At 41.4% G+C, this 144,179-nt stretch overlaps 2 protein-coding genes across 7 annotated transcripts; both read left to right on the forward strand.

The window, feature by feature from the left end:
- Positions 1 to 9,041: 9,041 nt before the first annotated feature.
- Positions 9,042 to 71,197, forward strand: mef2aa (myocyte enhancer factor 2aa). Of its 4 annotated transcripts, none has more exons than XM_074677266.1 (10): positions 9,042 to 9,206; positions 31,834 to 32,027; positions 40,521 to 40,724; positions 55,546 to 55,677; positions 57,190 to 57,412; positions 64,238 to 64,422; positions 65,916 to 65,939; positions 67,251 to 67,380; positions 67,534 to 67,657; positions 67,843 to 71,197. In XM_074677266.1, exons 2-10 carry the CDS (start codon positions 31,974 to 31,976, stop codon positions 68,174 to 68,176), a joined length of 1,410 nt encoding a protein of 469 aa, XP_074533367.1. In that variant the 5' UTR covers positions 9,042 to 9,206; positions 31,834 to 31,973; the 3' UTR covers positions 68,177 to 71,197. The 4 variants fall into 4 exon arrangements, with proteins under 4 accessions (XP_074533367.1, XP_074533366.1, XP_074533370.1 ...); XM_074677265.1 differs by lacking the exon at positions 55,546 to 55,677 and adding an exon at positions 55,745 to 55,879; XM_074677269.1 differs by lacking the exon at positions 65,916 to 65,939.
- A 609-nt stretch (positions 71,198 to 71,806) lies between these two features.
- On the forward strand, positions 71,807 to 104,342 carry mctp2a (multiple C2 domains, transmembrane 2a). Of its 3 annotated transcripts, XM_074678051.1 has the most exons (23): positions 71,846 to 71,870; positions 73,432 to 73,472; positions 74,071 to 75,052; positions 76,182 to 76,347; positions 78,742 to 78,884; positions 78,967 to 79,043; positions 79,135 to 79,249; positions 79,356 to 79,379; positions 81,723 to 81,899; positions 82,577 to 82,704; positions 82,811 to 82,997; positions 83,142 to 83,235; positions 83,327 to 83,429; positions 83,513 to 83,615; positions 83,725 to 83,826; positions 83,945 to 84,019; positions 84,309 to 84,428; positions 94,150 to 94,269; positions 95,354 to 95,395; positions 100,013 to 100,122; positions 100,203 to 100,312; positions 101,431 to 101,528; positions 103,687 to 104,342. In XM_074678051.1, exons 3-23 carry the CDS (start codon positions 74,078 to 74,080, stop codon positions 103,738 to 103,740), a joined length of 3,123 nt encoding a protein of 1,040 aa, XP_074534152.1. In that variant the 5' UTR covers positions 71,846 to 71,870; positions 73,432 to 73,472; positions 74,071 to 74,077; the 3' UTR covers positions 103,741 to 104,342. The 3 variants fall into 3 exon arrangements, with proteins under 3 accessions (XP_074534151.1, XP_074534153.1, XP_074534152.1); XM_074678050.1 differs by lacking the exon at positions 73,432 to 73,472 and having other exon boundaries at positions 71,807 to 71,870; XM_074678052.1 differs by lacking the exon at positions 73,432 to 73,472 and having other exon boundaries at positions 71,807 to 71,870; positions 81,726 to 81,899.
- The last annotated feature ends 39,837 nt before the right edge of the window (positions 104,343 to 144,179 follow it).

Consider the following 144,179-nt stretch of genomic DNA (forward strand, 5'->3'; position numbering starts at 1 on the left):
AGGCACACGTGACAATATTTTAACTTTCTGCAAGACATTTCTTGTGGGTTTAACATCATGACGTATGTTGCTTCACATCCTACTCAGTTCCATGCGCAGTGAACAAATACTGAATCAAGTCCCCAAAACACTCGCTGTGAATCACCCTGAAGTGGATTCGACCTTAAATTAACATGTTTCCATCTTCTTTTCCTCTGAAGAACTTCATGCTTTCCATCAAATTCTGCATTTTGGTGCCCAGGCTTTTACCTTTGTTTTTTTGTATCAGTAAGGAGGACCCAGGTGGCAGATTGGTGAACTCCTGACGTCACGTGTGTTTATATTAATTGACAGTGGACACATGTAATGACAGCCCTCTTTTAACTACTGGATGAGAATCATGCTTTCAGAAAGGAGACTGTCACACTTAAGAGAGCAAGAGCCGATCAAATGCGGGACATTGTCTCAATTTGTGGGACATGGGAAAAGTGATAAAAATGCTGAGCAGTCCCGCTCAAAATGGGACACCAGGTCACCCTATTTACAAGTCACTATGACAACACCACGCTGACTGACAAAGTTTAGTAGTGAGGAAAGAGATCCGTGTTTTTCTCTGCTGAAAACAATTTCTGTGATTAATTTTGTAGTGATGGTGAACACAGGAGCCTAACTATCAGACAAAAAAGGACAGAAGAGCAGAAGAAAGCTAAATGGGAGAGTGATAGTGTAAAGGCCAAAGGCTAAAACACGAGCTAAGCTGTTTGTGATAATGTTCATTCCAACCCATATGCAGCTGTTATACTGCAGTGGTCTGTTCAAACTTGAGAGTCTATCAATAAGATGAATCTGGTAAAACGCTGTCTTAAACAAAGAAAATTAGTTTCAATCCGATCCCCATTTAATTCCAAAACAAGGACATGCTTAAAAATAATGTCTTCACGACAGTGTGCATGAGACTCCGAGCCCAAAGGTGGCAATGCAGTCCAATTTAAACAGACCTCAGTACAGCAGCCTTATATTATACTTTCATTCTGAGTTAAAAAGAAAATAAAAGCAATAGTTATGAAATAGCTACATTTAGCAAGCTCTCTTAGCTTCTTCTGCTCTGACTATTATGCTCATAGCCTAAGTATTAGTCAAAAGTATGTTCTGCTGTTTCTGCTGTTTATACCCCCCATGTTCAACTGTAAGACTAAACTCACCGAAAAACTGTCAAAGAAGCATTCTCATTTAATACCTTCATTGCAATTAATGAGCTCAAGTCCAAACTGTGCGTATAAGGAGTGAAAGTGTGAGATCAGAAGAAAGTGGGGCATCAGCGGTCGGCTGTATTTGGATTATAAGTCAACATGCTTTTAGCTGTGCTGCTTGCTGAATCAGCTGTTTCTCAGTGAGGATAGTGAATGATCTTAATCCTGTATATCTAGGTAACCTTCTCTGAAGGTGGAAGAGTATGCTGGTGGTGGTGGTGGTGCAGACTTTATGCAGGCTATGTCTAGACGAAACCCAGAACATAAAATCCAACTTTATAAACTGGTGTTATGATCTTTTAGTTTGACAGTAAACTGACTGGTATAGACAACTGTTTTGATTTTTATTTTTGTCTGTGTAAATAAATACATACCCCACAGTTTCATAAAAGTATCTGCAGTGTTTTTTACCTCTGGATAGTTGTTCTGAAGTGCGCTTTTTCTCAGGATGGTGACAGCTTGCAGCACGGGTGTGAGAGGAGTAGAAGACAAAGCACTCTATACTCTGAGGCTGTGTGTGATTAATGACAGAGGTGTGTGTTGCAGTGGGCACCCTCGGAGCAGCTACAGATCAGTCTTCCTGTAAGACAAATCTGACACTCACCAACCCACCGCCCCACCTGCTACCCCCTCACCGCCATCAAACCCTGGGCTCCTCACAGCCAAGTGCACCCAGCACGACATCGTGCTCATAAATCATCCCAAACAAAGCATGTTTAATCTGTGACGCGCAGGCCTGACACGCAAATGTATTACCTGTTGTAGGAAAACTGCATGTGCCCCACTGAGTCAAGCCTCTATTTACCTTTGAGAAACTGGTAAAATACTGGAAAGACAAAGTCTGCAACAAAGAAAGCCGATGATGGCAGTGTCTTCAAGGCTGAATTCAGGAGACAAAGCAGCGCTTTTCTCAACCATCCTGCTGCCTTTTCACGCCGGATGACATGCTTGCACGACTTTTCTCGACTGCACTTGCCAAAAAGATTTAGGGATTTTTCTCCAGCACATTTGTAAAACATGAATACCAAATTATCTCTTGAGGATTAGAGATGGATAGCTGCTCTATGCTTGGTATGAGTCATAATGCTTAGTGAGAACTGGGCACCTACTACCTACAATTGTGTGATACGGAAGGTTTTTGAGAAATCAAGCGTGCAGTAATGGAGCATTGTGAGGGAATATGCATGGAATAATGTGCTCTGTGTTTCAAAGCAGCACTATAGCAGAAATTTAGAAAGTGTGATTGTGAAAACAAAAAAGTTTACATTAGAAAAATGTTTTAACTTATGTTCCAATGAATGTGGACCTACAGAGTTGTATTTAATAGTACATTTTCGTCTCTTCTTGCACTGAGTTTCTGTTACATGGGTCTAATGTTAAAGGAAAGGAGACGTTTGGAACAGTCTTCACTAAATGCTGCCTACAGGTAAACAGAGACAGCATATTCAGATATCTTTAGCTTTCTTGCTATACGGCCTGACAAAATGAATTACAGTTTTGTTAGCTTGATGTGATATCGTAGCAAAAATGCCCGGAAGAAGAACTGGCTGAAAGGCAGAAATTTCGAGTGGTCTCTCCCACACGTTCCCTTTGGCAGACTCTCCTGATCCTGCTTGTCCTCAACATGTCTCTACACTGTACATGGTGGGAATGAGAAGTGATGGCACCTGCTGACTGGCTCTGGCGATGTCAGACACTCACACTTAGACACACACAAACAATTTTTTTCTGCTATGATGCAATCATCAAGTTAGAGAATCTGTGAAATCGGCCAACGTTGATACACTCAAGAACAAAATGATCTTTATGTCTGGAAGAATAACAGACTCTGTCCTTTAACAGCCAAAATGAAATAAAAACCTACCAAAGAAATTTACATCATTTCTTCAAAGGAAGATTTAAATGTGTTTTGTCTCATCTAGCTTACAAAAAGATGTATGTTTGTAAGTATTAAATTTGCTAATATCTCCCAGAACCTTATGACACTGTAAATTATCCAAGTCCTTTCAGGTGATTAATGAAATAATACTTGAAATTAAGGACAAAATGAGTAATGGTAAAAGCAGTTTCATTCCTGACCTTGTTCAATTTTTAATGAGCTCCGTACAGTGGAGACTGCATTTTATAAATGGAGCTATTTGGCTTGTGTGAATATTGGAGATAATTAAACAGTTCTGTTATCAGAATCTTTGCACATCTGCAGGAGATAAAAAAGACAAGCCATCAAGCAAACAAGACAGGATGGATGTTTTGAGGCTACTCTACCTTGCAGTTGATAAGCATTCAGCAGCGTGATAAACAGAAAAGGAATACTTGAAGGAACCCAGGAGACGGGAAATCTCCAGAGAGATCATCAGCTCATCACAGGGACCTTTGTGTGCTGTTGTTCTCTGCCTTCGGGAAGAGCACAGACGCTCCATAAAACCTACTGCGGCGTGTCAAAGTTGTACAGAAGTGAGATATAAACAAGAGGAGAAAACATCACAGAGCGGTGGGAGAAGTCGTTCCTGTCATTAAACCTGTATAACAAATATGCCAAAACTGCATTGATTTGCAAAGGAACGGTTGACCACACTGATATGGAAACTTCACTACTGACCCACTTTCACTGGAGACCTCGTAACTCTGTGTTATCTGCCCCTCGCTCCTCTGCGAACTGACGTCATGAAGGTTTTTTATTTCAAATGTCATTCCTCCACATTAACAGTTGTGTGCTATCCTATGCTATTCCTTTTAATTATAGCGGGTAATGAGAGAAGAGATCCAGACAGTGACACAAGAAGTATTTTTAGATCTTGAACTTGATTATCTAACACGTCGTTGTGGTCTCCTCAGTTAGAGCTTTGTTGGTGGCGAGCTGTAGCTTCGATGTAATTCATTCTGACTGTGGGAGGAGAATTTTATCACTTCAAAACCATTAAATAAGCCAATCGACACATTTTGAAAAACATTGGTTAAACAATCACTTTGAAAACTTTGTGCCTGACTCTTAATTTAAAAGGCCACTCCCTCTACCAATGGTTCATAAATCCAACAGGTCTGGTAAGGAAGAATACTTTATCTTTGAGTTTTAAAAGCATCATTAAAGCATGTGTGTGGCAGGCAGCAAAGACAGGACCTGGGATTGGTTAAGGCCCAGAAAGGCTCTTTTAAGTGAGCCTCAGATAATTAAAAGTTATTTCAGAGCTCGTGGTCAGATTGATGTCTCCGAAAATTGTGTGACTCAGTGATCTGTTTGTGCTTTCCTCATTTACAAAATAAACATCTATTTTCTCCCTCCACTATCGTGTTGAGCATCAGACCTGACTTACACAGCTTAATAAAGCTTTCTATATGAGACAGCGTGTTTAGTCCCTTTTTTTTAATTGGAGAGAAAGAGTGTCTGGGTCTATTTGTGGTCTGGTGCAATGTTGGAAATGCCAGCTGTCGTGCATCAAAGCCTTGCTGGAACAAACCGTTATTTGGCACGTCGCTGCAACTTGTTGAATAAATCACTCTCTATGTCATCATAAAAAACAAGTTTTACCCTTCATTTAAAATCAACGCAAAATTGAAATTTGATCAGTAGTGATTAAAACATGTTCCAATCTATTAATATAAAAGGACTTGTTTTACTTGAAAGCAAAAAAATAGAGCAGAATTGCACCAAACAGAAGCACGTCTTCTTACATGTCCCCCTCGATTTGGAGACATATGTCGGAGATGTTTCTGCAATTATTCCCAGCCTTCTGAGAAAGAAAGAAGAAGTCCTCGACACCTTCCAGAGTTGTGACTGACAGCTGTGGCTGGCCAACAGAGCCCTAAGCCAAACCCCATCACATAACGGATGCCCAACATGTCTATGTCCATCTGGGGTCTTACCCTTCAAACCCCAGCAGCCCTTGCTCTCTGCCGGCAGAGAGACCGAGGGACAAGAGGAGGAAGAGGGCGTGAAGAAGACGGGCCTCTCAGGGCTCGGAGGAAAGCATCCAAAGCCAGCTGGTCTGGCTTTGAGGTAGATCAATGGGCAGAGTGAGACAAAGGCAGCAAAGAGAAGAGTCATAGATGAAAGGTAAAGAAGAGATAAAGAAAATCAAGGACTGTGGTAAGAAGAGAAGAGACTGAAACAGCAGGTTCTGTGAAGGCGTTTTTGCAAACACAACAAACAGGTGAGAATCAGGTGTAAGAAAAGGCCTGGACTGCTTACAAATAATTACAATGTGATACCACTTATAACTCCACTAATTCCATGATGGCTCATAGGAGTATCACACAATATTTCATCATTTGTGCAATCATTCGAATTGTCTTACTATACACTGTAGCATCCTGTTCATGTAAAACTTAATTAGCCCATGTGAATCACTGCTGGTTGCACTTTTACTAACACAACTGTTTTCTGTTGCTGGCATCACTGTGAGAGGATGGGAGGGATGCATGCCGACACAAAAGTGCTGCGAAAGGAGATGCTGAGAGCAATTTGGAGCCTCTCTGTTGTCAGTTGGCATCAGCCTGAATTCGTAAGGAACCAGTGCACAGCAGAAACTTTTCTTGACTGAAAACACTCCAAGAAAACAGCTGGGGACTGTTTCTGTCTGATTCCCTATTGTCACGATATTGTCACAGTCTGACAGAGAAGAAAGACCAGAATAACATGCATGTGTGAGATGATAAAAAGTAAACATCAGCCAAGCTGTTTTAAAAGATAGATTTTAAAACTTTTATTAGATACAAAAGGCCTCAAATCTGGACTGAATATCCACAAGGGATGAATTATATTGCTTAAATATTAAACCTTCTCTGACATGATGTTGCACTGGTGTCGATGATGGCTAATGTTTTCCTTTGAAAAAAATAAGGATAAGTTTGGAAATAACTATTTTTGATAAGACACTAACAGTGGAATGTACTATGCAGAAGAACTGGGATCTGAAGAGAAGTTTTAAAAGCTCACTTTGGTTTATGGTCTTTGCTGAGTTTAGAAAGCAGTAATGGTACATTTTTTAATAGAAAATTTAGCATCTTGGACACTTTAGACTCAGAATTTGTTTCTGTTGCCTTTGAATGTATTTGAGAAAGACATTTTTTTTTCTTCAATTTTACAAAAATAATAATAATAAAAAAAAAGGTATCTCCTTATATGACATTTTTAATTCAAAGTAAGGACTAACCATAACTCCCACTGGGCACTTACATCATAGATTTGAATAAACAACTATGTATGAAACAACATTTAATAATACAGAGCAGCAAATAACATTCAAAAGCTACCCAGCATGCAAATTAGAGGCATTGTAGCTCTGCCTTACAATGAAGCCACATTCTTACAGAGTGGATTATGTGTGAGCAGAGGGGACAACCACAGTGTAAATCACTCATCAATGTGGGGACATTCAAGACATTTAGAGCATTCTTGTTTATAGTCTTCATTGTATTTGATTGATTGTGGGTTGATTTTCTTTTTTTTTGTATGACGCACATTTTAATTTGCATGTGATGGGCACTTCTCAGAAACATGCAGAGACTAAAATGGACAATTTGACTTTGATTTCTCTGCTGACCTGTTAAAAACTGTGCTTGTGGAACTCTTGGGTGCTTGAACTATAATTCGCTGCAGCCCGAGTTTACACAGTCAAACAAAAGTGGACCAGTGCACAAGTAAAGTGCAGGAAGAGTCAGCCCACGTCTCCTCCTGTGGCCATAAAGTCTGCCCTCATATAACCTGGACTCAGAATGGCTCAGAGCCAAGAGCAGAGTAATGAAGGCTACATTTAATCAAGTTTAAGCTTATGTTTTGGATTCCATCAGTTTATGTTGTAATCTTTGACAGGAGCAGGATAAGACCATTGTCAAGTTTTCAGTGTCTGAAGGTGTGGTTATTGATGCGGGAGCTTTGTTTAACAGCCTCACCCTACAATGGCGACTTATGAGCCTTTGGCACAAAGCCTTGAAGAATTAGGAGGGATGAGGACAAGACAAATCCTTATCTTTGAGATCTAAGTAACCAGTTAAAAAAATGATGTTGGCTCATATCAGATTGAGCTAGCAGCCATACTTTACACAGTATAAAAAACAGTAAAGGATGTAGTGCTGCACGATTTGGGGAAAAGGTGCGATTTGCGATTAGGTGGACAATATTGCGATTGCGATTGTGCTTGCGATTTAATAAAAAAGGTTGTGTCATGATGAGTCTACAGACTTGCTTGGTTATCATGGAGAAAAACCTGAATTGCATGTGCTGACATTGCGATTGCGATTGCGATATCCTCTTCTGCGATTACGTAATTGCGTGTGCTGACATTGCGATTGCGATAATCGTGCAGCCCTAAAAGGATGTCTGCGTATTGTTGTACTGCTCAGTCAAAGCAAGGTGTCATCATTTCACTGAGACCCTGGATTCATATTGAAACTGAGTCCACTGAGTTTTTGAATCGCCAAAGTTCAAGTGATGTTTCAATGAAAATCTGTTAACTCGGTAATGCTAAGATTCTCTGTAAGTTACAGCTTTTATCTGCAGTGAAATTTCAGTGCTGATGCACAGTTGAGGGTTAATTTAAATTCACCCAGCAATTCAGCAATGAGCTGAAAGCCAAAAATTAGAAGAACCCGATCCCCCAAATAAGAAACAACTTTATATTCTTAAAGAGAGGACAACAAGTGTGTTAGGACACCTAAACATAAAGAGTACAAGTCTTGTTTATGTACTCTCAATGGGGAATGTGAAAAAAATATGTTCTACATACAATTACTTGGCATTATAACAAAGTAAGGATAGCTTTAAGCTGAAATCCAGCATTTTGGACTCTGCTCAAGAAAGCACAAGAATTATAAGAAGAGTATACATACTATTATTCATATAAGGCCAAATTCATGTTGTTTGAACAGAAATGAGCCATCATCCACCATCAATGTTGCAAAAAAATAAAAATAAAAAATAAAAATAAAAGCAAACTTCAAAGTGAATCCAAGTTTAACTCACAGATTTAGAAGTGAGGACTGCAATTCAAAGGTAATGCTGTTTAACATTTCCCTTGGATGGAGTTACCATACCACTGACCACATGTTCATTAAATTCATAGCAACAAAATGAATCAGTAAAACGTACTATATTTTGATCGCACCTGCTGCCTGCAAAACGCCGGTAAATTCAGTGTTGTGGACTAACAAGCACATCACCTCTGATCCAGCACGTACACGTGACAAGCCCGTGTTAAAATCAAACTATGAATCAAACAGATACCAGCCTCCTTCTGCTAATTGGCTGCTTAACAGTCGCTGCAGTCTCTGATTGGCTAAGGGAGGTGCCACTCAAACCAAATTCCATGGCTGTTGTCTTAGAGATATGACGTCAAATGCAGCTAATGTGATGAGCCTGAGTGAAAAAATTTAGGGAAAATATTTGTCCAAATGTAGTCAGTCAGAGGAATACTGATTCAGAAATTATAATGTCGTTTTTTGATTGTCTCGTTGTATATTCTGTTGATTTTCTCTGTCCGTCAATTCTGCCAAAGTTTCTAAAATGGTAGTTTGTTGAAACTTTATTTCCTTGTTTCAAACTGTAATGTTAGGTTTTGGGGACATGAAACGAATTAGCGACGTATCGAGAAGAAGTGAATACGACTGTGGAGCGGGCTATTGGCTCTCGGCTCTCCTCTGCTTTATGAATCTTCATTGTGGTTTCAGGATTCACGTAAACATTCACTTTACTTTTTCTAATGTTTGGACAGTGGAGAGTGTGTTTGTAAGTGTAAGCTGCAAGTGTGTGTGTATGTGTGTGCATGAGAGAGTTAGGGAGAGTGAGGGAAAGAGGGAGGGAGGGAGGCAGCTCGTCAGATAAGGGGAGGAGTCTTTCACTGTCAAGAGGGAGACTGGCTTTTCTGAGTTTGTCAGCTCCCCCTAAAATAGCAGTCAGCGTGTAAATGTGAACTGAAATTACGTTTATCCACTGGAGCCACCGATATAGAGTGCCTATACTCAGCGACTGACACGGGAGTAAAGGTGAGTAACGGAAATAGAAACAATGTTACAGAGTGTGGCAGCGGTTCTTAGCTACGGAGAGTGAGAGTCGAAAGGCGCAAGAGGGAGACGTAGAGTGGATTTGGGAGACGGAGACGTTGACTGTATATCTCTATCTGTTTTGCTATCAGTTTACACCGGGGTACATGAGGGATATGAAACAAATCTAAGATAATTAGCCGTTTTATCAGTCATTTTGATTAAGTAGGAAGGTTTTAATGTCGTTAACGTCTAACTGCTTGTTTAACGGGTGGAATCAGACGCGCGCGCTGTTGATATCTGTCAAACGAGAGAAACTTTTACACGAATCATCTTTAACCCGATACGCAGTTAATGTGACTTAAAGTTAGTCTCTCACAACGCTTTACCTGTCTTCTTGAAACTCTGGCAGTTTCATTTTTTGTTCGACTCGAAGTGGGCATAGGAAAGGCAGTAAGCTATTTAAAAAACAGGCGCAAAATAGTAATTATTGTGTTTATCACAACAATGTTGAGCTATCACAACAGTAGCAGGCAACAGTTCACACAGGGGATATAATAAAAAGTTTTGCTCTGATACTAAGTACACGGCAGAGGTGAAGCTTACGTACAACTTCTAAGAACATGTAAAACAACCTACGACAACTTACCTCAAATACGAGCTCGAAAATCATTATTAATGTCAAACATGGCAACATAAAGTTGACAGAATTTTTTGGCGCAAATGTGTTTGTTACTTTACAATGACATCTGTATGTAGCCTACTGCCACACATGTTTTTGTAAATGTATGTTCAACTTAAGCCCATCATAAAATACTTCAATATAAAAAGAAGAGGAGTTCACTTGACAGGCACAAGGAGTTGTCTGGTATTGAGTATTTCCATATAGTGCTTTCAGCTTACCTTATTAAAGAGGGAACCCTCACGACTTCACTTTCTAGTGGTCTGGTGATAGAGATCAGAAACAGGTGAATTATTCTTGTTCTGTGAATATTTCTAAATCATTCTTTTTAAATGAAAAAGCAGAAGAATCAGACAATTTATTACTTAAAGTTTAAGGCTGTAGCACAATGTAGTTTATATTTAAAATAATATGTACTGGCAGTTTGATACCACAACTTGTGAGAGAGGATTGCGCGTGATGGTTCTTTGGATCTCCAGGACTCTGGTGACCTTAAGCCCTGGCCAGAGTATGTGATAGTCAACAGTAACCTGACCCTCTGAAATGTTTGTAATGAATGTGTACACCATACACGTCTCATTAATATTGTACTGAAGGAGCAGACTTTATTCAGGTGTATCAAAAATGCCACCAGCATAACCCACAGCTGTTTTCTACTCTCTTCTTTATAAATGATTTAGTTTTTTCTATTTTGTGTCATTGTAAGAAAGAAACCTTGAATCTTTTACATTTCTTCCTTAAAAAATATGTTGTATTTGAGAATGCTTTGCCTGCATAAATGTTTATAGCAAATATTTTTTACAACTTACTGTTTATTTCAGGTTGAATTGGTGTCATACTTTATAGTTAACGTAATTCTACAGGGACCTGAGTTGTTGCAGCAGTACATGTATTTTTCACTGTCTGTTTTATGTTCTGACGGCCTGTACATTAGCAGCTGGTTGCCAGTGATTTCTAGAGTAAAGCAGTAAAGCACCCTCCAATCTGCAGTCATTAGCTCCCGTGCTGCCCGGGGCTTCGTCTGTAATGGGCCTTGTTGCTCATGATCCACATCACGTGAGCTCTTATGTCTAATGTGTGGATGAGGGCTTCTTTCAGCACTACTCAGATGAATTTCATTTTAACAATTTATGTTGTCTATTAGTCAAAGAAATGAATATAATGTCTGTGAGGGCACAGATAGAGCCAGCATGAATATATTTCTCATGCATGCAGTGAACTGTTGCTCTAACCTCAGAGACCCCGAATATTCCACCGTCATATTACACAAACACACAGAGTTTGGTTATTTACCTATTAGATTTCACCCATCATTATCAAATCTACAATATTATGATGGAGGATTGTGAACTAGATGGATGACTACCTCTGTTTATGCAACGTTCTAGCCTTGTTACATGTTCTGTTTGTGTGCCCCTGCATGTCTCTGTAAATGTGCGTAAGTGCCTGTTAGCGTCTCAGCACAAGTTCTCAGTGGAAAGGGAGAAATGAGAGGTGGTGACGGTGTGAGGAACGGGCAGCTGCAGCATCTTTTGCTGCACTCCTCATCCCACTTCAATCTCGGTGTCTCAGCTTCTCCTTCCAGGAGAAATGTGGAGTGTGTGGGCGAGTCGGATCTGCAATTAACGCTGGTTGTCAGAAAGAGAATGCTGGCGTTTACTCCATGCCTCTGAATCACTGAGTGAAAGTCTTTCTCCTCCACTCTCCTCCTCCCTGGACATTTTTTGATTTCCAAGAAGGACAAAACACCAGAAAGCTCAAAGCCAAGGATGTATTGAATGAAAATTTAGAGATAGATGCTGAATATTCTCAGGCCAGTACAGCAGGAGGTGATTGTTTGGTAAGCCAATGTTGTTCCTATTTTCATTTTAAACTTTGCTTCAACAGTCGTACATTTTATCATCATTTGTCTGACTAGAAAGCTCTGATTTTTAACCAGAATCTTTTTTTCTTTGTTTAAATGTTTATGGAAACTTGTGCTGGCTTTCTTCAAAGAGGGGGCTCTAAGTGCATTCATCTGGCAGAGTGTTAACACTTAACCTGATTTCTGGGTTGGTTTTGTGGATGAAACTTGCAATAAAAGCTCCTAAAAGCATCAGAAATGTAGGTTACTCTACAGGAAATACACTGAGATGATAGTGACACTTTTTAAAAAACTCAAGTAATGAGTGTTCCTTTTCTTCTCCGTGGTTAACTTTCACTCTGTTCTTCATCATCATAGTAGCTTGAAGTTTTTTTAAAGTTTTAATTTCACAACACTCTCAAATCTCCTTCTTGTCTAACAAAAGCATCTCAGCAACATGATTCATTGTTTATTGGAGCTGTATCATCAATATGGAGATTCCAGCGTTTTCTTGTGAGACCTGGAGGCTGGATGCAGAATTTGGAGCCTTGCAGATAATGTTTTAGAGCGCAGTTAACTGTAGACTGTCCCCTTCAGACTAAAGACTTTCCTTTTTTTGTCCACACACTGCTGCTGATGCACACATGTCAGACTTTTACTTAAATCTAAAGCCGAATAGGTGGAAGAAGATATTTAAATCTTGTCTGAGTTTGAATAATTCTAAATAGGTCAAAGTGGGCCTTTCATTTGCCCTGCCATGTTCAGTTTTGAGCCATCTCTGTGGGGTGCTTGCGTGTGCCATGTGTGTCAGACAGGACGTTCATGTGCTGTGATCATCAGCCATGGTATGAGTGTGAACTTGCATTAGGTGTTGGCATGAACCTGTTAAATACCATTCGCAGGTTATCTTGGAGTGTTTGGCTCAAAGTTTAACTGACTTTTATGTGAAGAGTTAAAATTTTGTGAGTACTTTCAAACAGTTTCCAAATATTAGCACACCAATTAAATCATACGTTCTGAGCATGGTCTGAGAGCCTGTTTTGACTTTTAAAGTTTGCATAGCTGATGTAGATATTTTTTGCACAAACTTGGCCGTTCAAACTAAAAATCTTCAGTAGAGTTTTGGTGCCCTAATAGCCTGATGTAAGCTCAGGGGTGAATGTATGACTCGCTGAGGCTCTGTTTGTTTAGCAGGACAGCTCGCAGTGACCTTTCAACTGTCCTGCCCTTGACTGAGACCTCTGCTGGTAAGCCACCTCTTTGGCTCACTCAGCACATGTGCTGCTGAGCAGAGCAGAGCAGCTTAAAGCCGTGCCGTCTTTTCCTGTCTCCCCCTGCTCTTCAAACGAGGCTTGACTGGAGGTCTCTTCACCTCTGCAACCTGGACCACAGCGGAGGACCAGCAGGGGGAAGATCCTGGAGCAGAGCCACGCTCTAAATCTGCTGCTAATCTTCTTTCACCACTATGATTCCAGTCTGTCTCTAAGTCTGCATACTGGTCGCTGATAGTGACAGAGACATGCCACAAACATATTAAAGTCATAGTCTCAGAGCCCCTGATTAACTGAACAGTTACTGTTCACCCTGTATTCATTTTACATGTGATAAGCTTCTGTTTTAAAAGCATCTGTGCAGCTACAGGCTACCTCTCTGAACTTTTACAAGCCTCAGTGTAAACTGCGCAGAGCTTGCACTCTGTGGTTTAAGGAAAGTAAACTGTGGAGAATGTGGTGGGGCAAAGGTGATGACTTAAAAGACGAGTCATTTTGCACCTTTCAGTGACGCTTCATCCTATTCGTTTTTTGGAGTGCAAGAAAAACCGCAGTATCACACCCTTCATCTCAAAAGTGAGTAGGCCACACACAGGGTACGTGTAACCTGAACATGTGTGTCCTGTTGTTTGATTAGTCACTTTTTAGCTACTTTTTTATGAAATGCCTGTTTAAGATTGGGATAAAGGAGTCGCTCCTGAATGCTGTGATGATCATAAGGTGAAAGTGTAGAAAGCTAAACTGAAAGGGAAGTTAAGAAAGACATCTCTTTGCTGGGTTGCATTTTAACTGAATTTTAATGAGTCTGTGAAAAAACATAAATCAAAGGAATATATTATAATCTAATTTACTAGATCAAAAGATCTCCCATGATTACTAATATACCCAACTGTATAGAGTTCCTGATGTTCTACTGTAGATCTTAAAAAGCGTCTCTCACTGGAGATTTACCCTGCCTTTGTACAGAGTCGACTGAGTCGAGGCATCCAAACAGACAAACAATTGAATTATGTGCAAAGTAAACTTTCTTCAAAGCCGGGTTTGCTCAGTGTGATGAGGCTGTTTATTGTACGAATAAAAAGTGCTAAAAAAGACAAAGATAATCTGATGCTGATTTAAAAATATGGTATACACCTGCCAGTGTGAGACTGGTACCATTATTTGTTAGCCATACCCAAAATTTGACCTTTTTCTTCTCCAGAATAGCAGCTTACACAGCACTTTTTCATTTCATGGCTGCCACTGGCAACTATTATTTAAGAGCTGTAAGGAAAAAAGAGTGAACTGCTTACAAAGACTGTAACTTTCAGCACAAGCTAATGCAATATCTGCTTTGAGTGTTTTCTGAACACACATTAAAAGCTGTATTTATTTCAATTAAGAGAAATAAAGCATTTTTCTTTGGAAACAGGGTTCCTCTGATGCTGTTTTGTGGACACAGAACTTAAGATTGGCGAAGTCGAAAGGCTAAAAGCTGGATTATGGCTTCAGCACAAATGTGATGCGCGGAATCAGTAGAAAGAAGGCGTATGGCTTTCGTGTTCTTTAACACGCTGCGCGGCATCCAATAGCATCCATTCCCAAACTCAGAGTGGTATATGGTGGTATATCACAAACGCACGTCCACCACAGTACTAAACTAGAGTAGTTTGTATTTGTTTGCAACATTTACAACATTTTTTTCCTCTACTTTGTCAAGTGTGGCCACAATTTCATGCCAGGTATTGTTCATCACACGGTTATCATGGTGATGAATCATATAAATGCCAGAATTTTTGTACTTGAAATGCCAGCTCCTGTTCGTCCCGGCGCGTCAAGCATGAACCAAGCTTAAGAGACAATATGACGCTAAGGTTAGCTTAGCATATTTAAGGGTGTGAAGTTTTTTGTGACAGTGATAGCAACCAAACATCCACATGTGATATTACAACCAAACAGATAAATAAAGCCACATATGTATCACCATATGTCTCAGCAGTATCCCAGATGAACCCTGTATTGGCTAATACTCTTGTCAAAAGAAAAAGAAATAACAACATCTCCGTTTGATACAAGAGTTTCATCATTTATTCTTGTCTCCTATCGGGTTACCAAAGAGAGCAAGTGTTTATTGATGGTGAAAGTTTTGAATCCAGCTGTAGACCCGGGTGTCATCTCCCACAGCGAGCACATTGACTGAAAGTCCAGTAGCTGCTGGAAAGAAGACTTAGATCTCCTGCAGCTGCTGGTCTGGCCCTGTGGCCTCCCATGCTGCAGGAAGGAGGCCTAGCCTGCTATATTGTTGTTTTTCTGTTTGTCTGAGGAGCTATGTGAATCAGGACAGCTGGGGGGGATGTGATTCCTCCCATTATTCTGCCGTACACATGAGTCGTATGAACTGGAAAGGGAAGTGACCCAGCCCCCCCTCTGCTCTCTGGAAGCTGCTCCGGTCCACCGCGGGGCTCTAACTGCTGGTTCAAAGTTGTCTCTTTCTCTTCTGTGAGGGCTGAACTCAAGCAGCATGAACATGCTCGTGCTGCCTTATGGGTGCTTATTTTGGTTTAAGCTTTACTTTTTAACTGGTCACAGAAGTTACAGATCTGTTTGTTATAATATGTGTGCAGGTGTAACGATGAAACTTCACACTCTATCTGGCACCAGAGTTACAAGTCAGTTAAATGTACTGATAAAGGCCGGAGATGTTAGTTGTGTGTAATGTCTGAGCTGTCACGCACCCTCCTGCCACTAGCTGAGGCTGTAGCTGAAGTCAACGGCAAGCAGCGTAATGCTCTATGCTCTACTCCCTAGATGTAAACAAGCATAGCTGGCGGATGGCATTGTGTGTTGGGTGTATTTTGATCTAGAAAATGAGGGTGAAGTTTCATACTGGCACTCTTAAAGTGATACTTCGGGATGGAACAAGTTGGGTCCTTTCACAAGGTTTAGGGCAGAAATTACCCCTACAGCAGTGTTTTTGTGCAGCAGAAGCCCAGGGCACTCGCACCAAACACCCCCTCCCTGCTCATCAGCCGGTTTTCTATGCATTCAGATGGGGCCATATTTTACCTGACCAAAAACACAAATAAACGGACTCCCACCGAAAAAATCTGATATCGGTCTGCATTCACGCTTTATATAGAGAATTTTCAGCGCGTTAGTTTCACACAAAAACACCGCTAAATAAGGCTCTAGTTCTCATCGAGTCGTAAAATGGTGCTACTTCCACTGCAGAGCCACAGCTGGCTATGAGGCGCTCGCCGCTTAGTGTATCAGTCCGCGCGCACGGCATGCCAGATATAAACAAACGCAGGTAGTCTGCCAGGACAACTTATGCTATAACAACGTAAAGATGAGTGATTATGAGAGCGAGGACGACCTGCCGTTCACTTTGAATAAAGTGTGAAAGCAGACCGATATCAGATTTTTTTGGTGGGAGTCCGTTTATTTGTGTTTTTGGTCAAGTAAAAATTGGCCCTGTCTGAGTGCAGAGGAAACCAGCAGAGGAGCAGGGAGGGGGTGTTTGGTGCATGCGCTCTGGGCTTCTGCTGCACAAAAACACTGCTGTAGGGGTAATTTCTGCGCTAAACCTTGTGATAGGACCCAACTTGTTCCATCCTGGAGTATCACTTTAAACTGACATGTAACCACTCTGACAGCAATATGTGACCTCAATGGTTCTATGTTTAATCAGGGTAATTGTGCTCAACTGATTTCTTTTCTTACTCCTTCCTCTAGAGTTGGTTTGTAGGAATTTTTATTCCTGATAAAACAACTTCTTGAGGGGCTAACTATGCTATCAGACTGTAGATTTACCGTCAAACTTGCCAATACTAAAATACACAGAACGCAATACTTGCTAGACGTTGCTGCATGTTGGCAGTAATGGAGGTCTGTAGTGAAACTGATACTGGAACAAGGAAAACTTTTTTTTCTTTGCTAAATAATGGTCTTCCCTTTGCGTTCTCCATCAGTGGACACACCTTCAGGAGTGTCACACTCAGTTATTAAACTTCTGGCAATATCTGAATTTTATTTCAAACCTTAAACAATCAAGGGCATTCAGAGAGTATTGTCATTGCCTCTCCAGTCTCTAGATCCCAGCTCTCTACAGTGTGACTGTGATTGTGAGCGAGGTGTTGAGTCTGCCCGCTGTTTGTGCGTCTGCCCGTCTGTCCTCTCCCTTTCTCCCAGTCCACTTTCCATCTGTGTGCTGTGGGCTGCAAATCTAGTAGAAAACGGTGTAGGGTTTCCACTGGTGAGCTGTTGCCAGCCCTCATGTCAGACTTTGGTGTTCTTGATTTTTGTTCCCCTCACCCTCCCTTCAAAACTGAATCACTGGTCTGGGGTGTTTCAGAGCGTATGTCAGGGTCCTGGAGAAGGAGCGGCAGGTTGGGGCGGCATCCATCATCAGAAGCTGGCTCTGGGACTCAGAACCAGAGGCTATGGGCAAACAGTTTGACTGAAAAGATTCCTGGAGAGGCGAGCAGCAGCAGCAGGGCCTGTGGGGGTCTCTCTCTTTCTTACGCTCCCTCTGTCCTTCTTTCCCTCTCTCTATCACACTGTTTGCACACAGTGTTCATGTGACAGCTAGGACACATCATCTGATTTGGAAGTAACTGTTGGCTGCAGCTGCAGTACAAACCCTGAGTGAGCGCTGCTCATACAGTGCTGGTGATTTGGATAATCATTAAGATGGACATGTTCACACTTTAACAATGATAAATTAGTCTCTAACTATTCTATTGTTTGTTTCTTTTATCATCTGAAAACAGTTTCATGTCTTTTTCTTCTTTTCCCCTGCTGTTGTGACCTTATTTTATATTTTTTCTATGAAACACCTTGTGATTCTGTTCTATGGAAGGTGCTGTATTTAATACAATTTACTTACTTGCTAATTATTCAGACAAAAAATGTTTGTGTGAGTTCACAGCAGCTTAAAAACCTCATGTCAGATCTACACAAACCTGCTTAAGATTATTAAAAACTAATTCTTTAGAGTGAAACTACAAGGAAAAAAGAATTCAATGCTACTTCAGCCAGCCCCTTTCACTGTTGTTATGACTCATGGCCATTCTCAGATTGCATAAACCTTTTATGTAATGGAACACTGTGGGAAAGAGGCATCGAGTGGAAGATAAAAATGGGAAGACAAAATCAAATATTTATCCTCAGCTTTTTAATTTTTTTCCATGAAAAGCAGAAGTTCTCTGAAGGCGTAGTGATCCTAAACAATATGGTCCACGTGTATGTTTAGCAAACACTGTTGTCTTGTGCAGTGACTCATATCTTCCTGCTTATCATTAAAAACTCCAGGGGAGACGTGAATATCTGAAATCTCAGGGTCTAATCTGGATCCAGAGTACTTCCAAAGACGTGTTGAGATCCTGTAAATGCGCTGCTGCTGCTGCTGCTGAGACACATTATGCATGGCGTCCCTAATATCCTTACACTGTGGATTCCCCCTGGAGGAAGATCTTGGTTCATCTTCGCTGTTTACCATTTCTGAGTTGCGGTCTGTGCAACATCAAAAGGCTGCCATGGCACTTAACACAGCTCGCAGGGTTCCTGGGAGGGTGGGGGGGACTGTTGCTCCCTATGGCGCTGGCATTATTATTGCTCCCTGGTGAGGAGTCCATCTGATGATAGACAACCATGCAAATGGGCACATGCCATTGCACTAAGTCAGACCACTGTGCCACCCTGAAATGCCATACACATTTGTAAACCCTGACACCATACAAGTGTCACTTTTATGCTATTTGTGCATTTGTGTCTGTCTCTGATTGAAAAGAGGAGAGGACTTCCTATGAATATGTTCTCACAGTTACTACAAAACATTAAACAAAGTTAAAAACTCCCTCACATGAGCGACTTTATCAGAAAGGAGCAATATCTTGACACGGGAAGTGTTCATCCAGAAAGAATTTTGAATACTGATGTTGTGCCGTGTCAAGACACTGACTTGTTAAACTGACATCCTGTCAGAAGGAATGCGGCTGATGGAGGGCTTTTGCTCACAGATACAGTTTGTTAAACCAGTGGCTTTAATTTGAAGTGAGTAGCCAGTCATTGTCGTGCCAATTGCAATGTACAGATACAGTATGTAGTATGACACGCTTTAGCTTAGCTGAAGAGTAATTATTTGCTAAATTGGAGAGATTCAGTCATATAAAGACTCTTTACCCTGTGCTGCCATGAGAAAAACTGTAGTCACTGCAGTTTAAAACTCTGGCAGGGCACCAGCACATGACAGAAAACTCCATTTGTCACCATTACATCAGATCTGCAGAGCTCAAAAGTCCAAGATTGCAGAATAATACACATCCAGCAATCTTTCAGTTATTCCAAATAGCAACAAGCAAAGGGTCTGAAAAGGAATCTTAAAACTTTTCATGAGGCAACTTTCTGAAAATTCTGGGGCCAGGAATGATGTGGACTGCCGTGTAACTTGTAATGGCATTGGAAAAATACAGAGTGAACGTAAACATCTTTGTGTCTGATTTGTTGCATATAGAAGCACAAACATCAGCAATGTGCCCATCGATAGCCCCTTTACAAATTGATGTTTTTTGGCTGTAGATGCAACTTGCTGGGTGACTCACAATACAACATACGATAGTCGCATATACGACCAAATTGGTCGCACTCTGGAGCCCTGATATAACGATACTATACGATTCTATACAACATGACACATTACAAAGCCTTACAACACAACCTGATAAGACACACTGTAATGTGAAATGATAGGATGTGAAATAACACAATATAAAATGATACAGTAAGATACAACGCGTTGGGATAGGATATGAGATATAACATGAAATGATAGGAAATGAAATGGTACAGGAGGGGTGTGATGGTACACAAAAATCACAGTTCGGTACGTACCTCGGTTTTAGGGTCACGGTTCGGTACATTTCGGTACAATATGGAACAACACAAAACCATTTGCTTGTTTAGCATGTTTATTAAACCAAAAGCTTGCCATTATACAGCGAGGGGGGAGGCTCTTCAAGCTCCTGTTGGTCGTTAGCAGCAGCCATGATGCACAATTCAGACACAAGCTCCTGTGGCTACGGAAGCTCTTTGATATTCATCTTCTGATTGGCTCACCGTGAGACGTCACATCCACATGATATGCACATGATCGCAAAGCACGAATCACAGACCACTTTCCTCATGAATATTAAAATGCCTTCCCTGCTAAGCCAATCATAGACGAGTACTGACGTGAACATTCAAGAGCCATGTGCAGCGGCTAACGTAAACTTACTGTACTCGTTCGAATACAGCACTGTACCGAACTGAACGGCCTTATGGAGCGGTTTGGCACGGATACATGTACCGTTACACCCCTATGGTACGGTATGGTACATTTAGATATTTAAGATGTGATTTGATATATAAGACATGATTAGACATGAAACAATATTACACAATATGATACAACAGGATACCATACTGTATGACGTGAAACCATTTGATACGACATAATAAGATATGATCTGAAATGATACGGTACAATTCAAAACATTATGAAACATTACTCAATACTTCATTAATGGTGATATCACAATGGAGCAGTTCTGCAATAACAGATGCACTGCAAAAGAGTTAGGAAGCTGGGTTTTTTGTGATATCTGATTAAAAGTAGAAAAAAGAATTCTGCTTAAAGGGCAAAGTGATGGATGAATTTATTTATTCACTGCTCTATGGTTTGGTTTCACTAAATGAAACAGTGTTTTTGGTCAGTAAATTAAAGAACTTTACAAATGTGTGAAAATGACACAGTTCTCAAAAAACAAACGTAATAAATTTTTGCTGGTAGAAATCAAACTGGGCTCCATGGCACTTAAAGTCCACCTATTGCAGCTCAATGAAACTCTTTATGAAGACTTGAGTGCGTCTTCCATCTTTCCTCTCATCTCAACATCAACAGCTGCAACTCTTTTACTTTGGTTCAAAAGTGACCAGTGCTTCCATTCGCTTTAACCACTGTCATGCATCGTACCATCTTCTTCTAGTGTTGAGCTGCTGTTAACGTCTTCTGCAGTCTGTGACCTGATTTTCATGTTCCCCTCATTCATGTCATTAGCGCCATATTTTGATTTTTAACTATCCTCATATTGACCTGTCAATATGAGTCAACAATATTTTGTCCCAACTTAGTTAAAAAGTTGTGTTTTTGGACTTAAAAGAGTCTTTAAGAGTTTTGACTTGACTTCTCAACAGCTCCTCAGTCACCTTCAAGGTTTTCCTGTGATGGCAGAACATTCTTTCAGGAGCCAAGCCTCCAACTTATGGGCTGTTTACACGACAACGGTTTTAGGGTGAAATGCGAAAATTTTGTTGCGTTTCAGCCTCGCGTTTACACAGAAAGGGCATTTCAGCCAAACGCAAACTTTTGAAAACAGCCTCCAGAGTGGGATTTTTCTGAAACGCTGCTGACACGGTTGTCGTGTAAACGGTAAGCCGTCGTTTTCAGTGGAAAAACTAACGTCACACTCTGCCTCACGCGCGCATACAACAGGACAACAGTACTGTCGTTATGATTGTCGCGAACTACCGTGTTGTGCTTTTGCTGCTCAATCTGCTGTAACTGCTGACTGTCATTCAAAAAAAAAGTGCATCTTTTGCTCCACTTTTTAACTTAGTATTCCCCAATACACCAGATGACCGGCTCAACTCTACTTCAGTGGAAATCTCCCAAAAGCGGCTTCTGGACAAGACAGTTATAACACCACCTACAGGCCTGGCATGCTTAGTGTTTTTAGTCCATCAGCGTTTCCGTGTAAACAGATTTTTTTTCACTGCGTTTTCACAGCGTTTTAGCATTTTCAGATGAAACGTCATGTAAACGGGGCCTCTAGCGTGTGGCAGTACTTTGCAGGTACCATCCACTGTCCACACTACAGTAACTGCAGTGTTTTTCGATGAGCTTAGTTGTCAAGCACATTTATTTTTAATGAGTTGTAATTTATCACTCTCCCTTTGCACCAAAAAGTTATGATTTTCTTTGTTCATAAAAGTTTCACTCAAATGTGCATCAGGGGATTTACCTTGAGAAGGAGAGTAGCTCTTCCACATGAAATGGATATAACTGTTAGGAGAGGGTCATCTCTTTATCCTTGAGAAACTGAGAATCCACTCATTGGCTGCGCTCGAAAACCTGACTGACGCAAATGGATCATTGGGAATAGAAGTGTCCCAGCAGTAATTATGTTACAACGCCGCTGCCGCACACTACCACAGAGGTGGGATGGGATGGGCGCAGGGCGCTTCTTTTAGTCTTGTTTCCCTTACATCTCTCCACATAGTTAACACAGTCATTCTGTCTTACACTATGGCTCTCTTTCTTTCCGCCTCTTGTTTTCTTTCTGTCTCTTTTTCAAACACACACCTGCTGTTCAGCTCAAACACACATTCAGCGCAGTGGAAAGTTTCTGACTGACATTTTTTTCCTGTTCTGCGTCTAACCCTTTTGATGAATGACTCCTAAACTAAGTCAAAGTTGCTGATCATGTCATTTGTTTGTCACTCTTGTCTTCTCGGCTTTTAGCTTGCCTTTGCCTCAAAGCTACAGCGAAAAAAAAAAAAAATCAAAGTCTCTTCTTCTCTGCTATCCAGGGCTCTGTGGCTCTAAGTCAGATAAAAAAGAGACATGAAATTAATGTAATGTCAATGGCGTTTCCTCATGAAACCCCAAGGCATTTAGTCAAAGTCACCTTGCATAGTCCTCTCATCCCCTGACAGTACAGTGAGAGTGAGATGGAGGATGTCTGTCTGGTAATGCTTTCAGCATCTGATGTCCTTTGGTCATTGGTTGTTATATCCGTTCGTTCAGATTTCGTAGATTGGATACATGTCTGGTGTTTGTCTGAGGAGCGACATCATTTCCATTCAGCGGGCCGTGTTACGCTGCCTGTACAATGAGACATTTCCTCAGTGAGAGCAGGTTCATCCTGTGGGGTTTTCTTTCCTTTTGATGTCATTTTGGAGGTGATAAGTAGCTTTCTGTCTCCTGGTCCCTGTCTTACAACACCATCCCCCAGCCCAGGCAAGGTGCTAGCAGCGTGGAGGATTGTTTGAACTTGCATTGATCCAATGTGGGATTACAGCTGGGTCATTGGAGAGTTGGACTGAGCTAGCAGTCATCAGGGCAGATTAACCACTCGTTGTCTGCCTGGCTGCCATTTCAGTGCAGGCTTTGTGCATGTCCCCACCACACAGGTCACTGTCTCAGCTGGAGTCTGTGACTACTTTAATATGTAGATGAAACGTATTTGTTAATGAAATACCTTTTTTCCTGCTCAGGGGTTCGACTCTAGAAGCAAATTTATGGAAGATTAAACAATCTTAATTTTACAATGTCAAAATTTTTTTCTTTTGAGTGCATATGTATTTGATTTTCTTAATACACCTTCAAGGTAATCATATCATAATCAGTTTAACGTCCTTTGAAATGTTATTTGAATCATACCTCGGGAAGAAAAGTGTCACCCCAAGCAAAGCCTTACTCAAGGAAGGGGAAGTGCTGTGGAAAATCTGTTTTTCAGACTTCCTCACCTCTCTCTACATTTCTCAAAGCCTCCTATTTCATTTTTTTGTTCACATGCCCTTGCGATAGCTCTTATTAATTATATCTCATTAGTTGCCTTGGAAACTGAGGTGAGGGAATGTATAACATGAGTTCAAAGAAATGTAGAGAGGAAAAAAGAAAGACAGAAATCATGAGAAAGAAGAAGAAAGAGCTAAAGAAAGGAAGAAAGAAAAGGAGGGGGAGGGTTTAAAAAGAAGGAATGGAGAAAGTGGTTGTTGAGGGATCAGCCGGGTGTCAGATTAGCATCAGGAGACATTAACACTAGTGATGCTGCCGGGGCCACAATCCTGCCTTTCACTGCTGGAGAGGGAGATAAGCGCGCTCGCACAAAAGGGAAGCTGGAAAGAGTGTGAGAGGGCTGGCTTGCCTCCGCTCCCCTCAGGCCAACAGCCCCCATTTACAGGTGCAGCACCTCCTGATGAAAGCAAGAACAAAGAGGGGGATGTTCATTTCCTGCTGTGCCGGTGTCAAGGCTCCATTGAAACAAATCGGTAAAACTGTGGATTTGGGCTGCCTCGCTTTGTGTCTCCAGCCTGCCAGCAGCTAATCGTAACTGAGCCACAGTGTTGACACTTTGAGTTTGATACACTTTAAAACGTTGTCATGGATTATTTCACAGAATCCCTGTTTCAATGCACATCAGATTACAGTGTGAGGCTGTTGCATCAAATCAGAAATGTAGTTCTGCCATAGTCATGGTGTTTCAATGTATATTAACCCCTGCTTTGAGAGCTGTGATTCACTCTTATGTAACGGGTTGAGCGTTGGAATAACAAGGAAAGGTCTCTGCCTGTTAATTGTAAAGTAAGCGACTAATCTGCACGTCGTCCAGCCTGTGTAATGATCCTTCCAGTAAACATAATAAGCACACCGAGCAAAGCCGCAAGAGATGAGCCTCTGTTGTTGTTTAGTCTCAGACTCACAGTCAGGAAGGTAATAAGGGGAAGGATCAGAGGGGAAGGGTGTCCCCAAGGTGGTCCCTCCCTTTCTTCCTCCTCTCCTTTGCTCCCTCTGACTCCCCCGCAGAGGGCACGTAGAAGGGGTCCTGAATAACAGGAAATGGAGGGACAGGAAGTTGAGTCTTGTCTGCCCACGGCCTGTGGTAGGATACTGGGGCTTACGCTGGCGTGCTCAGGAAGCACAACTGTCACGGCTCTGCTCAAGACTTTGGCTGTTGTCCACACTTTCTACCGGTTGCTTCTTGAACACGCGGCAAATTTTTAGAAAGTCTTAAACGTAAAAGTTTTGTTTGGATATTTGTTTTGGAATGATCACAATGCTGCTGCTGAATTATGCTACAGATGAAACTTCTCTGGCCTCGTTTTTCCTTTTTGCTTATTAGGTAAATCCTGCAACATAAATCAACTCTGTAACTTTATGTTTCCTTTAAAATAGGACAACAGTTGAGGGAGTAACGCCTTAACTTTGTGTAGAGTGAACACAGACTTAAAGCCAGAGAGGGAGGAGGCCGTGCTGGATCCAGTAATTACTCTGGGAATTGAGCATGTTTTATTGATTGTGAAAGGGCCAGGCCTGTCACTATGCCGCCCAGTGTCTCCATGCTCTGTCTTCAGGGAGGGGTAGGAGGCAGACTGCCCCCCTGTCACCTGACCAGTCTCACACCTCATCACAGAGAATCAAAGTGACCCTGGTTGGAAATGATTGCAGTGCTGAGTTGCTTTCAAAGGCATGGGGTTCTCTTAAATGACATGTATATAACAGAAGGTACAGTAAGGAGAGGACTCGTGCTGTTAGACATGTTGTATTGACTTCCTGTCAAGGTGATGTGGTCGTTCCTATGGCGACATATTCCCCACACATTGATTTATGTGTTGCGCCGTTTGGTAAGCAACTTTCAGAAGTGCTGGACTGGTTTATATCAAAGTGGAGCAGGTGTATCATATCCAGCTTGTTTAAATGTACATGATAAGAAGCTGCTATACATTGTGCAGGTTACTCCTCTGATCTGTATATTGACAGGAGTAAAACATTTTCACCTTTAGGCATTTACTGCTAGTCTCACCTGAACCACTTGATAGACATTCATGCTTTCATATGGTAATTTTAAAAAATTGTCAGAATTTCAATCACTAATCAGGTTCAATCATATTTTTAATTCAATCTTCATAATCCCATCAAAACTAGAGCCCGACCGATATGGGATTTTTGGGGCCGATGCCGATACCGATACTGGGAGCAAAAAAAAAGCTGATATCCAATATATCCGCTGATAATATATAAATTCATTGATAAACACAGGATTTATACTATATATAATCACAAATCATTATAATACCCATATGATTCAAGACAGAGACAGAACACTATTTGATTAAAATGAGGAACTTAAATTATAAAACTGTCAACACAAGAACTGTAGTGTAAACCAATGATAAATAAGAACAAGCTGTAAACACAATAATAAATAAAAAAGTCAAACTGTAAACACAGTAAGTATAAAAAAAAAAAAAAAATGTAAGCACACAATGAGCAATTTACACGTGGTTAAAACGCCGTATTATTGTCTCACATTAAATAACGGTGGACGGAGGGGGCGGGCACTCGGGCAGTGTGCAGCCCAACACACAGACACACAGGAACAGGAGCGACAGAACCTCAGTGGAGCAAAATTTTTTATAATCCGCTACATTTTGGCCGATGTTGATTAACCGGTGACAGGCATAATCGGCTTGATTAATCGGCCAGACTGATTAATCGGTCGGGCTCTAATCAAAATACTTTATAAGTCCATAAATTACCAATGTATCAATTCTACCAGTTACCACCTTGAAGATGAGCCTCCCGAGTTGCACCTATTTATTTATTTTTTTATTTTTTTATTTATATAAAGGAACAGTGCACACTATTTGACATGAATGTCACCATTTGATGCATGGTAGCAGTGTTAGTTATAGCTAGTTGACATCTGCAGTTGCTCGGCAGGTCACAATTAAATTAGAAGATGATTTCTTAAAGAAGCTTACCTGCAGAACCAGGAGTATCTGAAAATCCAGATTTTTTAAACTATTAATTCTGCATCAGCCATCACAATTGGAGTGCTTCTCTGTCGATGGAGATGAACAGTAACTCAGTGTGCATTTTTGTTTATCTGACTTCTTGGATGAGGGGCCTGGACTGTTGTCCATTCTCTGCCTGAAGTAGCATTAGAACCTCTTTAAATTAAGTGCGATGCACACTGTGTTCATACAGCAGAAGTTTTGTTTCTGCTGTTATTTTCTGTGCACTGTCTCTGAGGATTGTCTTCACTTTGCTTGTAAATCATCTAAGTGTTGGGCGTATTTCTGCTGAGTGTCACTCTTCTTTCAGGGCCAATTGAACCCTAAATGCCAAATGTAAAAAAATTGATACATAAGTTTCAAAGACCTCTGCCTCATCAAGATGATAAATAGTTTCCTTAAAAACCTGTTTTAAAAACGTTTTAAAAATGTATTGTACCCCTTTGCGGATTATCTTCACACTACAGGCAGCTAAAGTTGTATTTTGTCTCCTTTCAAAATGGCTGCTCTCATGAGTCATCCACACTTGTTTATGCAGGAAAATCTTAGCTAATTTTCAAAAACTTGCTGTAAGACTTACATCCAAATTGGTACTCATTTTTTTTTTAAAATAAATATTTCCTGAATTGCTAAAAAGTTGCCAAAATTGCCCATTTTATCAAGTGTTGTCTAAAAAATATGTCATAATAAAATTATTTTGCAATATTTTTCATGGATTTTGTTAAAAGACTTAGTAAACAGCTTAGTTCCAAAAAATCAAAATATTCTGGCTATCTTTTGATTGGTCAGGCTCTACAGGGTTTAAGCAAAGGGATACAATGTCTTATTTTAGAAATAACTCTGAAATCCAACGATCCCCAGTCAGTACTACAGCATTTGCACTTTTCAAGAGTTCCAGTTTGGTTGCTTTCTCTGTTTCATAAAGATCCTGAAAGAGTGATATTTTTTTTGTGATATGAAGATTTATGACGGATCAAAACAGGATAGAGGAACAGGATCGCTTTCACTATAACTGCATTGAAAAGTCCCAGTTAACTTATGAAAAAGTGATCTACTACACACTTCTGTTTTCATTCTTCAAAAAGGACCAGCACATTATTTACTTGACAAACTAATAAAGTGACACCTGCACAGCTTTCTCTTGCTCCTTAGAAAAGTAAAACTTCTACCTCTGACTGGTTTATAACAGCTCATATATTTGTGAACGCATAACATTATTGTCAATTCATTTAAGGCAATGTTCCTTTAAGTATTGCATTAAGTGCTTAACACAATTTGTGCCGTAGCATCACTACTGTTTTCAACTTGTACAGACCTTGCGACAGCAGGTTTTGCAGTTAAACGTGTCCACTGCACTGTGACAGAGTGGCTTTTTATAAGCTGTTTCACGGGTAAAGTGTCTGTTTACTGAGCCATTTAAACCCTGTTAGAAGATGTATTTCCTCCATTACTGGATGTATTTGGGAAGAGACTGAACGTAGACAACCAAGGCTAACGTTAGCTTTTTTACCAATGTCACTGCTATGTTCAGAAAAAGGCTTCCTGTGTACTAAAATAAATGTGTTGTATGGTGAAATCCAGATGAAGATAATTATCAAAGCATGTTATCTGTAGGGCTGGGACGATATGCTTTTTCCCCAATTTGTTTCTTTTACTATTTTTGAGGTGCCTATATGATTTAAATTGCGATTCTTCAATAGTTCAGATTTTTATGATTTGTGGTTTGCTTTTTTAACATCAGACCAAGTGAAAAAGTTGAAGGATGATGATGATGATGATGTCTACAGACTATATCAGGAGCCATATTTTCCTCCAAAAATACCCATTGTCTGTGAATACGTTTTTAAGATTTATTCACGGGATCTGACATCTCAGTTTTTCTCAATCCAGTTTATGAACAAAGACTAAAATGAAGGATGTAAATTTGGAAAAAAAAAAATCTTTTCAATCCAAAATCAGGATTTAAAATTGTTAAACAAGAAATCCAGATACCATGATACATCAGTTTTATCTCCCACCCCATTTATGAGACTACTTTTTGAATTTTTATATCTACGATTTTTTTTCCCATAATGATACAGCACACTCAAACACATACTAGAAGCACATGAATTAAGGCCATAAACAGGTTCTGTTCCCTGTTTTAACACTCAGAAGAAGACGGTAGAGGTGGGCGATACTTGGAATTTTGGTATCAATCCAATACCAAGTAAATACAGGGCCAGTATCGCCGATACCGATATTGAGACTTTTTAATATTAAAGGTTAATGTATCATCAAACTGCTGAACTTAAGGTGTTTTTTGTGATTTTTTTCTTTTGATTATGTTTTTAAAACCGAGGACAGAATTTTGGGCAAAGCTTTAAGGTGACTACAAACTACTTTAGTGTTATGATAAACATTTATGCTCAGAAACAATAGAACAGTAACAAAACAAAATTTCCCTGAAACATTATTATGTGTTTTTCTTTCTTTTTTTTAAGTGCCAAAATGATCACTTTAAGGTAAAATTAAAACAAAATCTATTTTGAATGACAGAGTTAAAGACTACAATACAAAAAATAAATAAAAGTTCTCCTATTGTTATACTCTTTTTTAAAAAGATAATAAAATAATAAAATATAAAGAGTCATCACACCAAAACAAATGTTATTAAAAATAATCAAACTCCTTTTTTCAAGTAGAACTGTTTATTGAATCAATTAAAAAATTAAGGAACATTTACATTACCTACAGTGCACCGCTGTTTTTTCCTAAAGTAAAAAAATACCACTTAAGAAGAAATAAAACAAAAATATTTTCTGAGATAGAGTATTAATAAAGCAGAGAGCAGACACAGTCAGGTCCCCACTTTCATAAAACAGCAGCAGTCAGTGCATGCAGGAGAAAAATCAAACTAGAGTATTGACTCTTTGCACTGGTATCATTTGATATCAATATCAACGTTGGTATTGATATTATTGATATTTGTATCGATCCGCCCACCTCTAGAAGACAGTGTCACACACAAATGTGCACCCTGCTGCAGTACTCACATTTTTCTGTATAATCTGGCTGACTTCTGACATGTCTCTGTGGTCAGTGGTGCCAGAGAAAGGTATGATGAGACACGATCAACTGCGTTATTAGTGAGTGAAAAATATTTTTGACCAGAGATGTTTTGGCTATGGAATAACCTTCAGTGATATAGATTGTGAGTGGGGAGCAGAGCACACCTGCAGACTGAAAGCCCTCGCAGCTTGTCATGTTGTATCTTTGTGAAAGTCCTGACCCGCTCCTTTGTGCCTCAAGATTTGAACTGTCCTGTTGTGACAGCTTGTCAATATAAAGAAAAGGAGTATGCGCATTTGTTTATGCGTATATAATCAATTTTACATATTTTTTATGAACTGAGTGAGAGTGCTCATTTTGAAAGATTGTATGGTTAGAGGGGATCAACTGTTTCTCATAATCATGTTACTTTCCTGGAAATCTTTAAGTACACACTTTCAAGGAGCTGAGCTTGATGTGGTCAAATCCAGTTTAAACAGACGATTATGAAGTGTCTTCATCTCTTTATAAACACAGAGGATATTCACCTCCTATCCTGTAAATTTAGTGAAATTAAGATTAGTCTAAAAATTACAAATTCATTCTTTATAGCTTTCCCTGCGTGTGTTTTCACAATGTCTCAGGTATGTCTGAGAGCTCAACCCACCCTGACCTCCCTCTAAATTAAACACCGCTCTGTCAGTGTGTGTGTGTGAAATGGTGAATGAAGATGTTTCCCTCTGGCCTGTTCTGATGTGGTTTGGGGAAATTCTTTGCGGGGGTTCAGGCGGTTGCTTTCTGGCTCAGTCAGCCATGCGTGGGTAGTTAGCGAGGTGATCTCAGTCGAAATTTTCTACAGTGGAGCCCCGATTCAGACAGCCAGACACCATAATGCCAGTCCATCTGTAACCCATAATGACTGTGTGCCACTGGAACTGGTCATTTTCGTTTTCACTGCCAATTCGGCCCCTGGCTTCCTCCCTTCACAACTGCTGACTGCATCTAATGGCCCGGGTTGTTAACCTTTCTACATTTATACCCAGGGGAAATGTAGTTGTTTAGACATTTTCTATTTGCTGAATGTAAGTGATGGATGCACCTCCAGGGAGGGGACTATATCTCTTCTTGCAGAGAAGCACAGACAGGACAGAGTTGGTTGCTCCCTGGGGCACAATGTGTTGTGAAACACTGGCCAAGTTACAAGCTCATTTGGGAATATAGCCCCCTATACTCACTTCCTCCCCTGCCCCTGTGGCTCCTCCTCTGGCCCTGGAGATTTCAGCTACTGTCAGCCCAGACTGGGCGCTCTCTTAATCATCTTAAGGGTAAAGGGGGCATCAAGGTGGGTCAGCTCTGGAAGAGAAAGTCTCCACAGGCAGGGCAAAGTGGACAAACTTTTTCTTGATAGTTCTGTCACAGAACATAGAAACAAGGTGAATCCAGAGGAAAATCAAGTGACAGCAAGCAGGCGGTTAGCTGAGCAGACACTGACCAAAGTGCAACATCCAACAATGCAGTCGCTTCTTTGCATATTCTATGATTACAGATTTTTAGATTCATGCAATAAAAGTGGATTATTCCACTCAGTATTTTCAAAAGAGGAGAGAACGGTTCCCTTTTCAGGTTCATAGTATTTTAGTGAGGTTAAACTCAGTTTTAAAACTCTTAAAAAACACCTTCAGGGTGAAATACACACCAGAAGCCTCTGGCTAAAACAGAACTCACACTTATGGTGTTAAACTCATCAGCTGAATTTACAATTTATAACACGGTGAAAAGGTCACAAGATACATCAAATATCAAATATCAATAATTAATAACTGAGTAACCCAAAAGTGAATTTAACACAGCTAACACACTTTTTTTTTACAAAAACTCAAAAAAAGGTTATAAAGTATGGGTTTGTATTTTTAACTATTGGATTAAGTTAAGCTAGTTGTTTTTCTACTTTCCATTTTTGCCATTTTTCCTCCTTCAGATGCCCTGTGAGTGTGAAGCCGCCATCCTATGACCGGGGTTCAAGTTTAAAATGAGGAGATAAAGTTTTACACTATGTGTCTCATAATTCCTGAATGTGACAGAGAAAAGAAAGCAGAGCCCGCTGCTGCTTTTAAGTGCCTGTGGATTCAGTTTTAAATGTCAAATTAACTTTCAAACCCTCATCCATCTCTTTCTGTCCGTCTCTCTCTGTGTCTTCTCCTCTAGATTGGGGCGTGGTGAAGAAAGAAGAACGAGTGTAAACCGAAAGAGAGACTGTTGCACAATGTGCTAGGAGAGTTTGGGGAAGAAATTGTGTTGTTTTCTGATATTGTCGAGGTGTCAGAGAGACCGGAAAGGACCCAGCCATGGGGCGGAAGAAGATACAGATCACCCGGATCATGGATGAAAGGAACAGGCAGGTGAGTGTCGGTCAGATCAATCAATCCATGTATGTATCTGGATGGCTAAATGGCTAGCTTCATGAATATCTGACTACCTGTCTAGCATACTATTTGCCTGCATAACTTTCCATAAGTTTTATACAAGTGGCAACCTCCATTCAAAAATATGAGACAGTTGGAAGTGCTAAAATCTGCTGTTCCTTGAGTGTCCACTTGAGGTTGGCTTAGAAAGAACCAGAGATGACATACACACCAAGCCAAAAAGAGACATTGTCACAGAAGAAAAAAACATATTTACAGCCTGGTACAAAAAGCATCTCCTGTCTGAATTGCTACTTTCACTTTCGTCACACACTGTACAGGGGGTGAATTTTCTTTTACTCTGCAGTTTAGAAGATATTAAGATCACGAGTTCACCCAATCAGAGGCACAGATCAGCTCACGTGACTGATAGGCACCCTAAAGCTGTTAGTGTGGAGACTAAAAACCTGCCCAACTTCCAATATGGCCTCCCCAGACAATTTGCTTCAAAAATCTGTTTCAGAAGCAGATGGGTGACATCACGGAGACTACGCCCATTTATTATACAGTCTATGGTTATAATGCTAGCTAACTTGCTGTCTGTATTTGCGACAGTAACCATAACATCTAACAAACTTTATCAAAAATTAAATCATTTTTTTGTCTTAATATTGTCACGTTTCTCTCCTCTGTTTGTAACCTTCAGACAGGTGGAGAGGACACTGATTTATCAGCCGTCTTCCCTTTTCCTCTCTGCCTTTCCAGAGTTTAGCAGCTGTGATCTAAACAGACATACCTCCCTCCCCAATGTCCCCGCCAGCTGAACAGGGACCGTGACATTTCTTTGTCAGTGCGGTCATATTTACAGACATGATTCCCCTGCCACCCTGCAATTTCAGCCAGAGAAGTTGATGAGGCAGCAGGAGTGCTGGGCTGCAGCAGGGGCCTCATGGCGTGGGAGTGAGTTGAGGGAAGCGAGGAGCACAGCGGGCCGCCTGTGGCCTCCCCACACTGCAGGGCTTGTCCCCTGGTCTGGCTGTATGGCCAGGCCCCTTTCGCTGTAGCCCTATGTGTTTGCAGCTGTTTGGTAGTAATTAGACGCAGCCACTGTACCACAGCACCCTCTCATTTGCAGGGTGGGTCAACAGGACACACAGCACCCTTCTCTGACTTGGCTACACTGGTCCCGGCTAGCCGCAGAGAGGGAAAGAGCTGGAATTCACTCTGTCTGCTCATGTTAAATATAAACTCCTCAACAGCAAAACACTTTCAAAACAGCCCGAGTCTGTCAGAACAAGAATAACAGGCGTGGATATATTTAGACGATGGTTTTGTCCATCTCTGCTAACTATGCTACCTTCGGTTCTGAGCTAAATAAGAAAGTGAAATTTATACCCACATATGAAGATGCATTTCCCATAGCTAAGTCAAACCCATTTCGTTGACAAGTCCTCAAAATGTTGTTTGCATCTTTTCCCAGATGGAATGACAAAGAAAGAAGAACTCATACTGGAGCCCTGAGAGCTTTAGCATGACGCGGTACCAGCACAGGAGTATTTTGATTCTTCCTGCCTGTAACTGTGGGGCTCACAGCTGAGTTGGGTGCACAACACAAATTGATTCCAATTATCAGCGTAACCCAGCTCTGGTTTGGAACCTGTGACACAAGGGAGAAGAATAGAGAAAAAATCACATTAAAACAGGTTGTCAACTTTTGGCGCGGTGGTCACTTTGACTCTTCATATGATCCGTTATTTATTTTTATCCAAAGGGAGTGAGGGGATACATTTTGATGCTTTGTTTCAAAGTTAAGTGGGGCTTAGATGTTGCTTTTTATTATTGTGTCTCCCAAAGCCAAGTGTTTGCATCAGATTTAAATGTCTCACTGTTTAATTTGTGAGAAAGTTTATCAGCAGAGCGCAGGCTTTTCCTCTTGTATTTAGTTGGTTATAGCTGGCTCAGCAGAGAATCTGCTCCGACAATAGGCCACCGTGCTACAGCTTTGGTGTAAAGTGATGTATGCCTCTGTGTCTCCCTCTCCCTCTGTTTTTTTCCTGAGCCATGAAGCGCACAGTGCCTTCTCTCCCTTGGGCGCGCTTCTAACCAAGGGGAATAGCCATTAGCATATGCTCCCCATTGTCGGGAGACAATTTGAATCTTTATCTCTGCTGCTCTGCTGCTAGCTATCATAGCATTAAAATGAAAGAAGTCCTTAAGTGGGCTAATTAGATAGAATTGCTATACAGGATGTTGTGTGGAGACAACTGGGCCTACCTTGCATTAACACTACAAGTGCTTTAGGAGGGCTGTTAACCTTTCAGGATTTATAACACAGAGAGTGCCAAAGGCCAAGGAGGTCTGTAATTGCACAATCTATCAAGAATTGTGTGAGCAGAGTTGAGACAGGCAGTGAAGCTAGCTTATTATTTTTAAATTTGACTTTATTCCTTACCTGCAGTGTTGTGACACATTTTCATAACTTCATGTTATGAAAAGGCGTTATGTAGGATGCAAACATATTAGCTTATTTGAAGAATATCATTTATAATGTTGTTGCACACATCAGCTTTGAGTGCAGCTTTATGCTTGCACTATAGTGTGTGTCTTTCTGAAGAGAGTGCAGAATAAGACATGAATGCAGCAGAAGTCCTTTCATGCATACTGTAGGACGGTAAAGAAAGTTCCCCAGTGATGCCCTGCATAAGTGATGATGGTCCTGACACAGAGTGGCACAGTCATCTGGCAGACTCATATTGTGGTTGCAAATGGATGCTAGGTAACAACCAGGCAACAGCACAGTCTCATCTAAAACATTCACAGCAATTATTACCTTTCTGTGCACGGAAACAAACATTAATTACAGACTCTTATCAAACATTCACATTTTTGTTATCTGTCATCACATGCAGAGCCATGCTGTGGAAACATTCAACACAATGAAATTTTAAGCCACAGGACTATTCAATCCACTTGACAGTTTTAAAACTTTAAATGACAAAAAATAAAAACAGATCTTTCCAACTTTTTGCATTCTTTACTGCTCAGAAAAGCTGCAGCGTTGTGTGTGGATTTAGCAGGAGAGTAACGGTGAAGAAGTAACCAAACACATTAATTCTGTGAGTTAGTGTAATAGACGGCTGGTGGAGCCTGGTAAGCAGTGTCTGTTGACGTCCTCTGGATGCCATTAAGCAGGCTCACTGGGGGTAATTGCCCAAGTCATTAAAAGTTTGATGATTTTGCTGCTGGGTGGAGGGTTGCCTGCCCTTGCTGTGGCTCATTTTGGGTTTTTTAGCGCTGGCACTTGAGTTGCCTGTAGGCACGGAGCAGCTCTCTGTCTCACTTTCTCTCCAGGGAGCAGCATCTCCCATAAATCAGCCCTCACCCAAACCTGAAGTTCTGAGGGGTTGTCACTATTTTTCTGACAGGTAAAGAGCTCATTGATTGACCACAGAGGAAAAGTGTTCAGTTTGACAGGAAGAGCATGTACAGTACCGTCATTGCTCAAGATGATAAGTAGATTCCACAAAACTGTGCTGAGGCAGCAAATCATGAAGTTGTGTGTTGGAGACTGACATTTTTCAGAGTGTAATGTGTCACTAAAATCCTCAGACTTTAGGACACCCTATAGTAATTAACAATTTTATCAATACAGCATGCGTTGTTGTAAAAATGGAAGTTTTTATACAAACAAGCCAGTTGTTATTGGACTGTATTGTTCTTATATAAAACAGACCTTTAAAGAGATGTACCTTTGTTTTCCTAACCAGCATGTCACTCTCTGCTAAACAGGATCAGCCACAGCTACTGTAGGTTTCAAGGTCAAACCCACTCAGTGGACGAGGCCTTTGCGCCCTCACTTGTCCAAATAGGGATCCCGGGGCCGCCCCCTCTCCTAGTGAGAGCTGATCCGCACAGACAGCCGCACTGGCCTCGGCCTGTCTCCCAGGCCTGCACACTCTGGCACTACATAGCCAGGGCAGTAGCCACAGGGCCCCGGTCACTCTGCCAGCTGGTGCCAGACCTCAGTTACTCTGCATCCTTCTCTAATGTCTGCCATGGGGGTCGTCTGAGGTGACATGAGGTTCTAATAAGGCCGCCAGCTTCTCACCCCTCCGAAGGTGTTAGTGACTCAGGCGTCTGCTGCCACGAAGCAGTCACAGCTGCACTCTGAGTCCCAGATGTCTTGTTTGTCATCTTGGCACCTCTGCCTGTGGACAGACATTGATAGACCTCATGATTGACACTTCTGCTCTGTGTGGAAGTGTGAGTCGGGCTTGTGAGAGTGTTTGTTAGGTTATACTGAAGAGTTTTCTGTGGCGAGGATCTCTGGTGGAAGATGTAAGTTATCAAAGAAAAAATAAACATATCAGTGACAGGCTGTACGTTTTTTCCTGTAGATTCTGGCTGCATTACTGTCATGGCACACCATGACATCTCCCAGCTTTGCACTGCATGTGACGCAACCCAGCTAACTTTATTCAGGGGAAAAAGAAGCCGCAGTTCATGAGCCCAGTTTCTCCAGTTAGCAAAGACTGAAATAGTTGAAATATTTTTTAATGTCCTTGTTAGTTTCTTTTTACCAGTACCCAAGAACCAAGATTTCCATCAGTAAGTGAAATTTGCTTGCCTTTCATTGCCACAGCAGCACCACTCTGATGCATTGAACACTTCAGTACAATAAAAAAAAGAATTCAAGCTGAATCACCAAGCTCAATTAAAGCTTTATAAAACAAGTAATGGTGCTGAGGCCCTTGAGAAGAAGTTGGGAGTGCAGAAAGTGTGAATTGAGAGTGGAATAACTGCCTCAGTTTGACATTGTAAGTGCTTCTTAAAGGTCAAGCTTTTCAGCGTGGCGTCGCCTAAATGAAATTCTGGTTTAGTCACTGATGTTTCTGGCATTGTGTGAGCTGTTATAATGACCTTATCAAAAGCTGAGAAAGTTGGACTTGCTCCTCTTTATTTAAAGTTATGTAGATCGCTTTATATTTGCCCTTACATTTGGTTTTGTTGTACTTCAGCGTGGTTTTCTTGACCCCCAGTACTAATCCTGTCATTGTGAAATATGGGATTAATCACTGACCTAGACTACACGTGTTCTACATCCTTCTATAGGAATAGCTTACATTTTTGAGACCACATTGAGTGTCTTTGTGGGTGACTTTGACTGCATGAACCACAGGGAAGCATTGCCATTGAACCTCCTACTTGACCTCAAGGATGTCTGTGGCTTTCCACGGTCTTACCATCACCCAGAGAAGATATTGTTGCATATGTTGGTCTTTATGCTTAGAGAAGTTTTATGACTTTTCAGGAGAACTAAACTGAACTTTTTGAATATTCCAGCGAAAGGAGAAGATTAAGGCATGTGAAAAAGGGGTAATTACTTTGCTGTAAAATGTAAGTACCCAAGAGAAGATGAGTGAGGGCTGTGTTCTGGGGCTGGGGCGAGGACCAGGTCTCAGCGCTGCAGCTAAGGCTGAAATGAAGTGGTGGCTGGGTCAGCAGCCCTGCACTCAGCGCTCTGCCATGCATCCAGGTGGAACAAAGTCCTCGCTCAGCGTCTCATCCTGGGCTTCCTGCTGAAAGGTGACATCTCCATGGCTTAACAGCCACATTCATCTGCTAAAGAGCATACAATTTGTTAATCATTTCCCCACATGACAGTCCCTGCTTTCCAGTTGGTTAAGCAAACAAACAAATATCTAAGCAGGTGAATAAGGGAATTGTCTGCCCTTGTGTTAAGTCAGAAAGGATGAGCATAGGCTGGGTTAGGATGGATCTGAGAATGATCAAATCAGATCCACAGAGAGAAACTCACCAAAATGACACGTACAAAACCACACAGATCTTTAACCACGCCACCAAACCCATTCAAAGGCTTCATGTGTGCAGAAACGTGTCATTTGATTCAGTCTCCTGTATTTTTATCTTTCATTTCGAGAAAAGTCACCTCAGATTTTGGTTTGTTATAAGAGCTCCAGTAACATCATTACACTGAACAGAAAATGACACAGGCCAGGCTCCAGTGTGTCTACAGCAGGAGTAATGCTCCTGTGCAGTTACCTGTAGTATGACAGGTTTAAAATTAATTGATCACAGCTGGAGTCACCCCTGCCTCAGCGGTTCTATAGACACGATGCAACACATAGGATTATACTGCATTATACCAGTTAAAATGAGGGTATAGCCGCAAGCTGTGACCAATTAAAGTTGAACAAAGCCAGCTCATCTGCTCAACTCCTCTCTTAGTAGGTCAGTGAAACTGATGAAGAATACAGGCACATGCACTCCTCTGTGGCTCCAAGCACAGCTTTTACTCGCAGCCACGTTGTGTAACACACATTTGATTGGACCCATAAAGACATAAATCTGAAGTTGTGATTTCAGATACACATATTATAAAAACTCTCTCTGCAAACAATCATTAGAGACCCAAAGAAGAAAACAGCTTTATTTCTGTCCTCCCTTCTAGTGACTGATGTTTTTGGCTTTGAGAAATGACTGTTGCGTGTTCTGTAAAGAGGTGGTGTAACATAATAACGTGTGTATGAGTCTGAGGCAGCCACAGAGACAGAGCTGCAGAGATACAGGACATAAAGTCACTTTGCAGAGAGGCTAGCGTTACCATCTGAGTGATGTATGACCCTAAGTCCCATCTGAGGGCTCATGTTACAAGGCTTATTCTGCACTACACAGATAGCTTTCCGTATATGGAGTCAGGGGCTACAGTAATGTATGGACCCCTGTTGTTGCCAAAGCTCTGACTCAGCTGGCTGACTCGTGCCTCCGACCCTGACCTCTGTCCTGATAACTAGACGTTTCAGATGTGCACTGTGTCATTGCCATCATTCCTAAAGGAGGAATCCTGATCTTGTTATCTGTCACCTTGGTTATACTAACATTGCTGTAACATAACGAGACTGTTAATAATGCTTCCCCTGACTTAACCTAGATTGTTCTCTCCAGATGGGACTGTTTGCTTTTTAGGTACAATTCATTAGAAACTTGAGAAAAAAACACCTTTTCAACGTAAGCAGAGCAACTTACCACAAAAACTGATTGTACACCTTCTCCATCACACTACAGTAGGTGTAGTGCTCACAATTTCCTTCTAATGCGTCTTCTTGCTTACTTTAACTTCCAGGGGTAAAGTGAAAACACAGTTTTCCTCACCAATACATTTGTACGGACACCAATTCATCATTCCCTATTAACAGATTCAACAAAGAGATGTATAATCTATACCAGGGGTGGCCAACCAGTCAGAGACCAAGAGCTACAAAAAAGACAGTGGTACTACACAGAGCCACGTCACACACACGTGGTCTTACAAACACACTTCCTCTCACACATAAACCAAATGACATAAAATGGAAATCAATACATTTCCAATTTTCAAAGCGAGATTTACTGTGTTTGTGTGTTTCAGTTCATACTAGAGAAGAGAAACTGAAACCCAACTGATCCTAACGTTAGCATCCATATAAATATAGTTTAGATTGATCGGCACACCACTACTCATAACTATATATACATTTTTATGAATGGATCAAAGAGCTACACACCAAAAGGCAAAGAGCCACATGCGGCTCGCGAGCCACAGGTTGGCCACCCCTGATCTATAGGGCTGGAACAATATGCAATCCTTGCGATTCGATTCTATTACGATTTTTGGGGTACAGATTTGGTTTAAATTGTGATTCTTCAATATTTACGATTTTTTACTATTTTTAGTTTGCTTTATCAACACCAGACCATGTGAAAAAGTTAAATGATGATGATAAAGTCTACAGACCATATCAGGAGACATATTTTCCCATAGAATGCACGTCACGTGAGTCAGAGAGAAACATTTCACCTGCTGGAGAAAAACGATAACTTTTTTTCCAATCCACTTTATAAAAAAAGACTGAAAGTGCTGCTGACTATTTATATGGTCAAAGATACAATCTGCTTGATGCCTTTTTTATGTGATTTTCTATTTACGGTGAAGCTGAGACTCACCAGACACAGTTGAATGGCTCTGTTTTAGGAGGTGTAATAAGATAAGAAATGTTGTCAGTAATTTTAAGAATATTTTCCAGGGATGAATGTCACTTTGGCTTTGATCGTGACACATAAGTGTTTGTAAAGTTGCTAAAAAAACTATGGTACACAGAAGAAGAAATCTTGAGTGGAAGTGGTTCATTGCTTACTGTTGGCTAAAGTGGGCCATCCCAATCCGAGGCAGTTATTGTTGAAAGGCAAAGTTCTGAGATTAACTTTGTACACAAAAATTAAAGTTAACAAAAAACAAACAACAAAACAAAAGATAAAAGACGTAAATACTTTTCTCCAAGACTGGAAAACCTAGAACACACTTAAAGAATTTTCCATATACTAGGTTAACATTTACACCTGTTCATACGGCTTGTTTTTTGATTTTGTAACTGAGTAAATTCAGTAAAGAGAAGCCGTTTACCTGATGGTTTTGTTTCTGGTGTCCCTTAGGTTACCTTCACGAAGAGGAAGTTTGGCCTGATGAAGAAGGCCTATGAGCTGAGCGTACTGTGTGACTGTGAGATAGCCCTCATCATTTTCAACAGCTCTAACAAACTGTTCCAGTACGCCAGCACGGACATGGACAAAGTGTTGCTGAAATACACAGAGTACAACGAACCCCATGAGAGCAGAACCAACTCTGACATTGTAGAGGTGAGTGAATGCCGCCTCCTTACTTTGTGATGAAAAATTTGTTACTCATCAGGTTTTCTTCCCCCTTAATAATTAAAAATTTCCTCTTCTTTATAATTTTTTACAGTACCTATGTTCATATTTAATACTTAAGGTTGTTGTAGTAGTTATACTAACAGTGTATTTAGACTATAAAACACTTTACTATATCAAGGCTTTAAAGGTTGGTTGGCTCTCTAAGGTTAAAGCTTTTAACAAACAACAGCTAGACAAAGCAACAGTTTCCTTCTCGTCACCACGCAGATAGGGCACAGGAGGTCTGCTCTCCCTGATAAGTTCAGTTTCTCTTGTGCCCGTCAACTGACGTGGAAAACCTATCTCTGCACACCCTGGCTGCTGACCACCACTGCTGCCTGTGTTTCCCATAGATATTGTACCTGTAGGGCTCAGTGTTCTGGCTGCTCCTCATCACAGACCATCAGCTCGGCTGTTTTTCCGTAGTTGAAATACAGTGTTTCGTACATTCCATACCGCTCTATAAAACTCAACAAGCACTTGGCTTTCTTGGCAGGCTGTGCATGCTTGACAACTAGCGGAAGAGTAAGCCACTTGTTATGCCAGTGTACAAAACCGTGAGCCAAAAGTGGAAAAGCTGGGGTAAATGAGAATGATTAGGGATACATCCTATTCCAAACCTCTTTCATAGCCTCTCTTGTGGTTTCTCTGACTTCTCAGACCTTCTTTTAGAGCCTGCTATCTTCATTGTGACTAAATGAAAGCGTTTATGATAAACATTAATGCCTTTCAAAAAGCCTTTGTATGATGTTGACAACAGTTGACTGTTCCTTTTTATGATTATTATTTTAAAAAGACTCATCTTTTCTGCTTTAAGGTACTTTTAATAAACATTGCACATTGTCACTTCACATTTCTTTTACCTGCCACCTGTCCACTACAACATACAGCAGTTTTATCCCCTCTGCTCAATTAGAAGACATGAAGCGAGGGGTGAGATAAGAAACAGTCTTGTGAAGCCTTTGCTTCGGAGAGACTTTCTCTTGGAGGAATTAGTGAAATTACATGCAGCATAAAGGAGTCAGCTGTGGCCCATTATCTTTTATTCATGCTGCTGCTGCTTGTGAATTACCTGCTTGGCAGAGCTGCAGAAGAGTGCTCTGGCATCCAGTAGACTCTTGCAGTCACTTCTCCATCAGGGGCCCTCCGAGGAGAGCAGGGGCTCACCTGCATAAAAAATACATGGATGCATCCCATCATTACGTAATAGTGACCACAAAATTATTTGTTTATTTGGTTTAGTTATATATTTATTTTTTGCTGTGGCTCTGTCAGCTGCCTTATTTTAAACAAGCAAACCTAAAAGAATCAAAGAGGTTTCTCTACCTCAGGCTGTTATACCGTGAATCTTTGGACTGACAGCATGGATATACATCGTGCCAAATGCAGCACCAGTGGTCCCTCGCTGTTTTTTTCCCATTTAGCCCTTCTGTGTACTACTCTGAAGGAAGCTGCTCCTGCTACATAAAAGGCGAGAACAAGCCGCTGTTGTCCCCGCTCACTCGGCCAGCATCTTTGCAGATATGCACAAACAGCCCTCTGCCTGCTGGCTACGTGCTCAAGGTTCAGAAATGAGGAAGCGGAGCAGAAGTAACCAAGCCGGTCCACTTCACAGCAACGCCACACAACCCCACTGTTCACGAGGCCAGAGAGCTAGTGTCAGAGGTGGTTTGTAATCGGTGAAAGATATGACATGATCATACTTTAAGAGAAGTCTGTGTTTGTGCCACTCAGCAGCACAGGTCCAGTACACTAACTGAAGGAGCTCATGGGTTTATATCGCACGAAGAATCCAACCCTTCCCCCCTTAATGAAGTGAAATGGGTCTCACATGAGGACACTTACTGTGGACACTTATCTAAGTTATTAAATTGTGCTAAACCAATCTTTGCCGTGCAAACAATCATGTGCTCATTTGTCCGCTTTAGGAGGCCAGAAAAACCCTCTCCTCCTTTTCGTTGGGAAGCTCGTTCCGTGTGAAATACTAAATCAAAGGTCACATTCCTGCTCAGTAGTACCATCTGTAGATAAAGGCCGAGCTGTGTAGTGTGGGAGAACAGTCTCCATGTTTTCCACAGATGGATGCATGCCTGGGCCACAGTTTGATAACCCAGTGGAGGGCTGTGGACTTTGTCTCAAACTTGGCTTGCAGTCCAAAGCCGAGCAGCAAGCGCCGATGTGTCAGTTGGCGTGTGTATTTGGACATGTTTGCATGTGTTGATGGTCTTAATCCTTACAGCACTCAAAGCAGCAGGTAGTCGCTTGGAGTGCAGTAGTGTTGTAGGAAATCCATGTTTTTATGCACGACACGAACCATCCTCATTTTTTATCATTCTGAACAGTATTAGGAGGGAAGTCATTTTCCATCAATTTCATCAAATTGCAGTGCTTACCTTTGTGGCCTAGTGAATAAAATGAAGCACTTTAACAAAAAATTATTTCTGCCTAAGGAAGGCTGCTTCCTATAAATGGTAAAAAAAAAGAAGTTTCATTGGCCACATTCATGCTACTTTATTCTTTACTTAAGTTCTTTTCTTAAATAGGAAAAATGTCTGTTGTGATGTCTCCACAGTGTGCAGTTTTCAGATCAAACTCTGACACATGCAGTCATTTCTGCTCAAAGTAATTGTGGTTTCTAATATATTTGTTTGCTAACCAAACAGAGTGCCCATGACTGAATGTTCTGTGGTGTTGTTCCTATTGTGCTTCGTATTGAATTGTGTTTATACCACAAATGAAAATGCTGCTGTTAGTCATTACATTAATCTAATAATATTTACTCTCCCTCCCCTCTCTGCTGGCGGAGCTAATGAGATTTTGCTCATGCTCCATGATAACCTCACACCATTCTCCGGCACACAGAAACATCACTGTGTCTCCAGGAGAAAACTTGAAATCACAGACCCACTTCACAGGCATCAGTTGGCATTTATGTGTCCCCTCTTTAAGCAATTCAGAACAATTTAGGTATAAGGTTAAAATTAAGAGTAATCATGTTTGCAGGCACACGGAATTGACATTAAGTCAACACTTAAATCTTAATAAAATCAGGCCTGTGATTTGTCTTTAACCCAATTTGAAGATGTGATTTAAGTGAAAAATTGTTGCCCTGTAAATAAGAAATGGACTGCAAGATAGGCCTTTTTACTGCTCCTCTTTACCCTGGTGAGTTATGAGAGTAAACAACCCGCCTTCATTCATAGGGAAATACTGCTTATCTTCCTAATAAAAAAGAGAGGAGGCCATTGTTAACGGGACTTCTGGAAAAAAAGAGTGTTTACTCTCTATTCATGAAGGAGCATTACAGTGAGAGGAAACTAGCATAAATTATCAGGTAATTTCCATTTGGTTTTATTTCATGATCAGTATCATCTGTTGTCATAAAACGAGCAGTATTAATTCAATGAGATATGAAAATTTTGACCATTACTGAATGCCAAGCCATGTTATTGACCTTTGCAGATTCCATTGTGACAAAAGCTTTTAACCCAATCACAGCAGAGAACTCAATTTACCATCATACCCCATATTCTGTATCTTTCTAAAACTGATTAAGACAGTCAACGCACTGAGGTGTAGTTTACACCCAAAGAAAAATAGTACAACCAGTTCAGGAATCAAACTTTAAAGTGTAGTGGACTGAATGGGCACCAGTAGTTTCAAACAGGGGATGTTTATGTTGTCAATCAAATGCTGAGCAGTGATTAAGACTCATTTCTATCTTAATGAATGCAAATTGGCACATCTGCTATGGTGGGCTTGCTGTCCAGACTCTTCAATTAGCATGATTGATCAATTATCCTCCTGCTGGTGGAAATGGAAGATGGGGAAAGAGTGCAGGGATGTGGGGGGTTGGAAGAGAGAAGAAGAAAAAGAACTATACTTTATCAGATTACAGAGTTGTGTAGACTTTTAAAATAAAAGCATTGCAACTTATTCAGAAAGGGTAACCATTCAGATTAAATCTAGCCTAAAAAGATAGTTTTAACAAACTGACAAAGATAAACTTGTATTTTGATGGCCAAATATCCAGGTTGGAGATTACAAGAACAGATTTCTCAGATCAGAATTAACATACATGACCACAAAGACATGCTAAACATGTTTTTTTACTTTTAAACTCTGTTGTGTCTGTTTTTGTTCTGACAGCTCAAAGTGGAAGATACAGACTATACTCGGTGTACATTTCTGATAGAGACACAGAAACATAAAAGGATGGTCAATGAGGCTCTTGCTGTGGCTAATGTCAAGTTATCTTATGTGGTAGCACTACTATGGGAATCATAAAGATGGTAAGGTAAACAAACATAATTCTCACAATAACATAAATGTCTTCCTCTCTGATCTATGACTGTTACTATGCACTGCCTGGGTAGGCTGTGTAATTCTCTTAATATCAGATGAACACTGAAAAAGTCACCAAAAAGATAAATTCAATAAGGTTTTATGAAATTAGAATTTGTTGCACTCCCAAAAATGTTTATTCAGTTAACAAAACACTCAGGCAGTTTTCCACTTTTTCCTCTTCTCTTGACTTCTATTTTGTTTCTTTCTTCTTCTTTAACTTTTACTGGCTACTTTCTGCGAACCTCGTGGCATTTATTTAAAGGAACACAAAATGGAAAAGAAATTTCAAAGTGAGCTTCTCAGAGTGTTTTATTGCCTAACATTTAAAATGATTAATGTCTTAACATCATCACATAACAACAGAATCCCTGAATTTGGGGATGTTTTCTTTAATATTAGTTTGACCTGACTTAGATAAAAAGTGGCATAACCTAGAGAAAGCTTTTATTTCACTGTGCATTTAGAAGAAACCTCGCTTGCTAAAAAGTTCCATTAATTGAATAAATGAGGCTTCAAATTAGCCGCTTCATCGTCATCTCTCAGACACTGAATACCCACCTCCCTCTCTTAGCATTACCCTTTCACTTCTCCGCACAAAAACATAATCTTACTCCTTTTTTTGTACAATAAGCTCAGGGCAGCGATGATGAGAAATCCTTTTTAAGCTAAATCAAATATCATTTCTGTTGACTTAGACTTATTGATGTTGATTTTTCAAGGCTTTTCAATATATGTGAAACTTTCCGCAGCCCATTTTTATTATTACAGAAAAAAGTGTGTGCTTTTCTGCCCTCCTGGGATTTATTGAAGTGATATTAATATTGTTTTCTACATTTTCATTCTGACTATATATCATGCAAGGCTCTGTAGATTATTTTTGGTAAGATGCTTTTATCCTAAGTGTGATTACTGTGATAAATTTATTTTTAAGCATGGTTATGTGATTGTGATTCTCCTTTGAAATCAAGTAATGTTTGTTACCACATTAATACGAGGCCTGTAAAGAGAGGAAAGAGGGGGTTTGGAGCAATGTAGCCATACGTGTCATAGTTTCTCTGATTTTTGGTGCTGATATAAAAAACCCATGTTCAATACGAGCTGCTTCCTGCTTCATACTTCCTTTGTGTTCAGAAGGTTGTTTATACCTGGGAGCAGACGTTTAACCAGCTCCAGGGTCCAACTGTGTTTCCAGTCAAAACAAATACAGACACCTTTCACACTGCAGCAGCTTCTATTTTCAGACCGGTGCAGTAGGGCAAGTTAAAAATAAATAACTCACATATGTTAAAGTAAAAACAGAGGGAAAGGCTATCTTTGTTTACTACAGGAAAATGTCTGCTAATGTTACTTACAGTTAAAGTAAGTAGCCTCAACTGATGAGTCAGCCCTTTTTACTGTAAGATAGGATACTGCCAAATAAAAATATCTCCAATAATAGATATTTGATAGAGACCGACAGCATATGCATTTATACGTTTGTGCAAATGACTCCACATGAAAATACATCAGAATAGTGGAATGCTGTCACATTCAGATGAATGTTGTTTATTTCACTTTTTTCACAGTTATTGCATAGTCACAGCATAACTGCTGCTTGGACTCAGCTCACTTTTCTTTAAATAACTAAAAGATTACATTTACAGTATCTACCATTCATAAGTTTTTTGTGACTTGTACACAATTGACAACATTTTTCAGCATTTTGAAGTGTAACCTATGTCAGCTATGTATTCCTTCAAACCTTTTATTTATCGCACATTTATACTATAGAGTTGTGCTACAGTGGTAATAACTAATATAATCACATTTCATGATAAGAAGTGGTAGTGTGAATTATCCAGTTCATTTATATGTTCATTTATCTCTTATGGAGCAGAGTGGTGAGAGTCGTCTGAAGAGTCTCCTTTCTCCATATGAGTGAGACAGTATTAATGGTTCTGTTGCGAGAGACATGCTGTGTTTCAAAGTGCCCCTTTTTGTAGGACAAGGACTCTTTTTCCTCTGGGCTTTTAGTGAAAAAGGGTCACCAGTCCTCTTTTGTAGTTTTCTCAGCGTAATGAAGCAGTTGAGGTAATGCTCATATTACTCTGTAATATGTGTCCTTGGTTGGGGAACCAACACACAGTAATTGTTTCCTGATGGCGGGGTAATGGCCTATGGTTCTCAAACTGTGAACATGTAGTTTGATTACTTGGGTCTAAAAAAAGGGGTCTTCTTCTTCTTTGCATCGATTCTTCCCTGTATGTTTTTCTTACCAGGTTGCTGCTAAGAGTTTTTTAGCTTTTAGCACATGTATGACATTGACGTCAGAGCTTTTTTTTTCCATGCTCTCAGCAATGTCTCATTTGATATCAGGGTCTCTTAAGAGAGAATATGATGAAAGGACACAGCAGCAACAACAAGATACCACAAGCCATAGAGCCTCCTTCTTAACATTAGTTTCCACTGACACTAATGAGTTGATAGCCCATAACATGTGTTTTAAAAAATGTAACTCCTCTGTCCTTTTTTTTAAATTGTAAGTTTTAAGGCTCAACATTTTTTTTATTTTAAACTTCTGTTGTGATTTTCTGGAGACCTGATGTCTTCTCTCTTGGTTTATTTCACAAACTAAGGCATATGAAAGAGGACAACAAATTTCAGCTGGACTATTTTTCTGACCAGAGTTTTAGTTTTACATGTAGAAAAATAAACAAAAAGTAATAAAATTTTGAATATCTTTATTTCTGTTAATTCTCAAAGAAAAGCTAAAAGGCCCTTCAACTCTCAACTCTGGCTATATCTGATTGTTGCCAGGAAAGTAATGCCACAGTATCCACTTTTTAAAAAAGTCTGGGATAAAAATGGCTATTCTTAGTATTTTCAATACACATGCTTTTAATTTTTTTATATTTAATTTTGACCCTGCAGCATCGCCGTTCTGTCTGTGTGCTTTTATTCAGAGATTTCACAAGGGAAATTCTGATTTTCTATTTGCAACAAACTTGTAGCGCTAAAGTACTTGAACAATGTTGGATAGAACTTGGTGTCTGTATTATCACAGATAAATGAGTGTGTATGTGTACTTTTTTTTAAAGAATTGGGGAGCATGATTAATTAAGCAGTATGGGGGTATAAAACTAAAGCCCTGTAATGTGAAGTGAAAGCTGATAGTTTTACTGTGTTTACTGTTGATAGCGTGTCAGTGGGTTCTCAACGCTGAACCCTGTACCCGACGTAAACAGTGGTACCAACACCATAAAATAGGTCAGATAATGAGCCGACCTAGTTTGGTTTGATCCAATTACAAAGCTATAGTTGTGGTAGTCATGTTGAAGACTGCAGGCCACCAGTCCACCCTCTTTGTGCTCTCCACAGAGTGACCTTGTGGGCTAAATAGTTAAAATGAGACCTTGCTTTTGTTCATGGCGGCTTCTGTGGGTGAGCTCGTGCAACAATCAGGTTGCCCTTGTGCCCCCCTCCTCCCACTGTGCATGTGGTGTGGCCAACCCCTCCTGCCCAGGGGCGAGGACAGAGCAAAGCCTGCTGGGGAGGGGCGGCAGGGTGGTGGGGGGGCTTGGCTGGCACTGTGCCACCTTCTCCTGGCTGCCTGGCCTGACTGGGGGCAAAGAGGGAGGCTGCTGTGTCTCAGATTGATGAGGACAGGTCTGTGGTCCGGGTATAGAGTGTTGCAGAACAGACGTCCTGCTGGCATATCCTGCCCTCTCTGCCTCAACCCCCCCCACCCCCAGCTCTCCGTACTCGCCTTATCGGAACTCCTAATTGTCCTTATGAATATTTTAGAGGCAAGCAGGAATGGGAGTTCAGGGTTGGGGGTATGGTTTCAAGGGCCCTGACAGCTAATGATCCACTCAATGACCAGAGAGAAAGAGACGATAGAAGGAGTGAGAGAACGAATGAGAGAAGGAGTGAGAAGGGGCGTGAGAAAGAGAAAGACACAGGTAGCAAAGATGATTGGTGAGATTATTAATAATCTATATTATCCTCTTATTTCTCATTTCAGTGTGTCATACTTCTGTTTTTGTTGTTCACAGTGTTTAGGCCCTCACTGATTTCAACCGGATGATTACATTGATTGATTTTGTTCTCAGTTTGTATTTCACTTCCTTTACTCTTTTATACTGAATATTTGTAGTCTGCTAATTGAGACTACTCTCAATGACTGTAAAGGCCATTAGCTTTGTCACATCAGTCATTCTTCACAATCTCAAAGCTGTGAGCTCTGAAGGGGCCGTTTATTGAAAATTATTGCTCTAAAAATCAATATGAAATGAGATCTGATGAATATCATCAAATCAGTAAAATACGAATTATTAAGAATGAATTAGAATAAAATAAAGTGGATAAAAATAAAATGAAGTGAATTAACATGATTTTTAATAAAATAAATCAAACACCATTTTCTTAAAGGGGCTGTGAGAAGTTTAGAAAGTGATCTTCAAAAAGGCGCCATTTAAGACATATTCCCATTTGTAATGCACACTTTACAATGAGATAATCAGCGTTAATGCAGGTTATTTCAAAATGCTTCTTCTTGGCTTTTTTTGTAGCTTCCCGATAGGCAAGCAAGACTGGATTGATTTAATGCACGTTGAAGTCTCTATGACAACACCACGCCAGCCGATAAAGTTTAGAAGTGGGAAGAGAGATCTAGTTTTTCCCTGCTTAAAAACAATTTCTTGGATTAATTTTGTCGTGATGGTGGACCCAAGAGCCTAACTGTCAGACAGAAAAAGGACAGAAGAGCAGAAGAAAGCTAAATTGAATAGTGATACAGGCTAAGCTAAAGGCTAAAAGCTGTTTGCGATAATGTTCATTCCAATCCACATGCAGCACTTATTCTGCAGTGGTCTGTTCAAATTTGAGAGACTATCAATAAATTGAAGACTGAGGTTACGTTTGCTAGTTGAAAGGTTAGCCTATGGATACATCGTAGCACCACATATACCCAGCTACTGACATATGGTACAAACTTACAATGTTTGCTTGTTGTCACGCTTCAAACAACAGCATTGCACAACTGTACAGATAAATATATTACCTTGTTGCGTTGTATCTGTTGAATAGTTGTCTTGAACAAAGAAAATTAGTTCCAAAACAAACATACGTCTGGTTAAAAGTCATACGCCTGGTAAAAAACATATGCTCCTTTAAAACTTGATGCCTGCAACCTGCTTCCAAGAGATTGGGCAGAAAAAGCCAAGCTAGAAAAGAAGCTTGGAGAAACTTGTACAAGCTATTCACAGTAACTTGCAATTGGCTAGTGTCAGGACTGAGTATAAGAGGGGCCAGAGAGACCAAGTTTAAAGGTGAGGAGGTTTGCCACTATTTTGCTTCAATATTAATGTTCCTGTGCATTAAGTTGTTCATCGACTACTGTACGTAATAACAGATTTAGATAATATGTTTACCTCTCTGTAGAAGAGGGACAAGGCCATGCTGTCACTCAAAGGCTGTGATTGCAATGCATTAAAAACAGACATGGCTCTGTCGTGGAAGTCATTACATGGGCTCATAATCAAATCCAAAATGCACTGTTTGTGAAAACAGTTAGTCCCTGTACCTACATTTAGGTTCAAACAGCACCATGGAAAGATGACTTTATATAGAATCATGATCAAGAAATGCTAGTTACTTCCCTCATGGAGTTGGACTGAGGCAAAGTGGAAAACTGGGTTCAAGGACAGAGAATGTTCATTACTTATCACCAGTTTCCTGATTAAGTGGTGAAGCGAGGATAACTATCAACGATCATTTCTAAGGCTTTTAACAAAGCAGTGCAACATTGTAGCAGCTTTTCGCTTCCACCCTGAGTGAGACGTCAGAGGAAAAATAGCTGGTGTGTGTAAATGTGGTGAATTGTTATTGTAGTGTCAGGTGGATTGGACTTCACTATGTACATTGTTTTTTCTTTAGCAGCTACAATACAACAATATACAAAGAAATGCAGACAGTTGAGTGGAGTGGTTTCCTCCTCCTGCTGCTCTTCCTGTCCACTGAATATCTAGACAATGGCCAAAGGAAGGACGCAAATCCAGCCTCATATCCTGGTATCAGTCCACTTAATTATGTGTAACGGTCATAAGATTAAACAAGATATGTCTTGGGTTTACAGAGTCTCCCTGTCTAACTGTCCCTTCAACTCCTAGCTCACAATATGTGGCAGGAAGCAGAGAAAAGAAGGCTTCCCACATTACACTAACCGAGTGCTCAACCATTGCCTGAAGAGCAAACAAAAGAGACTTTTATTCACCTCAAATGAAGACTAAATGATGGTGGTGAAAGTCTCTTAAGATGTTATATAAGAGCAGAAATATTCCTTAGCAGATAAAAGCCTTCCTATCAGCCGCCTCCCCATGCTGATTTCCTAGTGCGTTCACACTCAAAGAAGCCCTTTGATAAGCACATTAGATGGAACGGCCTGGACACAATGGTGATGTCATGAGGATTAGCACGCTACCTTGCTTAGTGTAGCGGTGGGCACAAGGGCTAATTCACAGCACTGCAGGGCAAAAAGGATGGGAGACCCGGCTGGAGCGAGGTAAAGAGACGAGGCAGCTGAACACCAAGCGGCTAAAACAGCTCCTGTGTAAGGAGGCAGAAACCAGCCCAACATACCTACATTAAACTTTCATGTTGCTCTCCACTTTTGGAGCATTTTGTGTGATTTCTCCCTGTATTGCCATTACTCAACAAACTGTCTTGCTGTTGAGGGGCCTGTAATCAGAGCTGTGATGCAGTAGTCAGAGGTCAGGTGGTGCTCTGCCAACTCTGAAAGCTACTGTAAGTGAACACTACTGTGTGATTCAGGTACAATGGAAGAGACTATAGAAAATAGTCTCTTCATGCCTTCCTTTCAGCCATCTCCCCCACAATTTTGAAGTTGAGCTTTCATATGAAGCCACTATCTTTCTACTTTCACCCAGCCTTCTTTACACGTACTGTACTGTGTAGTACATGAATAAGTCAAACGCAGAAAGCTCTCCTGACACAAGAGAGGGAGAACATCAGAGTGAAATTGTTTTCCAAGACTCACAGCAGCAGAGTAAATTGCTTAGGCCCATTCCACTTGAAGTACTCCTCAAGAAACAGGTGATGTAGGTGGCTTATGCAACCGTTCGTTTTATTTTTAATCCATGGAAGGGTTTTTGCTTCAATTTTGCAATAAAAAAGTGAACATAAGGCTTGAGAATAAACCTAAGGTCCAGAATAGAGCATTACGTGAACATCATGTGTCTATAGTTTCTTTATTTTGATATCTTTTCTACTCACATCTGGCACATTTACACTACAATTTCAGATTGTAAAAGGTATGCAAGATTGCTTCCTAGCCTTTTATAAACATACTTGTAACCAGGAGAGACGGTTTCATAAGTCGGAGGTAGAATCTTCCCCTTGGTTGCAGCTGGGTTAATAGTCAGGGCTCAGGTGGAGATGACTTTTTTCCCCCTCCAGGCTAAGGAAGCCTCAAGGCCTCCTGCGATGGAAACGTTTGAGAAAGAAGTTGAATATCACAGTGAGAAGCACACACACATACACACACACACATGCACACAGACAATAGAGCCTGGTTGGTTTGACGTCAGCCGCTCAGTCTCATTTTTATTTGAAGAGCCAAATATCTATCAATACAGGTTTGGACTGCTGTGAGAAAATAGCAGCTGGCCTTGTTCCCACTCATCTTTGTGAGCCTCTCAGGGCCTAGTGAATAGATTACACAAGTTCCCTTGTCCATACTCTCTGCAACCCCCTTCTGTAACAAACAGCCCATATCTCTCATTAGAAATGCTACTGAAAAACCCATCATCAGCTGTATTCATGCCCAGCCAAATCTGTTCCCCGGAGGACAAACCTTACAACTCCACTCAAGATTCAAGAGGCATTTCTATTAACTGTTCTATTAGAGAAGTTTCAAGGTTTGCTCTCTTTGACTTTTTTTTTAACATGCTGATGGTTAACTTTTTGTTTTCTAGGTCAAAACACTGTAGAGTCTAGAGCTTCTTGCAGCATCAACATGTAAGAACAAAGCTGGTCTGGGGTTGGGTGGCCTTCAGGGCTCCATGTGGTCCCTTCTACGGCCATGCCTGTGCGCGGCTGCCTCTGATTGGCCAGCACAGGGAGTCAGGTCTTGACAGGTGTTTGGAAGAGGGACACCTGTTTGGCCATGTGCTGATTTAGTGATCCATTTACTGGGAGCTGTAGGACGCACCTGCGGGACGCTCAGGACATGCCAAGTCATTAAACAAAATTGCAGCCATGCTTTTCAGTGTTTTAGACACGTTAAAGTCCTGCACAGATATCCTCCACCTTTGGTTCAGTTGTTTATAGATAGTATACTCTGTGGAGATTCATTTCATGTAGCATGAGGCAGATCTAAGAGCTGCTATCTGGTTCCCGTCTCACCCACTGGGCTGCCTGACCCCTCCCTAAATGGCTTGGACCAGTGGGTGCGGTGTGCTGAAGACCGGCCAGGCTTGTTGTGAAAGTGGAGCAGCCCTGCCTCACTTACACACAGCCGTGCCCGACCAGTCCAACCAAGATATTCCCATAATAAGCAGGTTGGAACTTAAATTTGCAGGTTGAGATCAGATCTTTGGCTCTCTGGTGGAGAAAGTGTACTGTCTAACCCCAGTAAACACAGGCCTTTTGGGACCTTAACTAAAGAGGGTTCGTTCAGTAAACAGGAAATGAACCAGCAAGGCGTTTTCTTAGAATGAGAAGAATGCCACTGCTCTGTACCACACCAAACAGTAATCCATCTGTGGTACAGTGCTGGCCATTCATTATCCAAAGGACCTCTTTCTCTCTTCAGGGCATTGCAGACACTTAGGTTCGAAGAGTTGTGGCTGCTTTCTGAACTTCCTTATTTCTTTCTTGCTTGTGCAAAGTAACACATTCTAAATTGTGCATGCAGATTAAGAAACATCTTGAGCAAAAATAAAGTGTATATACTGTACACACCTATATACATTATGTGTTTTTGCAGCATATACACTTTAACTACGCCCCTCAGAAATTAGTATACACAGGCATTGGGTAAGCAAGGAGGGACTGAATGAATTAATATATGGGGTCGCATAAAGTCATAGCCCAGGTTTAAGGAAGTGCAACACACTGAGGTTTTGGTGAGCAGCACTGGGTTAGCCACATTGTCTGCACAGACCTAAACGTTCTGTCACATCTCTGTCAGAGGATGTAGCAGCTGTAGACCCCCCCACACACACTCACACACACGCACGCACACACACACACACACACACACACACACACACACACACACACACACACACACACACACACCCACACACACAACGACTTGCCTCACATACATTGCACACTTGTACCACACACACACACTCTATCTCACATAGTTACTCTTTCCTCTCTCTTTTACACACACACACACACACACACACACACACAAAGATTTTCCACTATGTCAGGCAATGAAGAGCAGAAACAAGAGAGCAGGGTCTCATTAGTGTGTGTAGGTTCCTCTCCTCTGGCTCACACTCTGACCCCAGCATCCAGTGAAGTCGGCGACCTTCCTGTAGACACGAGGCCTCTGAGGCAGCCCGCAGACAGGGCAGGGCGCTGCTGTGGACCTGCAGCAGCCCGATAGAGGAACCTTGAGAGCCACACATAAATCATGTTTTGATGTACACTGACTTGATATCACAAGCTGTCACATGCTGTCAGCACGTCTTGTTAACACCGCTATTCAGAGCTGTAATGAGGAGCAGAGACCAGCTCGTTTGAAACTGAGCAAAAGAGAAAACTGTGTTGTAGTCGTATGTTTAGCCGTATGGCAATTTCTCCCTCTGAAGTTGGAATAGGCTTTTTATTACACCACAACTCCCCACCCAATGTACTTATGAGCTCTTTGCTTTAACAATAATTGCTCAATTTCATGCTGAAATAAGCATCTTTGACCACATTTGATTATCCGTTTTATTCCCCACATGCGTTCGTTTTGATAAGATCCCACGAGTGACGACCATACTAAATTGGGACAGTCTTAAAGTGCTCTGCTGTAGGATCTTCTTATGCAGGGGTTTCTTCCAGCTGGGTGGCTTATGATAGCTGAAATATAATAAAAAATGCAAGCATTCACTTGGAGCAGAAGACGGAGGAACAGGAAAGGAAGGAGGCAGAGAAGGGGGTCAAGAAGGAAAAAGGTGAGGAGAAGGGAGGGGGATACAATATTTTTTCTCTGAACTCTTTGAAGGTTGAAAGGATATGTTGTGACATGTCAGTTTCCCCTTGTGTTTAAAAAAAGTTTGCTACAAAAGACATCACTAAAAGACAAAAAGATATAATGTGTAGTCATATAACTGTGGTAAAAATGCATAAGGTTAGAAAACAAACAAGAGCTCTGTCTTGTATTCTGTTTCTTTTCAACTGTGCAATTTCCTTTCAGAAATTGAGAAACAAAGGCCATAATGACTGTACTAGTCCTGATCCAGATGACTGTTTTGGGCACAGCCCCCTCATGGACGACCATTACGGCAAACTAAGCGAAGAGAGTGATTTAATGTACAAGCGCTGTGGTGTAAGTACTTCCTCTGTCCCCTGCTGTTTTGTGTTGATTCCTGTCTTTATGTTGATGTTCACTACAGGCGCTAAACAAGAAAGAACACAGAGGTTGTGATAGCCCGGACCCTGATGCCTCATATGTCCTCACTCCTCACACAGAAGAAAAGTATAAAAAAATTAATGAGGAGTTTGATAATATGATGAGAAATCATAAAATCGTAAGTACTGTAAATGCAACATCTTTGCTTGGCTTTGTGGCACAAAGGATATTCACTCTTATTTTCATTTAACTACTCTTCTTTCTGTTCTTCCCCACCCAAAACCTCTGCCAACGTCTTCAGAGCTACTCTTGCTAAAGATTAATACCCCATTCACTGGGTGTGCATTTGTTTCTTAGGTTGATTTTTAAAGCAACTGATATTTTGGCACACTCTGATAAGATCACGTCATGTCAACTAGAAATTAGTTGCTTTTCTGCAGAAACTATGATACCAAAGTATCATGTTTAGTAAATCCAACAAATGTCACTTTTAACAAAACAGTATTATGTGTAGTAATAACTTACTCATACCATTTGGGTGCTCATCATTAAGATTAGCAGGTGCTGTGTGCTTCTCAGGCCTGATTTTCAAGTCACTATTTATAAGATTTAAGTAATGTTCATATTTTTCTTTTAAATCCTACCTCTGTCTCAATGCTTTCTGCCATTAGATAAGTTATATTTATAACAAGTTCCAGCAGTCAAGTGTTTCCAGTGCACACTAACACCGCACTATCATTAAGCATCTTCCCTCTCCCTCATCAAATACCACACTGGCTCACCCTCTAAAATCCCACAAATCTTTTGTGATCTTATCATGCGTGACGATATTTGAAGTGTGCAAGAACATAGTGCTTACTAAGCAGTTGTTTTCTCTATGTTCCTGACTTGAAGAGCATCACTTTGCCATTAACAAACTAATGATAACACCCCACTGGCTCACTAGATAATGCTATGATGAAGCGTTCTCACTGCCACCTGTCATTCTCACTTACGCTTTGCACAGTCAGCACTTTACAGGTAAATGCAAGTGAGTCACAACTCTTGTAACTGTGGATCCCTGTTACTCCTCTCTGCTGTGCAGTGGAACACATGACACAGGAGTTATTCATGAGACAAAAGTATGTCTCAAGTGCTGGCTGCTGCAATGCCAAAGTGATCACCTGAATGCATGTTTTTGTGATTTTTTGTGTCCTGTGTTTTCTCTGTGTTGCAGTAGCACAGAAGTTGTATATATTTTGTGTATATCATGCTAACTCGATTTCCTCAGATGCCTGAAATGTTGGGCAGATTGTTTCCTTACTGAGTTTAAAATGTACAACATAACCTTCTTTTTGCAGTCTCCTTTGCTCTTCAGATTATTTTGATGGTTGTTTAATAAATTGAACCCTCTGTTAATAAACCTGTGACAGCCACTAACCTAGCAGACTCCTTCATTTCTACGTGGGTTTGTATGTGATTATCTGTGCTTTTGTCTCCTTCTCGTAGCCTACAGCATTGCCTCAGCAGAACTTCTCCATGCATGTGGCAGTGCCTGTTTCCAACCCTAATGCCATGTACCAGCAAGGAGGGCCTCTAGGCAGCCAGGCCCTGGCCTCAGCCACAGCCTCTCTGAGTGACAGTGGGATGCTGTCCCCTCCACAGGCCTCTCTACACAGGAATGTGGGCTCGAGTGGAGGCCCCCAGAGGCCCACCAGTGCAGGCAGTGCAGGTTAGTAGACATCAACTAGTCAATGTAATGCACTGTGGATGAGACGGGCAGTCTAGGTTTGACTGAAGCCTCTGATTGTGGTTACGGCTAGAGGTGCACTGATCCCAATTTTCTGGCTGATCACTGATCTTTAGAAAGCCTGACCTGCTGATACCGATTTGGGATGATTTTTATTTTTTACATTTTATAACTGACAGCATATACCTTCAATGTTCCAATCTTGTTTTATTGAAAACCATTGAACATTACCTGTGACACAATAAAATCTTTATGTTTTAACTTCAACAACCAATAAAACGTCCAGAGTTTTAGGTCTCAGAGCAAAAAGCAACTGGCTGGCTGTCAGACCTTCCTGGAGGTATACAAGATCAGTTTCATATGCAAGGATGGGCCGATCACCAATCCCCCAAAATTAAGGAAGTCGACACCAGGTGCATGTGTAGTTACTGCTGTGATTATAACAAATTTAAAATTGTACAGGTGATGTTTATTTTTCTTCATTTGGAAGTAATAGTAAAATAAGTGGTAGTCATTAGCCTTATTTGGCATGAAAACAAACTAAACCAACTAACTAGAAACAATGTATAGTTTTACAAGTGCAATCACATCAAAAACCTATTTTAAAAAACAACAACAGAAAACTGCAATGTTCAAAATCAAGCAGTATGGTTTTTGGATGGCTTTAAGCGCACCTATTTCAGGTACTGGCTAGCAACCACACACTATAACCCTCCAGAATGGACAACACTTTAGTTCTGTTGTTAGGCAGATTATTTGGATTTTGGTGGAACCAGCTTAGCCATCTCTTTTTCATGCCTCCTATTAAGCCATCTTATGCTGAGAGGCTTTTGGTCTCTGTATACTTATACAGAAGCAGGGTTCTTCTCAGTGTCCCTTTAACTCTCAAACTCTTCTTTCAAGATTATTCTGAATTGATTTGGACGTCTCTCATGCAACTTCTTAACCAAAGAAAACAGGATGTAAAGGGCCTCACCTCAAGCAGTCTTTAACTATTTTTTTTCTATGTGGGATATATTTTCACACCCTCTGATATGATCATCATCACACCATTTACTGTATCAGCATAGTGGAAAATGATGTCAGGCTATGCTGGTGCTGGTATGACTGGTCTGACTCAGTCAGTCCAGATGGCTTTTGCAAAAGTCGGTTTCACTGCATACGATAGAAGAACAAGCAAAAAGGTGTGAAATATCTCATTCAAATTTAACCACATTTCAGAATTGGCTAACACCTTCATGTTTACTTCATGTTTGTTTTTGACAATAACTCCATCATGATCATTTTCTAGGAGGTCTCAGTTGTATCATTTCCATCCTTGCATGCAGCACAGGAGCTTTATATGCTTCGATTTAAGTAGCTCTTGAAGAGACTGAGGATTCATATGAGCAGAGAGGATCTTTAAAATTTGCATCATTCGTGTGTAAATGAGCACTGTCCCTTTTTGAGGTGGATCTTTACTGTGAGATTTTGTGCTCACCAGTCCCAAACAAACATACTGAACACAGCTTGATGGAGCTCTCTTTCATGTATTGAAACTCCTCACCATGAGGACACTAGTGGGAGCACATCTCCCTTTCGTTTGCAGGGAAGATCGATCTCTGTGACATTTTCATGTCTGCACAGGCATCTCCATCACATGTTCTGCTAGCCTGCAGATGGATGCAGATGGTTAATCATATCACTCTGTGCGTCTCATTAGGTGGCATACTGGATACCACAGACCTTTCAGTGCCAAGTGTTGTGGGCTCCAGCCCAGCGGGTAAGTCCTCCCGGAGAGATTCATTAGCTCTCTGTAGCACTGCCCAATAGGCCTCCTGCTTAGCACGCGAGCTGAATAGTTGTGTATCCATCTGCGATTGGTTCAAGAGAGTGTCACTATCTCTGATTGATGGCGCCTTTTAGTGACTTTATTTTCCCTGCATGCGAACGGAGTCGATGTGTTGCTTCTCTCAGCAGAGGAAATGTACGATGTGCTTGTTTAATGCATGTTTGAGAGATGGGAAATGGCTCAGCAACATTCATGCAGAGAGGTGTTTGTGTTGAAACCAGCCCCGGTAACCAGACAAGACAATTAGCTGTCCAACTGACTCTGGGAGGTAAAATAAATTTTGCATTTCCTTTAGACTTGTCACCTCTATGCAGCACAGCCTCGTCCTGTTTCCTTCCCTCTATTGACAGGTGCATCTGTTTGCCCCCTGACTCCTCTGGCAGGCCTTATAAGGCTGGAGAGGGTCTGTAAGATGCCTAGACCAGCATAACCCTGTAGGTATTTAAGCCATGACATCCCACTAAGTCCTCAGTACACAATGACCGAACAGCCTGTCATGGTTGCAATGTGCTGCGTGAGAGGCAGAGGCAGGTGGAGTGTAGCTCTTAGCTTGTCTATTAGCGTAGTGCTTTTGGTATAAATTAGGTGCACGTTGGAGCAGTGAAATGGCGTGATATTTACTGTAAAACAAGTTTGTTTACTATGGGATACTTTGTCAAATGATTGATTGATTAGATTATGTAGAGACCAGAAGAGTAAGGTAAGTTTTAAATTTAGGGTGTGGTAATAACTTGGGGTAAAGTGAGGATCCTCTGCCAGGGGGCGTCAGCGCTTGGCACACTGTGCACATGCTGCAGCTGTTGTTTGTACCAAGTTTGCAGAACAGCATCGACTACAGGGAGGAGAAACCTCTCCAGCCCTGCTGTCAGATGACCATTCCTGACATAGCTCTGATTTTTCACAAGTAGCAGCTATGACCACAGCAGAAGCCTTTTCAAAGTGGCCAGATGGAAGATGTGCTGTGTGATATCTTCTCTCCTGTTCGGTGGTGTCACAACAGAGAGAAAAATACATGTTGGAAGAAGTTTGATACACAAGGCAAGGAAGAAAATTATCAGCATGTTTTTCTAACATCACATTTATCTTGTTCTTTCTTAAATAAGCCATCTGCTGTTGTTCTTGTCTTCCTTTGCTTTAGATGGTGTCCCGACAGCTTTACTGTACCCTTAAACATCATACCACCTAATTTAATGATCTGGTCCTTGACTGATGAACAAGGAGATTGTGAGATTTGGGTTAAAAGGAAGGTTTTAAGAAGCCTCCCTCCCTCTTATGCAATGTGCCTGCAAGCTGTGTGCATCTCTTATTAATACTGGAGTATTACAAGCTCTTAAAATAAAGTTTCAAAGCTTGTTTATAAATAGTCAAAATTTGAGGATGATAATGAATGTTACCCATGCATAATAAATAAAATAAAACATGTACACTTGGTTGCTGAAAAACTAAGGAAATGCAAAAATGCTAAATTCACCTGCAATTCCTGGAATGACCACTTGAAGCTTGTACAAAAAGTGATCAATTTCAGTTTGACATCAAATTTAAAAAATCTAGGCACTAAACCTCTGTTCTCTGGATAAATATTCCTTTTTCCTCCAGAAACAACAAGATTTTCAGGCAAATATGCCAAACTTCAGGTTTTGAAGAAATGGCTACTAATACGTGATGTCATCACATGTGAGGACCATGTCCATGTTTTATACACAGTCTTTTGTTTCACTCCTCCACATATCCTGTCTGTTTTTTTTTTTTTTCAGACGCAACAATGGGACTGTGTGTAGCATCTATTATTAGAGAGGTGTTCTTGGAGGCCTTGATTCACATCTACTATATCGTTTCGTTCATCAGGATATTTTGTTTAAACCTGACGCATGTGGGATTTTGGGTATAATAAGTCACTGTGTTTTCTCTCCCTGAATTCAAAATGAAAACTGAATGTTTCAGTTGTAAACACAAGGCCTTATGTAATGGCCCTCTCTCAGACTGTGTTAATAATTCAGGACAATGAACTGAAACCAAACAGCTTTGAGCATGCACAGGTTCCTGCCAGAGAGGATTTATTGGCACAAGCACTCCGTTAGAGAAGTCTGAATATGGAATGAAGGCAGACATCAGAAAGGCCTACTGAAATGTCCCTGCTGAACAGCTTGGCCTTCACTTGTGGCCATCACCTCGGCTCAAATATGTCATTGTGGGTGAAGTCTTTGGCAGGGACTTGAAAAAAGTGTGGGATTTTCTAGACCTCTGAAGTCATAATCAGAGATGTTTTCCAAAGATGTGCAAGTCAGCTTGGTCAGTCCTATCATATATTAACCAATGAATAAAATATTGACTAGTAGGCTGTGTGTGTGTGTGTGTGTGTGTGTGTGTGTGTGTGTGTGTGTGTGTGTGTGTGTGTGTGTGTGTGTGTGTGTGTGTGTGTGTGTGTGTGTGTGTGTGTGTGTGTATGTGTGTGTGTGTGTGTGTGTGTGTGTGTGTGTGTGTGTGTGTGTGTGTGTGTTTGTGTGTGAAGCACTCACTTCTAATGTGTTGTTTCATTAAGATTAATATCAAAAATAAAATTATTTAAGAGAATAGAAAACAGAAATGTAAAAAAAAACTATGAAATTATTGTTGTTAATGTTATTATAAGGTAAATGTTTCATGGATTAAATACAGCTGACAAGCTATGGTAAAAATAAAGAAAAAATTGAAAACTGAAGTCAGGTTAAAAAGATTTCTAAGTCTTTGGTGCACAGGTTTCCAAAGATATCCAAGTGGTTGTTATATACTGTTTTACAGGTGTTTGTTTAATGCAAAGTAGTCTTGTACCAGGTTCACTGTGCACACCTGAGCAGCTGTGTCCTCTGTCTTTTCATTGTTGTACTCATGTTAACAGATTGGAGGAGCCACACTGCCAGTGTGAGCAGCACTGCTCAGTTGTGTCTCAGGTGTTGCAGCAGAGCCGCATCACCAGAGAGTACTAGTTGTCTCAGCTTTGTTTTTCTGTGCCAGTGGGGTTCCCAAAAAAGATATTCACCAGTAATAGTTCTCATTTTGTCTGTCTAATAATACAACCAAAACAATGTAGGTTTAAGTTTAAACTTGCAAAACACTTAAAAAATATTCTTGTATGAATTCAAATCAGCAGTGCTTTATCCAGATTTATGACTAAATAATTTGATTTATCATCAATTACTATCAAGCAATTCTCAGGCTTATAGCAAGGACCTGCAATTGTTGGTGTCTTTTTTGAAGATGAACATTTTGATGAACTAAAATGAACTTTAAATCAAGGTTTATCAGTTTTAAGCTTTGGTATATCATTTTGCTTGCACAGTTTAGAAGATTTGAAAGAACTCCATTGGAATGTAGTCAGTGTTTAAGCTTTTGGTGCATCAATCCTTTTTTAGCCATGAAAAGTGAACATTTCTGCTCTGACATCATCTAGTTTGCCTGGTGTTTTTTTCAGCAACACTCATCAGACAGCGCTTTACATAAAATACTGCCAAACTGCACAGTATTTCTTTACACAAATAATATTTATGCTAACATCTTTTTCCAAATCAGCAACATCTCCATTGCTTTCAGTCAGGTCTGCTATTTTTAAGTCCTTGGACGTTGACTTTGTTAATTCTGTAAATACTGTTTTCTTTCAGCAGCCAAGTTGTGAGTGATCAAAGCCAAGAGCTGATGGCGATAGCTGCTTGTATATATTGTTGATTCAGCTGTGTGATACTATTGTCGGCCTCATAACTGTTTATTTGACCGTGAATTGTTGCTGTCCTTATCTGTAGTCAGAGAGCTATTGTTCCATTATTTTCACAAGAGCTTACTCATTGTGCGCACACTTTGTGTTTCACTGGGATACACTGCACACAATGGAGAAGTTAGCAACTTGTTGAGGTGTTAGTGATCTGTTGATGCAGTGCGAGATACCATTCAGTTTTATTTCCATTGTTTTCAGGACTTCAACATGCATATGTTGTAAGACACACTTTTCAATCAAACTTATATAAACTCAGTTCAGTTTGGAGTTCAACAGCAGACCTTGTTCAGATGACACACACAGAACATTGCAGATAGAGAACAAGAGTATTGTTAGATATAAAACTATGAAGAATTCCCTTTTTTCGAAAACTGGACTTTTGAAATGTGTCAGTTTCCAGACAACAAGAAAAAGACTTTTTAGGGCTCTGAACAAACTGTTCAAGACCATTCTTGTTCAGTTTTTTATACCAGAATCGAAACCTTTATTTCCTTTATTTGCATTTTGCGCCTAGGTCAACACATTTAGGACCAACATTTTAAAAATTCAAAAGTGTTAAATACTTTACAAGGTTTTTATGCTGATATTCAAGACTGTTACTGTCAATTGGTGACACTAAGAAAGTATTCTCAGGGAGAATTGCTTACTGAAGTTAATGAATCCGTTCACACCCACTGATAAAGCTTACACTTTGCATGCAATGGTTGTCCAGCAAAGAGTGGGAGTGAAGGTGAGAGTTCCTGAAAGAAGTTGGTGGGGACTTTGGTATTGTAAAAAGGAAATGACTAACAACCCTACACATCTAGGTGTGAATATTCAGAGGAGTGTCTGGCACTTTGCTAATGTTTGTGTGCACTGGGTAAAACAACATGTAGACATCTTTTAATGTTTTCTATTCAGCTGTAATGGCTTCAGCTATTTCTTTTAAGCAGTCACAGTACATTTGCTAGTGAACTGCTCCTCCTCCCATGATACAAAGACTTGACTTTGATCCAATCATTCACAATAAAAATAAAAGGCTCATCAATTTTGAAATGGACATTTTATTTTTGTAAATGTGCAGGATAATTATCCAAGTCTATTAAAAGTTCCCAGAGGGTTGGAAACACTTAACGCTGCATGCTGCAGCAGGAAAACAACAGTGTGCGAGAGGGCTGCTTGATGACTGCAAGTGTTGTCAGTCACAGTCCATGGTTTGATGATGTGTTTCTGTCGCTGTGTACCTCTGCAGGGAACGGTTTTGTTAACCCCAGGGGCTCTCCGGGCGTCCTCAGCACACCCAGTGGCAATGGCTTGGGTAAAGTCATGCCCACCAAGTCTCCACCGCCCCCTGGAGGGAACATGGGAATGGGAAGCCGCAAGCCAGACCTAAGGGTTGTTATCCCTCCATCTAGCAAAGGGATGATGCCCCCACTGGTGAGTACAAAACACACCATTGCACACAAGACTCACCAGCGAAAGGACCTTCAAGTATCTCTGCTGCAAGGAAGACAATCCTTTCAACTTCTCAATTCAGACATTCATCGCTGAATGTCTTGTAGGATTTTGCCACAATTTATCACATCAATGTAGCACCACGCTGTGCCAGCAAGGTTGTCACCTCACCAAGGACGATCCGTCAAGGGGGAATCACACACAGTATGCAAACAAGAGACATGAGTGGTTCCTCTTGTGCTCTGTGTTTCTTAGATTCCTTCCACTGAAATGTGGACAGAGCCAAAAAATCTGCAGCCCAGGTGTCATAACTCTTGATTCCCAACATTTAAATGAGAGGCTTTCTCTAATGATACTAATGACTGCGCAGGTTGTTCTGAATGCAATGAGCACCTGAGGCTAAACTTCAGTTCTGTGGTCATAAATTAACATACAGAAAACTTAAGGCAGGGGATTTTTCAGACCCTGACCAGCAAACATGCTGTTTCAAACTCTGCTTGTTGCTGACAGCAACAGGAGTCACTCCAGGAAAATGATTATGTTTGGTAAATAAACCTCAGGTTACTGTGGATGCTCGTCTTTAGTGGGGCTTCTTCTGGCCCTCGTGCTTTGTTTAATGTCTGTGTGTTGCCATGTCGCCATGTGGAATCAGTAGAACATGGCAGGTTGTGTTGATAGAGGTCTGGAAAAGGTTTTGTGTTGGCTGGAGGTCGGTTTTATTAGGTCCAAGCAAATAGAGGATTTGGTACAGTAGTGGCTGCAGAGGGTGCAGGCTGTGGCAGGTCTGCAGACAGCCTGTCATTAGGCCATAATGGTATTAAATTAATCACATCTCAGTGTGACAGAGTGTAGATGAAGACTTAATCAGGGGGCCAGGGTGTGAGCCAGATAATATCTTGTCGCCCTTGTCGTGTCTTCCTGCCGCTATTGATTGAGTGTGGGTATTAAGACAGACCCGGCCCTGGTATGTCCCATAGCACTGAAAAGATGGAGGATGAGCTTCTAGTTCCTCTCCCAGCACAGGGTGATTTTAAACACAGTGTGGGCATTTTGCAACGAAACCTCATTCATAATTTTTGACGGCTGAAAGATGATTTCAGTGTTACATTGAGTCTCATTTAACAACCTCTATGTTCTTACATCTGTGATATATTCTGCCTCCTGCTTTTTCACCATAAATCTAACAATGCACCAAACTCTAACATCAGGAAATCACCTTTTAACAAAGCCAAAAAATAGGGCCATGCATCAAAATTTAGCAACATAGGTGCCTTTATATGGAGAAGAAAAGTTAAAAATGACCGAAAAATCTAAAACGGTAAATACAGCCTAAATTTGCAAGGACTGTAAAAGTCCCCTTCAGCTCTCATATTCTCATAAAACTAGACACCTGGCACAATATTCCAGAGCGATTTAGAGTCGCTCTACTTCTTTTCTGTAACTCTGCCTCTCTTCTTTTCTTCTGCTGAGGGCAGTCGGAGGAGGAGGAAATGGATTTGGTGAGTTTTGACAAATGCCTGGGCAAATGGCTGAAATGTTAACATGTATCCGGTAATCATACTTGCTAGATGAGAGGCAGTGAATTAACCAGAGAATGGCTCACAACTGCCTGTAATAAAACATAAAAAACGTTTTTTTTTCCACTGCATGTTTTGGGTTTGGCCTGTGAAAACTGCCTCAGCCTGTTAAATTGCACAGTGTTAGTCATATACCACAAGGCGTGTGAGAGGAGGAGACGAAACTAAAGTTAAGTGCAAATTACTTTTACGTTTGTGAAACTAGAACAATGCAGTCACCACCTGAATGCTTTTCAAGTGAAAATGCTGAAAAAAATCTAAATGATTAATATTTTTTTCAAAGGGAGAGAGGTTTACGTCACCTTTAATGATATCATTCTGTGCGATACTTGGGTTTGGTGAAGTCATCTGGCGGGAGAGTGTTGGAACAATACAAGGAAACCATCAACTACATCATGATGCAATGCTGCTTCTAACGTAGCCGCTGGCAGCTGTTGGTCACATTATTTTCAGAAGATTTGTTATAGTATTGTTCTAAACTATGTCTGCTTTTGATTAGTGTATTCAGAGTGTGTGCTGTCGTAGCTCTCACAGCGTAGTCTGCTGCATGATCACACAGAGCTATGTAGGTGTGTTTGTGAAGACAGCATGCCAGTCACTACACTAAACACCACTGGAGCCCAACTGAAGGTCACTGGCGTGTGTAATGAGTCTGTCGAATAATATTTCTGCACCTTTCTTGGTTAAAAAGTGTGGTAGTGTTCTTCACCTGTGCTAACACTTTTTTGTCCCTGTCTGATAGAGACTTTGATGACTATCTGCATGTCAGCTGCTGTCAGATCTGGACTGAAACATTTTGTTTGTCCACTTAAAAAAAGAATAACTTCTTGCTAGAACTAAAATGTATCTTTTAGCAATTATGCTTCATATGTATTATTCATATCTGTAAAGCAAAGTCATTATAGCTTCTATAAATAAACAGCTGAATTTTCCTTAGGTTGTTTTGTCTGTAGTTTTCATACTCTTTACCCACACAGTAAATTATTCTGTTTCATTTTACTGACTGCCATGAAGTTACACCCCCACCTAGTGGCAGATTTAAGCATTACAGGCAAATCTCTGCTCACCACACGATATAACTATTGGATTTGTAAATACATCTCTTGTTCGCTCTGAATCCTGCCATCAGTGATGAATGATATAAATATTGTATAACAGAAGTATAAGAGTATGATTCTTTAGACCTCCATGTTTTAGGTGTTTTTTTATGGTTTGTTTTTGTGTGCTTTGTAGAACACCCAGAGGATAAGCAGCTCCCAGTCCACCCAGCAGCTGGCCACTCCAATTGTGTCTGTCACCACCCCCAGCTTACCACCACAGGGCCTGGTCTACTCGGGCATGCCCACCTCCTACAACCCTGCTGGTAAGTCTGGCCTTCTGTGAAGAAACAAACACCTCAGTTGTGACTGTTTGCACTACACACTGTTGGTTCCTGCTCTTTTCTCAGTAGCACACAGTGTTGTCGAACGAAGGTAAGTGAGTTCTCACTGTGTGTGGCTGCTTTTGTTTTTTACAGACTTTCCCCTGAGCAGTGCAGAGATCTCGTCCCTGCAGGGCTTCAGCTCTCCTGGGCTCTCGCTGGGCTCCATGTCGGCATGGCAACAGCATCAACTGGGCCAGGCAGCTCTTAATTCTTTGGTGTGAGTAACACACTCCCAAACAAAGGCACACTCTCCAGACGCCCTCACATAAAAGCAACACCCACTGTGCTCTGTGATATCATGCTGAATCACACATCTACATGTTCCTGCCGTTGTTGCACTTCACATTTGTAGTCTTTTTTTTTCAGACTGAACACAAAATGTCATGCTTTTATTCTCTGCAGTGGTGGAGGTCACCTACCTCAGGGCTCCAACCTCTCCATCAACACCAGCCAGAGCATTAACATCAAGTCTGAGCCCATCTCACCGCCCCGGGAGCGTGTCACCCCCTCTGGCTTCCCCCCTCAGCCACAGCAAGGGTCCAGCCGACAGGAAGTTCTGGGACGTTCACCTGCTGACAGCCTCAGCTCCTCCTGTAGTTCTTATGACGGCAGTGATCGCGAGGACCACCGGGCAGATTTCCACTCCCCGCTGGGGCTGGGTAGACCACCCGCTGGCTCAGAGGACAGGGAGAGCCCCTCTGTCAAGCGCTTGCGCATGGACACATGGGTGACATAAAGAGCTGGAATCGGGCCTCTAGTCACCAGCCGGGCTGAGAGAGGGGATGGATGGAGAAAAAATTGAGATTTTCATGGTGAAAAAAGAAAGAGCAAGGGTCCTTTGAGCTTTCATTACTAAACTATCATTATTCAACTCCATTTCAAATTGTAAGACTGAGTGGCAAATGTTACAAGACATATCTTAAGTAAATTCTCAAACTGAACAAGAAGATTTAAAAAATCTCAGCTAGCTTGACATAATTTTATGCACAGACAGGTGGTACTAGGTACTGGGTGCATTTGAAATTTGCAGGAGAAAGATGTTCAAAGGATTACTGTTAAACAATAAGCGGTAGATTATTGTAGTCACTGGTCTAGACAGAAACATGTAGTTGCTGTGATGCTGTTGTGCTTGCAAGTTGCAAACAATCAGAAGTTGTGTTGCTTTTAAGCTGAGGACCCTCACATACAACGTCGAGTTCAAGAACTATCTATTTGAATCATGCTGTAACCGTACAAGACCTTTATCTCCTGTGGCCTCGTCTAACTTATTGAACAGTCCACCAGGAGACAGAGAGATACAGAGAACATGGAGTTAATTAGTCCTTAACGAAACCTTTTAATCACACAATAAATAAATGCATCAGTTGAGACTACTTTAGTGATTTAATGAGACATTAAAGTTGGAGGTAAAAAAAAATAGCAGCAGAATTTATTGCAATAACGACATACTTTTCATTTTTTTAATTTAAAAGAGTAGGATATATAAATGTGCAATTAAGAAAATGCGAACCTGTCCAGTTGAACTGGTGAGAAAATCAACATGTTCACATTTGTGTAACAGTTCATCAGTAATATAAGCCAAAGCTGTTCTTTTGTGTTGTTTTGTACAGTTGCTACAGTTTCCTAACAGTTCACTCAGATGCACTGTTTCCTTCATTGTAGTTTTATGTTTTGTTGTGCTTCATCACAAGCAGTGTAAAGTCATGTATACCTGATCTTGAATCAATATCTTAAGCCATGAACATTTGCTGTTCTGTTTGTACAATTGAAAATTTGAGCCAAACATTTTTCTTCTGTTGTGTAAATATGGACTTTAATATATATCACCAGGGTGGGAGTACAGACTGAACGTACTGTACGATCACTGTTTTCAAGAAAAGTATATTTTTGTGGATTACAGCCAAGTTTACAAGAGTAGACCCTAAAGTAGATCTTTCACTGGTCAATATTTGCTATTTTTTTCCTTTTACTGTACTCTCCCCTAAATTGAATATACAACAAAACCTCCCATGTGTTTCAGTTCCAGATGGTCGACCTTCTTTTCCTGTCTTCTGTATTTATGGTGATTGTTTGTCCTGAAGACATTGTATTAACAATGCTGTGAGGTTGAAGTTCCACTGTTTTCAGATTTGTGAATCACAAGGCTAAAGGAAATAAGGTTTCTTCCCTCCTTTTGTATTAGCTTATCTTAGTTGTATACCAGCAGCTGCTGAATACACTGCCAACATTCAAACCCAAGGTCCCAGCCCCACATTGAAGAACCTTGTATTGTTACTGCACATAGCTCATCTGAAAGACATGCCAACTCTCGAGCCCTTTTCACTCTCCTGTTATTGGTTCAAAGAATTTATGCAGAGGACATACATGTGGTAGAAGAGGCTGCTGCCATCACACAAAACTGAATATGCTTGTGCCCGTATGTAGTTGTAAATATTGCAGTCTACTTGAAATATGAGTCATAATTGTGTGCTAAAACTCTCTTTGTTTACTGAATTGGCCCCAGAAATTGTATCTTGCATCAATACCTTGTTACTATTAAGAGACAGAGGGCTGAGACTTGTTTTCTTCTCCATCCAAACAGAATTCAGCAGCTAGTTCATAATTACAACAACAATTACGCAGTGTCATTGACTTTAGTCTCACTGCTGGATTGCACACATTTGTACAAGAAGTTTGCTGTAGGAGAAAGTTATCACTTTGCATTCACCGTGACTTATCCTGTGTGTGTGTTTCTGAGGTTTCCCCCTTTATCAGCTCGATGGAAGTTCCTAGTATACATCTGTAATGATCTATGCAGCTTTAGCCCCAAATACATGTGACATTATACAGACTATGATGTCATTAAAGGTCATTTTGTAAGTTCAGAGATCATCAGGAAGAACCACATCTGAGGGTAGACTGTTAGCATATTATCCTGAAGTGCCACAGCTGGATATTACTGGACTACAAGTTCCATGTTACACATTTTGTTGCATGAATGATTTTGATATACCCTGGGGAATCTCTTCATTTCATTGATATTGGTAAACATACTGTACTTTACATATTAGATATCCACAATGTAATCCAGTTTAACACAGCTGGTTGAAATAGCAATAATGAAACAAAACTAGTCTGCCTGTCTTGGCAGCACCACCTCGTAGTTGAGCACACACTTTAGCACTTGATAACATATCAGGGAATTTTGTAGTTTCTCTATTTACAGAATATGCACAGATAGGAGATGCCTTATCCCAAAGAAAGATTTTAAAAAATGATTTTATTGTACTCTCTGGGTTAAAAACAGTTACCATCAAACTCGACCAGACCTGCCTCTGCTCAGAAAGACTGGCACTGAAATTCACGGTGAATGCACTGCGATACGCTTTGCTCTTTGGATCTTTGTCCAAATTGTGCACAACTGATGAATGTGAAGAGAGAGCGTAATTGATGAACCTTTGTAAAGGACTTTTCCTCACTTTGCTGTGTAAAAGTACACTGCTTTGCTTCATGGCTTTTATAAACAGAACTATGTGTTTGGTAAGTGTTTGTAGTTGATAGTTCACTTTAACTGAGAAGCTGTTTTCGGTTTGAATGCTCAGACCGTTTGGCGGCACAAGCTGGACTTTGTTGCCAATAATGAAATTATTTGTTTGAAAATTGAAAGAGATTTTAAGTTAATCAACATTTTATTTCCCTGGAATGTGTTATTTTATTTTCATCATACAATAAATATTCAAGTGAACTTTTTATTAAACAATTAACATACTATGCTAGATATTGTTGTACAAATTTGTATTCTTCAAAAAAATACAAATATTGGCTTTTAATGTGTAATTTAGGTTATCTCTTATTCTGTATAAAACGAAGCAAAGAGCTCTTACATAGAATTTGTTCTCCTGTGAAGTCCCAAACAGTAGAAACTGTCAACTTTATTAAACACCTTAGTGTATGCTCACTCTGAACTTGATGTCTATTAATCCTTGAATTTTGTCTTTAAAATGCATTTTATCGACTGTACACACACAGCAAATACACTGAGGTCACTTTTGCAGACAGTGATGCATATGGATCAAATTGCACTTTTCTTAAGACGTTCTTACGACCGACTCATTAGAGAAAATATAGTCGAGGATTTTCATTGTTTAGTAGAGACAGGTTTCGGATGTCTTCATAAAGAAAGTGAGAAATATTCGACTTTGCTATTTACCATTGATTTGTATAACAGGTCGAGTTTAAATGCAATTCAGCCTTTTATTTGGCAATTTCATTTTGAACTAAAACCGAAAGGCTTAGCATTCACATATCACGTCCAGGAAACCAAAAAGACCATACCAGCTTTACCAGACGACCTCGTGTATTACCACAGTGTTGCCAGCAGGAGTCACTGTAGTACAACTCAATTCACTACAGAGTTTGTTTCAGTTTCCTGTCGGCTGATTCAGTCTGAGGTAAGTTGGCATTCTGTAGCAAATACATCACAACACCATTGTCTCATTTTTTTTGGCAATTTTAATCAAGTGTTTTATAATTTCAGGTGATATACTGTACTTCTTAGAAGTGTTGGCATGATATGAATTCTATAAACGCGACTCAATATGCCGTCTTTCTGTTGTGGTATAATGCTAATCAATACACGGAAAACAAAAAACCATCAAACATGGCTGAAATTGATTAAAGAGTGTAGCACTAGACGCTACAAGTCTAGCTGGGGTTGTATGTCAGCTGTGCTGTTGACAACCTCTCTCCTTAATGGTTATTTTCAGTGAGAAGGCCTGCATGTGCATTACTCAGTATATTTGTCCCTGAGTGCATGTTCTTGGCTTCCTCTCCACCAGACCAGCTGTGCTGCAGGCTGGAACAAGTCCAGTGTGCATGTGTAGAGTATCCAAACAGGGTTTTGGGCTGTTTGAGTTGTATGTGAAGAAGGGCGACAGGCCACCTGCCATAGGGGCTTGCCCTGTTCAAATCCCCAGCCCTGCCTTTTAACTGGGAGCCAAGTTGGGGTGCTTTCATGTGGGCCTGATCTCCCTAAGACATCAGCAAATATTGAACAAGACTCAGTCCAGACTCAAACACATCTGTTGTCATATAGTCTCTTCTGTTGTGCACCAACATGGAGAAAGAGAGAGAAAAAGCACCAGTGGGTCTGTTGCATTGGCTTCCATGTGTGGACAGAAAGCTAGAGTTTATACTTTGCAAACACAAATGCTCACTTTTGACGAGCCCAGGCTAAACCGTGCTCCATCATAAACAAATATGTAGTTGGGTGAAAGAAATGGAGTTTGGTATGACAAGGCGGCCACCGAGCGCCAGATCCCTGCTGAAGATCAGGGATGAGATAAGATGAACAGATAGCCAACATTTCATATGCCTCAGCCATGTTGTACAATCCATCAGCAGTATTTTGGGTCTGTTTTGGACTGATAAGGAGGACAGTTGTAATGCAGAATTAGGCTAGATTATGGCATTAAGTATTTTCTTTTCGAACACTCAGTCCTATAAGAGAACACATATTAGATTATGTGTGATGCATGCAAGTCTTAAAACTAACAAATAGCCCCACAAATGCAAATAAACAACCAAATATTCAAATCAACATTAAACAGACTGTTCGTACTTGCTGTTCTGTGAGCAACTGTTTCAGAGCAGTTTCAGTGGTTTAGTGTGTGTTTAATGTCTCAGTGGCTTAATAAACTCAATATTTGTTTGAAGATTTTTTAATAAACCAACTATGCAGTTAGCGAGCCAAAATATCTGATCCTAAAGTCATTTTGAATGAAGCATCATCCAGAATGAAAGGGTTGGGTAGGACCCAGAACTCTCAGAGTCGTTGAAACTCACCCGGTGAGACAGGTATGACTAGTTTCACCCAGTCTGGCTTCTCCACCAATCAACTATCTTCAAGGGACAAAGTGAACTGGCAACATTTTGTGTTTCTGGAAACACTTTCATCATAGTTAGGATGTTTGAGCTGCCTCTCGTGAAATTTACTGCTTTACTGTGATTTAGTGTGGCTTTGGCTGCCTGATCAGCAGAAGTCCTTTGCTCAGGTAATGTAAAATACATTATTTCTGTCTTTACTTACTATCCTAGAAGTAGTCATGCAGTGAAAATAAGGCGGAGTGTTCTTCCTTTGGATATGTCTGTTAAATCAGTTTTAATATAAGACCTAAGCTTGATAAGCTGTCTTTGATAATGTAGCCTGAAGCCTGCTTTTGATTATGTTTACCAACATGTCGTCAAAAGTGGGTATTAGTGTTTTGGCTATCAATGCTATGATTCTCTGTAGCCCTTTTCACATAGTAAGTCCACAGGAGTGCCTTGAAGCAGGTCTGCCTTCATCATACCTTTGTACTCCCATATTGATTCCTTGACACTATATTGTTGGTGAAAAGTTATTTAGAGCTTAATCATTTGATATAGACAATCAGCTAATATGTTATGTAGAAAGCATACAAAAATATGCATTAAGATGGTTTTACTCTCAGCTAAGTGCCTCCTGTACTGCAATTTATTTTCATCTGCCTGATTTTTTCCAATATCTGTAAATGCTTTACATAGCAAACTTTTCATTGTAGCATTATTGAAGACTGTTTGATGTGAAACAAAGGATAAATATGTGAAATGATTGTTTTCCTTCCTGAAAAGAATCAAGATGGAAGTCAAGAAAAGGAACTTTCTGGAAAACTTGCGCCTTAAAGCAAGGGGCAAGAAGCTAGGAAAAAAGGCACTTGCCAAGCAGGACAGGAGGCTCGCCCATCGACGCAGTATCTCTGTACCAGACCTCAGGTTTGTGCCAGGTGAAGTGTTTTCTACAGACGGTGCCTTGGGGTCAACAGGCTCCGATGCCGTCTTCTTTGGTGTCTCCCCTGGTGTGAGTGACTCTGATTCTATTGCGAGTGGTGTGATTCCTGATGGACCAATTTTCATGGATAAGCTGAGTGAGTCTGCCCCAGAAAGACTCAAAGTTCCTCGAGATCACTCAGCAGCTGCTTCGAATAGATCAAGTGCACCAGCAGAGACATTTGTCCTGTATGAGGAATACAATGACATGTTGAATGTAAGCTCAGGGAACAAGGTAGCTTCGGACCGCTTGGAGAAAAGAGCAAAAGGGAATGCATCTCAGTTCCCATTCGAACCTATACCTGCTCCGAGATCTATTTTCTCCAATGCTAATGTTCTTCCACCGAGGCCAGAAAAGGTAGAGAAAGAAAGTATCTCTGGTGATGATACCTCAGCGGACAGAGTGCTTTCGAGTTCTGTTGCTGCAGCGCTGGCTAGAGCAAGCTCCCTTGGTGATCAAGCAAACCCCTACACAGAGAAGAGAACAGTAACGTTTGAGCAGAAAAGGCCATCATCAGAAAAGGGAACCCCACCAACAACCAGAGGAAAAAATCCCACGGAAAGATTGTCTCTGATGTTAGATACTCCAGGTACTGCTTTGGAAAGCACAGACGGTATGTCTCTGGACTCTGGTACTCCAAATGAGGAGCGGGTCAGCATGCCCTGGACAACTGACTCTGAAGAGCATGAACGAGAACCTTGCACTCCACTTTTTATGAAACAGTTCTCCATGGATGAGACTCTGCTTGAAGATGGCCAGTCCGAAGAGGCCCTGGAAGAAATTGAGGTTAGTATGTACTTAGATGTAAACACTGAAATTTGTATTCACATGTTCATGTTTTTATTTCATGGTGATAAATTAAACAGATAGAAAATGAAAAACGTTCTGAACTCATATTGCACTATCCAATGAAAGTATACAAACTCATATCATAGTTACATAGTAGTAAGGGGTCATGTCAGATAATAACACTGTAACAAAGAAAACATGCTAGTTGTTGTCTTCAAAGTACATGGTGACACCACAATAACCAAGTGTATCACACATTATACATTTTTACACTCATCATTTTTGTATGTTTATCATTTCATTTTCAAATTCAGTTGAATTAATTTTACTTTTGAGGAGTTAATGGTAGAATGACTGTGAGTGAGCTTACTCTTTTCCCCTGACCTCTTGAAACCCATTTACATTAGAAGTCCCACAGAAGATGCACTCTATGTGCTTTGCAGAGGATAAAAACAAACAAAATCAGAGAAAAAAGATTTCAGGAGGATGTTAAAATCTGAACCACCAAAAGACGAAAAGCATCATCACCTGTTCTTGTTTTGATGTTTGGAGCAGTCAGAGATGCTTTTACTGTTTTGCGCATACTTTAGATTGTAAGGAATGTCCCTCAGTCAGACATGTTGAAGAAGTCCCAGGGCCTGTGTTTACAAAGTGTTTATATTCTAGTTATAACACTTATACGTGACACATATTTACTTTATTCCTCTTGTGGCATAAGACTAAGTAGCCAACACACCAAAATCAACCCTAAATGGTTATTATTAATGTCAAGTGAGTCTCTGGGATTTGATTTTCTACAGCCTTGGGGTATAACTGAAACGAAGGCTGTTGTTTCCTCAGATGTCAAAATGTATCTTAGATAAGGAAACCAGTGTTTCTTGTTAGTGTTAGCTATGTGGCATGCAGACTCAAAAAGTACACAGAAACAATGATAACATCTCATTTTTCTGTTTTCACACTTGTTCCATCTGAAAAAGATAGACTTTTGTCACAGGGCACACTATAGTACATTATGTCCTCAAGTAAGTCAATGCCGAGTAGCTTGGCATTATAGCTACTCTCTACTTCAGTAAATAATTGGATGAAGCCGTTACTGAGAAATCATTGACACCTTTCTCTCATCTAGCTCTGCAGTGAGCCGTGTGACTTCTTTGAGGAAAGTCTGCAAGATCCCTTGGAAGCCTCCGTGCCAGCAGGGCCTGAAGCTCAAGTACCCGGCCCATTCCAAAGGTATCTCCTGAACATCAACATCAAGCAGGGGAGGAACCTGGTGGTCAGAGACAAGCGCTCTGGTAGGTCATCAAACTGTAGTCTGTAGTCTGTTTAACCAGGTGAGACTAAGCGTCGTTCACACTTGGATCCAACAGGGAATGTTTACTAGGTGTGCAAGCTAGCATGAAATTACTCCCTCCTTTCCTGTGGGGAGTTTTTGTGACATTCTTGGATGGATCTGTGCAGATCAAGAGATATATCAAATTTCTTGTTAAAGAATGCAGTTCCTTGAGTGGCTGCTTAAGATTGAGCCTTTGATGAAACACTACATGTACATACAATGCCTATACGTCTCGCTAAGCTCACTATGCTTATAAACCCATCAGACAGTTTGAAAGTGTTGAATGGGAAATGTGTTATTGTGTATAAAGGCAAGATGGGCTGTGTTCAGTTAATGCCTGTGTTTACTTGTAAGGATGACGTCTCTTGTCAAGTGCCGTTTGTACAAAGAAAAAAAATCACTACAGCAGAATGCAGTCAGACCAGTATGACAAAAGACAGACTGGCATCAAGAAATGAATCCTAATTAAAAGAGGCACACAATCTGTACATGAAACCATGGTTATATAACTTAGTAGAGCAACTGATTTTGCAATAGTATGCCAGATGCAATGGAAGTTAAAACCACCAGCTTTAACCAGCAGGTTTCTTGGATGGTTTATGGGCTGTGTCTTCATTACGCTTTTGGCGCACAGGTTTCACAAGGAAAAGTCGTTACCAGTGACCCAGAAATGTTTCTGTGTAGTATTTTTGTTGTTTTTTGCTTATGTCTGTTGGTTGTTGAAAATAAGCTCTGGCTGATGTTCTCCTTGTCCGGCCCGCAGTCATCCTCCAGCGGGATGATTTTATTTACAGAAAAAAAACAATCATACAATCTCAAATCAAGCATGATGTTGAGTTTTTAGAGATAGTTTGGACTTTTAGACTTTTGAATATGTTGATTTTGATAACTTATGGATCTTTAAGAATTGATAGATTGCTGATTTGAGAAACAGGCTGATCCTTGAAAGAAGAGGGGACTGCAGTGTCAATGAGTCAACTATGAGGAAGCAGTGACATCAGGTGGTGTTAAATGGAACTACAACATCCCAGCAACCCATGTGTGGTCCCACTGTACTTAATGACAGTTGTTTTTGTCAATTTTTGCACTCATTTTATTTTGTAGAACCTAATTTTTTATTTTTTGCATTTAAACTTTTTTCTTTGGACCAATAAATTTAATACCTAGTGGAAATATTTACATATCAAAAATCAAAGTTTCAAAAGTCTTGTGTTCTAGAGGATTAAGCACATTAGACTGAGACTGCTGTTAACTTTTATTTTACTCTTTCTTCAGCTTCTGTATCTGAACCCAGTGAAACACTCTCTCTCTTTAATGATCCTTTCCTTTTTCCTGCCCGGTGGTCAGAGCCCTCCCAAACCCCAGTGCCCCACTCCCTGCTAGTTGAGACCTTACTTTCCCTGACAAGATGGCACCACGATGAAGCAGTCCCCACACGCCCCCTGTCTCTCCACTGTTTGCCCAACAATCAACCCTGTGCCAAAGGCTCACCAATAGCGTACATTGTCATTACATATTCTAAAAAGGACCCACGCCACCAGCCCCCACTCCCTGGTTTTTGTTCTCGCCTTTTTTTCCCATTAATTTCCATCGTCACCGTTCTCAGTCATGCCAGAGCTTTTCTCCTTGCTAGCTGCCACATTCTCCTCCTGTCAAGTTGCCTGGAGGTTTCCCTGTCACAGGCTGGCAGGGTGGAGCTGCTGTGGGTCCTGCCTGCCTTTGCGAGATGTTCATTTGGAGTGGGGAGCTGACAGGCCTGACAGCCCATCCCCACAGGGCCTTTGTCATGTGATTCAAGCCTCCCTGCAGGCTCTCTCAAGCACCCCTTTATTCCCCTATACAAATGAAGGCATGGGACTGGCTTTCATTTTTTGGCCAATCTGCATGCAATTGCAGAAACAAAGAAGTCCCATACCCCCGCTCTCCTCGCAGACAGACTTTCTTAACAGGCTTGGGAGATTAACACTGGTTGCTTCTCAATTTTGGTTTCTGGTTGCCTCACGCTGGCGAGTGTTTCTACTCTTTCACAATTAAACAGCTACATCCCTCTGTTTTGCCATGTGTGAGGGGCACCTCCTCCTCTCATATTTCAGTCTCTCACACCATCAGCAAGGGGGGAAGGGTGTGTGTGTGTGTGTGTATGTGTGTGTTCATTTGTGTGTCATTCATACATACTTTATCATTTTAAATTACAATATGTTTAACAAGCAGTTAGCATTAAATATTTCTCTTGCACCATGAAATCACAGTTTCCATACTGTGATTGTACATTAACGTAACACTTGAGGTAATGACCACTTGTGTGACACATCATCTTGCTGATTTGCTCTTTTCTTTTCCCATTTCATTTTAGGTACCAGCGATCCTTATGTGAAGTTTAAACTTGAAGGAAAGCAGCTTTATAAAAGCAAAGTGGTTTATAAAAACCTAAATCCACGCTGGAACGAGTCCTTCAGCTATCCTCTTCGGGACAGAGAGCATACCGTGGAAGTCCGGGTAAGCACTGCTGCTTTGAAGAGAAGTGCAGAGTGCAACACTTCTGTCCACAGTCTTAGTGATGTTTATTATATTCTTGCAGGTGTATGATAAAAACCGCACTGCAGATGAGTTCATGGGTTCCAGCTCCATTCCTTTAAAGAACCTTGACTTGTACAGGTAAGCAACACACTTTAAAGACAAACTTAGAGACTCTGTCATCCTGGGTGTTGCCACTTTTCCTCCATATCCCTTTTCTGTCTCTTCACAGGACCTATGAAATGGAGCTTCGTCTTGATGATCCAAAAAGTAAAGAAGATGACATGGGGGTTATTGTTGTTGATGTCTGCTTGATGTTTAGGGATGCCACCATCAAAAGAAGCCCAGTGAGATTACTTCTGTTCTTGATATGAGAAGATTTGTTGAAGTTTTCTTTGTCTGTCTTAAACATTTTGTGCTAATTTTCTTCTTTTTTATTTTTGTGTGTCATAGAGATGGCCACAGAGGAAGAACAAGGTATGGATTCATATATTTTATCATCTGCTTGAGCTGAATTTCATACTTGTTCCTAGAAGGTTGGTATCACTGGATTTGGCTTTTACATGGTAGTGCTTTCATTAGTCTCAATCCTGAGCACTAGGGGGCAGTAGTTCACTGTACAATGAAGCAACAAAGAATGAGGTGTATGCTCAGGACGCAGGCTTTTGTGTTACCTTGGTTTCAGCACAGCCTATTTCTTTTGTGGTTTTATACTAAACCTTTTTTTGTAATACATATAATTTTCATCTGTATCATTTGCGGTGGGAAAAAAGTACCTCTCAGTATTACATTCTGATCAACAACCAAAATAATAATATTGACTGAATACATTGTCATGAAAGAGCCTTTAGATGAGTATTATAGAGCAGTGTTTGGTATTGTCATAAACAAAGTTCCATCTCTTCTCAAGTGGTTTTCAGTATATTGCAGCTGTAATTAGATTCAGAGTGAAATAGGAGGGTTGCTGTTTGGGACTCGCACTGCAGCGAGTGGGTTTATATTCACACCTATGTAGTCACTACATCTGCCACTGTTCAGTCTCTTGATGGTCCAGTAGACAATCTCAATTTGAAATTAGATGACAAAGGAATGAAGCCATTTTCATACACATTGTAGGTTATCCACTACAGATGGTTAAAGATACTCAAAGGGAGACAGAAATGTGTGATGGGACTCTTCACAATGTTCTGCTGCCTAAATCACAGCGCTAATTTAACAACGTAACAATGCCATTTTTTCCCTGTTTCATTTTTGACAAACGTACAATATCTTATTGCATTTAACACCTATCCTGGAAGTGCTGAATACCCAGCTCTTACAGCTCTACTCCCCCTCTTTCTGAACATCGTTTTCTCCCTCTGTGTTACCACCACAGAGACAGGGAATGGCAAGTGCCTAAGTAAAAACTCTGCTGTGTGATAGTGTTTCAAACAGGAGGGGGTGTATGGGAGAAGCGGGAGGGGGGCTCTGCTGTTCGAGGCATGTTGCCAGTGCGGGATGCCTAAGATCTGCAACGCTGATAATTCCCAGGCATAGCGGGCAATAACCCAGATGTTAGGATGTAATATCACAGCTGTGGATGGACAGTGCTGAGGTACCAGCCAAATGGACCCGGGTCTGAGCTCATCGTGCTTGTCCCCATGCTGTCCCACCATATGGAAGCAATCGCACAGCCCTTTTAGGACCAGGAATAGATTCTCTTTAGGGGCCACTTACAGTTAAGTGGAATTGTTTTATTGGCCGCTGAGATAGAAATGTGTCCAAGATAAACACTTGGGATGACTTGGCTGAGGCCTGTTTTATATCGCTCCTCCACTCCCTCTGTTCCTCTTCTTTTGAAGGGGGCTGATATTTATAGGGCTGCGCCTGTGGTATTCCATGTTAATTCAGGTCCCTGAGATGTGCTTTGATCCCCTCCGGATTGGGTGGCAATGTGGGTTGTGACCCTGTAGTGAAGAGGAGGGGCTGGAGTGGCAGGGGAGTTGTAGCAGGGCTGTTTGAAGCAGCGTCGCCGGGGCAGTCGAAGGAGCTGGGCAATCAAAGAGGCTAGAGCAGATTACGGTCCTGCTCTTTAATTACAGTCAGCCCTACACAACCTCTCTGCTGTTTGTTTTTACAGCCCTGGCCTATCACCGCGCGGCCTCATGGGAACTCTTACGTGGAAACATATCAAGGCCCCTCTTTCTCGCTCCCTCTGTGACACACGGCAGGAGAAGTGGATTATTTGCCCAGCTTGTCCTTCAGTTCCAAAAAGTTCTCCAATTTCGAAGCATCTTTTTGTGTTTCGGCTTTGGTTCCTTCCAAAAAGATTGAGCTCGTCAAGTTGAATTTAGATCGTTTTGCCAACATGCAGTAAACTCTGTTGCTGGCCATACATACTGCATGTATGCATAATTTGCTGATGAGAGAGCTGTGTGGTTTGCATCATTACTCACTGCTGCCTGCTGTCTCTGGTGCAGTATGCCAAGTGTCCTGCCTCCCCACACTCAGTCTGTGAGCCAGTGATGAGTGGGACTGTCACAGCCAGGGACATCTGGCTGCTCGCTGACGTCCCTCTCTTCCTCTCTCTCCAGGAGCCTCCGTGGTGTGGCTTGCCTGTCAGTAGAGATGTGCTAATGTGTTCCAACAGAGATGTGCTGTATAGTGTAAACCTTTGTCCTAGTTTAATGCACTCTGTGAACATGATGAGGTGCCAGGCTGAGGCAGGAGCAGGCAAACAGAGGGGAGTGCACAGGGTTCTCTTACACATAGTGCTTTAAAAAAATATATGTTTATACAAAAAACAAAAAACAAAACTGTGTGTGCATCTTTGCCCTGCAGCAGAACCAGGCCACGCCAGCCCAGCGGCCCGCTGAAACACAGAAGAATCAGCTGAAAAATCAGATGTGGACTGGGGTGCTCAAAATCACTTTGGTGGAGGGACTGGACCTTCCACAATATGGCAACGGGGACATCTATGTCCGCTTTCGCCTCGGTGATCAGAAGTACAAGAGCAAGGTTGGACTTATTTTCAAGAGCCTTTCCCCCCGCTTCTATACTCCCCCGTTTCTCATGCTCCTGTGTCTTTGTAAAGTCTTCTCTTTATACTTCAAGTCTTCTTCCCAGCATCTATCTCTTACTTCCCCGCTTCTCTCCCTCAGCAGGTGCCTGTCAGTGACTCACCTCCACCTTGGCTCACTGGGCCATGGCAGAGGCAGCTCATTAGACTGGGCAAGCCTGCCACTCACTTCTCCCTGTGCTTCAGGCGCCGGGCTTCATTGCTTTCATTTGCATACCCAGCATGCCCTGTTCATCTACCTGTACTTGTTGGCCTCCCCCCCTCCGATGATTCTGCGGTGCACTTGTCTTATGTTGTCGTGTTATTTCTTTGTAAACCTTTCTGCTTTCCTCTCCGCTTGTTTGTTTGTTGGACAAAGCTGATTCTAATTGGAAGCTGTCAGTGTTTACAATCCCAGAGTGGCTACTGAGGTGTACACATACAAGCACACACAAATAAAGACACACACAGCTCTCTTTCTCCTCTCCTATTTCTCTCGGCTTGGACTGAAAGAAGACTTAATCCACCTGTCATGCAGGAACTGCTCTGTCTGATAATGCATTAAACCTGACGGTGCATCAAAGTGTGTGTTTCCACATTACTGTATGTGCTGAATCTGTGTCTTTCCTGCCCTCAGAACCTTTGCATTCAGGCCAATCCCCAGTGGAGAGAGCAGTTTGACTTCAATCAGTTTGAAGACAAGGAACCTCTGCAGGTGGAGGTGTTTTCTAAAAGAGGGAGGAAGTGCGAGGAATCATGGGGGATGTGAGTATTTCCTGCTGGATAGAGTTAATTTTGCTCATATTGGCTCCTTCACAGAACCAGTTGGCCTTGTGTGTTTCACTGGACCTATTTTCCTTTTGTGTCTCAGGTTTGAGATTGACCTATCGAGACTTTCACTTAATGAGAGGCAGCTCTACACTCATGTGCTGGACCCTGGAAAGGGCAGGCTGGTGTTTCTGGTCACCCCGAGACCCTGCTGGGGAGTCTCCATCTCTGACATTGAAACAGCTACCCTGGAGAAGCCTGATGAGCGAGACAATGTGGTGGAGAAATTTGTAAGTTCTTTTCTTTTTTTTTGTTATACTTAGTTTTTATATGGTCACAGGGCAGACATCAAGAATGCTTTTTTTCATATTAAATAGTTATCAGCTAACTTTTATTTTGAAATCTGATTTTTTTTCACATTTTGATTTTTTTAGGGCTTAAAGAATTCTCACAAGCAGGTGGGGGAAGTTGGCTTTCTTCAGGTTAAAGTTATTAGAGCAAATGATCTTCCTGCAACGGACCTTAACGGTAATCCACGCAAACAATCTGCTTCTCTGTTTCACGTTTTCTCATCATGGCTCTTTTCTTTGCACAAAAGTTAACCTCTCTTGATTTTCAGGAAAAAGTAACCCCATATGTGTGGTTGAGCTCGGAAATGGTAAACTTCAAACTCCTACTCTCTACAAAACCCTCAATCCAGAGTGGCACAAGGCCTTTACATTGTAAGTAAGACATCTAAAACATCTAAAAAAAAGTTTTTTTGTTTGTTGTGACTCACGCTTTAACTTTTCCTCTTGTAATACAGTCCAATCAAGGATATTCATGATGTGGTAGAGTTGACTGTCCTTGATGAAAATGGAGACAAAGCCCCAAACTTTTTGGGGAAAGTGGTGATTCCATTACTGAGTGTAAGTTTCTCTTCAATTCATCTGCCTTTGAATATGCTCTGTGGCAAAATGAAGGGTTTTTTTTGTGTCCTCCAGCTTTTGCAATATTCATGTTTCTCTATTCTTAAAGGTCCAGAATGGGCAGGAGATCTGTCTGTTCCTGAAGAAAGAAAACTTGGGAAGCGTATCAAAAGGAACTATCACACTGATTCTGGACGTTATTTATAACAAAGTAAGAAACTAACTATCATGGTGTAAGCCTTTTGGAGTGGTGACGGGGTTCTGCATCATTCTCTGCAGCGTAAAAAGTCGGCTAATCTGCTGTGTTCATTTTTCTTCATTTGTCTTAGGTCAGAGCTGGCATCAGAACATTCCAACCAAAGGAGTCAAAATTAACCGACGAAAATGCGAAGTTCTCCAAAAAGGTTATCATTATTGACTTTTTTTTTCAAAATTTAGCAGATGGAACAAGAAAAGCTTGCCAAAATGTCCCTCTCCCATCCAAGTAATAAAGTAGCCACAACAAAGCTACAAATGGTCATAGTTTGGATCGGACATAGTCAAACTAATTACTTTAATTGGCTGTAAACGTTTAATTCCACAAATAGCGAGTAAGGGATTTTCAGCTCCTTCAACCTCATTGCAAAGTCATAAACATTATGTCCAGTATCAAATGATACCAACCAGTGCTTTGTTCCAATTATTTCCCATTAGGTCCTTGCCCGGAATATATATCGGGTTCGAAAAATCAGCACAGCAGTTCTGTACACGTTACAGTACATTAAAAGCTGTTTTCAATGGGAGAGCACGCAACGAAGTCTAATAGCCTTTCTGGTAAGTCATTGCCTCACGTTAATGAACTCTCTTTAAGCCTTGGGGCAAACAAGTTTTGTCCCATTTCACCGCAGCCCCGTTTTAACTCTTTCATTTTATGAGAATTAGATGTTCAGGAAGATCTTGGGTTTAGCCGTTTTCTCTCTGCTCGTCTCTTTCCCATGAAAAACAATGGCTGCCTTCTATCTTTATCCCATACGTGATGTGATGGATGTGCTTTATCCTTTAAATCAAACCCCACTTGGCTTTCCTTCACTTCTGATGACATTAGAGTGTATTTGAAGGGGTGGGGTTTGGGCGTTTGTATGTCTGACTTTCTTAGCAAAGCCTCCTGACCCGGGGGACGGTGTAAGAGGGATCACAGTCTCAGCTTCCTTGGGTGGAGAAGTGACAGTCTGCCTCTGAGATTTGAACCGTGTTTAAATGGCTATGTTTAGCTGTTTTTAATGAGGGTATGTGATCTAAGGTCCTAAGCTTAAATAATCTTAAATCACCCTGTGAATCCCCCTCAGTACAGCACATGTAATGTCATGATTAAGAGTGTACACTTGCCCTGAAAGCCCTGCCAGTGCCGTGTCAGGGTGAGGAAGCGGTCACAGACAGGGTGTGTGAAGAACTCTCCTTTCGCCGCCTTTCTTCTGTCTGCTCTGTCTCAGAGTGACATGCAATTCATACCTGGTGTATTCTATAAGCCCTTCTCACTGATCCTGAGGTGCAAATCCCTCCAGGCAATGACCGGGCTCAATGTATCACAGCCTTTAGAACAGACAGACAGGCAGACACACAGACAGGAAGACGGAGAACAATGCGGGCAATTGTATAAGGGTAGAGTGGGAGGGAGGCTACTATCTGGGAAAGAAAGTTGGAGCGCAGAAAGAGGAAGACAGTTCGGTTAGAGTGTGGTCTTCGAAGGCAGATAGCGAGAGACTCGGAGGCAGGTTTATGGGCAGGAGAGCGCAGGGATAGGCAGGCTGACAGGTGACAGGTCAGCAGGATGGGACCATCTTCCTCCACCTATAATTAGATCCTCCGCAGGCGATGGGGGTGTGTGGTGGCACACTCTAATCTTTCATTTCCACTTCTACTCCACCTGCTGTTTAGGAGTTTAGGTTTGGCACACAAATAGAGACCCTAAAATGAGAGAAAAAGACACACACTGACTCGTCTCTCAAGCTGATACTTGTTACCACAGCGTATTGCTTTCTGATCTTATTTTTGCCAGTTGTGTGTCATCGAGCTCCCTGTCAGGGAAGATGGTAATTCTTGTGACATTTACGGCAGCTGCTTTATCCTTTTTTTTTAAAATCTGAAATAACTTCTCCATTTTCAGACTCCACACACCTAAACACTTGTCTGATTTATTTTTAAAAACAGACAACAACTGAGTAGTCAGAGCAGGAACTGCTGTCTGGGACGAGGTGAGCTTCAAACAGGCTAAGTGTCGAAAGGTGCGTGGAGAGAACTGCCCAAACAGAGAGAATCCGCCGCCGTTTGCTGTATTTATCACCCACTCATCAGCAGCCTGAGTTCAACAAGTGAAAAGTTCTTTTTTTCAATGAATCATTTCACCCTCAACAAGTAACATGCAGTAAAACATGCAAATCACATGTGTATATTTCATGTAATTGATAGTAATAGGTAAAACTTTGAACTTGCGCTTCTGTCTGACAGTCAACAAGGGCAACAACAGGGTCTCCACTGACTGTCATTACAAGCTGAGTGCCGTGCCACCATCTACACTTATGCCCCTGCCCACTCCAAGGCGAGCCACAGTGCAACCACTCCTCCTCCTCCAAGTCATCATTTGCAATTAAGTTAGTGTTTGGAGCTGTCTAAAGCAGCATGCCACCATGTGCCTTAATGAAAGCAGCTCCCACTCCTATCTTTATATCTTTAGGCAGTGGTAATAAGGTAACTGATTCAGACATTGACAGATGGCCTCTGCTTGCCTCTCAGATGTGCATAATTATACCACTAGTGCCTGCTCTTTTCCACAGTGGCAGGCAGCGCAGGGCTTCTCAGGGTATGCCGGTAGGAAACGCTGCAGTGGTGGGTCTAGCTTTAATATACATTACAATACATTATTTATCAAGCAGGCAGACCAGTTCTACCCTTTTACACCATATACATCCTGTAATGCATTACCGCTGCTGTGGTTTCTTCTGGGACTGCAGGACGCTCGTGTAGTGCTTTACCAGGAATACACAGCCATTATATCACTCAGTCCCACAGGCCAATTTTCTGACCTCCACACAGCATGCAGTCTACATTTGTATCCTGTTTATGTAGATTCATGTATGCATTATGAAGTGATTGTTGGTGTGTGGTGCATAAGGTATTCAAATTTTGCACGAGGGATCACTGCTCAGGTTCAAGCTAACCAACAGAGCAAAAAAAATAAATAAACACTGTTTCCTTTTTTTTCCCAAAGAGAAGTTTTCTTTGTTCAAATCAAGATAACTTTCCGTCACAGGTTCACATGGAGGAACATTTAAAACACGGTTTGATGGTTAATAGGATTTCAGCTGTGACTGAGTCGTAGAGTTTGAGAGGGAACCCTGCAGAGAATGGAAATAGTTGCAGTATTGTCGCTGTTCCAGGTGCAGTAGGTTACCTGTTTTGATTGTGCAGTCTCATCTGCAGAGTCCATACTGTTTGAAGTTGCCTTCAGTTTCCAACCAAAGTGGAGCAGTTTTAAAATAGAGACTCTTTAATTAGGTAACAAGAAAAAGAAAAGTCTTTCTCACGCTTTCACACAAAGTTCTGGCAAATGTTCATAAACATTTTCATCAGCGAACGGAAATCCAAACAAGAAATTTAGATTTTTCCCCTCTTCTTGTTTATGCTTCAGTAATGAGCCTGGGATCTGCTCTTTTCAAGGGTTTGACAACAGCATGTTCTTTTCTCACAGAGAGAGGAAATGTGACAGCGAAAATCTTCATAAAATAACCGCCTTTAGATGTGCTTTTCACTAACACTGAGCGAGATGAATGTGCTATACATCAGCAGTGACTGCAGAGGGGTCACCCAGAGTTCTTTGCTGCATGCAAGAACAGGACCTGTAGATGGCGCTACAGCACTGCTGGAGACATGCACGGTGGGGCTGTGGAGATCAGTTACTTTTCCCGACAGGAGCCATTTGTGGGAACAACTTGGAGTGAAATCCTCCATTCTGTGCGTAAGACTGAGAGACACAAGTTTTCTCTACAAAAGGAGGGGGAAAAATCCTAAATGAGTATGAATCAGCCAGCCAAATTAATCGGCTTCAGAAGTTTAAAGTTGGGAAGAGTTTTGATTTAGACGAAATGGATGAAAGTGAAAAAAAAAAGAAAAAGAAAAAGGATCATTTACACTTGAAAGCTGATTTTGAGCTTTGCTGTCATTAGAGTGCTTTAAGTATTTAAGTAGAATTAATATTTAAACATAAGAGGTACCTCATCTGTCAGGAGTTGGACTAGAAAGAAACCTGTACACCTTTTGTGAGCATTTGAACCAGTTTCTTTTTGACAGTGCCAGGTAGCAACCACTTTAGACATCATTTGACAGCCTGTGAAATGCTGATTGCCTCACATCACACACTGTAAAGATGGCATTTGATAAATGTTTGATGCGGTTCAGCTGTAAACACACTTGGCAGCTGCAGTAGGCACTTTTTTGGGGGGGATGATAGAATCATCGTCTGCCCAGAGGAGGGCAGGACGGGGTCAGATCTGGCTCCAGAGGTCTCCGGAGACCACCTGTGCTGAGCCACAGCAGTCGGGCCATTAACCAGAACACCAGCCTGGCCGAGATCAAAGCCGTAATCAGACTTGTCATAATTGTTCTTGTTAACACTTCACTGAAACTGAGATCCTTTGTGAGTCTTAGAACCGCCTGTTTGTGGCTTCGCCGCGGTGCAGTGTGTCCCAGCTTTTTGTGAGAGCAGCGAGGGGAATGTGCATGCCTGTGAATTCTCTTCTTGATTCTTCTCTGCATCTGTTTTGTCTCCCTTGGAAAAAGTTTGAGGCCTTAAAGGAGTGGGTTTCTTTAGTCTCATGGGGGTTACACTCTCCATCCTCCTGGCTGTGGGAGTTTTCACACACTGCAGTGGCAGTGTGTCAAGTAGGAAAAAGAATAAGATGGCAGTGTGTGTGTATTCATCTGATTGGATGTGAGATCTATTAATTATTAAATGATAGGCTATGACTACTTGCAGACTGCTCAGCATCTCTCCTGATTTAACACAGCCTTATTATTTAGCCGCTCTGATCGACTGTGTGTCAGCTGACAGCTCTTCAGCTGTTGCTGTGTGTAACCTTGAAACATGTCCCCTTATTAGCGGGATTAACAAGCGTTCTCTGCTAATATTCACTTCATTAGAGCTGTGAAAGTGTTCTCATTTTCACTTATTTTAGGACATGGATTTCGGTTTTGAGAACACATTTGATTCAATTTAAGTGTATCACATTCCCTATTAGTAAGCATTATCAAACAGCATGAAGCAACTTTCAAGTACAAACAAGTGGAGTATCTCCAGATCTCTTATGAGCCCACTTAATAAATGTGTTACCTCCAAAGCAGAGGTTTTGTTTGTGCATGTTGTTGTGCTGATGCTTAATTCATTGCTGTTGCATCTTAGATGAAGTATGCTCGGTGTTTAACCCCACTGTGTGTGCCATATCATAATGACTGCCTTTAACATACTTGCCACCTTCCCAGACACAGAGGACACCTCTCCCCAGGCAGCTGAGGCAACGACCTGTCCGCCCTTGTGCGTGGCTGTTCTGGGGCTGGTCTTGGCCCCTGCGCGTTAACGTGTGTATGAGCCGAGCTGACAGGGAGAGAGAGTCCGTGCCACTCCTTCCCCACCTCCTCAGGGGAAAAGGCTCGCATGGCAGATCTGTCACCCAGGAGGTCGTTCAGTGTTAACGCTCCCGACACGGATTAAACACTAGTGGCCAGTGCCGGAGTGCAGGGTCAGTGCAGCCACCACTGACAGGCACCACGGGGCCCCCACTGACTGCCCCGCTGTAGCCTCATACTGGTGCTACTCTGGCCCTGGCATGTGTCAGACAGTTGGGGAGACAACGGCCAGAGCTGGTCCTGTGAGCAAATGCTAATGCTTCGCTTTGCACGGTTGCTTCCTCTCACTGCTATTACACTGCGCGGTGGAAATATCTTCACCGACAAATACTTTGAGTTTTGCTGGACACACCTTTTGTTGACTGTAAAATTTGTCCAAATAAGACTTGCTGGAGTAAGACAAGCAGTTTTTTTTTAAATGTTCTCCAATTTTTTACTTTAACCAAGGAAAGTATTTATAAGCTTATTGCTCTATATGTAAAATGTTTACTCTTGATTTTTTTTTCAAGGTGACATAATGGGAATAATAGTAATAATTGTAAATGAAATTGGAAACTGTGCTTACTAGTAACTACAGGACAATAAATATACTTTATCCTCTTATTTCCAAATTTGAGTTAAATTTACAACACTTTCCAAAATTGTTCCCGACTGATTTCAGCTAAAGAGGGACACTAGATACCTCATTTTATTGCTCTCTCTCAATAGGCAATCTTTCCCTCTTCTCTCTCCGTCTCTCTTTCCCTCTCTCCCCAGTCGATAAGACTTGAGCTGAGCATATGTGAAATATTTATTCAGCATTCGCTCAGAGCACCATAGCTGCCCACACACTCTACCTGCCCTGAAGAGAAATCTTATCTGTGCTTCCTCTGCCTCCGACACCCCCTGAAAGCCTGTCCCCACACTGGCCCGAGCTCAACACAAATTACATGTCTCATTGCTCTGCATTTACAGCTACTTTAAAGCCTGCCGCTCCTGTCCCCTACATAAGCCCTCAGCCAGACTCTGTTTCAGGCGGACTAGAGAAAAAAAAGACCTGCAGGAATCGAGCTGCTACTTGTGCCTTTAATTCTTTATTTATCTTTGTTAAAAATGTATTTAATTTTCGGACATATTGCAGATTAATTTTAATGTCCATAATTTTAACCAGACAAGAAAAAAATCCATCATAGTTGAGATTATCCATGTTGTGATCTTAGAAATGATAATAATAATTTGGTATTTTTTGTTTTTACCCTTCTGCACTCTGTCACAGCCACAAAAACTGTCCTTTGTCATTTTACAAACAAAATGACAAAGACTCATACAGCAACACAGACCCTGTAGCCTGTAGTCCGTCTTGTTAAACTCTTTCAGTATAAATAATCTGGCATCCATCCACGGCCCTCATGACTGACCCTCATAATGCTGGCTGGCGCTCTCCTTGCTTTGTTTAGCTTTCCAAGTGGAGTGCAACTGAATAGAGAAGTGAAGACAGAGCCAAGATTAAATCTTATATGTGTGTGTTTTTTTTAATGGTACATAGCCTCAACAATAAGGGTATTTTGGGGGGAAATGTACCACCTTAAATGTAGAATAATGGCTCTCTTTAAAGTGCTGTTTTATACATGTAACATATAATGATATTGTACGGCCTTATGCGCTGTAACATCACATTTATTTGTCTCACCAACTGTATTATGTGTGTGATGCTGATGTGGTGCCTATATTCGTAGACTGTTGGTGGATTAAGTGTGCAAGGAGAGCATTTGGCAGTCTTGCAGTCTAGTGCCATGTCTGCCAATCAGTAGTTTGGGTTGGTAGACTGGGCCACCACCTCTTCTGTTAATCAATTTACAGGATGCTAGAAACTCTTACAGAGGGTGTCTTTGTCCCTTTGTTCCTGCTACGATCCCTTCTCCCTCTCCTGGGAGAGTGTGGGTGGTGGGAGCTGCCATGCTTGCTCAGCTTTAAGTTATTTTATTCACACTTTTAATCGCTGAGTGCTTTATTATTAGGTGCTGGATATTGCTGGCCAGGGGATCTGCATGAGAAGGCGCAGAATGCATTTAGTGGAATCATATTAATGGCACTATAAAACAAATCTGTCAGGCTGTTCTTAACCCTGCTGGCAGTACTGCTCCGCACAGGGTTGCCCCCTTCTCCAAGCGCTTACAGGTGGCTAAGGAGAGTGCATCTCCATCATCTACTCCACCACGTGCTAATAGTTTTATTAATTCATTCTTTTTTTTTGCTCCCTAGGCACCCTGTGTATAATCATACAGACATTTTTCAGCTAAATGGTGTTTATCAAGGGAGGTTTCCTACATTAGAGACACTCCTCCAAGACATACACAGTCGTTCGTTATCCAATTCTGCTGTGTGTAAAACTAAACACTCAGGTATATCATTAATTATCAGCTCCCTTGTTTTTGTTTGTTGCTCCGTGTCCTGTTTAGTTAAATAATGACTCTTTTATCTCACATGCGGAATATTAGCATTGTCGTTTTTGCAGGGTTCAAGGTTTTACTTGTCATGAGTAATTTGTTGAAGGATGAAAAAAATCTGCAGTTGGCCCCTTTAGGCTGAAACTTGCATGTCCTATGTGGCAATTAAAATGTGGATGATTTTTTTTTTTTTTACTTTTACTTTTAAATTTACACTTACGCCTGAAAGGTTGCACTTTGTCCAACATGTCCTTTAATCACTCAGCTGCTTGCTAATAAAACATAAACCACTTAGCGGGGAATTAGTTCCGTCTCCGTTTTATAGAAACTCTGGAGAATGTGAAGAGACAGGGGGAAGGTATAGTCCTGCCTCTGCTCATTACTGCTGCATATCTGACGGCAAAGTCTCAGTCTGCGCACCTGACTGAAGGAATCTGAGAGGTTTTCCCAGATGTTTCTCTCCACTGTTTTTATTAGTGTTAAAAAATCATGTAAATCCTGAACACATGGGCTGACATACCATGAGGGAGGAATTGAGAGGATATTTCTGACAGTTTTGGTTTATACCCTCATTTAAGCACTCAGTTTAGACACAAGGCATTGTATTTCTGTAGGCTTTTATCTTGTCCACTGAGCCAGAACGCGGTGAGCAGAAATTTGCATTAGTGGGCGATTATGAATACCTGTGACAGATTCTCTCTGCCGGCTCCCTGGGTGGAAATGAATTGGCTCCCTCTGTTGACTTGCACAGGAAGACAGAGACCAAGCAATTAGACTTTAGTGGTTAATGTAGCAGCTTTTGCAGGGAGGGCAAGGAGGTTCAACATTCCTGCTGGGCTCATGTCAGTTTCCAGGCACATTTTCCCCTCTTTTCTTTTCCCTTTTATATGAGAATACTGGGAATATGACAAGCTACCTGTCCACCAGCCAGCTGAATTCCTCTGGGGTGAGGGTAGCGTCGCTGTAGAATCCCCTCATGGGAACTGAGGTGACAACACATGACGTAGGTTATTCATAACAGAGATGAGATGTACTGCAGCTACCTCTTTGCATCATGCATATTCATTGTTTACTTTTTATATCCCCCACTGGCTCTAGTTTGTTGCTGCATATGTAATTCAGATGAGCTCTAATAGGAAATAGCTAAAAACATATTGCTTGTAATGTTCATTTTTCTTATGTTGCTCATCCTGCTGTGGTTCTGCATGACTCGTATGATCTCCCTGGTTGAACTGAGGGATAACAGACAGGACGGTGGTGAAGCCTAGGGCGATGGGCCAAAGTGTTATCTGCATTACTCATGGTTCATGTTTCCCTGGTGGCTGTTTGAACCTGCGCCTGGTGTGGCAATAGGTAGACTGGCCCCCAGAGCAACATGCACGGACGCTGTACGGTGGCTATGACAGGAGCAGTCTGCTGTTTACAGGCCTGCTATGAAGGCCTTCAGGCCCCGGTACTTCACATCCTGTCTCAGGCTCAACTCAAACATACTGTTTATACTAAAAGTAGCCTCCAGCTCTTTGAGCTTACAAGTGCAATCATAGTGTTGGTTTTATTCAACATTTGAAAACAAATCTTTAAAACAAATATTGTAATGGGAAAGATTTATCATTTAAAAATAAAGTTACATCAAGTATGAGGGAAAACTAGAACAACATTGTGAGAGTGTTTCTGTAAATAAGATTGGACCATATGTTGAGGGTATTGTCACATAATTAGACCATAATAGAGTTTAAGATTCAACTTTCTATGGGGGGACATTTTTATTTCATCCCTGTCAGCCTGCTGGTGTGATCCTCCTCACACACTCCTGATCATTTCAGTTGGAGACCGACTCATTAGGCTGTCACTAAATAGGTTTAAATGCAGCCGTCCAATTAGTCCTCTGCTGTGAAATGCAGTGGGTGTTGTGCAACGTGCTAAGCACCACTCCTTTACAGAATTATGAGGGATTACTCATTCAGTGTGATCCATCTTATTTCTACCAGGGGTCTTGGCTTTTCTCAGTATCATCGCCACGGAGGGGGTAAATGTTGCAACTGCTTCTCCGGTTGCCATATGCGCCTTGTCAGAAAGCCTCGCAGCCTCCGAATCTAAGAGGATTTGATGTGCTAGTTAAAAGACAGCATACCATGCCTATCCATGTCAGACTTTCTGTTCAGCAGTAAGGCACCCTGCCAGTGCAGTGTTATTGGTGTATATAAATAGGATTTCAAGATATTAAAAGTTGTCCCTGAATGTCTATTACTTTCAAACCACTAAGAGTAAAATCTGTTGCCATCGGCTGTAAATCTCAGAGGATTTACAGTCTGTAGGGCTTTTCATGAGATTTAGGATGTGGTTAAATCCATTATATATTTTGTTTTGGGAGCAGGCATGCTGAGATTTGGAAGCTGGGTCCCTGCTATAGTATGATGGGTTTTGCATGATATTGTCATGTCATGTCTTCTCAGATCTTCCTCGTGACAGTGTGGCACTGGGAGCTCTTCATGCTGCCCCTGTTCCTGCTTCTGCTTCTTGGCTGGCAGTACTTCCAGCTCTCCACAGGCAAGGCCAGCTCCAACCAGGATCTGGTGAGTGATAAGGACTCAGAGCTCTTTAGTATTCATCCATATACGTCCATATACGAACACATGCTGGGGCAGTGCACATTCAGTCTATATGTTAACTGAACTCTGTTCAAACCATAATAATGGAAAGAAATCTTTTTGACACACTTTGGGGAAAGAGCAGTTTTTACAGTCATGCCAGTTAAACCCTGTAGATTTACATGAGCTGTTGCACACTTGGTTGTAGCAGTTTTCTCCATGTTGTCTTTATTTTTTATAGTGGCTTTAACTACTTTCTCTAGAGGCCCAATAAAAGTGGTACGATCACTTAAATTAAATCACTAAATGTATTTATAGTCTTTGGTCTGTTTATAAAGTATCACCACATCTGCACTAAAACAGGACCACCGTTCCCCTTACAGCACCACTATCTCCTCCTCATCTACTGTTATGGTAATTCTGTTTGCCCTACACATGTCTGTGAAGGTTAATGTTGTTCACACTTCCGACTGCCCCCCAATTTCACTGTGTTGTAAGCCTTCTCACCGGCCAGCCAGGGGCCTGGCCTACTCACACCCTGTCCCCAAAGCAATATACCCAGTCCCGGTGATTGTGTTTATGGCTGTTGGCAAAGATGCTGTCCCTGGGCAATGTTAAAGCCCAAGCTCACCCTCATATCCAGTGTGGAGACTCTGCCACCCCTCTGTGACCCTCTGGCCGGCAATGACACAGCTCTGTTCCCAGGCAATGTCACAGCGTGCACCACATTGGGGTCAGGGATGACTTGATATAAAGTGATCTAGGCAACAGCATCCAAATTAAATGTGTTTTTTTTTTTTATCCCCCTCTTTTCTGTTTTTCTGTGCGCTTATGTTGTGGAGAAACGAGATTGCTTTGGTGTGACAGTGCTCTTGTGAGGAAGGCCCTCTTTCACCTCTCCTTTTGTGTGAGGTCACTACTGTGATGCAGTCTCTATGGAAACAAGCCTCTCCCAATAGGGGTGAATGTACTCAAAGAAAATTTCATTACTAGGTGTTTGTTAAAAATGCTCCAGTGCCCACATGTCCCGTTCGTTTGAAATCACCCACTACCCTTTATTTTCTCGTAGGTGAACATGAGCATGGGTGATGAGGAAGAGGAAGACGAAAAGGTATTTCATCTCTGGTCTCTTTCAAACATTTTAGCAGATAATGTGTTACGGTTTGGGTTTTTATTTTGAACATAAGGTTTACCATGAACATTGACTGTTTTAACATGTCACCATCTCTTCACTCTGTGGCTCATGTAAAAATGCTTTTGTTTTGACTGAAGGCTAACATTTCTTATTCATACCCAAGGTTAAATTTCCTCATGTGAACAAATTTTCAGTCCAGCAAATTCTGTATACTCGTGTTTCTTATACAGTTAAAAGCTTCCTACTTAGGGAACAGAAAATATTCTACCAAAGAGCTATGCAGGTTTTAGTCTTGTTTACTCAAACATAGTCACAATGACTGACTTCTCAGAAGCTCTCTTATAACTAAATATAGAAATATTTTCATGCATCCCAAAAGAGGGCAACATCTATGAAGCAGTTGTAGCATGTAGCTCTTTTGTGTGTTCCTCTGGGTATTCAGTGTCACTCCACAAATGTGCTCCACTGAGATACTGCAGCCTTTTGAAAATCTATAAATCAAATTTAAACAACACTGTCAATTAGATTTTGCAGGGCTGTTGGGGACAAAATCAGTCGATATTTTTGTATCATCATCGTCTAAATTGGAGAGTTGTGTCAAGAATGACCTTTCGCTACTAAAACAAATGAACAAAGTACAATAACACAGCAGTAGACAGTTTACTTTGCCCTAAAGGTTATCAGTCGCTTCACTCCTTCACTCGTTCCTTTGTGAGGAATCACAAATGCTGATGTTTATTAATATATCTCTCTAGTGTCTCTTGCAAACAAAATAACAGGAAATCTTTAAGTAGCCTGAAAATTATACTTCCCCCAGCACATAATATTCAATTAAACTCATCCCACTGTTTTCTGTAAAGAAGAAAGAGTTAACAGGGATGTGTATTATTGCTTTATGGCAATGAAGTGTGGAGCTAACGCAAAGCCTCCAAGCAATGACCCTTGTGCTGCGTGTCTAGGCCCAGGATTCATATCCATAATGCGCTCAATATATTCTGTTGTGATGACCTGGGGCTATGAAAAAAGCCAGATTCTTTTAAAAACACAGGCACATCCACCAAATCCTGTCTGAAAGGATGGGCTAATTCACAGATGAAACTCGCATGATATGTCTGCACACACAAAGTGGGAATCTGTACTTGCTATCATTTCTTGGAACAGGCAAACGGGTGCTTAAATAAACAGCAGTGACACAGAAATTCAGTGTATTTATGAATACTGAATCAGGAGGGGATTAGCTTTATGCATGAATGTATCATCACCACCTCACATTCCATAGTTTGTGTATTTTCTTTACCTTGAAATCTTTGTTTTTAATAGAGTAATGGCTATAGTGAAAGAAACGGCGATGGTTTCAGAAAGGTTTAATACTCTCCCAATACGTTGCGTGTATTTCTGAGCTCAGCCTTCGCCTCTGTAAGCTGTTTGAAAGGTTTTCCATAAACCTCCTAAGCCCTTTCACACTCCGAGGAAATGAAATATCTCCTTTCATTTACTAATTAAGCAGTCACCCATGTTTGTTTTAAGCTGTCAGCTTTAATTTAAAGTGGCTTATTTGAAAGTCTTGTTATGGTCTCGCTGTCACTTGAATGTGATATCATGCAGCTAGATCAAGCAGTGTAGCTTTACACCTCCTATCAAAGTCTTCTTTAAAAATATTTGGGGTTAAAGAGTGATCAGTGTTAAATTTGATGACTTCAAAGCAGTTCCTTTTTTTCCTCTAGTCTTCTCTCCAGCATGTGAATAAAGGCTTTTCCCTCTGAGAAGGTTATGATTACCACTCAAATATGTTTTTATCCCCCTTTTTCCCCCTTGAGGAAGGAAATATTCAAACCTCAGACAGAGCAGCAAGAATGTGAAGGCATGACGTTAAAGAGAGACGAAAGGCAAGGCAGTGTTACAGCGGGATAATACAGAACAGATTCTCTGCCTGTGAACAAATCTGTCCTCGGGGAAAGAGACAGCTTACAAATTATGTGTGGGCAAAGTGACTTCCCTTTGGCCTTAGGTATCAATTGTGCAGATAGGCTATATTTAATCATAACATAAAGAAACAGAGAGGCAAAACAAGTCCATAGATCTCCAATAGAAATGAATAGGGGAGATGAAACAGCCCTTTCGTTGCCCCCCGGCTGGCACTGCTGGTCTGAGGTTGCCTCTCTCCCAGAGTGTAGCCCAGGGGAGCTGGAGGGAAGGCGGAGAGAGCTGGTGTGGGGGGTGCGATACTGGGCTCGGGGGTTACTCCATCTCTCACCTGATAGTCCACAGTCACACAGTCTCCACTGGCTCTCCTTGAGCCCACCCGTCAGACTGCCTGCCCATGTCATGATCTGGAACATGCATCATGGGAGATATCGCGCATGGACTCCCCATCCAATTAAAGCCGCTGAGAGCTTTCGTGGTGTTTTATTCCAGAAAATTGTTTGTTAGCTTATTTTAGCACCATGTGAGATAATTTGCCAGGAACACAGGTGTTTTTCATTTGGATGCACTTCTTATCTTTGTCAGAGAAGTCACTGGAAAAATATGCAGTCCTAGAATTCAAATTTGGCACCGTTTATTCTAATTAAAGTGATGCTAAATGAGCTTTTTCCAGCCTTTGATAACACCCCACATGTCTGTGAGAGTATGTTTACCTTTGCGCAGGAGATCAAATTGGTTCTCCATTACTGCACCTTAAAAGGAAGCTTTTACAATTTTATCTGAAATGAGAATTTGATTTCGCACAGGTTTTCTAATCAGGAGACATTTAGGATTCATTTAGTCCATCCCCAGTTTGCTCATCCTTTTCCATTTCAGAAGGAGATCTTTTATTTATTTTTGTTTTCTCTGTACTCGTGTACAGAGTGAAAAGAAAAATGAACAAAGATAAAGAATATCATCAAATGATTAATGTGGGAAGGACCAGGACTTGGAGTTTTGGTCGCTAAGGAGATGGAAGATTTCAAGAATCTTAAATCACATGAATAATGATAATGATGAGAGCTCTGCCATGCGATGCACACTTCAGAGAACATCTATTTGCCTGTTTTTCTTTTAGAAATGAAAGAGAATATGGGTCCTTTTTTCCTGCTGGAGCTCTATTTCTGGGCAAATTTACCTTACATATGTATCTTGTGCGGTTAAGTAATGCTTCATATCTCCTATTAGGCTTGAATTCTGAATCACGTAATTGGGCTCCTTAACAAGTTTCATTGAAAAATATGAAAAGGAATATGAGTGTGTGATGAGGCTCCACAACAACAGAGCTATCAATTTTCAATGCATGGTTTCTGGGTCCAGCAGGAGCTCAGTAACATAGATCATAATGGCTTTGAGCAGACTCAACCAGATTTTCTCCCTTACAAAATAAAATTGCATTTAGAATCTCAATCAAAACGTGACATGAAGTAAAAGATATACATGTAGGTTCCTTCAATACAGTGAATGCTTGAAGCCTGAAAGTCCTTTTTACCCAAGATGGGACCACAAGATTTTAATCTCAGGCACTTTTGTGATAGTTTCTCCTTTTTTGGACAATGTGGAGCCTCCAGTGTCTGATCAGACCCGAGCGCAGTGGGGGAGGCTCTGCTAGTGTGGGAATTGCTCTCTTCCTGCGCCTTTCGTGGAGCAGAGAGGGCCTGACAGTGGGGAGTCTTGCTGTGCTGGCAGTGAGAGTGTTCTCAGGGGCGGCCTCGTGAAGCTCTGATAAAGGCATTCAGTCTGGACCCTGTCAGTGCACGCAGGCTGTGGCTTCAGCTGACTTGTAACGTAAACACACAGCCATCCTCAAGCCTCCTGTTAGAGTCCATCAGAGCGTCCCCTCCCCCTCTCCCACTCACTCGTCTTCTTCCGCCCTCTGTCATCATTCCTGTCATTATCTCTTCTTTTGATGTGAGGCTTCTCAGCCCTCTTTGGCTTATGTTACTTGTGTTATCTTAGTCACTCCTCTGCTTCTGGAAGCCTTCACGTTGGTCGTTATTTTCAGTCTTGTGATAGATTTTTTTATTATGACGGCCAGAACTTTTACTCCACTCCCTAGACTTATTGCTTTACTATCCTCATTATTATGTCTGCACATTAAATGCTGACCACTTTATCACATCTTACAGAATGAAACATGTGGGATGTTAAAGGAGAACATTTCAGATGAGAAGTATTCTTCTCAGGCCTAGACAAATTAGTAAAAACATGTCGAGACGTGTCCAGAGCAGGCTGCTGGAATGAAATCTTTCCTAAGTTGTGAGGCCCCTGCTCTGCTCGTCTAGGTCGTCTAGTCTGCTTGATTGCAGATGGCCATTTTATGTACTTTTCATCTACCAGAGAGTCTTGATTGTGCTGCACTCGTGCAGCAGCTCTATTGTACGTGGCGGACAAAAGCTGAAATCTCTCAGCCATCCACATAACAGCGTCTGAGCACTGAGTCTGTCTCATCTTCAAAAGCAGAGTCTGAAGATGTACAGTGTTTGCTCATTACGGACCATTCAATAGATAAATCACACATAATAGCATCACAGAGATAAACTGGTCTTTGTCTACCCTGCCCAACAATTGACATACAGTGTACCTCATCAGTGTCTGTGTGCTTTTTTTACTCCCTCCTTTCTATTTCAGGAATCAGGAAAAAAGGGTTTGATGGATAAGATTCACATGGTTCAGGAAGTAGTGCTGGTCGTCCAAAACGTTTTGGATGAAATCGCAAACATGGGTGAAAGAATCAAGAAGTAAATAAACCATTTATATCATGAGCATCTGTGTTTGAAAGTCACTTTAATATAGAACTGACTCAATGTTTCTTCTTTAGCATTTTCAACTGGTCTGTCCCCTTTGCGTCATGCCTGGCCTGCTTGGTGCTCTTCGTGGCAACCTCACTGTTATATTTTGTCCCACTGCGATACATTGTGCTGATATGGGGTAAGTTCCAAAAAATTTTTCATTCATAGATTGAAAAAAAGGATGCTTGAAAGTCTTAGAAGTGAGAAACAAAAGCTTAAAAAATCCCATCATTTTGCATACAGTCTTATTTTTTACAGACTCAAATATGCTATAAATATTATGAATAGCATTTCAAAGTACATGGTCAAAAAATACATCTCTTATTCAGTGTTCCAAACTGGAAGTCTGTGGTTTGATGAAGTGCATTAATTTAAGAACCCTGCCACCCCTACACCTCTGCAGATGCACAGAGATCAGACAGCTGCAGAGGTTTGCTCTGCTCAGTGTGGGCAGATGTAGCAGCGCCCAGCAGAGGCGAGGCCCTGGGTTTGTGTGAAAACAAAGCAGAGGTAGAGTAGCAAGCTGTATATAATACATGATGTCCTTGGGCAGTCTGTAGGCTCCTGGTCTAGCCTCTCATTATCTGCTGTAGTCATACAGAATAGACAGTCATCTCAGTGGTCAGGGAGATGCGCTGCCCTTAACAGGCTCTCCTCCTCCAGCTGTAAGCCCACAACCACTGTACTTCCACACTGCCTTCAACACAATCAATACCAAAAAACCATCATATCAAACAAAAAACACACAGTCTGAGACACTCCTCTGCCTCCCCAGTTAACCCCCATCTCTGTGGTTTCAAGGCAAGCCTTTCAAGTTGCTTGCACATATTTAAGTCCTTAGGTTCTTTGTCTGCATGTTGAGGTACAGGCAGTTTCATGCTGTGAATGTAATGGTCCCTATTACAAGACCCCAGAGATGATATTTTTTCCTGTACAGGGCCATGTGCAAAGTAAAAATAGATGCACCAGAAATCAGATTGAAGGAAAGAAAAGTGAAGAAGTTGTCATAAAAGTGCAGTCTTTTTTTTTTTTTAAGCAAAGTTTTGATCCTGATCTGCTTTGACCATACTGATAAGACTTGAATTCAATTTGGTTGGAAACAGACACTATTAATGCAGTTAGCAGTAAACACAAGTATAAACATAGAAAGGGTTACACAGCTTTTTATGCCTACATTTAACGCAGCAAAACAGAGTAAAATAATGCTGCTCGCAGTGACACCTGCATTTATTTATTAATGTGTACTTGTTTTCACAGGCATTAACAAATTTACCAAGAAGCTGCGCAACCCATATACTGTTGACAATAATGAAATACTGGATTTCCTCCAGAGGGTGCCTTCTGATGTTCAAAAGGTAAGGGTCCAATTTTACATACAGATAGGAGGGAATTCCCTAAAGATGTCGGCATTATTTGCTGTACCTGAATTCCCAAGTGTTGCAGAAATGTATCCTCTGCTTTGTTTGATTATTAATGGACTCTCGCCTTTAAAGCAGCCCTGGCCCAATTATTCCTCAGTGCAGCTCCATGTAGTCGCCAGAGCCTGAGTGAGGAGATGCTCAGATCTGTCCTCAGCCATATTGCCGCAGCCCGGTCTGTTATTAGCAATTTTGTCCGTCTGATTGAAGCACTGTGACATGAAAGTTGTTTGATTGGCCGAGGGCCGGCAGAGGGCTCCTCACGTCTCAGGCTGTAGTGTCAGCACGCAAACTCTGATGTGGCCTCAGTCACTTCAGGGTGGTGGAGTCAATTAATGTAGTCGTGAGCTCCAGTCGTCTTGCTGGGTGCCATATGTGATTACATATTAGCCATGGCTGATATGTCATTTGCATTTACATCACAGAGCTGAGGAGAGCTGTCAGGTTGTTGTAAGTGGTGCGGGTGCTCTCCGTTCTCCGACTGAGAATTTTGCTCGGCCAGGAAATGAAGTGCCACACAGTGCCTTCATCTCGCAGGTAACTCGCCAGACGGAATTCAGTGAGAAATCCTGACAGTCTGGATCTGGAAAGACACTCTCACCCCAGTCTGTTTCTCTGCTGCACCCTTGATGTCCTCCTGCAGCAAGCCGTTCCTGACTTCTCTGTGATGTTGGAGGGAGCCTGTGTTGTTTGAGATTTGGCTGACTGAGTTGGCAAAACAAGGTGGTGAATACATTTTGATTCAGAATCCTTTGTATGTCCCCTTCCCCATTGGGATACAACGTTTGAGCTTTGAAAACGACTCACTTTCAAATCTCATGGAGACAATACTTTTTAGCCCGGTTTAAAAGAGAAAGTACATCTTGAAAATAGCTCCAATCATAAAAAACAAAACACCCTTAAGATTCATCATAAGTGTGTTTCATTACATACTGTGAAAAAATAACCTTAACATCATATACACAGGAGACCCAAAACAATAGACCACATATTTTGTTTTTGTTGACTTAGAACTTCAATCCTCAGATAGGTGTGGACACAAAAACACCACAAAGACTGAAAATTGACTCCTGTCTTTCTTGCAAATGTGACTTGGCAATTAGTGCCTGCGCACATCTACAAAGTCTTTCTCAAACGGGGACTTCTGACAACGCTGTGTCTGTCCTGAAATAAGAAGCATCTGTCAGTTCTGAGGACAGTTTCATGTTCTGATGCAGGAGGCAGTCACTTTGTTCCCACATTCCATCTCCCATTCTAATAATGGACACCAGCTAATTAGCATAGTTTCTTTTTCTTTTTTTTACCTTTATTCAACACATTCACCATATTGTTTGAGCTCAGCAAGCAGGCTTCAAAAGCAACTTTTCAAATTCCAGCTCCTCTCCTTTCACTTTTACCTATGATCAACCCTGTTTAGATTACACTGCCTGTTTTTGAAAACAGCAAAAAGAAAAAAAAATGAAAAGAGGCAGACAGAAATTAAGAAAAATATAGACAACTGCATCAGAATTTTTGAATGCTGGGGGAAAATGATTGTAAAACATAAATTTATTTACAATTTTGTTTAATCATCAAGAAATTCTAGGAAAGGAAATCTATCTTGAACTTAAGTCCAAGGTTGTGAAATCAAAAGTTATATTTTATGGTCCCTGAAGGAATCAAAGCTACACCAAAGGCCAAACTGTACAGCTCTGAACAAGTCACGCACCAACTCATGCTGGAAATATAAACAACTCTTGCTTCTATTCTCAGCTTTAACAAAGTTTTCTTTAGGGGACATAACTTGGACTGAGTGATTATGCAGTTTGCAACTCCCTCTCTGGCTTGGCAGGTCATCTCAACAGTTGATGTCTGTTTCTAATATTGTGATTGTGGTGCAGAATGAGGGGGGCGTACAATGGTACGGAACCCTTGACTCTTCAAATCCTTCCTCCCTGTGATTAATCCCCTCTGCTCCTGTGTTTAAAAAATGATTCATTACAGGCGAGCCCGCCTCGCTTTCCCCTGCACCAGCTCTCCTCAGGGGAGCCATTACCGTGCGCTCCACTGAGCTCGGATTACCTGCCTCTGACCAAACTCCTGTTTGTTTTTACAGGTGCAGTACAGCGCTCTTAGAGTGCCCACCAGCCAGCCGCGGAAGAAAAAGTAAGCTAGGCTCAGATAAAAGGCTGGTCTCCGTTTGAATATGGTACAGCGCCATCCACCTGACAACAATGCTCCAGTGCCAGCAGAGCCCGTGACCCCATGCACCCCGCCGTACCACCCTAACTCTGCCCCCTGCTGCTGAGGGGCAGCCAGCCGCTCTCTGGTTTGTGTGTTTGCCACCCCCCTGACAGAGGCTGTGAACTGCAGCGGCTAGGAGGGCAGCACATGGCTCTGTCAATCACAAGCCTGGAGGTAAAGAAAAGAGAAGCCCTGTAAGGCTGGGCCTTCATCTTTGGAAATAATTTGGAAAAGGAATGAGAAGCTTTGGGTTTAGCTTACCTTCGACCTCCACTCTTATGTTTTGTTTTTTAACTTTGCTGCAAAAGGAAAATTTGCCTAAAGGTGAAGATAAATAAAAACTGTTCCTAAAATATTTATCTATCTATATGTTAATGTAGTTAGAGATCAACATGTTCAAGAGTTTGAAAAAAAAATTAATAACGAGAATTTTTTGTTTCACATTTAGATTTATAACAAAGTACTGTCTGTTGATTTCTTTGGGATTTGTTGTACAAAATGTAATCTTGTCATCTTACTTAATTTTAAAGAGTGAATATATATTTATACTGTCATTGTATTATTTTGTGAATAATTTCTGACTTTATTTTTGTATGTAAAGTTTAAGCATGTTTGACTGATTCATTAGAGTTTTATTTCCACTAAGTATCATGTCAGATGATCAAATAGAGTATTTACAAATCATCAAATAAAGAATTTTGGTCAGTTTGATCATTTTTTTATCCTGTGTCTTTCCCCAATAACGGCTCTCTAGTGAGGATAGATTACACCACTGCTTCAGTAGAATACACAGTAAACACATCTGATTACACAACACAGCCATTGGAATAGAGCTCACACACCGGCCACCGCTGCGCTGTGGTTACCCAGCTCACATCAAAGCTGTGTGGCTGCAGTGTGCTTCCTAATGCACTGCTTTGTTGCCTTCTCACAATAACAGGGTTCAGATGAGAGAGAAAGAGCTCGTCTCACAGAGAGTACTCTCTCCATCCTCAGCACTTAGTGCTATATATTTCCTCTAAAATCACCTGGCCTATCTAATGGCTGCACACACACACACAGGCACTTTCTCTCTCTCTCCTTTTCCCATCTGTCTGCTGAGAACAGTTTTTCCAAGAGACGGGTGAAGAATTTCCTTAATCAATCTTCTCGGTGAAATTTCGGAAATGCCCACAAAGGAAAAACAACTTGTGGCATTTGATGCTTTCAAGACTTCTGCAAAACAGTTGTCCAATTCTTTTCTTTCTGAGTGTGCATCATTTTCTGGAATAAATCTTTCAAAACATTCAAAGTTCATTGATTACATTTAAGTGCATGAGGATTCATGTGTGTGTGTGTGTGTGTGTGTGTGTGTGTGTGTGTGTGTGTGTGTGTGTGTGTGTGTGTGTGTGTGTGTGTGTGTGTGTGTGTGTGTGTGTGTGTGTGTGTGTGTGTGTGTGAAGCGGAGTTTCCTACTTAACCTGCTGTCTCTCTGTCTGATAGCAGCCAAATGGCAGCACTCTCTTTAAAATATACATGGCTGGAACTGAAGTTGGGCTGAACTGAGACTTGGACCCCACCGATGGGAGTTTGTTCTAACTGATTGGGGGACTGAGCATCCCTGTTGGGTGCCCCCCCCCCTCCTCCTCAGCAGTAGCATGCTGGTGAAAGAGCATCCATCTGTGCTTTGTGAGGAGTTTGATTGGCTCAGGGGGACCTGGTGAAGCCCCGGGCTATCTCTTTTGACAGGCTGATAGAGACATCACTGGGCTCTCCCAGGAGCTGCCACCAGGGGTCCATTTCAAAGTGAGAGGGTGTGGAGGTGACCCTGAGCTTCTGACGAGCTAAATCCCACACACTGGCTGAGACCCTCCTACATTCTTGGCTCCATCGGGGCTTGGGAGGTGGGGAGATAGGGGTTTTGGGGGGCTGTCTGTGCTGGGAGTTAGGCAGAACTGGGACAAAAAGGGAGGCTGTGAGTGGATCTCTGTTAAGACCTGAAGAAGTGTCCCCATGAGGTGAAACCAATTAAGCAGAACTCCCAGGGTACCATTAGTCAATGTTACTGTAAACAAACCGCTGCACCTAGATATTTAAATCTTTGAGGGAAACATAAATAAAGAACTTGATCGTTAATAAGCTCATGAAATGATGTTTCACAAAAAACAGCTTCAAATCTATTCACTTTATGTCACGGGCGGCTATATTATCAAGGCATTGACATTACGAGAGGCTACGTGGGAGTACAGTTCCCCGTCTCCAAGCTGTCAGAGCTCTGAATCTTTGGTGCTGAGGTTTTTCCCTGTATCACTGACAGTTAGTGGATCATACCGACCAGTCTGACAGGGTTACAATAATTGTTGACTGCATGCGCCAATGCACACTCATGACACCTACTCAGACACACATAGAGTAGACAAACACAAACATGCATATTAAGCCCTTCTTCAGAGAGATATAATTATACTTTAGAAATTATTTATCAGTGTTTTTTTTCTCCTGGGAAGGTGACAAATCTCTGCAGAGGAAGTCACCACGCAATATAGTCCCAGAATGCAGAGGGGTAAAATCCCTGGATGTTTTACAAGCCTGCTAATGAACATTTAAGCCACACAGCAGTTAACATTGTCTGATCACATTTTTTTCTCCAGTAGTTGTTGTTGTGCATGGTGTGGCAGTGATGTCTTCATCAGGCTGTCAAAAAGGAAGTGCCTGCAGCTGTGGTGGATCCCCCCAGAGCCTGTCACACTGCTTGTTTCCATGGCAGTCCTTCAGGCAGCACCACAGGCAGGCTGTGTGCAAGGACCCATACAACCTGTTTTTTCAGCAGCCGCTCCTCTGATGTTCAGCCCCGGAGCGGGCGTCAAACTACCAGAGAGTGCAGGGAAAGAGAGAACACCGCACCCGTTTCCTCTGTCGCAGTTCTGTGCTGCTGTACAAAAGATGCATAGCAAAAAGAAAAAACTTCCTCATTTGAATAAGCCACTTCTCGCTGCACCTCCTTAGTAATTGTTACATGTGCAATGCTGTTAGGGTTCTGTGACCTCCTCTCTGAGAGGCACACTGTGCGCAGTAGGACAAAGTGAGAAAAGCACGACTCATCATTGACTTACATGTGTTAGAGCTCGTATGCATGTGTTATTTGGTCTGCTTGTACCACCTGAGAAGCAGGTCAGAAAGATCAGTGACTGCGCTCCAAGTCCCAAATGGCTTAAATCAGAGGTGCAGAGGTTAGGGTCTGCATGCAGACAGAAAGCTGACACTAATAAAGAGCAGACATTGCAATGTAGCAATGTATCACAGAAATCTGACAGAAAAAAAAACTTAACAATCAGATCATTTTCCTATTTGTGTACACCAACATGGAGCTGCAAGAAGAGTTTTTAAAAAGACGCCTGTGACTTGCTTTTTCTTTCTGATTGTAACTCAACTAGACAGCACACTGCTTTAGTCTCTCCTCATGATAGAAGATGTAAATCTCAATAATCAGGATTGATGTTGTCTTTGGGAGTAGGAGTGGGAATATGACCGAGATAACAACACAGAGAAAAATGGTCCCTAATAGCAGCTGTTTTCACTACTTACAGTTTACTAATAATTCATTTTGTGGCCCAGAGAACACAGCGGTGTTAAAACATGGCAAAAGCCATAATTCTTTATAGCATCAAGAATGGAAGACGGCCTTTGTGAGCTGAAATTAAATCATTGGCCTTTAAAAGCATCTCTCCAAGGGGCAAGCTGCATTAATAAATTCAACTGATTCTGCTTTAATATTATTCAGAGTGCATTAAAATGAAGACAACAGCTGGGATCATGCCCAGTCTCAGGAGTATTGCTTGGGCCGATGAGTGCCTGCGAGATGCAAAGCATGTCTGAGCGTAACCCTGCTCTGTGGATGGGGGTAACACAAGGTCTCAGTGTTACAGGTGCAGGCTTGACAGTTGCTGTTCTAGGATCAGAGGTTGTCGGGTACTGACACCGGCCACAGGACAGCTCCCGCCTGCCTCAAAAACAATGTCACATGGGAGCAGACATGCGGCCACCCAGCCAATCAGGCCAGCGACTGCCACAATCATGACAGAACTGCTCATGAGACGTACAAGAACCTTCAAACTATTAAACGCTTTGTTTAAGTGCTGCTGAGCTGAATAGTTATGAGCTTCCTTTGTTATTAAGAAAAATGGAGGGGAAAAAACTGCTCTGGCTTTGAAAGGAAAAACAAGTGGAAATAAAGTGTTAAGCTTTCTAACATTCAGTGTTACATCAGTGCTCTATAGTTAGCGCGCTGAAACAATACAAAGAATCATTGAACTGCATATTTCATTCTAATTAACAGTGATATAACGCAATGTGACTCTAAGCCTCCTGAGGAAAGAGCACCACATTTTTGTTTGATGAATCTGCTAAAGCCACAGCTAGTCTCGCCGCTAACCCCCGGGGAATCAGGTATCATTAGAGATATGAACAGATCTGCTTTTTGTCTCGCTGAAAGAACGGGAAAACACATTTCCTCAGTGCCGACACTCAGGTGAATGGGAAAGTGTTCAATATTAATAGCCTTTCATCAAGGACACAATTAGGACACCTCTATTTGACACATTCTATAGGTTCTGAATGAATATGGATATATGGTCCCAAGGAAGGAGCCACTGGCTGCATAACAAAGTGAAATCTCCTGCAATTCCGACACAATGGAGGATGCACAACATGACGATTGGGGGGGCCGATGTATTTTGATCCAATGTGAATTTAAAAGAAGCAAGAGACTGTGAGCATATTTTATTAGTCCAATTTATAATTCGCAGCCGAGGGCAAGTTGTATATTTATCCAAATTAGCATACATGCTGCTATACAAACACACAAACTCAGCACACACAATAGAGACCCAACACTACTTTTGTCTGGTACACTTCCAGTACTTACTCCTTGTCCTAGTTGGTTTCCATATTCACTTCCTTTTGGAAAAAAAAAAATCTACTGGTCACGGATCAGTCAGAGGTTCACACATAGAGATGATCTGATTAGTGAGAGCAGTTTAGTGTGTGCAATTTCTCCACCAGAGGCTTGTGTGCTAAGGCTAAGGTGTGAAGAGGGCTGTAGTGAAGTGAGGAGACTAATCATATGTGTATCACCCCAGAGCACTGTCTCCTCCAAGCTCTGCCATGCTATGACACCAGAGAGTCATGTAGCACATGAGCACAGTTAGGCCCATTAACCAGAGCGGCTAATTATCGGCTCCTACAAGGTCTTCCAGCTCTCGGGCATTGCATGCTCTCATTTCTGATTAAAAACATAAATGCATGCAGGAAAAAAGAGGATCAATTACAGCAAGGCAGAAAAGATAACAGCCCCTGTACCAGAGTAATTAGGCAGGGTGTTTCATCGGAACCGCTTGCTCTGTGATGAAGGTTTAAAGAGTCCAGTGGCAGAAACACCACAACTGTGTTTGTTTTATTTATGATGCTGCAGTGTCACCCACCAGGGCCCAATTAGCCTGCGACTGATGCCTCGGAAAACGTCTCTCTGCTCCTCTTTGACAAGAAATGAAAGCCCCTCGTGCTTATGTCCTTCTGGTGACCTGCGGGCTTCAACCTGTTCAGGGCAGACTGGCCAACAGCAAAGACCTGAACGTGCCACACCAACCTCCTTCCTTCTTTCAGGCCAGTTGCCAGCTTGTTTCAAAGCTTTTAACTGTGTCAACAGGGGATGCAGTGTGGATAATGTGGCAGTTTTAGAAGTATTTAGGTGACAGATTCATATTTAACGCCACTTTCTCTCCTGTCTGACTTCGGTGCTGACGCTAATGTATGAACCATCTTCAGCGTTCCTCACTCACATGAGGGAGCACCATAAGGAATGAGCCTGATTGCAGTGTTGGCTTGAGCTCTTCCACCAGCTTCAAACCGTTTGTCAGAGTAATTTTCCTAATTAGCTGCGATGTGCTCTGATTAAAATAGTATTTACCAATTTACATCATATCAGCCAGCTCTGGGTTTAAATTGGCTTTCATGGACGTAAAGCATATGTTTTACACAAAGGGAGAAATAAGACAGCAAATGATCCAGTCAAGCTTTCATATGGTATTATTAATAGGTTTTTGTAAAGGACATGCTCATTTCAGCGAGCAGTTTCTCTTTCACTCTTCTTAACAACAACCGACTGTAAAAGCAGTCCTTCACACCTTCCTCTTTTCTTCGTTAGAAGTGCATAGTGTGTCATGTAATCCTTGATTTACTACACTCATACTAAGAGGTGCGCACACACACACACACACACACACACACACACACACAGAGACACACACACGGACATAGTTTATTAGTTTCAATAGGCGAATGAAAAAGAATGTCTATGGTCCTTTAAGCAAGCAGCAAGAGACCAATTAGCAAGTATCTCTATTCAATTTCTCCATATCTCTACTCAGAGAGCGTGTGTGAAAGAGAGACAGAGGGATGGAGGGAGAGGTCTGGGAGGGGGAGGAGTTTGAGGGGCACAGACAGGAAGAGAGGGAGAAAACAAAGCCATCATCTCCCAGTGCTTGCCCTCCTCTCCCCTCTCCTCTGCAGCTCCAATTACTGGCTCCTCTCCCTGCCATCAGTATGCAGCAGGGCCGCTCCTCTCCTCAACTCGCCCCAGGCCATTGAATACGTTACCTCCGCTATGGGGCTCGGGGCTCAGGGGCACTGCGCCCCCTAACCCCCTGGATAATTTGGGATTCCTGCTCCTGCCTTGGAGAGCTGAAAACAAATAAAACAGGCAGATAAATAAAGAAATAAGGTTGCCTCACAAATATCCAGAGATCTACTGATTTATTGATTTGTTCATTCCTCTACTTATTATTTGTAAATCATTACTTATTCCCAGCCACCCACACCCCTGTTTTAAACCTACGCCAGAGGAGGAGAAGGCACATCACCAAGGCCCAAAATTAGAAGCTGGAGAAATGTATTTTTTAAAAGTAGGGTGCATTTAAAAAAAAAAACACAAACTACTGAAGAAAACCGTATTTGTGGACAATTTTCACACTTTGACAAATTATTTTGCAAATTATCAAATTTAAAATGTAATACTTAAGGTTTTTTTTTAATTATTATTTTTTAGCTTTAATTTTTTCTTAAAGTATTAACCCTAATATCTGAAGTAATTTACCAGAAAAGTCTTTTTGGTTAATTAATAATAAAGATTCAGTAGTGACACTGAATGCTTTTACAGTTAATTATTATAAAATTTACTGCAAACTTTTAAAAGTGCATATAATCTTTAAATGCTTCAGCCTTAAACGCCACTCTTTTTCATCACAGAGTTGGAAATAATTGTTAAATATATTGTTTTTAAGAACATTTTACAAACCCTTACAATTCTTGTCTTAAGGAAACATCACTTTCAGGTGAGAAGGAAAAACATTTTCACTCTTTGCACCCCAAAAATCTGCACCATGCACTTGAGGCAAGTCTATAAATCCGTTCAAACTAGACTGCCTCTGGCTCAGATTTCTTCTCCATCTCCCTGTCTCTGTCCAAGGTTTAAGGTTTAAGATAGCTCACAGCTACAGACCATAGAGTTCTTATTAAAGCTCTCCAGGTTTCAGGCACAACACAGGACGGTGTGTTTTAACATCCTATTTGAAAAAGGAATATTTTTTTCCATGGAGACATTGTCAAAAGCTCCATAATGTAGCCCCCTACATCACTACTTGTATCAGTATCACAATGCTTAAGAGGAGACGAATGTAGTGAGAATGCATGCAATCACGCGTTGGAATGAATAACAAAGCAGTGCTCGAGTATAAATTTATTTTGAAAGAGTCTCTGCGTCTGTCTAGAGGCTTTTATGTTGACAAACACCTACACTGTAGTTCTCATGCAGTGGTCTGTGTCTACAGCTGCTCGGCCCACTCGCCTGCGAGCAGATGCATGCTCCTTCTCTCTTTTGGGGAAGAGCCTCATGACTGACTGGATGTGTTTTTTTTTTTTTTTTAGCTGGATAACAATGAAAAGAAATGGGGTGGAAATGGTGGCGTGGAAAAAGAGATCTTCCACTTCATTGTACAGCTCGAGGAGGTAACTGAGAGCAGAAACCCTTAACGTGGGCCGTCCGAGTCAGACAGCTCACACATTGCACCCAGAGAGCTCCATCCTCCTCGTAGTGACATTAATGCCTGTTTAATATGCTCCTGTTTCCCCCCCAAAAACAGTTGGTGTAAATGATTACTAGATTACTTAATGTAGCGCTGAATCAATGCTCAAACATGTCTGTCCCTGCTATGCAGAGCAGGCGGGCTGGGGGAGAGGAGGGAGACAGTGAGGATGATAGAGCCATGGGGTAAATTATGAGATTATGAGCACACTGTTGTTACTCTTGGCTTCTTACAGGATTTTGTCAGTGGATGTTTCTCTTTTTTTAATAGCTGGCAACAACTGGTCAGGCAAAGTTAAATCTGCTGGCCACATGATTTTATATTGTCAAATAGGGTGTTCACAAATCCAACCATGATGTAATGTTAAGTGAGGTAATGCTTGAATTATTATAAAGAGGCCCTGTTCTCTTTCTCCCATCACAGCTCCAACTTCAAGGCTGTGGAGCTCCCCTCCATAATAGTCCATATGTAGAAAATTCATACATTTGAAACAAACCACATACAAGGTGGGATTTGACAAGCTCATAAAGTTCACTCTGCTTAAATACCTTATGACAATGTTTGATTAATGACGATCCATTCAAGGCTAAGCAGCAGAGGTAGAGAAGGCACCTGCTCCTCAAAGGCCATCTCTAATCATTCTCATCTGGACTCCCCGCTGACACACTAACCTGCTGTTTTTGAGGAAAGGAGATCTGCCTCCCAGATCCTCAAACACTTCTCTGGGCCCGCTGTATTACTTTCCTAATTCAGCCCAGATGTGACGTCCCCACTCTGCCATCCTGTTTTTTCCCCCCTCCGTTTTGCTTCATCTCATTCCCACCTGCTAGCTGACCCGCAGACCTCGGGCCCAGACTCTCATTAGGTTTGCCTCTCTCAAAGTAAAGTCCTGCTCTTTGAATTGCAGCAATTTTTTTTTCCATTTTTTTTTTGCCTCAGCCCGGAGGGTCTGCAGTGAAGTCTGCATACTACAGAGAGTGCTGGAATCTTACTTCTGTCACATCTTTGCATGCTTCCTGTTGTCTGGGCAAGAATGTGCTTGGTCATCCTGTATGATCAAACAAACACGGGGTTCCTCCAGTGTGATCAGTCTTTCCGGCTTTAAGCACAAAGCAATAGAATTGATATCTATTTCTCATTACATGATCTCCTGAAGTTGGATCAAAACGTAATGTGTTTTAAGCTTTTCTCTGCTTTTATTCGACAAACTTATTATAAACTTTTATGTCTTGTATCTAGAAACTATAGTGTTGCAACATAACCCACTGTTCACAGTTTGTTTATTATTTTGGTTTTCAAGTATCTCAAGACAAATGTTAAGGGAACTGCAAGAGGTTCAGGAGAACAAAAGTTAAAATTTCAAACTGTTTATGGATTTCCCTCTCTTTCCCTCAATCAACATCTCACAATCAACAGCTCCTGACCATAAACTGTCTACTTGTCTCTTGTAAGCTTTGTACATAGCATGATCAAGCTAGGCTAAAGAGAGCTAGCTTCTTCACACTGAAACTCAGACTTTAAAACCAACAGATCCAACTTCCCCTTCAAAACTTCCTTCACGATGCATGCCTCAAACTTTTGCTCTTGGGTTCTTTTTTTTTTTTTTTAACAGCTTAATGCTAATGCTAACACAGACACTTCATGCTTTCAGAGCTTTTCTCTTTCTACCACTTATTGACTGTGACTGTGGTGACTCCGCCTTCAGTAACACATATTTATTGTGTCAGGATTACATTTTAGCTAGCAGGAAGTAATCTTCTGCACACACAGACCAATTTAAGATGTAAATGTAAAGGATGGAAACTATTGAACTGTGGACTAAACTGTTTGATTGTGGCATTCCTTAAATCAAGTGCTTTCCCCTTGAAAAAAGAAATTGTTGGATTCCAAAAAAGAAAAAAATGAAAGCCATGTCATTGTCAGATGATGAACACCACTGGTTAGCGCTGACCGCCTGAAAGATCTCTGCTTTAATTGGATTGCACAGCTTTCCCCAAGCTGATGGACATGCTTGTCTCTCAGGACCACTGAGCGTCTGTCTCCACTGGATGGGCCCCAGTAAATAATCTCTCTCCCCTAAATGCTTACTGTTAATTGTGTTTTTTTTTCCTCTTCCTTGTTGAGATGTGGTAGGTGGGGGATGGGGGGATAATTAAGACAATGCCTTTGCGCTTCACTTTGGAGCTGGGGGGGTGTCCCACTAGGGCTAGACAGGTGCCTCTTACCGGAAGAGACTTACTGACAAGGCCAGTCAATCAAGCCTGCAGAGCTCTGCATTTCTTCAGCTGTGAGGTGCTCTATTCCCTCTAGCCTGTTTATTCCAAACACAGTTTTAAAATGCTTCGGCTTAAGCAGGTAGGAAACAGGCACAGTCTGTCGGAGGGAATCCACGCTCCCCAGTCTTTGTGTGAGACCATGAGTCTCAGTATATCAGCAGCTGTGCTCATGGTGAAACATTGCATCTTACATTTGATGAGAGAGTTTACACTTTTGGAAAGAATGACTTTGAATGAAACAGTCCTTCTAAGTCATGGAGGAAAACTCTTTTTAACATTGATGATTCTTCTTTTATTCTCTGTACATGAACTCCGCACGTAACCCTGTGCTGAACATTTGCGTTAAGAGCAATACAAACCACAGAAAAGGACTTGTTTTTGTTGTTATTTTACCCAATCTGGAGGGCATTGTCAAACCGTGCAGAACCATGTGGACAGGATGTACAGTATGATAACATAATCAAGCAAAATATGTAATATTTGTGAAAAAAAGCACTATCTCTTTAAAGTTGCTCCTCATCTAGCAGACAGGCTGGAGAAAGGTGCCAGCAGCTATTCACAGTGGAGCGGGAAAGCAGGTCACAGAGTCACGGCCACTAAGAGCCGCTGTGCTATAGAGTGCCACTGACAGGCTCGTACAAGGCCGGGGCCTCATCTGGCTGTAGAGCCAAAATTTAGGCACTGAATATGGTGTACTGTGGAGGCAAAGAAAAGCCATCCTTTTACAGAGAAAGAATAACTGTATGCTTTAAAAATATCTGCGCATTTACAGGGTAAATAAAGGATTTACAGATTGAAGAAGAACTTTCACAATCAGAATAAGGATGTTGGACTCTCTCACACTTCCTCTGATTCTTGTGTAGCGTTTTTTTATTCTTATTTTTGAAAAATGTGCAGCCCCTTGCTCTGTGCTAAATGTGATATGGGAGTTAAGTGAAGGCGAGTGGGTCTGAGTTCCCCAGCAACCGTATAGCCACTCGTCACACGCAGACAGGAAATGGACAGCCACTTTGGGGAAATTCAATTCACTTGTCGTCCACTGTGAAAAGATTGAATCATGTAGGCATTTGAGGTGATTTAATGGTGTTAACATACGCACAGTGGAGCTCCATGACTTAAGCTGCACAGACTCTGGATTATTGAGTTCAGTGTAAAATCAGTCACTTCTCCAGAGTCCATTTGACTAGGAGAAATGGATGGACATTAGCAGGAATTCTGAAAGTGATCCATTTTTTAAAGGGGATAAACTAGTGATGGATTTCTCCTCGGGTGCTGTTCAGTTCAGTTGTTGAATTTCACTAGATCTCACTTCCTCTGTTTTTTCCTTTGAATGCATTTGGCAACCATTAAGTCTGGATATTTCTTTAAGTTCTGATGTGCTGAAAAAAAAAAGACTGAATGACACACACAGCAAGCAGTTGGGCTTGATGACTCAAAGCTGCTTTTGTCGTTGTTTGATGTGAGGGCCAGGGGGTCGGGAGTGGTGGTGAGTCTGGTCAATGAACTTTATTCACTTGAAAAGTTGGTGAAATGTCAGGACTCTGTGCAGGACTCTCTGACTGAAGCATAACAGCAGCTATGCATTTGTTTTTACCAAAAATAAATATAAACTTATCCTGCTACATAAATAATGAGAAAATTTTACTACAGACGCTAAATTATCTTTGCTGCTTTATAAATATTACGTACAACATTTTTACTTTACCAAAAAGAGTGAATGATGTCATCCAGAGCTCAGACGTCTTTATGGACATAATGCATATCCTGTTTTCTCCTGCTAACCTCACTCTCCATTAACTGCTGTTGTGTATCTGCCCTGGAAATAATATGACTTAAGGTTCTTTGGCTTTAATTGTAGCAGATAAGTTGTGATCAGTGCAGCTTTTCACCTGCCACTCGAACTATATCTGGTTAAATACTTTTCATTTAGTCTTAACCCAAGTCTGTGATAAATTCACTCTAGTCCTGCTGGAGAGGTCAAACCCCTCTGTTGGTTGGAAATACTGTGATCATGTTGTAATCACTTATCCACAGGGTAGATTTACTGTGTTGTTTGCTTTTATGAAATGTATGACACAAGTCCTGTAGGGCAGTTATAGTTTCATTGTTAGAATATTGATTTAATTATATGTAGCTCCTGAACACCTTTCAAAGATACATGTAACATAAGCCCCTTTTTTTAGACCCCCTACCAGACAAAAAAATAGATGTCTCCCAAGCAGTAATTTTTTTTATTTCACAAGGTCAAGGGTTGTAAAATTTGAAAAGTTAAACATTTTAAATATGACCATGTTTTCAACACTTTTTTTGTCACTACAACATTGTTAAGACAGTCACTTGAATGATAATTTCTGTAATATATAAAAATGTTTTGTCAAAAAAGAGTCATAAATGAATACATAAATTTAATATTCCTTGCATTTTAAAATAACTTTTTTAAATGGAAATAATAAATAAAATTGTGCAAAGAATATAAACTTTTACACGCTGTCCAGAGTGTTTGTACAAAGTCATCGAGACTCCCACAGAGATTCTCCGAAGGACACGCTGTGTGTTTCAGTGTGAAAGTGGCCGTCAGGCTTGACCTCCAGAACCCCTTTATTCACTTTTAATAAATAAATATAAAAAAGAGGAATGAAGTCATTCAGATGAAGTTTGTGTAGTTTTTTTTCCCTCAACATGCACAGTTTGGTCCTCTTCAGCAGCACAGATATAAACAGTGTCCATGTCTGAAGACTTCCTCATCAGCTGCCCGGAGCGTGGGAGTTCTTGTATCTGGAAACAAGCTTTAGCTGACTTTTTTCAGACTACAACAACATCCTCCTCCCTGCGCTCCGTGCACATGTCCTCTCACTCCGTGCATTATAACCCTGATGAGCTGACCACATCCTTGGAACACTTCACAAGATAAATAATTGAACTCTCAATAGCCCTTGATGGACAAAAATTGCTCCTCCAGCTGCCACTTCTTCTTTTTGCTTTGTTCTCAAAAGCAACAACAACAAATGGGCCTTTGCAGAATCCCACCATAAGAAAACACATTTCACAATGATAACACATAAGAGCCGGGGGTTACATTACTCTCCTGCTCAGATGATTTGTGCCATTAGAGGTAGCCTATGTGTTGTACAAATAGTAATAAAGAAGCCTTCAAAAGAGCTATGTGATCTTAAAAGAGTGTTTTATCCCAGCACATGACTGATGTCACTATCATCAGTTATCTGTTAGCAGCTAACTTGTCTTTTCTGCAATCAGCAGAGGAGCAGACAAAGGTTTCAGAGCACAGATGAGGACTTTAAACAATAGGTGGCAGTGTGCTACCACAGAAGCCAGACCACAGGATCTGCAAGTTTGTCTGAATCCAGTCTTGGCAGAGGGAGGCTTGAGGCTGTTCTGTGGATTTAATTAGACAGAAACAGATACTCACATGTTCATTTCTCAGCTGCCTCCCATCCATTTCTTTACAGTCTGCTGGGGAAAAACGCTTTATGGTCCAATTGTAACTTTAACTGTGAGCACAGACAGAAGCACACATTCATAGTAGAAAGCCAAAGTGTTAAGACCTTGTTTCACACCTCCTAGAGGCAACCATTACAGCAGGTAGAGCTGTCAGAATCACAGGCCAACTGTTAAAATACACAAAGGAGAGGGCACAGACTTTTTTTTTTACGCCGACAAAGAAAGCATTTTTCGAGAATGTCTTGAGATACGAGCCAGGATGAAGACCACACCCATCAAACAAAGACCTTTGGAAACTTTTTATTTGCAAAGACGGAAATATTGTTTTCGAATCACCTCGACTTGGCTTCCTAGTTGAGATGACTTTTTAGAATATTTCCAAACTTTTTGCAGTCATTCAATTTCACTTTTTTCTACTTTGCTTAGCTGTTAACAACTGAACAAGACTTAAAACTAATACAAAAAAATAAGATAAAAAAAGAAGTAGTCCTCATATGTGGCCCTGTTTTTTGTTAGTCCATAGAAGTAGGCTATGCTTACATCATGCAAACCTACATGACAAATGACAGCATAGGAGCAATGCACTCAGACAAAGTCCAGGAATATAATTGAATCAGAGGGAAAACGCCGGTGTGGTGGTGACAGAGGGGGGAACAAGGAGCCAGAAGAACAATATTTAGACCACTGAGCAGTCAGGAAAACTCTCGGCCTACCACTAACCTTCACATCCATGTTGAAAGCAAGGTGTCACGGCATGCAAATGAGAAGTAGCCTGGATAAGCACTGTTAATGAACCCAGCCATTGAACTCCGAACATCGTCTCGTCGTTGTCAGATAGGTGCACTATAAATAGTCAGTTTGGCTGTGAGCCAGAGGGAGAGGCTAAGGCAGAGCTAGCAGCAATAGGATAGGCCCTTTATTGTGTTATGACAGACAGAGGGGACGATCAGACAGGATAGAGATATGGGCTTTCCTTTCCAGATTAATTAAAGAAAGGATCAATTAACAGTGATGAAAACCATGGCGGCATACTGACTAGCTGATAGGCCAATCAAGCCTTGAAATGCAGAGTAGTTGGCATGTTTTTATCTCTCCATACTTAATTGCAATTTTCCAGAGGGAATGACGTGATCAAAATGGCGGGGTGAAATTAGCTGCACATGAAGAAAATATTTATTTGATGTGTTTGTTTTATGATTTCAGCATTGTATTGTAATATAGGATATTTCCCCTTATTAAACATTCTTAACATTGCTGCGTACTCTCCCCTGTCCACCTTTATCCTACTAATTGTGAACACAGTTTCACTCTTTAACATCAGCTTTCGCTGAGTAGTGAAATTCCCTGACTGAGGACAATTTGTCCCATACTGCCCCATCATGCCAGATGCATGTGGTTCTACAATATGGGGCATTCAGGAAGTCATTTGCATTCTAGGAAATGATTTCATATCTCCTTACTGCTTCTGGTTTGTGGAAGATAGGAGCTGGTAATGGCCTTACAGCAGATGAAGAGGAGAGAGCTTTGACACCTGACTTATGGGGTAAAATAAAGGCTGTATTTGCATAGAATTAACATGCAAGCAGGAATGTGGTGTGGACGTTTCCGAGTAGTACACGACTTTGTAAAAGTAATGTTGCAACAACATTTGACCCTGGAGAAACACAGGTTATACTCAGGCTCTTCGGTGTTGTTATCTTTACCAGAACCCTCAAAATAGCACTCAAACTCCAGCTGATAAAGTCACCAAATCAGTCCAAGGCTAGAATAAAAATACACCCATGCTTGATGACTGCACTGTCTCAAAAGATTTGTAAAATAATGCAACAAACTGAAGTTGCACCGGTGGTCTTAAAAATGTTACCATTTGCTTGTTTTTAATAATTTATCCAGTTATTATAACAATATTAGCTTAGATTAAACACACACACATTGCTCATTACCTTGGGAACACAGCCCACCAAAAGCTCATTTCCTGTTGAGGAAGACTGCCTAACCCCGATTGACCCCTAGATATTCCCATTACCATGGGCCAATGTTTAAGGGAGAGCTTATTGAGCTACCTCAGCTGGAACACCCAGCACTGATTTATGAGACTACTTTGCTTTTTAATGATTATCTGTTTATTTTTTTCTACTCACAAATCATATCAGAAACAAGGAAACAGGAAATATTACTAAAAAGTCCCAAAAATTTACAGGAAAAAACTAAAGGTGTGGTAATTTTGTGTCTTCTGTTTGGAAAATTTGGGAAGCTTGGGTATATGATAAATCTTATATTTTATTTTTTAAACTTTGAAAGGTGTTTTGAAAGGGTTAAAAAAAGGAGAAAACTCACTTTACCTTACTCAGACACTTTTCATACTTAAACATGGAGGCTGTAACCTTTCCTGCTATTCCCCCAGCTGTGTATGACCATTATGCACAACAAGAATCCTGAGATCTCTCCATGTCAGTTACCGTTGGATGGAGGAGAAGCTTAAGTGAGTCTGTCATGGTAATTATGGCAGATAGCCGAGGACTATCAGCTCCTCAGCTCACTCTCTGCTGGTCTGATCCATCCCGAACGTAAAGAGTCTCCAGTGAGCTTGGGGAGAAATTGAAAAGATGCACTTATCTACCTAATGGCAACAGCTGAGCCAAATCACATGCATTTTATGGCGAGGAATAACAGTATTTTTGACGAATGGTATCAGTGTAGCTTTGATTATCCATCAGGCTGTGTCACAATGTGAGTGAATGCTGCATTGCCCAGCTGACTGGTTTAAGTAAACGCAGTGTCACAAAAATGTCATTCATTTTATAATTTGCTTATGACAAGCCAGTCAGTGCTTGACAGTACGAGTGACTGGAGAAGTAACATCCAACATCTCCTAACACCCATATGAAGCAGATATACCCCTTGTTTTTTCTTTTTCTCATTTCTGCACGTCTGGTGACAGCTTTTAGAGCAGGATGATACCCTCCAAACAGAGAAGATAGAAACAAACACAATTTTGCTGTAAAGATTGACAGATTTTGTGTCCTGGTGTTTAAATGTTTGTCTGTGCCAGCGCTGTATATAGTTAAGAGATGTTTTTTAATCCACAGCGATGGCATTGTGGAACATTATCTCTAGCATATAAGTTACTTGAACGAGACAATGGGACTCTAGGAAACAAGAGTAAGCCAGTAGATGTAATGTGTTTGTGCATGGACATCAGTGGTGAGGCAGAGCCGTTTTGCAGTCATTTATCTGAAAATGGCAACATAATGCAATAACATTTGGGAAGTAACTGTTTTGATTGGGATGGGATAGTCAGCCGAGCTGGAGTTACACGCTGAAAAAACAGTATTAGTGTCCGTCATTTGAGGTAACTAACACGGTTTGGGTTTCAGGGTTTTTTGGGAAATCAAATTAGTCTGTCAGACATCCAATTTGCGTTTTGGTTTAGTCAAATGAAGACAATGTATAATATGCTGGAGGCCACACGACAAAGAGGAAAGTGGCTCATTTGTGTTACGCAACAGAAAAATGTGCCGCCCTTGATGTGAAATGGAAACTTTTATTTTGCGAGGCATAGAAATGACCTACACTTGATGTGCTGGAGACCTTGTAATCAAAAGGTTCACCAAGCTGCTCAGCAAATCCAATGTGAATAATAAATTTCCATTAAAAAGGCTCATTAAAATAATTGTTGGTCAATAAACCAGCGAGAGCAGGAGTTTGCTTCAGAACGGACGTCTGGATTGCTAAGCCTCTGCGGTGAGCACACAGTTCCTCCACAGCTAAATCATATCAGATGGACTATTGACAGCTTCCTGTCAATAGCTGAGCCCTTGGAGGGTTAGCTATTTGCACATTGACTGATTGACTGTTTCTTAATAGACACATAATTGGTGACAAAGACCTTCCAATGAAGTGTCATTTGCCAGAGCATTTGTGATAATTCACAGCCTGTCCCATTTTCTGTTGGACACAGTCCCAAAGTAGGGCTGTGATGAGACACATGAACCACCACACAGTGTCACACAAACAGGAGAACATGTTCAGTGTTTTTGTAGCATGAGGGAATAGCTCTTCACAATGAGCACAAGACAAACAAAGCAGAAAGCTGGTATGAAATCTATACATGGAAACATGGAGGATGCAATATGGAGCGTCTCAAACTCTGACCTGCAATAACATTATTCATTGGCAGTAATATTACAAGCTATTTCCTCTCATTCCACACTGTGGACAATGCTGGTGGATAGTAATTTTCACATGGCACTTTTGTTTACCTTATTTATCTGCTCTCCTGTCTGACATAACCATCATTGGCTTCATCAGGGAGACAAAGCATTTACAGCCCGCTGCTGTGATTGCAATATAGAGCAGGCGTTTAAAGAGAAGAAAAAAAAAAAAAAAAAAAAAAAAAGGACAAACGCCTCCGTAATCCTGCTGCATTTCATGAAGGCACTGCTTTTCAAACCAGCTGCTTGGAGGATTTTTAACATCTATTAATGCAGAATTACTCCAATTACAAGCCTTCTTTGCACCAAGGCCCCCTTCCGTTGCCTGCGTTAGATAGTGCACACCTCTGGGAGCCAATCACAGCCTTCACAGCCACTGGCAGCAGATGTAAGCAATTTACTTCTGATTTCTTCATATTCAGTGTGAGACAAGCTCCTGGTGACCCACGACCCCAGAGCCTGCAGGATTCTAACCCTATCAAATTAAAGCTCTCTGCTCACTTATTCCCCAGCGCTCCTCTGGTGCTAAGCAGCCATCTCGCTGCATAGCAACGCCGCTCGGGCGTGCTCGCTCATACGCCCTGCCTCATCAGCTGCTATTAGGGAAAATATACAGTGCTCTAATTGGATGAGATTCAGCTAAGGAAGTGCAGTTAAAGGTCATTTTCCACCGTGTGCCTCCTGCTCTTCAGAATAATTTCTGTGTCCTCCGTCTTTGGGTGCTGTTAAACAATAGGGCCAAAGTTACAATCCTTCTCTCTCTTCCTGACGGAGCACCACAGGCCGTGATGAGCAGCAAGTCCTGTGAATCATGTAAACAACATAGCCGGGCCCTGACTGATGTGCTCTGTGTCAACTGCACATCTCCAACACTGTCTGCCTCCAAAGTGTCCCCGTGCCTTTGTCTTAACCTTGTCGTTAGCCAATTTCATACCTTTGCTAAAGGTTACAGGAATTAGTCCACATTTCGCTGGATTTCCTCTCATGGTGTCACTTTTACAAACTGCTTTGAAACCATCTTTTCTCTGACACTGGGCAATTGAAAGGCAAAGAAATCTGAAGCTTGTTTTGAATATGCTTTTTTACTCCCACTACAGCCTTCATCAAGATTACCATTATAGATCTGGATCAGTAGAAGTTATTGAGTTGAAAAGGATCAAATGATCAAGGTCTAAGCTCTAGGAACAACAGATTTTTAAGTAAATGTTTTCATTTCCTTGTGAAAAACTGCAACCACCTGTATTTTGCGAAACAGCGGCTAAAAAAGTGAGCTCACATGAAAAAGCGCTCTGCACTAAAATTTAAATGCAGGTTTAAAAAAGCCTACTTCTTTTTGGACATGTTGGGTTCACATTGTTGTTGTTATTCTGACAATTCTCATTGGTTTTATTTATTTATTTTTTTTTCAATTAACTTTGTTGTATTACTCATACATGTTCAACATACAGCATTCAAATTGAATGGTCTTTGGAGAGGACTAGTTTACTAGCATCAACGTAGCATAAGTATTCTTGGTTAGATTTGATTCAGAGACTGTAACTGATTCTCTGTGCAAATTATCCACAAGTGTGAGGTGTCAATATGACTATTTTACTGCTTCCAATCATGATCTAAATTGTAATTATTTGCAGCCCTTGGTGGGACTGCCTCAGTGGCAAAAAAAAACTGCAATAACCACTGAGAGTAGCAGAAAGGGAAGCATCATCAAGGGGATGTTTCAGGAGGACAAGCTTGTGACATATTCTACTCGTATTCTTCTCCTGTTTTGTTTTGTTTTTGTCGATGGGTACTCCAACACAGGCCAGGATGGCCAGCATACAGTGTTGTTCACCCTTTATGTTTGTCCATGGTCTGAAGTCTTTTAATAGAGCTCATGTCCAAGAGATCATTGATCCAAACATTAAGTGTGCGGTCTGGCAGTCTTCTGGAAATCACCAGTGTGTGTGGTCCAAGGACTGTCCTCGAAAAATTGGTTTAAACTGTCTTTATCTTCCATCTCCCATACTTTTAAAATGGGTTAAGATCCAAACGTTGTCTAGTTCTTGGCTTGCCTTAAAGGATTCAGCCAATTCTGTCATTCATTCATAAACCTGTACAGTATGTTCAGGGGCTCATTCATGAAGCAGTGATAACCAGCTTTAGAATGGCGACCTGTTATTTTGTTGGAATGCACATCAGCTGTTTTATGTTATGAACTGAAATTCCCTCATAAGATCCATGACCTTCTTAAGTCACGGGCCATTTCATAAATAAATGATTTTCTCCACTGAGGGGCTTTGGTTCAATTCACTAGCTTGTGATGCAATAATTATGAACGCAGACCTCCAGCACTTTCACTTAGTGCTCTAATGTATAGACGCTTACAGCATGAGGATCAATACACTGAAGCAAGGCTACTGTACTGTATCATGTCAGAAACATATAATAATGGTTTTGAACTAAAGAGGTTATATTTTGTAGGCAATACCAGACCCATTGAAACTTAAAATGCGAAACATTGTTTTGGATTTTAGTAATGTCTTCCAGCCAGTACAATCAGGACATTTCATTTCAACAATAGGAGAATTATTGATGGCTCTATTTTTGTAACATTATTCATTTTTTTCATGGCTTATATAAAACTCCCTCAATCTTTCCCTGATCATGAAGGCAAAACACCTTAACGACTTATTATATATATATGGATTGCACTTGTGTTGTTTTTGGCCTCAACAACAGTCTAAAAACCATGTTGTTTTCAGTCTCTACCGTCCTCTGATGTGGGCTGTGTTTAAGCCTGGTTAGCTCCTTCAGCGTAAACGCTGCAGTTTTGTGTGGACTCACAGTTAGTGGGGGATTTTCGAGGCTCCCTGTCTGCCAATTTTACAGCTGGAAGGGCAAAGGCCTTTTGAGCTCCACTGGAAAACTGCGAGACATTCAGCCAAGGAGAGGGCTGGGCCCTGAGTTCCACAGCTTCTCCCACCTTTTGTCCTGCCTGAAAGGCCTCACCGCCTGAAACGCATCACTTGACGCCCAGTGTTTGCTGTTGGGAAACCTGATTAAAGGAGGCGAGACGTACACATACACAGTCTAAGCCTATCAATGACTCTCACAACCCCCCAGGATACTGTATTTGTCCTTGCAGCTTGGGTGCTCTGAGTGAATGCTGCCGTCCATTGATCTTTGTCTGATAAAGCCGCCGGCGTGGTGTGCATGGTGCCTTATGGGTTTCATTCCACTCAGGCGAGTCCATTTCAGTGAGCTGTGGTTGAGCTAATGTGGGACTCGCTGCGCCAGTCACGGCCTTTGGGATTTGGCCTAAGTGCTGTGCGTTGTGATGCTTTGCGCTGAAATTCTCGAGCACAGGCAGCTTTGAAAGTCTTTTACACTTCTTTAACAATTCCTTTGAGTTTCTGTCAAACGTGTAGGTGAGTAAAACACAGCATATAAAAGATTCATTTAAGGATGTGTTATTTTTAACTGTTGTTTACTAAATAATATAGTCGCTTATGAAAGAGTCAAATGGCATCAAAGAATTCCTTTCCATCTGCAAAGCACTTGTGTGTCTTTAAAAGAAAGAAGTCTGATTGCTGAGCAAACACTCCTGTCCAAGACATCTGACAGATGCTCTTTGAGTTCTATTGGCTTAGATCCTGCTGCCTGTCACCTTTCACATCTCAATGGGCCCAGAGGTGACCTCTCTGCTGCCTTGGAGCTCCACACGTTATTGGCCCTAACACAATCAAATGCACGTTCAGCATTTGAGGGTTGAAGCAGTGGCAGCCACTAAGGTGCCCTCACGCACAGAGAGGGCCGACTCCTGTGACCTTTAGCACCTGAACCATGACCCTCATTTACAAGCAGGTCACCTCTGCAGCAACTGCATTTACTCAGGGTCAGCTGAGATCTCCGTACACCTAGAAGCTCTAAAAAGCAGACTGATCTTAATCATTGAGTGTTTCCTGAGAGTGGAAGCAGCATGAGGGAGTGGGGTCACAGCTGGGCAGAGAAAGAAACACAACACGGTGAGTGAAGAGAAATTAACACCTTTCTTCTTAGGAATACACACACACAGGCCTGAGCTCAATTATTATCATGACAGGAGGTGAAGTGAGCATTGTAAAGCCTGGGTTTCCAGGTTGAAGATGCTGCTTTAAACAGAAGCTAAACACTGACTCTTAAATGTTTCTCTGTAGAGAGAAATAAAGGATACTGTCCAGTGTTATAAGGCTGTCATAAATGTAAAGAGTGCATTTTTTCCCCATGTTTCAGTCATGATTTAATAAAACCCAACTCTGAGATGAAATCTGCTTTAATCACGTTCAGATGTGAAAGTAAGGAAAAGGACGTCTATTTAAATTATGGTGTTCATCTTGAGAGTGTGAACCACATCTTGACAAAATGAAAATATAAATTTGCTTTGTCAGTAACATGAGCTAACCACATTTCGGCCATGAACCAAACCACCTCCTGCAACATCTGAAATGTGATGGCACAGAGGCCTTCATTGTTGCAGACTGCTCTGCCCTGGCATACAGCTGTGCTGAAACAGTGCTCGTATTGCTGAGACATCTCAATAAAAGTTTTAAAAAAAGAGGAGAGGAGGTCTCAGCTTTGACCCTCTGGTAGCTCTAAATGGCATTAAAGGAGTGACATAATGCAGCGTTTTATGGTTAATCAAATTCCCCCTGAACAGAGAATAAAAGGAGGAGCCTTGCAGTAAAGAGATGAAGTCAGATATTATTTACTGGGAATTTAAAATCTATATACAGTTGGATTTATAAAAACTCCTCATGTATGTATTAAAGTTATACAAAGCTTAAATGAGAATCTATCTTCTGTTTCTGTAAATCTGTCTGAATAAAGCGGGAGTCTCATTTGATTCAGTTCTGCTTAATACTCCACACACAGAGAGATTCACCTGTCATCTGCTACTCTCATAACACATTTACTGAGAGATAGACAAAAGGAAGAAAAGAAAAGAGGAGGACATGTAGGAAAAGAGAGGAAATAAATTGAGAGAGAAGGAGAGAGAAAGGGAGGGAGAGGGGAGGGAGGGAGGTCACAGCGACCGTGTGATGGTCGCTGACACAGGAGTTCAGCCTGCGGTCAAGGGAGGCAGTTGAAGATGAAGCAGACACACAGGCAAGGCTCTGTGTGCAGGTGCCCCCTCGCTGCCCCGCTCGCTTTCATCCCCCATCCACTCCCACATTGCCCCGCCAGCCCCGCCTGCTATCCACCAATCAGGGCACAGGGGGGCGGCGGCACAGTGGGGACACATCAAAGCGTTCTCTCGGTGAGAGGCTCAGGGCTGATGCTGGCACAACACAGAGGAGCACAGAAGAAAGCAGGGACGGCCAGTTAGAAAAAAGGAGTCCAAATGGAATGGAAAAAAGGAGTCTAAGCAGAACAAAACATTTCATTCTCTTCACAAACCAGCATTATGCCAGCCGAGCATCCAAAAACCCAGACACATTTTTCTCACTGCCTTGAGCCAATGGCCCCCTTGAGTATGTGAACAAGGGGGATAATTTAATTAAGAAAATCCAATCTTCCAGTTTGAGGGAACAAAGTTAGATTTGAATGAGCGCAATGTGTTCCCTCCTTTCTTTTTTCAAATTAAAATTTCATAGCTGAAATCAAAGCGTTGCTGAGGTGCCCCCATCTCTATTGAGTGTGCGTTTTCTGAACAGACGTGATGATGAGAAAACTGCTAGTTTTTCCGTGTCCTCGAATCTAATTAAAAATATTTATAACATACTACTTGTGTATAAAGAATGTGATGGTCTGTGGGTGAATCAAACACCAAAAATGTGTTTTCCGCACCAGGCAGGAAGAAAACAAGGTTATTTTTTTATATACTTGCACTTAAAAAACGGACATCCTCACACTAATGGACACATCCAGTCTCACGTCTTGGCATTAAACTGTGTAGATTCATGATTTTCAAACTTACACCAACATATACTAATGTCTTCTCTCTGTTCCATGACCCTTCATGTCTGCTCCAAACTTATAATGACTTTCTTTGTGAAAGCCCTCAGAGTGAGGAGAGCTTTCCAAATGAGAAGCAACCCTGCAATAATGCTGAGCAGCCTGCACACAAGTACCAGCCTCATAACACGAGTGTGTCAAGTCCCTAAGTGAGTATGATGCACAATCCAGCAAGCTTTTGCATATGTTAAGAAGGATAATAGGCTCCTATGGGAGTAGAGGCTAAGGCCCAAAAGTGAGCATGACTGTAAAAGTGCTGCGAAGGGGTAGCACACTACACGGAGAAAGTGTTGGAGCGTCGGTGAACAAACACAGCTTTGAATTATGAACTACATGGAGGAAATGAGGCAGCACTTGTATTTACAATGCTAACGGTTTGCTAAAGGTTCGGCATCACCTTCCCTAAGGCGCAGTCAGTAATTTGAACAAAATGTCACTCAAAATACAAAGAAAGCGAGAGGGAGAAGAAAGCGCAGGGTACCCTTGCTTAAAAGAGGAGCTTTTGATTTACTAAATGCTCTCTTTACTCATGGTTCCCCCCATGGAGGCCAAAACATGAAGCACAACATTAAGATCAATACTTAACAAAAACAACAGCAACAAAACAACACCCGTGTGACTTTGCTGGAATCGGGCTGCGAGGGAGTGCTTCTGCTGTTCTTATCCCCTCATCGCTCTCGTTCTGAAGCCTGTCAATAAGACGAGCAACGCCTCAAAATTCCAAACGTTTGAATTCAACCTCTATGTGGTGACCTATTAGGAAAAAACTAAACACACTTCAAAAGAAACTGGTCATCGGACACGTTTTGGCACCTTGATGACTGGAGGCGCAGCGTAAAGACAATGCTTTCATCATCTCCTGCCCTCGGTAGAAACTATCATAGTGTATTGACTGCTTGCAACCCCTTGTTGATCATTACAGGGGAGAGGACATACAGGTGTGGAAACATGAAACCTTATTGACGGAAATATCAAAGCCACAGACAGCTGCTGTTGACCCTTTCAGCATGTCAGCACTCCTCTCTTGCTGCTGGGCACTGTTTAAGTGATATTATAGACATGGCATCTCAACATAATGAAAACTTATTGATGCCCTGTGCTGCTGTAATGATGGAATTGACTGAATGCACTGAGCTATTTTTTGTATTATTCAGGCCGTTTGACATGTGTCAATGTCCCGAAATAAAAGGGAAGGTTTTATCTGACTGGTGTCAATCACTTTAAAGCACATTAAACACGCTTTGAAGACTGCAGTAGCACAAACGCCTGAACAATGAGAAATGTGGCAGTTGGGACAAATCTCAGGATTTATCACTGAACAATAAAACAGAGCTGCTCAGCAGGAAATGGGACACATTGAACACATGTTCTGTGCTGTGTGCAATCTCATGTAAAGACCCAGCTGACATTCTGGCAGCGTCCTCCTTTCTGTTTTCACTTGCCGTTCTTTTGCTCCTGTGCCAGCTTATCCTGTGTGTGGTCTTTGCTGTGACTTGGCACTGTACCTCCGTGGCTCAGATTACCACATTCACATTGGTTTCATTGAACAAGCCCTGCAGTAGTAGTGCTTTTTTAGGGTAGAGTGGGAGGGGGTGGGGGCAAACACAGCCACATGGTCAACACGGGCAAGGTCGGATCTGAAAGTGCAGATTTTAGTAAAGTGAGAGGTGTCACTGCGGTGCTGTGAACACGTGGCTCGGCAGCATGTATTTGGGACGACCTTCCCATTGTTCGTGAGCAGAGGCTAACCCTGCCCCTGGTCTGGGCTGGGTCTCTGCCCGGAGCCAACCTCATCAGACTTGCAGCGACTACCTATCCATCTTCACTCATTGTGCGCAGAGGTGACAGCTGGCATTCAGCTGTTTGTAAAAGGCCTTTAAAAAACACACAGGGCCTCCGTACCCAGCAACATTAAAGTAATTAGCTGCCAAGCTAGTAGAAAGCACCCCCCACCGAGTGCCAGCAAGACTGCGGATTGAAGTCGGCATCCTGTTTGACACATCTGGGCAAGGGAGAGTAATGAAAACAGCTGCTTCTGCCCATATGGCATCCAAAGGCTGGCAGCGTGGCGGTGTGCTGTGCCAACCTTAGGCAAATTATCCATCATTAATCCCGGGATCTGACCAGCATACGAGTTGCTGCTAATCAAAACATCTGGGGATGGTGGCAGAAGAACGGGAGGGGGGGGTCCTCACTTGAAAGGGACGTATTTTGTGAGCAGAGTCAATGCAAGTCGACTGTTCAACAGAGAGCCCTGGGAAGATTACAGGTGTGATATGTGCAGACAAATAGTGGACAAATGCTGCACGTGCAGGATGTAAAAAATCTGTAGGAAAAGATTCAACATAACAGATGCACCCGTGCTTTTTCTCTCCATTTATTTTTCTCTATAAATAATAAATGGCAAGCATTAATGTTTTGGAGTGAGAAAGAGCCCAACGTGACTTTTAAATGTTGCTGTTTTATAAAATCTTTACAACACCAACAGAAAAAAAAATCAATTCCTAGCTATTCTTTGATTAGCCGTAAATTGCCCTCACATTAGTTTCTGCGTTTGTCTATTGTGTGTCCTTTGCGTTCATAGGCTAGCCTGTTCAAAACCCGGCTTCAAATTCCCTCAGAAAGTCAGTGACATTAAAATGTCCTTTGATGTGCCTTCCCCAAGCAGGGAGCACTAACAGTAATAGTGATTCTGTCACTTAATGCTTTTCCGGGGATCAATAGCTCTTAAATGCTAAAGTGGGACAATTAAAAATAAATAGGAGGTTGCTCTAGTCTAAATCAGATTATACATTGCTGCCCCTAGCAGGTCCTCAAAAGCACAGTATGCCTCCTCAGTGAGTCATCTGCACAGCACCCTGGTTTGTGCAGGATGACTGATGCATATGTAAGTAAGGAGGAATTAGAAACACACTGCTTCTTTTTTCTTTGCTTAGCAGAGGCTTACTCAGTCAGTCAACGCGGTATCCTCAGATTAAATACACTGATCTAAAATATAATGAGTCAAAAAGGCATATTGCGCACAAAATTTGACTGGTGTCTAATTTGTTGCAATTAATATCTAGGAAATTCCCCAAATGGCAAAAAAATAACATAGCTTGGATTAATATTGGCTTTTAAGGATCCATCAGCCCGAGCTGCGGCAGCGAGGTCGCAGGTTGGCTCCAGCTCCCCCGTGGCTGCTGCTGTAATGTCAACTCTGGCAGTAATACAGCTGTAACTGGAGGCAGAGCGTGATGGGAACCTGCTCCTGACAGACATGACCAAACCCAACACAATTAGCCGGTGACAGCAGGTGCTGCCTAACTCTGTTGCGTTAACACGTCTCAGGTTTCCTCATAATGGCCACAAAGTGATCCTAACTTTCAATTAACACATCCCCTGCCTCCATCGCCCCAGCCAGCCACTCATTTCCACATCCCCGCCATTAGCTGCGTGGGAAGCATGGCTTTGGCACATGGCAGGCGAGCTCTGTGCATGCTGACCGTGAGAGGCAACAGTGTTCACAAACAAAGACGCTCATGTCCTCAGTTTCTCCCTTTTCCCTCCCTCTCCCTGTCTCCAAACACGCAAATACCACTCTATTCTTCAAAGTTTTAAACAAACACCATCCTCAGAGATCTACACCCCAGATTTGTAGCAAAGAGCTGCTAAGGCTTTATGACGGTGAATATCAGTCTCTGTCCAGCACAAAGGGGAAGCACTGATGTTCCCACTCGAGTCTAAATCAGGATAAATGGCCTCCAGGAGAACACAAGGAGGAGGCAGCAAAAACACACATAGTGCAGAGAGGTTCATCTTCATTCACTCACGTACTATCCATCATTTCATGTGACTCCACAACAAAGGCCTTGTAGTCCACACAAGCATCTCTGTGACACAGTGCCAGGGGAATTACATGGCACAAAGTGACTGCTCAGGTACGGAGCGCTCTGCTGTCAAACAGCTCTCTGGTCTTTAACTTGCTCTGTGCTCTCCATCAGAGCAGAATAAAGAAGTGCTCAGCTCCGTCATTTAAGTTTATTGACCTTTAGTGAGTCACTGGCAGACTGGACCTGAAACAACGGACAAGAGGTGAAGTCTTTGGGCCTAACCTACACTTCATTGGCAAACACATGCAGGCAGATGAGTGACACAGCTCTATAAAGTGTCATTTACCTTGTCAGACTGCAGATACACCATCCATATGGATGGACACACATCCTCTGTAGGTCACACATGCTCTGCCTACAGACTGAGCTGTGAGTAACCCTCTAACCTCTAATCTTTCACAGCAACAGCTTCATAGTAACAAGCTTATGTCGGACCTAAATAGGACTTAAATAGCCACATCTAATTATGCAAACAGAAGACTTACAGATAGAATTCATCAATGGTTAATAATTGTAGCTTATCTTTTTGCTGCAACACATTCGGCACACACAACAATGGCTGTATGGTGCATAAAACATCGAGCCAAGCTTGGTCTCAGAGGTACAGTACCCAGCAGCACTTGTCATGCTGTTTCTATCACAGTTTCGACCTTGTTTGAGGGGCAATGAGAGTCGTCAGGAGCTCCCCTAACTTCCCTGGGACTCAGTAAAAAAATGACAGGTCCCTGCAGAGTCTGAATAAACATTTGCCTCAGCGAAAGTTGTGTGTAATTTGCTCTTTGCCATCTTAACTGTAGTTATTACTATTTTAAATGGATACATCTGTCTATGTGAAGTCTTTCATTACCTCCACTCATTACTGGCACATCACAGTGCTCCCCAAGGACACGCCTTTTACGTGCTCATCCGCTGAAATCCACTTTAATGTTCTGAATGTGACGCTCGTCTCCAAACAAATTTGTCTGAAGCAATTAAAAAGTATCACCTCGCAAACAGCCCCTCCTAAACGCTGTGTTTTACATCAGCTCCTCTCCTACTGTCTGTGCAGCGCTACGTGTTTGACCTTACTTTACACACCGTCTGACATGAATAGATTAGAAGTAATGGCTTACTTTGGGTTTTATATGGAAAAAATGTTTTAATTTGTGTACATGCATTATTTGTGCAATGCCTATAACTTTTCACTATCGGGTAATTGATTTGAAAAGAGTCTTGAGTCCAGAAAATGTTGGCAAAATTGAGAGCTACGTTTGTTTCATTCGTATACTTTTGAAATTTTAATGTTGGTAGCCTCATACTAAGTTAATTCACTTTACAGAGAGGAACCTGTTTAATTTTAGAGTATGGTATGTTGTTTTTCATCTTTCCTGTTTTTGTTGCTTGACAAATCATACACTCATGCTGGATCTGCTCTTCAGCAACTTTTCTCTTAAAGATAAAGTTCACAGAATTTCAAAACACAGCAAAGTGAGAACCCTCTCCGTGAATGTGACCAGCGTTCATTTAATAGGTCACATTCACAGCCATTGAGTTTGTACAGATCTTAACTTCTCTTTAAAGCCCACATCCATATTTTGTGTAATCACAGCTGAAAGTCTTCTGACCTGAACGCTGTACCCCACCATGGCATCAGATGTCTGAACGTCCTGCCTCAGACGCACTGCCAGGCTCAATAAAATCCAGGTCAAGATAAAACCATGAGAGACTTAAAGTAGCAAGAAAAGGTCCTGACTTGTGAAGTGGACAGAAATATGAGCCTTGCAGGAATGTGAGTGTTTTGGACATCGTGAAAAACTGCAGCTGTTGCTGATGAAATCAGTTGGTTCCAGGCCTCATTTACAGTTCAGAGTTGACTGAAATGACAATCGCATTGCTTCAGCATGTGACTCAACATATGCCTACACTTAACATAATTACTTTTCGAAGGTGGCTTTTAGTTCATACTTACTTTTAAGGGTTTCATCTGAGTACATCCAAAAGCACCAAATAGCTGTGATTAAAACTGTAAGAGTTGGAAATGATCCTCTGCACCGCCGTACCTGACTTTTAGGGTGAATTACCGACTTCCTTTTGAAAATATTTTCCCAGTTTGTCTCATATTGTTTGTGCAGCTGTAATACTGAACTGCTCGATACCTGCTGGCAAACTGGTTTCCTGTCTCCTCTAATCCAGTGTCTCACTGCAGCTATGGGATGTGACACGGCTTTGATCTGAAACATAGGGCTCATGTGAGCGCTGTTAGAGGGTAGAATAAGGTTGGTGTGGTTGAGGTGAATGTGTGCTGAGTGCTTACAGAAGCCACTCGATGGTCAACGTCATCATTGTTGAATAGAAATATAACACTAAATTTGAATGAAAAGTACAATTTTTGTTTTGAATTCTGACTGCTAAAGTAAAAAAAAAACAAAAACACAAAAACAAAACAAGAACATCGTCTATCAGCGAAATGATTATAATATAGTGGCCAGATGAATAACTGTTACTGGATTTGCTTTCAAACACAACCAATCAAAAGCAAATTTCAACCCCAAATCCAACATAAGACCATTTCTGACAAAAACTCTTCCTTAATGATGAATTGTTAATAAAGTGCACTTAAAGGATAAGTTCGGTTTATACAGCTTTTACATTGTTTATAGAATGAAGTAGAACAAAATACTCACCAGAAGGTTTTCCTGATCCAATGAGTGCTTCAGGAGCTATTTAGATCCAAAATCATGCAGCGTACGTCCGTATAATGGGATCCATCGGGGCATAGACAGCGCCGCTCCTAAAACTGCATTAATCGTCCAAAAACCCGTGTTTTTCACCAATATTCCATCATGGTCTGCTCCGAGATAGTCCTCTGTTGCAGTCTTTGTCACTTCAGACAGCGCTATGTGGCTGTAATGATCTCTGAAATGACGAAGACTTTGTTTACGTTTGCCCCTCGTTTATGTTTACTCTCTGGAGAGCCGACTCCTTTATTTGAGGGGCAAACGTAAACAAAGTCTTCGTCATTTCAGAGATCATTACAGCCACATAGCGCTGTCTGAAGTGACAAAGACTGCAACAGAGGACATACCAGGAGCAGACCATGATGGAATATTGGTGAAAAACACGAGTTTTTGGACGATTAATGCAGTTTTAGGAGCGGCGCTGTCTATGCCCCGATGGATCCCATTATACGGACGTACGCTGCACGATTTTGGATCTAAATAGCTCCTGAAGCACTCATTGGATCAGGAAAACCTTCTGGTGAGTATTTTGTTCTACTTCATTCTATAAACAATGTAAAAGCTGTATAAACCGAACTTATCCTTTAAGGAGCACTGTTTTAATTTTCCTGTCCACTCAAGTTTCATCACTGTATGTCATATCAGGGGCTTTTCTTTGCCCTTTTAATAGATGAAAATAGACATGTTTGTTTTAAACAATATTAATCTCATATATTCTAATGCATTGGTTCCTAACCTTTTCCAACTCAGGACCAACTTTTAAGTCTCAACAATTTCACAGCCCACCGCCCACCCCATAACTACAGAGGCCACATAATATGTCCTCAGAGCACTTTTTTTTAAATTGAAGATTGAACATAACGGACTGAACTGAATGCAGGAGAAACATGTTGGAAGCTCTACACTCACTAATAAACCATCTGTAACATGTTGCAACATTATTGTTTCAATATAATTACACCCCTACCCCCCACAAAAATCATACTATTTTAGAAAATATTTGGCGGTCCACTTGCAGTACCTTTATGGCCCACCAGGGGATGCAGCACACAGTTTGGGAATCACTGTTCCGCCATTTATCATTGTACACTTTTGAAGCCAAAATACCCCCTTCACAGGCGCCACTATTGTAGCAGTTTGCAGCCAGAGTCTGCCCAGTACAGACGATGAGGAATTCTGGGAGAATCTGGGTGAAAAAAATAGTATTTATTTTTTTCTTTCAAGAGTCTAATCACTTCTTGACTCTACCTCCCGACATATTTTACAATCCCCGAAAAAAATACATCAGAACAGCATTTGTCAATCATCGTTAAACGTTACGTAAAACCTCATCTTTAACCTCGTATAACTAATGAAAACGAAACTTTTCCGAAAAAGAGGACTTGAATACAAGACAGCCAAATAATATCTTCAAATCACCACAACCATCGGATGTCAGAAACATTTCTACGAGGTGTATTAATATTTTAAAGTTTGACCAAAGCCCATTGAGAATTACTGGAAAGCCGTATTTTTTAACCTATACTGAAGCCAGCCACCAGGGGGAGCAGTTTTTGTGGAGACCTCACTTTGAGCCGAGCAAGATGACGTCCATTTTTTTTTTACTGTCTATGGTTCTAATGCATCATTCCCATGAGAGGCTGCTCAAAAAAATCTCCACTTCTCTTTTGTGTTCCAACTGATATTCAAACCCAAATGTTTTGCTGGCCCAGCAGGACCTGATAGCTACATCATTCATCAGTGATCCCACATGGAAACGCACAGTTTGGTACATATCTGTAAGCTTCTGAAAACAGGCAGAAATATGAACATCATGCTGAAACATTTCTCTATTTATTCAACTAAGTAGCATGTAAACATGGTCTTGTTACCTTTTAAACAAAACAATTCACAACAGAGACCGTTATGTAGTGCCAGCCTCTACATTAGTAGGCTATGCTATCATCCGTATGCATCCACCCCCTGCTGGTTATGCCTTCTGTTAGGAATAAGTTTCTTGGAAACACCTCAATATGTTAACTGCAGGAGGCAGCCTTATGATTGAAAGACATCCCACAACTGCCCCAACAATGTTATATCAGCATTCATTTCTTCCAGGAGTTACACCTTTACAGTGAAGCAACAGGTTTTTTAAGCTCTAGTATATTCTGCCTGATTTCTTAATGCAGACATTAAGGCTTCTAGGAATCACAAGCCAGCTTCACAATATTGTCAGAAAAAATGCGCTCAATCCTCTCAATATTCAATATGCTAACTGAAGTCAGAGAGCCATCAACCGTCAAAGATCCAATAAAGCAAGGAGAAGGCAAACCTGTAATTTTCAGCTCAGTAACAGTTCTGCAATCTCCAAAATTAAAGCTGTAATCCCTCACACTGTTTATACCACGACTACCTTTACGATTAGTTGTACTACTGCCACATTTGACCACATTTCGCTGAACAGGCACTAAGAATAGGAGGAATTATTCAGAGGTTACAGAGCAAATTATGTTTTTTTCCCTGACAAAGAAGTTCACATTTTAGGAATGACACTATAATAACCCATATCATCGACACCACAGTAATCAGTACCCGTGTAATTTTACCCAAAAGTTTCTTGTCATCTTCTTTCCCACCATTTGTTCTTTCTGGAGTATATTTTCATTAGAAGCTCACATTTATGCAGAATTGGTTTGTGGGTGTTTCAACGTATCCACCAATAACCTCATGCTGTCAGGCAATTGCACCTCACTGGAAGAAGCCTGATGAAATAAATGCTGGCTGCTGACTCCTCCAATTTCATGGCACTCCTCATCGTCACCCCGAGAGCCTTTCCCCAGATTGAGATATTTGCAAACTGTCATATCCCATAAATAGCTGTCTGCTCAGATGCAGCCGGTGCCCCTCCAGCTTAGATTCTGAGCAGCTTTAGTGCACTGTTTCCACATTCTTGCCTGTTCGACTATGAAAAGTCAGAGCTGCGGGAAAAGAAGCAGTGACAGTGTCTGATGCGTGATGAAGCAAAAGTCCTTTTAAACAGCACACAAGCACTCACACAGCAATGTACATACCTTTCCTCACTTCATACCTAGCCCTGTCACTCACTTCCCAAGACTCCTTATCCGACATGCTGCAATCTTTGAACTCCATTAGTGGAAGCAAATCCCTCTCCCTGTCTTCGGGATAAAATGGGCTTTGGCATAGTTCCATGCTGAGATTAAAAGTTGTCATGTCTTTTGTGGCTGCAGAGCTGGAGTAAGTTTTCACAGCTCTTTTGGATGTTATCTGGCAGTTCATTATTACTTGCATTGACATTAGATATATGGGAGATAAGAATGAACTAATTTCTTTCTTTGGATTACAGTGACATGAAAACTCAAATAAATTACATTTCGAACAACTTTCTTCAATATTTCTCTCCCTCTAGTAGTTTTGGCTTCCACTCTTCAAATGACAAATGGAAATATTTGGATAAGGCCAAAGCTGGGATTTACTGCTCAATGAAAGAACATACACGACATGAGTTTAACAGCACGATTTGTAATCATACACCTGAATAAATGCCAAGTTATATTGTATTGTTTATCCTCTGATAGTAACACCTCATTTTATTGGCAACTGTTCTGGAAACATTATTGCCCACATGGAACTAATGAGAAGTCGCGGCAAGGTAAACGTACAGCCAGTAATGAATGGACTCAATTTGCCAAAGGAATCCATATGTACAAACAGTGTGAGGCTAATTGAACGTTACAAACGGCTGCAAGAGTGTGAACCCTAAAACACATTTATTTGAGCACACACTTTTCTGAGGGGGCTCATTAGGAATTGCACTACTGAAGCTGAGCAGAAATACAACACTCAAACATGGCAGTAGAAGTTAAAAACAAGGTTAATGAGAGGTTTAAAAAAGCATCATAGAGCCATGAAAATTAAACCGTAAAATGTGGCTTTTGTAACCATTAAACTGTTGGGTTTTTTCTCGCTTTTCCAGTATCACACTGTTACAACAGGAAATGTAGACATGCTGTTAGGCAGCAACACAGGCCTTTATGAGCTTAGTTATTACCACTGCTCGCCCACTTTTAATAGCCATACGATCCACCCAGGACACAATGGGCTGTGCCTGATAATATCATAACCAAGTATTTACCATGGAGCCGTTTAAGATTTCCCAGATAGAGCTGAAACACTAGAGCTGCAAATTTGTTAATATCATTAAAAGATGTTACCAGTAACTGAAGCTGAGAGAATACGATCCCTGAAGGCCCCCGTCTGTGGAAATAATTTATAATGTAACAGCTATAAAACATGTACAAGTTATCAGGTTCAAGACCTGTCCCACAGTATCTGAAGGCTCCTGTTACACATGGCACTGCCTTTAATACAAGTGCTAAAACAATTAAGGGAAATGGATTTTCCACTGTCTGCATGTCAGAAATTAGCCTCTTAAGTCTGTCATGAAAGCTTTAATCAGAGGGAGAAGTCTTTGTGCACAAGTCACAAAAAACAAAAATCTTTGGCCCTTTCAGCACAGAGAGTTCATCTTTTTTGTATACTCACCATATTTGAGCTAAATCAAAAACAGAAACTGTGACTCTTAAATAAAGCAAAAGCATCAGCTTTATAGTGATAATGTCCACAGTCCTGTCAAAGGGAGCTTGTGCCGTTAAAGATACAGTAAACTCTGACATTTCACTAAGCCATATCTTTACAATCACCAAATGCATGAAACCTTTGTCAAATGTAAAGCAAATTAGCCACAGCAAATGGGGCGTAGCAAAAGAATGAAGAAAATAGGTGGTTATTGAAGCTGCCACAGTGTTTAGTATCTCCTTTATTATATCCACAGTGGTAATGTGATATGTCACAGTGTTGCTAACACACTTCTGTATGCTGTCATCTGGCTGTAATGCTTATCAGGCCTGTGTTGATGATTTGCCCTCTTGTCAGGGACAATTATGCCTGCTTGTGTCATGGCAGCAGGCAGTGCGACTTGCTGTTACGGCTGCAGGAGGGGTGACGCCATGCAGTCATAAAGTGCCGTCTGGCCTCCTTGCCAAATCTCAGGTTAGCAGGTGGTGCTGCAGTCAGTCCTCCCTACTGTAGGTCGATGTAGGGTGAGAAGCCATTTTCAGATTAAAGTTAGCGTGGGTTAGTGGGTGAGTAAAAACAGAGGCTGGATATAAATGGTTGAATTCTTAAGAGGAGAAGACATTTCAGCCCTTTTTTTAAGATTGGTCCTGTACAAATAAGAAAGAAAAAAATCCATATAACAGTCTTGAAAAGCTCTAAGCCATCATGAAATTATCTTGTTTTGACTGAAAATTTTCTGTTTTATTTCATAACTGTTGAGAATATTTTTAACCTTTTCAGCTTAGATTTGATAAAATGCTTGTTTAAAATATGTTAATGAATCAAGGGCAATGTATGCATTTCAGAATAGTTTCTCACTTTGATAAAATTCTGTAGCAAAATGATATTTACCAGCTCAAATAATTCCAGCTTCCAGGTGGAGGATACATGACACAAACTGTCAGGTGTACGTTGAAACTTGGAAGCTGCTGGATTGCCTTTAGACCGAGGTAGTCAATTCCAGGACGAGGACTTTGTACTGTTTCCCTTTAAGCTTTGTTTGGTTCAGAAAGAAGACAGTTTCCCAAAATAAAACTCCTCTCAGTGACCTTCCCTTTCCACTGAGTAGTGCAAATCCCCACTCTCTCTGCCAACAAGGACTCATTACTCCCTGTTTTAAAGAGAGCTTTCTGGTCCAGGAGGCCTCATTACAGCTGGAAAAGACACCCATGGGACATGTGAGGAAAACATTGAAGACCCCCCCTTGAGTAATAAGCCTGCAAACTTCTACACAACACTCAGTGAAGAACTTACAAACTGTAAAGCGAGCAGCCCCCCGCTGTTCCATAGGAAAGGTGTCTTTGAGGTGTGCAGATTGTATGGCTCAGTAGTCAAGAGAACTTCTGAATGCTCGCTAACTGATTAGCGCTGCACAATGGTTCAAGACAGCAAAGCAGGTACTTTGACACAACTGATGCCTTCACTGTCAAACAGCGCTAAGAAGAACACACTTTGAAGCTTCCCTTTTAGCCAAATGTCAGCACTAATATGCTGTTTCTGTCCTATCCTATTGTCAGAATAAATTACCAATCTGCTCATTAAATTAGCTTCATTAGTTAGATAATGTCCCGGGTGAAAACAAGAATGATATCTTTGATAACAAATAGCTGTATGTGAAAAATAAGCACCATCTCTGGATCTTGAACTACAACAATTGTTGCAACAAGAAATTTTAGAAGGAGTTATTTTTAGTCGGTGTCTATCCAGTGACCTTGCGGGCAGGATCGAAAACACAGCTGCTCATTTCTTTGGACAAAAATGTTATCTGAACTAATAAACTTTGGACAGCAGTTTACTTTAAGAGAAACATTAAGGGACCTAAAAACTCACAATTGAATTTTCCCACAAAGTCTCACAGACGGTTTTGTTTCAATATTGCTGCAAGCTGTGATTCCCACGTGAAAGGCATCAGCGAGCTGCCTCCTCCTGTCACTCACTGCTGAGGACAGAGAGCCTGGTACGTCAAAGTCGTGACCCCACGCTCCAGGCGAGTGTATCCACCCACAACAACTCCACAGTGTCAGTTACACAGTCTGGACTTGATCACCAAACTAAACTCTTTGGGCCACTTAACAATACAAACACAACATCTACTTTTACTTTGAGGAAGTTGACAGTTCTTTCCATTTGTCTTGTAAATAAGTTCCAAACACTGTGGCAGCTGTGTTATGTCTACACCTGCTACTTTTTCCAGTTCTAGCTAAAGGAAAATGTAGATTTCTCAAATAATAATAATAATAAAACGTATTGTCAACCTGTGTAAAGTGTAAGTCAGTCAGTGTGCCTCTGTGGAGCTGATCACTTTTGGATGACTTCGGTGTCTGCAGAGGTCAGCATTCCCAGCAGTTAACACAGTGGCAGATGGCATCTCCATAAGATTTAGTAACACATGTCAACTGAGGCTCCCTTAAGGGAGTTAACCGACCCATTTATAGCATTAACTTCAATCTCATCTATAACAACAGAGGGGTGACTACAGCTTGCGTTCCCCATGCTAATGCAACATGTTTTTTTCTCTTCTCATGCTGCAGCTTCCTTTTTTTTTTTAGTTTTAAACCATTCACGAAGAGATTGTTCCTCAGTAGCATATGAAGAAACAACACTTTCATTATTACATGCAGCGTACAATGAACACATGAGGTGTATTTTTGCTTTACGTACCAGACGGGAGGATATGTTGTACTTTTTTCCTCTCCATTTTTTCCTTCTGTCTTTTTTTTTTAAATGGGACATTTTAATCATGGAAATTGGGAGTTAGTTATCATAAAGAGTTAGTTTTGCAATGCAGTTGTAAACAGAGTGTATGTACAAAATGTAAAGCTATGGATTGTAAACACACTGAACCACATGCTGAGTTATGGTGGACCACGTTAATATTGCCAATGACAAATATAAAGAGCACTTTGTTTAATTTCTACATCATTTCACAGTAATCCAAAAACAGCTTTGGTACACTTAAAAAAAAGTACTCTTGGTTGTCATGTTTGAGGATTTTTTTTAGTGATCACCATGATAAGAAACATGCAAATATGCACATCAAACTAGATTTTCCTATTTAAAACTTCAAACAGTCCCTCACTAAAGTACAAACATGGTTTGTTTACACTGGGAAATAATCAGCTGTACTTCTTGCACTGAACAGCGCATGAGCTGAATCCACATACTTCAACAGGTATTGTTAAGTCATGAGGGACTGTTTATTGATGGGCCTTTAAACGCTCAGGTCATTTTAATTGATCAGCTGCGGCGCTCACAGGCTGCTAGTTGCAGGGTGCAGGGGAGCTGCAGGGCAGGGGGAACTTAAGAGCCATTAGGCACAAGTGAGTGCACAATGGTTGATCTGAACAAATTATTGTGGCCAGTCGAGCTTTAAAGAACACTGATCGCAGTGATTATCTTTTCACCAGGAGCGCTCAGAGAGCACCGACACTGGCAGAAAATTTAAGACATGTCCAGGATGAAGTACAACTAGGGAGGGATCCTCTCACCAGCGCAGATCAATGTGCCACGGCCTAGCAGTGTAAGTGGGTTACTGCTGACAAAAGGTCATCTTCATTTTCCTAAATTTATTAACCCCATGGGTGCGGTTTGTTTTGTTGTGGATCAGCAGCACTATGTGTCAAACATGCATTGCAATGGTTTTCTTGAGGGTAGATTCAAACAATTCGACATGTAACACAAGGCTGAGCAGTAAAATCCATGCAGCTTATCCAGTAGCATGCTCAGTATGATATGGTATAACTGACATGAAGATACCAGACTCCTATCTACTGACTTGTTGCAAAGCAGTCATTATGAATAAGAGTTTTACTTTCAAGCAAAAATTAAACTCATCTTCCTTGAAGTAAGGCTTCTTTTTGCACCATGCAGGATGTGACTACTGACAAACACACTATTACAAGGTAAATCTAAAAATAAGGATATGTTTGTTCATGAAGCACATTGCTTTTACCTTACCTACTGTATCATTCAAAGTCCAGATGCGGTGAGGAAAACACTGCAGGATATTTCTGTAAAAAAAAAAAAAAAAAAAAAAAAAAACCCTCCCGCTTTTTGTTTATTGTCCTGTCAGAGTTTTTGTTTATCAATACCCATAACAAATTCCATTTGAGTGACAGGACATTGCAAAATGCCAAAGTTGGAGAGAGCTTTCAAGTGGAGGGAAACGGAGTATGCAAGACTGACACTGACTGATTTAGCAAATGTCAAGCAGTTATCTTGAGCAACAAGAGCCACAATCATAATCGGAGAGGCTCACTTTCAAGTAGCTGTTGAAAGAGGAGATATTTAAAAAAAAAAAGATGTTTCATCTGCTTTCCCCGTTCGGCTGGCGTCCATAATTCTGAAGATTTCTGCACTTCTGTTTTCATAATGATAGATATAACCTTGATATTCCAGATTCCTTGAATCACATGACTGGGAAAAATATCTGCACAAACTTTGGATGCTGCTGAGAGAAATGTGCACAACACCATTCTTGGTGTATCTAAGCTGTCACTGAGTTGTCAGAGTACAGTGATGCTGACAATTGATTCATGTGCAAATGTCTACGCTCCCCGCATGGCAGTCAGAGTATATAAAACTCACTTTTCCCTCTGCGAGAATGACAGGATGCAGTGAGTCAAGACAACAAAGCTGTCACAAACAGCTGTCTGCACTGACAATTATCAGATTTATTTATTGACAACGATCGGGCAGAACCACTCCATGAAAAGCATCTCGTGAAGACAGGGACATCCTCTCCTGTTAGACAGGATGGACAACTATGATAATACACTGCACACTTACACTGATAGGATGCTGTCAATCACATCCTCTTTGAAAGGCTGCAGACTGATGGCTGAAAAATTCTTTGAGGCACTTGTTCATTACCTTTCACCATCCTCTAAGAGGAAAGAGCTCCCAGTCAAGTCAATGTGAAGCACCAGAAATTGAACTGGGTCAAAGAAAAATAATGTTCGGCTAAGTGAATTCAGAGAAAAATCGCCCCAGTAATGAAGATCTACTGTGTTAAGCACATAATGATGAAAAGGCTAACACTATTACAGAGACGGTCTCACCTTGGTGTCGCATCGGCTCTCTGAGGACAGCTATACGTGTATCTCGAGAAACACAGAGTGCAG

The sequence above is a fragment of the Halichoeres trimaculatus genome, unplaced genomic scaffold (genome assembly GCF_033239565.1).
Source record: "Halichoeres trimaculatus isolate MK-OKI-2021-1 unplaced genomic scaffold, fHalTri1.1 fHalTri1_scaffold_10, whole genome shotgun sequence".
NCBI lineage: Eukaryota > Metazoa > Chordata > Actinopteri > Labriformes > Labridae > Halichoeres > Halichoeres trimaculatus.

Excerpts from the sequence above, each read along its gene's own strand:
- mef2aa (XM_074677265.1), top strand. The coding sequence starts at position 31,974 with ATGGGGCGGAAGAAGATACAGATCACCCGGATCATGGATGAAAGGAAC. Across the intron at positions 55,880-57,189 it reads TGATGAGAAATCATAAAATC|CCTACAGCATTGCCTCAGCA; the intron begins GTAAGTACTGTA and ends TCCTTCTCGTAG. Across the intron at positions 65,940-67,250 it reads AGGAGGAGGAAATGGATTTG|AACACCCAGAGGATAAGCAG; the intron begins GTGAGTTTTGAC and ends TGTGCTTTGTAG.
- mctp2a (XM_074678050.1), top strand. The coding sequence starts at position 74,078 with ATGGAAGTCAAGAAAAGGAACTTTCTGGAAAACTTGCGCCTTAAAGCA. Across the intron at positions 76,348-78,741 it reads GGTCAGAGACAAGCGCTCTG|GTACCAGCGATCCTTATGTG; the intron begins GTAGGTCATCAA and ends ATTTCATTTTAG. Across the intron at positions 79,250-79,355 it reads CCACCATCAAAAGAAGCCCA|AGATGGCCACAGAGGAAGAA; the intron begins GTGAGATTACTT and ends TGTGTGTCATAG.